The sequence below is a fragment of the Zingiber officinale genome, chromosome 8A (genome assembly GCF_018446385.1).
Source record: "Zingiber officinale cultivar Zhangliang chromosome 8A, Zo_v1.1, whole genome shotgun sequence".
Classification (NCBI taxonomy): Eukaryota; Viridiplantae; Streptophyta; class Magnoliopsida; order Zingiberales; family Zingiberaceae; genus Zingiber; species Zingiber officinale.
This window is the reverse complement of record NC_056000.1, coordinates 126570067-126714245: the sequence shown is the minus strand read 5'-3', so window position 1 is coordinate 126714245 and position 144179 is coordinate 126570067. Positions and strand designations below refer to the sequence as shown.

Genomic DNA, 144179 nt, shown 5'->3' with positions numbered 1-144179 from the left:
TTTTAATAAACACATTTATATTAAAAAAAATTAATAATAATAATAATAAATATAAGTCGCTAATAATTTATCAAAATAAAAATATTTAACATTAAAGGAATAAAAATTTAATTTATATCTTACAATTTCAATATCATAATATTTCAAAATTTGACACTTACTTGTACAAATATAATAAACATTCTTTTAGACGTATTTTTATAAACAAGAGGGAAAAAATAATATTAGTTTAATTAGTATACAATCATTCTATGATAAAAACCTCTTAATACATTTCAAAGTTAAATCTATTTTTAAAAATAATAATAATTATCACTTTTCCCCTTTCATTTCCTAAATCACCATCTTGTTAAATTTTTTTTTTTTGAGTAATCTAGCATTCTCTATAAAAGAAAATCGTATCACCAAATTTTAAATTCTTTGATTTCTTTATCCAGCAATAATTAACGAACAACTCTCTTATAATAAAAAGAGCATAATGTGTTGATTGAATCATCAATTTGATAAAAACAAAAAAAAAAAAAAATCTTATTATAGAATACCAAATTTAATCATACGTTGGAAAAATAACGAGTTGCTATGCTTAAGCAAAGGTAATGAAACAAAACAACTTTTCTCTAAAAAAATTCAAAAGGAGATATTTTTTACCAAAACATAATTACTGTGCATCACACTTTCACCCCTTGTCACTTCTTCAAATTGGCTTCAAGTTGAAAAAGCGCCAAAAGGGAAGAGAGGAAAGTAATAAGAGAAATCCAATAGAAATGTAAGGTTTCTATAGATAAGAGGGAACAAAAGAAAGGTAGAATTTTGATAAATCCATTGGAACGCAACAAAAGATATCTCTATGAAATCCAAAGAGATCATGTTGCAAATCTTTTAAAATCTTTTTCTATTTTCTTTATATATATATACATATTAAAAATGGGCCCCAATAAAATTAGGGCTTTAGGCATAGGCTCGGTCCTGATCATAATAAAAAGAAGGCATACAGCAAACAATATGAAAGATTCATCTTCTTCAAAAGAAGCATTGAAGTTTTACGAAAATTGATAGTGAGTTAGCAAATTATTTTTCCCTGATGGGAAAATTTTGGATATTTTTTTGTAAGATATATTTTAAGATGGTAGAACGTGACATAAGCTTGATCCCATAATCAAGATTTCTACTGTAAAGTGAATCTTATCAAGTATATGAACGAATTTAGAGAATAAGAATTATCGACGTTGAGCTCCGACATAATTGAAGACTCGATCTTCACCTCTTTCGCTCTACAAGGGGAGATGGATTCCCGTGTGTACTTCTTAGAGTTGTCGTATGCCTTCGTGTGTAAGAGTATGTAAGAAGCATCCAAATAGGCTAGACCTAAGTGTCTATTTATAACAACAAACCCTAATTCTTAATAAGTAGAGTAAGAGGTGGGACCGGCCCAATAAGAAATACAATCACTAGTCCGTCCATCAAGACTTTAGTAATTTGGCTAATTAAATAAATTATTAAGGAATAACCTAATAATTATAATCTTTAGGCTAACATCATGAATTGGACCCCGTCGAATCCAACATTCTCCCACTTGGCCAAAGGACATAATTAGCTCCAAAATGGGTTTAATATACCGGTAACATTATATCCTTAATAATCCACATCATCTAAATGTTTGATCGGATATAGGCCGAAATCGAAAATCATATGTAATAGATTCGTTCCTAACTCACAATCTTATACTATCGATGTTATGGTTTAATAAACATAAGTGGTCCTTCAGTGATTTATTTATAATGCTTAACGTTAATGCGCAAATAAAAACAATAAATCACATGATCATAAATAAGATCCAAAACATTACAAATGTGATCACAAATCAATACCCAAATCAAATAAATGCCCTCTCAAAATTAAAGCTTGCAAAAAGTCCCAAGTTATGCACATGCTCGCGAAACATCTTGGGAGACAAGGCTTTTGTCAATGGATCCACCACCATAGTACTAGTACTAATGTGCTCAATGGATATTAACTCGTTTTGGATCCTTTCCTTCACAACAAGGTACTTAATGTCAATATGCTTGGAAGCACTACTTGACTTGTTGTTCTTAGAAAGGATACGGCAGCTTGGTTGTCGTAGAATATTTTCAGTGATCTGGACATAGAATTCACCACTTTAAGCCCCATGATAAAAATTTTAATCCATATAGTATGGCACGACGCTTCATAACATGCTACAAATTCCGCTTCCATGGTAGAAGAAGGTGTAATAGTCTGCTTTGTACTTTTCCACGAAACAGGTGCTCCAGATAACATAAAAACATATCCAGATGTAGATTTTCTAGTATTGACGCATCCTGCGTAGTTAGAATCAGAATATCCAATGGCCTCGAGAAAATATGATCTCCTATAAATGAGCATGAAATCTTTGTACCCTGTAAGTATCGCATAACTTTCTTAGCATTCTTCCAATGATCCATTGCTAGATTAATTTGGTATCGAGCAAGCATGCCAACAATATATATGATATCTGGATGCGTACACACTTGAGCATACATTAGACTTCTTACAGTAGATGCGTAAGGAAATTGCTCCATCTCATTAAGCGCCAACGGGGTCCTAAGACACTGTGATAAACTGAACCTGTCACCTTTATAGACCGGTGCAACTATGGAAGAACAATTATGCATGTTGAATCTTTTTAGAACCTTTTCAATATAGGCTCTTTGAGATAGACCCAACATACCACGAGATCTATCCCAATGATTTTCAATGCCTATAGCATAAGAGGCTTCACTAAGATCTTTCATGTAACACCCCAAATTTCATGATTTGAAGTCCTAAAAGATCTTATTAAAATCTAGAAATGCTTTAGAAAAATTCTAGAGATTTTTAGGAATTTATAGAGTATTTTTATGTAATTTTTGGATTTCGTTTGGTATTTTTACCAAAAGGAACAAGTTGCAAAAAATAAGAAATTAAGCCGAGATTCGAACTGTGAACCTCGGGTTAAGTAGAGATTCGCTTAACCAACAGACCAGACAAGTTTTCATAATAAATTTATGAAAAGTTTATTTAAGTTATAAGTAGAAACGAAGGAAGAAATAGGAGTTGGCCGAATTTCGAAGCCACAACCTCGGCCAAACCGAAGCTTTAAGCGGAGCGGGCTAACCAACTGTCCCACGATTATTTCGTGAACAAATTAATAGCGAAATAGTCTTAAGCCATAAACTTTAGGTTATAAAAGAGGGATAAGTTAGGGATTAATTATCCCGTGACCGAAACCTTTCTCTCCTTCTCCTCTCGCGACGGCGCTGTGCGGGCGATTCCTGCTTGGGCGAAATCGCAGCCGAGCTAGGCTTTGTTTTCCGGCGGCCGGCCAAAGTTCTCCGAGGGGTTTTCTCCACTTCTCGTCGAGGAGAAGCTGTAAGCACGAAGAAGAGCAGGAATTTGAGCTGCCCGAACCCTAGAACCTTCCTTTCTTCTCGGTTTGAGTCCAAGGATAGGTAAGTTGCTACTCACCTGCAGTAGGATAGCTCCGAGGTTTAATCTTTGATTCCCTCCTTGTTTCCGAAGCTTTGCATGAGTTCCTTTGCTTTCTCTGTTTTCGGATTGTGCTGCACAGATTTGCTTAATTACTGTTTCTTTTTATTTCTGCGGAAGCATGCCTAAGAATTAGTTCTTTTGCGGTTTAGACCAGGATTTCTAAAGCTTGTAAGTTTGGCTTGGTTTCCATGCTAGTGATATTATGTTTTGGCCTTTATAAATTGTTCATGATCCTAACCTTTAGGTGATTATGAGTAGCTATAATAGAAAGAGACCAATGTTTATATCCTCTTTGCGTTGCTGCTGCAGTATGCTTTATGTTTTCAATTGTTCTGTGCCATTGGTTTCCTGTAGGATGAGGAGCTCTACCCTTCGTGCCTTAGACCTTTCATGATCAATTTTTTTGTATAAGCAGTTTTAGATTGTCATGTAGTATCAGATTTATATCCAAAGAAACTTAGTTAAGCATTGTCAATTAGAGGAGCAACATGAAAGAGGAACACCAATATAATATACCATACTGCATGTTCTTCACTTCCTTGATGCTTTAATTCTTCCTATAATATGTAGAACTATGGGTTAAGTATAGATAACATTCCAGGTGGCCTATTTCGTAATGTAAAGGACACACAAGTAGGATGGAATGAAATAAGTATTTAAGGAAGAAAGAAGATGATTGGTATAGCTTGAGAATGTAATTTGAATTCATTCACCTTTATGATTAGTACATCAAATTTAGACGTGTTAGGATTGGTTATGCTGTGGTTTCTTTAAGTTTCGGCAGCTTTCTTTTATTATAGTTTTGAATGCATGTGGGATTGATTAATAACACAGATTTAAGTTCTTCCTTGTCACTTTAATGGGCATGATCAGTTTATGGATATTCCAGCAAATTCAGTTTTTGGTTTGATTTTCTTTATGGATTATTGTTTTAGTTCTTTTTAGTATGAGATAGTTCTATGCTTTTAGGTTGCTTGTGACCTTAAACAGATTCAGTTTTGTTTGTTTAAGCATTCAATTCTAGGTTGTTTAAGTATTTACATTTCAGTTTTGTAAGAAGCAATCTTTTATTAGAAGTATTAATAAGAACAAGTATTTTACTTGAACAAGTATAAGAAAGCTAAAGAAAAAAAAGAAAAGGCCGAGGCCTTAAGTAGATCCCAAAGTCGAGACTTTAAGGATTTTTAGCACACAAGGTGCCTATTAAAATGCCAAGGCATTTAAAGAAGAAGTAATTAAGATTATAAGTATTTTACTTTTAAGAAGAGGCTAGTACCCGACATCCAAGAGCTTGTCGTTAAACAATTCCGAGGTCTTGGCCCTGGTAGACCGAGGTCTGCTCTTTTAGGATTGGTGGCTCGCTACCCCAACCTATTAGGGAACGCGCATAAGATGGTACTAAGCCTGGGCCCAAGAAGAAGTTGATTATTATTTTGAAGTATTATAAGTATAAGTTTTTGAACAAGTAAAACGAGTTTTACATAAGTATAAAGTATTAAAGAATAAGTCTTTAAACAAGTGGAATAAGATTCAGAAGGTGTTTAGAATTCAGTAAGTTTAGTTCTTTATTCTACCATGTTTATCTAGTGGATGAGTAGTTTCATGTTTACCTATTAGATGAGTAGCATGATTAGCGAGTAGAATCACATGAGTAGATTTCTTAGCTTTTCTTTGCTATTAGTTTGACATGAGCAGTTATGTTTATGCTTTATTTCTTTTAGAGCATATAGTTCCTAGTTCTTTTCGTATACATGCACATTCGTGTTTTTGTGAGTTAGATAGCGCTTACTAAGCAAATTTTGCTTATAGACTACACTTCCTCTTACTGCAGATAAATGAAAAGAAAAGGGTTAGCAAGGAAGGCGACAAGGTGGCGCGGATGGTGTGTGATGCCAGGACTATGGAAGCCTTGGGACTTAGTTTAAGAATTTATTAAGACTGTCATTTATTAAGAATGTATTAGATGAGTCATTTAGTCTTCCGCTGTTAGTTAATTGTATGTTTTTATTTTGTTTCTGCTATTCATTAGTTGCATGTATTGTTAAATATGGTCACCGGTACAAGGGAGATTCTGCCGGAATTTTTCGGTAAGGGTTTCCATGTGATTTTTAATCCTACCGGTTAAGTAGAGTTAGTAGTCAAGTAACGGTCATCCTTAGAGTGTAGTAGTAGTAAGAAGGGTGGTCGTTACATTTCATATCAAATTTACTTGATAGAAAATCTTTTATCTCTCGTAACATGGCTAAATCATTACAGATAAGTAAAATATCATCCACATACAGTACAAGAATGATAAATTTGCTCCCACAGATTTGCATAAAAATGCATTAGTCAACAACGTTCTCCTTGAAACCAAATTTGTTGATCACCTCTAGAAACTTCAAATACCACTGTCGAGATGACTGCTTAAGACAGTAAATGGATTTCTTAAGTTTGCATACCATTTGTTCCTTGCCCTCAACCAGAAATCCTTCTGGTTGCATCATATAAATATTTTTCATGCAAGTAACTATTAAGGAATGCAGTTTTGACATCCATTTGATGTAGTTCTAAGTCAAAATGTGCTACAAGGACCATAATTATATGGAACAAATCCTTGTTAGACACGGGTGAGAAGGTTTCATTATAATCAATACCTTCTTTTTGCGTAAACCCTTTAGCAACCAAATGGGCCTTGTACCATTCGGCATTTCCTTGAGGATTCAGTTTGGTTTTAAAAACTGACTTACAACCTATCGGTTTGAATCCTTGAGGTAAGTATAAAAGGTCCCACACATTATTTAATTTCATTGATGTCTACTCTTTGTTAATGGATTCAAGCCATTAAGGTGTTTGGTCACTTGTCATTACATCATTAAATGATATGGGATCATTCCCAATAGAATTGTCACAACCATCGAAATAGATAAAGCCATCAAGAGTAGTTGGCTTTCTTACTCGTTCTGACCTTTGTAAAGGTGGGTCATGAACAATAATAGGAGAAGGTTCATCAACGTGATCTGAAACATTAGGCATCGTCTCATTATTTGATGATTCTCCTACGGAATCAGGAATAATCAAATCTCTTGAAATAATGGGAACATTTAAAATTTCACGTTCCTCTTCAAGAATATTTTTGTGAGACATGCTATCACCACAATTACCAACATCTTCTAAAAATATTGCATGTCTAGTTTCGATTATTCTTGTGGTATGTGATGGACAATAAAATCGATAACCCTTTGAACGTTCTAGGTAACCAACGAAATAGAAACTTATTGTCTTAGGATCAAGCTTTCGTACATTTGGGTTGTAAATTTTAGCCTCTGCAGGACATCCCCATACACGCATATACCCAATATTTGGTTTCCTTTACGCCCATAATTCATAGGGGTTTTAGGCATAGCTTTAGTAGGAACACGATTTAGTATATGCATAGCTGTCTTAAGAGACTCAACCCAAAGATACTCAAGTAAAGAAGTTTGGCATATCATACTTCGTACTATATCCATAAGGGTACGATTACGTCTCTCAGCAACATCATTTTGCTGAGGCATGCCCGTATAGAAACCTAAGCAATAATACCACATTCTTTCATAAATAAGGCAAAAGGTCCAGGATTATGATGTGAGTCGGAGAATCTTCCATAATATTCTCCTCCTCTATCATATCGAACCACTTTAAACTTTCGATCAAGTTAGTTTTCAACTTCAGATTTATAATCCTTAAAAACCTAGAGTGCTTCATTTTTTTCACGAAGGAGATAAATATATTCATAATGAGAGTGGTCATCAATAAAGGTGATGAAATAGCGATGCCCATGAATACCAAGAGTATAAGGACCACTGATATCAGTATGAATCAGTTCTAATAGTCCATTACTTCTGGTGGCGCCATGTTTGTTCTTTTGTGCAAATGTTCCTTTAATACACTTAATACATGTGTCAAAATTAGAGAAATCTAATGAATGAAGTATTCCATCTTTAATGAGACATTGCATTCTATCCCGAGATATATGGCCCAAATGTTCGTGCCATAGAATTGAAGAATTCTCATCCATTAATTTTCTTTTGTTGCTAATTTGGGCTGTATAATTTTCATGTATAGATACCAATAAATTCGCAAAAGAAACGTTTAAACATAATTTAAAGATGTCTCCCTCTAAAATACCAGAACCAACAATTTTGTTGTTTAACAAAATGGTAAAACCTTTATTCTCAAACAAGACAAAATAACCATGAGAGACAAGTCGAGAAACTGAAATAAGGCCAGTTTCTTGTAATACTGGGAACATAAACAGTATCAAATAAATCCAGTTTGAAATCACTCTCCAAAACCAAAGGGAGAGTTCCTACGGCTTCAACTAGAACTTTATTTCCATTTCTAACCAAAACATTGTGTTCTCCGTTATTTAGCTTCCTCGCGAAACAGAATCCCTGCGATAAACAAGTAATATGTACAGAAGCACCACTATCAATCCACCATATATCAGTAGTGTCACGCCCCGAGGGAGTCCCTGTCCGAAGAAAATTTCGGCAGCACCTCCCCTGTACGGCTGACAATCTGAAGCATTTCTACAGACACAATATACATCAGCCACATGCGGCTGGAATATATACACAACCACGCAGTTAATAATCTCAGCCTACACGGCTGGTGTAAAATACTGGAAAATAGGAAATATTAATAAGGAAATTTTTTTGGAATTTTTGAAAATTTTTTGGGAATTTTTCGGAGCTCGTATGGACGAGTTAACGGAGATAAGATTTGGGATCCGGGAAAGCCTATTTAGGCTACCCATTTAAGTGAGAAATTGTTTATTTTATAAATTCCTTTTTCCTTATTCTTTTTTTTATTTTCCCCGCTGATTCCTTTCTCCCTGCCGAACTCGCGCCGACGCCAAGCTTCTCCCGAGCCCTAACCGAGCGGTTCCTTCTCCCTCTCCGCGTACAAAACCTCCCAGCCAAGGGCTTCGCCTTCTTCTTCCTTCCCGAGCGCGCACGCCCTTCTCTTCATCTTCTGCCGACGACCTCTGTGCCCTAGCTTCTCCGCCGTCTGTCGCCGTCGAACGGAGAAGTGTCGATTCCTCTCAGCCATCTCTTTGCCCTAACCAGCGCCGCAGCAAACCGCCGTTGCCTCCCTTGCCCCTATTGCGCCTTTTGGTCGCCACAGCCGACGCCGACGGACTAGGGCAACGCTGTGCCCTAGATTTGCAGCGCCGCCGTCCCATTCTGCTCTAGCCATCATCGACACTGCTCTCCTGCAGTGTCCTTCGCTCGCCACTGCCCTTGTGATCTAGCGTAGTCATGAGTGCCAGCAACCACCTTGTTAACGGCTTGAGTTTCTGGCATTAGGGCTTCCAGTGGCAGCTTTGTTCGGTTTTTGGTCATTTCAGGCAGTAAAGGAAGAGGTAAAGTGCTCAAGTTATTATGGAAATTTGGTTGTGGTTTGGAAGTTGATTTCTTGATCTTTTTGATCCGAACAGTGAAGAATTCCAGCAGCCAACAACCCTTAACGGCAGCCCTCATTCCAGCATTCCTTTGTTCCAGCAGCAATCAACCTAAATGGGGCAGTAACTCTTCAATTCCAGCATCTTCTTGTTCTTGAATAAAGCTGTGGAACTTGAGGTAGGGTTTAGGGTTGTGGTCTTCGTTGTAGATGATTTCTAGTTGTGTTAGCAAAAGTTGTTAACTTAAGTTTAGAAATAAATCTAAAGGTGTAATTAGGGTTAATGAAGCTAACCCTAGTTGGTCAATGGATTAGAATTTAGTTTGGCTAATGGTTGTATGATAAATTAGCTAAACTAGACATTTTGTTTGATACCGCAGGACTTTGACGCGAAACGAGTATCTCGGAGTCGGTATTGGACCTTTCTTTTATCGGAGGCGGGTACTTTTGACTTATTGTCTTTGATATGCTTAGTAATGAAATAATATGTTGCATTAATTGTGTTTCCTATTTATTTCGGTTAATCACTGCCCAACACATGTTACCTGTTTGATTGATTGTTTGATTTCATTTCGTATTGATCTTGTATCGATCTATCATGCTCATGGGTAGTGATATAACCATGTTTTACCATGTCGGGACCTAGGTTTGATACCTTATTTGATCAGTATACCTTGATATGATTTATTCTCTATGGTGCCCATTGTTATATGTCCAAAGGTTGGTTTAATATATTACCATGCTTAGTGACATGCACCATTTGCATGATCGCATGCTGTGCGATAGATTGCTCCATTATTGTTGAGCACTTTGCCAGTTTTCATCACTGTTCGGTGCTCCGTTGTGACGCTCATGGGTAGCGTGACCGTGGTAATACGTCGGTTTGACTCTTCGGTGCTCGTTGATCCGCTCGGGGGTAGTGTGGCCAGTGTACGTTAGAATTCCTCCCGTCATAGCGTCAGGAGATGAGGCATTCGCTCCCCATTTATGATTTGGGGTAGGAGGTGCTCCGACAGCATCCGTCCACTCGATCACTCATCGGGAGTAGTGTTCTTTGAGTGCACGGTTGTCTGACCACCATGGTCCCACTTTTGTTGTGAGTTAGCTGACTGACGTCACATTGACATCATATGCATGATGCATTTATTGTTTGTGATTATGATTGTTGCATTTATATCTGCATATTGTTTGGATACCTATGTTTGGTCATCTGGTCTTATACCTTTGATTTGTTTGTCCTTATCTGAGTCTGGTTAGTCTGATTCTCTCTGTCTTCTTGGTTTGCATTTACCTTTATTTTTATCAGGATACGCGTGATTAGTGCTAGGTGTTATTTCTTTACTTTGCATATCAATTGTACTGCTGAGTGTTGGACTCACCCGCCTCTTGTTGGTATATTTCGGGATGTTCTTTGTCGGGAGGAGTTCGATCGCTAGTCCCGGCGTAGTCTTAGATCTCTGGAGACCTCGATGGTTTATATATCGTTTAGTTTTGTTTTTCATTTATTGATTATGTGTGGACTTGGTTTGTTTGGATACTTGGTTGTTGTATGGATTTTGTGATGATGATGGATTTTTATTCGATGTGTTTTTTTACTACGTGCCTGCCTGGACGGCAGAAGAGGTGAGTTCGTCGGTTTTGAGCTTTACGAGTGTAGTTGAGTAGGGTGGTTTTGAGTCATTACTACTTTATTTGATTATATATAGCTGCGTGGTGATGTTTTATTTTGTTGTTATTATTCCGGCCGCTGTGGGTGAGGTATTTGTGAGATGTAGAAAAGTTTCAGATTGTCGTACAGGGAGATGTTGAAATTTTCTCGGACGGGGACTCCTCAGGGGCGTGACAATTTAGTGGTATCGAGCACGCATACGATCTTTTGTTTTCGTATTTTGGATGTTTGGGATAACTGATACCAATTTATTTGGTATCAGAGCGCCAAGTTGGCGATACTTGTTTGATTTTGTATTATGGATTTTAGATTTATCGATACCAATTTATTGGTATCGGAGCGGGTTATGATACCGCTTTTGGTGTTCGGATTTTTGGATGTCTATTTCGGTTTGTACGGATTTCCGTTATGGTTATGTTTTGGACTTAGTTTCGATTTATATGGATTCCGTGATTTCCTCGTTCGAATTTTGAGGTCAGAAATTGGGGATTGGACAGGACGGAACATCTCCAGACAGTAATTAGGTATGATGTTTAATTTTATAGTTTATGACATGTATTAGGATTCTTTATTTAATACTTGTCTGGTTGTTGTAACACATATTACATGTGATAGGTTAGCCATTGAGCATGGTTGACCTTAATAGAGATCAAGGATTATAGTCTCTGGTGATTTTATATATCTTACCACTAGTAGTTTTAGTTTCTGTTACTACTAGTAGGAGTTGGAGGCACATACCAACCTCTGCTATTGTTAGCTGGGTAATGGATGATACCTATATATTCCTGTGGACTTAGCCAGTAGAGTTTTTATACTCGTATCTTTTGGATATTAGGGTATCCGATACGATGAAAATTGGTCATTGGAGAGTTATCATGTTTGATCATTGTTGAGAATGATTTGAGGTTGAGGGATATTGGGAGATCAGATATTGTGATGTGTTGATTTTTAATGAATTATGAGAGTAAATGTTATGTGGATAACTATTTTGATGATCTATTATTTGGGTTGTTGTTGATGGTGACATAGTGAGTGTCATGTATGATATTCACAGGTTTGATGTTTATAGTTGGTGATCAGATTATAAATCGGGTGTTAGAGAGTTTATGGTTTAGTGTACCTATGAATTTTAATAAATCTGGTTAGTTGTGGTTAGATAACAGGATGATAAAATTGATATTTGCTTCCTCTGAAATTGGACTATGTGGATAAATAATGATTTGATGTTTGGAATATTAATTTGCTCTCATGGGGAGTAGAGACTTATTCATCCGATATTATGTGGGCTGATATTTTGAGGATAAAATAAAAGTGTCTTGATGTTCTTGAATTCTGACTTTATCTTTTGGGTCGTACACATTTATACATATGATTATTGCGGGTTTCTAGTAGATTATACCCGAGTGGATAGGCATACATGTCTGATTGTTTATTGGAGGTATTTGTCAGTTAAAAACTATGTTGTGGAATGTGCACATATGTTTGAGTGTTTTATTGGATGTATCTTATCGATTTAATCTAAGTTGTGATATGTGCAGATGTATTCGGTGTAATATTTGAGGTATCTTATTGATTATATTTGATTTGTGGATGCGCTTGTGTCTATTAGGTTTTGTTGGAAGTATTACGTTGATTATACTCTTGGTATAGGTATATATATGCCGTGTGAGGTTATTTGAGGTGTATTGTTGATTTTGCCTATGTTGATTTTGCACACGGGTTCGGTATGCATTATTGGAGATATCACGATGATTTATACCTATGTTGGGAGTATGTTTGGTGTGTACTAATTGGAGGATTATGTCGATCATACATATGTTGTGTGAGCACGTGTGCTAGTTATATATTGGTGGCAGCATGATGATTCTACTTATGCTGAATGCAGAATGTGGAGTGACTGCATTATGTTATTTGTTGGACTAACTCATCAACTAATTCTCCTATCAGTGGATGACCCACTAGGATGCTGATAGAGTTGATGATGGATTTGATTAGGTTACTAGGTTGTTATAGCCTAGGCTAACCACAGTGATTTGTGGTAGAGAGATCTTGTACAGTCTCTAGCTGGATAGTTAGGTTCCTTGGGGTACTTATGTATTATTTTGTGGTGTAGAATTACTCCCACATATTACGGATTGCTTGTAGCGAAGCATTGCCCCTATATTTATTACGATACATATTTCAAATTATTTGTAGTGGAGTGTTACTCCTACATATTGAGGATTTCTTGTGGTAGAGCGTTGCTCCCACATATGTGGTATTTTCTGTGATGGAGCGTTGCTCTCACACTGGGGGATCTTATGGTTAGAAATGTCTGTGATATGGACATTATGGGTCATGATTTTACCACTAGCGTTTGGGAAACCTTAGATGTTTTCAGAGACTTGATGATTTTGGTATTCCCAGGATGTTTGGATCGGTTTCCATTGTCTTTGTTGACGGTGTTGTGATCTATTTCGGATCCACGGTGAGTTACGCACTTTATCTTTGCATAGTTACGGAGATGTTTCGATGAAAACGTCTATATGTGAAGTTCAGTAGTGTGTATTTTGGTTGTCTTCTGTCAGATGTTTGAGACACACGGTCACCAGTAGGAGTATACCGTGGTTTCACAGGTGATTGAGGTTGTTACCGTTGGAAGTAGACGGAGTCTATAGAAGAGGCTCGCAACTTCCTTTGTTTGGCTCGATATTTCCGGAGATACGTTGAGGGTTTCTCTTGGATAGCTATGTCACTGACACGTCTGATCTGGAAAGGCGTGAAGTTCACTTGGACTAAGGATGACAAGACCAACTTCTAGGAGTTGAGCGGAGACTAGTGTTGGCTCCGATTTTGGTTTTATCTTCCGGAGAGGACGGATATGTCCTCTGCACCGACGCATCTATTCAGGGTTTGACTGATGCAGCACGATATGGTAGTCTCCTATCCTTCTCGTCGATTGAAGGAACATGAGAAGAACTACCTGTACATGATCTGGAGCAAATCGTCATTATTTTGCCATGAAGATTTGGCGATATTATTTATATAGCGTTACATTTGAGATTCTCACTGACCATAAGAGTCTCAAATATCTGTTTACTTGGAAGGAACTTAATCTCCGACGGAGAAGATGGATGGAGTTCCTGAAGGATTATGATTGTACCATTAGCTATCACCCGGAGAGAGCTAATGTGGTTGCCGATGCGCTTAGCAGGAAGTCCGGAGGGACTTTAGTTTGCCATCGAGTTGTGGTCACAAACTTGATTTAAGGTTCCTCCGATTTGGTCATTGAGGGGTAAGGACAAACAGAGTAGGGTACTTTGGTACCATGGGTGCTCAGTCGTTGATCAGGACGAGGATACGAGAGCCCTAGGCTGCTGATCAGTATTTGCAATTTATTTGCAGCCAGATAGCTTCCGGGCAGCAGACCGAGTTCACACGAGACCAGGAGGGTGTTATACACTGCCGAGGCAGATTATGCGTACCTCAGTTTCATCCAGTCTTACAGGAGTTACTTCAGGAGGCTCATCGCTCTCGATTTGCGATTCGCCTAGACGGTACCCATATGCACCAAGATTTGAGGTGTTTCTATTGGTGGAACGACATGAAGGACGACATGAAGACATCGCAGATTTTGTAGCTAGATGTCTTGTCAGTTAGCAAGTGAAGGTCGAGCACCAAAGATCTGCCGGCTTAATTCAGCAATTCCTAATCCTGGGTGGAAATGAGAACACATTACTATGGACTTTGTGGTAGGTTTGCGAGGACACGACGAGACCATGACGCGATTTGGGTAATTGTTGATCGATTAACCAATCCGGCGTGCTAGATAGCGATCCGGAAGGCGATTTCTGGATCGATTGGTAGATCTGTTTTTGGGGAGATTATCGGATCACGTGGTATTCCGTTGACTATTATTTCGGATAGAGACCGGTTCGTATCTCGTTTTGTGAGTCTGCGGCGATCCTTGGGCACGCTACATTTAGCATAGTTTTCCATCCTCAGACGGATGGATAGTCAGCGGACCATTCGGACTTTAGAGGATCCGCTAAGGTCGTGTGTTATGGATTTGGAGGCGATTGGGAGGACCATCTGCCGTTAGTAGAGATTGCTTACAACGGCTTCCGTTCGATTATCCGGATGACACCGTTTGAGGTGTTGTATGGTAGACCTTATTGGACACTAACCTGCGGGATGAGGTTGGAGAGGCCCATTGTTGGGACCTCATGGAGTTCACGAGGATCGGAGTTGGTCCGTCTTATCAGACGGAGGATGTCGAGGCGAGACCGCTAGGAGAGTTATCTTGATCGGAGCCAGACCACTAGAGTTCTCTGTTGGCGACCGTGTATGTCTGCGAGTTTCACCCACGAAAGGGGTGACTCAGAGGTAAGCTAGCTTCGCTGTACATTGGCCCTTTCGAGATCTTGGAGAGGATCGGAGCGGTAGCTTATCGACTGGCACTACCACCGTCCCTGTCAGGAGTTCACGATGTATTCCACGTATCGATGCTGAGGAGATATGTGCCCGACCCGACGCATGTGCTGGCAGATATCTCAGTTCCAGTTCAGCCTGACATTACATATGAGGAGGTTCCGGTACGGATTCTCGACCGGAAAGAGCGTCAGTTGCGGAACAAGACTATCCGGCTGGTTAAAGTCGGATGACAGCATCATTCGGATGAGGAGGCTACTTGGGAGCTTGAGGATACAATCCGAGCTCGATATCCCCACCTTTTCACATGAGGTATGTGATTTTATTTATCGTTCAGCATTTATGCTTTACCTATTGTTAGTACTTGCTGATAGTAGATAACGAAATTTGGGGACCAAATTTTTATTAGTGGGGGAGAATGTAAAATACCGGAAAATAGGAAATATTAATAAGGGAATTTTTTTGGAATTTTTGGAAATTTTTCGGGAATTTTTCGGAGCTTGTATGGACGAGTTAACGGGGATAAGATTTGGGATCCGGGAAAGCCTATTTAGGCTACCCATTTAAGTGAGAAATTGTTTATTTTATAAATTCCTTTTTCCTTATTCTTTTTTTTATTTTCCCCGCTGATTCCTTTCTCCCTGCCGAACTCGCGCCGACGCCAAGCTTCTCCCGAGCCCTAACCGAGCGGTTCCTTCTCCCTCTCCGCGTACAAAACCTCCCAGCCAAGGGCTTCGCCTTCGCGAGCAGGCCGTGCAGAATGCCTCGGATGAGCAGACTGCGCCGTCAGATGATAGGTCGAGCGGAGAAGTGTCGATCCCCCGAACAGCGAGACATGCCGAGCAGAAGAAGTGCTGGTCAGCGTACAGCGAGCCAAGCCGAGCCGACGAAGTGGCAACGCTGTGCCCTAGATTTGCAGCGCCGCCGTCCCATTCTGCTCTAGCCATCATCGACACCGCTCTCCTGCGGTGTCCTTCGCCGCCACTGCCCTTGTGATCTAGCGTAGTCGTGAGTGCCAGCAACCACCTTGTTATCAGCTTGAGTTTCTGGCATTAGGGCTTCCAGTGGCAGCTTTGTCCGGTTTTTGGTCATTTCAGGCCGTAAAGGAAGAGGTAAAGTGCTCAAGTTATTATGGAAATTTGGTTGTGGTTTGGAAGTTGATTTCTTGATCTTTTTGATCCGAACAGTGAAGAATTCCAGCAGCCAACAGCCCTTAACGGCAGCCCTCATTCCAGCATTCCTTTATTACAGCAGCAATCAACCTAAATGGGGCAGTAACTCTTCAATTCCAGCATCTTCTTGTTCTTGAATAAAGCTGTGGAACTTGAGGTAAGGTTTAGGGTTGTGGTCTTCGTTGTAGATGATTTCTAGTTGTGTTAGCAAAAGTTGTTAACTTAAGTTTAGAAATAAATCTAAAGGTGTAATTAGGGTTAATGAAGCTAACCCTAGTTGGTCGATGGATTAGAATTTAGTTTGGCTAATGGTTGTATGATAAATTAGCTAAACTAGACATTATGTTTGATGCCACACGACTTTGACGCGAGACGAGTATCTCGGAGTTAGATTTGGATCATTTTATCGGAGGCGGGTACTTTTGACTTATTGTCTTTGATATGCTTAGTAATGAAATTAACAATTTGCATTAATTGTGTTTTCTTATTTGTTTCGGTTAATCACTGCCCGATACATGTTTCCTGCTTGATTGATTGTTTGTTTGCATCTCGTATTGATCTTGTACCGATCTATCATGCTCATGGGTAGTGATATAACCATGTTTTACCATGTCAGGACCTAGGTTTGATACCTTATTTGATTAGTATACCTTGATATGATTTATTCACTATGGTGCCCATTGTTATATGTCTAGAGGTTGGTTTAGTATATTACCATGCTTAGTGACATGCACCATTTGCATGATCGCATGCTGTGCGATAGATTGCTCCATTATTGTTGAGCACTTTGCCAGTTTTCATCACTGTTCGGTGCTTCGTTGTGGCGCTCGTGGGTAGCGTGACACGGTGGTAACCGTCGGTTTGACTCTTCGGTGCTCCGTTGATCCGCTCGGGGGTAGTGTGTGCTGACGTGTACGTTAGAATTCCTCCCGTCATAGCGTCTAGGAGATGAGGCATTCGCTCCCCGTTTATGATTTGGGGTAGGAATGCGTATGTACTCGGACGATCCGTCCCTCGATCACTCATCGGGAGTAGTGTTCTTTGAGTCTGCGGTTATCTACCCACTTGGTCCCACTTTTGTTGTGAGTTGGTTGATGGCGTCAGGGTGACCGACATTGACATCATATGCATGATCATTTATTGTTTGTGATTGTGATTGTTGCATTTATATGCTGCGTATTGTTTGGATACCATGTTTGACATGCATACATTCTATACCTTTCGGATTGTTTGTCCTTATATCGGGTCTGGTTAGTCTGATTCTCTCCTGTCTTCTTGGTTTGCATTTACCTTTATTTTTATCGGAGGTAGGCGTGATTAGTCTTGAGTGTTATTTCTTTACTGCATATCAATTGTACTGCTGAGTGTTGGACTCACCCGCCTCCATTGTTGGTATATTTCGGGATGTTCTTTGTCGGGAGGAGTTCGATCGCTAGTCCCGGCGTAGTCTTAGATCTCTGAGACCTCGATGGTTTATATATCGTTTAGTTTTGTTTTCATTTATTGATTATGTGTGGACTTGGTTTGTTTGGATACTTGGTTGTTGTATGGATTTTGTGATGATGATGGATTTTTATTCGATGTGTTTTTTTTTACTACGTGCCTGCCGGCCGAAGAGGTGAGTTCGTCGGTTTTGAGCTTTCTGAGTGTAGTTGAGTAGGGTGGTTTTGAGTCGAGTATTACTACTTTGTTTGATTATATATAGCTGCGTGGTGATGTTTTATTTTGTTGTTATTATTCCAGCCGTGTGGTGAGGTATTTGTGAGATGTAGAAAAGTTTGAGATTGTCCACCGTACAGATCTTGCAGTTAATTTTCTCAGACCTACACGGGTGGACAAATATAACAACAACCACGCGGTTATATATATTTTTCGACCCACTCGGTGAAATCAAAACTAACACGGTGGGAAGACATAAAGACAAGTTCAACCAAAACAAAATATGCTTGCTGGCTAGGCTTACACCACCTGACACAACACTCAGGAAAGCAGGAACCTGAGGCGATTACACATATCATATACGAGATAAAATAAACAAAAAAATGGAGACATATCTTACGATGTGGCGTGGGCCAAGCAGGCGAGGATACTCAAGCAACTCCATGCTAGGTACACGAAAAGATAGTGTCCGGGGTGAGTTCAACAACTCGTGAATACGATAAACATGCCGATAAGATATATCTATGATAAACATGAAATCTGACTTCTAATCATATAGGAAAATGTAAAGCGAAAGTAGCGGGAAGGCATACTCACGGGAACTCTATCGAAACAAAGGGTCGTCAGAGAGTGTCATAAATCACATGTGCATATCGAACATATGCATCCACCAATCGTGAATAAAAGCGTGACATAAGCGATAAATGCATCGATCGTATGATGCCATGGCATGGTCACCTCGGCGCGATCGACCGTCTCACACTGATGGTGAGGCCAGGTGGGTAGGTTGTGACCATGCACTCGGCGTCACTACTCACGATGGTGGCCGAGTGGGCGGGATCTTGTCGGAGTACACCTATCCTCCACCCCATCGTAAATGGGGGCTCGATGCTCTCGTCTCACGGTACGATGGCGGGAAGAATCTCTGCCTACTCTGTTGCGTCACTACCGTGGCGGACCAGCGGGCCAAGCAGTCAGCGCACTGCGGCTACCGCAGCTGTACACTAAACCGAGACGAAGCAGCGTACTGCCGGCTACCGCGAGTCACCGGACCAGCGGAGCCAACGGGCCACACACCTGTCTGATCTACCACTAACCCATGAGTGGTGGTGTGTACAGATACATGTAACTAGCGATGCGCTCGACAATAACGGAGCAGACTATCGCACAACATGCAATCATGCGAGATGATGCATGACACTAAACATGACAATATCCTGAACCAAATCCATACATATATAAAAATGTGTACCCTAGTACCAGTAAGTCAAATCCACAGATCTAGGGTATAACAACCTAGGTCCTGAACATATCCACCTCCATAAAATATGTACCAACAATATACATGGATCAAAGCAAAAGGGTCTACGTACACAGACCAAATATGATATAAAAATATTGGTACACATTCCAGATAATAAAAATCCAAAATCTAGTCCTAAACTCAGTAAAGCATGGTATGTCACTTACTCTAGGAACTAAGGTACTCATGGCAATAATCACGAGGTATAAACATGGATACATAACAAGCGACAAAACAGAACATGCTATGGGTATCAAACTGTGACATACCAAAGGCAAACATGATCATTGTTTGTAGCTATAAAATACTATGCATATCTAATTGACAATATCATAAAAGATAAGTCAAGAGGTACCCGCCTCCAATAGGAAGGATCGTATCCGGTCCAAATCTGACGTCGAGATGCTCGTCTCGCATCAAAGTCCTGTGTCACCAACATACATACATTTTTTATTTAGCTACAACTCAAATGCATAACCAAATAAAAATCCTTGAGACTCAATTAGGGTAAAACCCTAATAAATCTAACCATCTAGTAATCCAATTTATCCATAATTCGATACATAAACCATACCTCAAACTCAGCCAAAACGTGTACTGCCTGAAAGAGGTCATGTTGAATCCAAGGTGCTGCTAGATCAAAGAGAAACCCACAACACAGAATCTTGCTGAAATCTTTCCTCACCGATATCAACCGAATCAAGCAAGAGGTCACTAATCAAGCAACCACCTTCTAGTCTCTGCCCAACAACCCAAACACTTCTCACTGATCAAAATAAAACCTCACTGGAACCAATCGGTGGAGATCACAGATCAAAGTAACAACCTAACTCGATGCCCTGATCAAGTTGTTGTCCACCAACCGGATCAAGAAGAAGAGGTTAGATTTTAACAAAAACAACCAATCGCCAACCAATTCCCAGCAACAACTATGCACCTTACCTCTGTTTCTCCAATCCTGTGACCTTAATCCGCAGCAAAGAAGAGGATCAAGATCCGATCAGGGGAAAACAGTAAGAACTGATCCGACCCCTTTTTCCTAAACCAGAACAAGAAGGATTAACGCAACACAGAGCCCAATTAATCGAAATCCAGTGACACCTTACCTTAAGGATCGCTGCTAGGGCACGACGTCGTGGAAACTAGGGCATCTCTCCAAGCTTCGGTGAATGATGATGGAAGGAGACCCGATGCTGCGGAAAGCTAGGGCACAGTGAGTGGTCGGCTATGAAATCTCGGTGATTGGCACAGAGGAGCTCGCAGTGGCGTCGGCGGCGTCGGCAAAAGAGAGGAAGAAGGGGAAAAAAACTTAGATCACTGGGCAGGGGAGTTGTCGGCTTGATCAGCGCTGCTCGGCTCCTGTCCCCAACCCGAAGAAGCGAAGGCTCGAGTGATACTCAGACGCCGGCGGTGATGAAGACACGAGGAAAGAAGCAGAAGGGCGTGACGGTTTTGGGAAGAAGAAGAAACCGTCGGAGTGAAGAGGGACGGCGTCGGGGAAAGGAAAATAGTCACGAGTTCGGCGGATGAGGAAAATAAAAGAAAAAGGAAAAAAGAATTAAATAAATAAATTATTCCTCACTTAAATGGGGTAGCCTAAATAGACTTTCCCGGACCCCATTTTTATCCCCGTAAACTCGTCTATACGAGCTCCGAAAAATTCCGGAAAATTCCCTTATCATTATTCGCCATTTTTTGGTATTTTACAAGTAGGAACATTTGCAAGAAATGATTCATAACAAACATAACTAGATATTTTACCCTTTTTAGCTAACCACTCCTTGAGTTTTGGACAATCCTTCTGAAAATGTGTAGGCTCGCGACAAAAGTTGCATTTGCGAGTCTTGGAGCCTGAAGTCTTTGCCTTATTTCCGTCATTATTTTTCTTCACATGTTTTTTGTCCATTCCATGTAGTTTCCGTTTCTTGCCCTGTCATTGAGTGGTAAAGTGGGCACTATCAGGTGTCTCAGCCTTAAGTCTTTCTTCTTCTTGATCACACATACTGATCAGTTCGCTCATTTTCCATTTCTCCTTCTAAGTATTATAGTTGATCTTGAAAGGATCAAACTTAGAAGGAAGAGATGTCATAATGAAATGAACGAGAAAGGCCTCAAAGATCAACATGTCCATGGCCTTAAGCTGAGCAGCCATATCATTCATTCTTAGGATATGCCCACAAACACCACCAAGGTCATTGTACTTAGAAGTTACCATTTTGATGATTAGTGTGGTAGCAAGTGCTTTAGAGGAACCCTGAAACTGCTCCTCAACGGAATCAAGGAAGTCCTTAGCATTTTCAGAATCAGGCACGCCTCCTCGAATATTCGACAATATGGAACCTTTCGTTATCACAAGTGACAAACGGTTGGGCCGTTCTTATTTTTCATAAGCAGACTTTTCATCTTGAGTGCTAGTGTCTGAAAGTGGGGTAGGTTTATCAACCCATAAGGCATAATCAAGGTCCATAACGCCTAGGATGAGGCGAATCTGTTCGTTCCATTTCTTAAAATTGCTACTTATCAGAGTTTCAATGGACGTGATTTGGTTCATAATTGAAGTTGCGTTCACAGAGTTAAATCATGCTCATTAACAATAATGGAAAATATAAATCATAATCATAATGCATAAGCGATTGAAGAAGTACACATTAATGGGAAAAACAAACACATTAATATATCCACTGAGAAAGAATATATTCGTGCAACCTTCCGTTGGACCGACTACAAAAATATATTTAAACTTTTCTCCTTTATGCATTAGTGTTAGAGTATGAAAAGTAATTACATAAAAATTAGCAAAATATCATAAGCTTCCATTGGGCTGATTACAATAAATGCACATAAAATTTCTCTGTTACACTTTAACGTAATTATAGAATTGAATTTATATCACTGTTGGACAGAAAATAAAATAAAACTACAATTAAGCATTACATTAGTGCCAAAAATTATGATGGAGGATAATGACAGACGTTCTCCATCGAGAAAATAGCAAATATTACAACCTTCCGTTGGGCTAACTGTAATAAATGCACATAAATTTTCTCCGTTAGATTTTTTTGACTTAATCATAGAACTAAATTTAAATCGTCGTTGGGCAGAATTGATTTAGAACTACGATTAAATTGTGCGTTAGTGCTAAAGTATGATAGAAAATTAAACATAAGTTTTCTATCGAGAAATAGCAAAATATTACAATCTTCCGTTGGGCCGACTGTAATAAATGCACATAAATTTTCTCTATAAAAATTTTATCATATTTATAGTTGAATTCACTCCACCATTAGTCAGAAGATAAATTCATACTATAATAAATTCCATTCAATAATTAAAATAATAATTTTCAGTTGGGCCAATTATTAATTTTAATATAAGAATGTAACATAAGTGTGGTTTAGTTATTCCTATTTATTTAATTGATAAATCTTCTGTTGGGTCGATTTATCATGAAAATATGATAAATCAAATAAGAGTCCCACGTTAAATTTAGTATATTTATGTCATGCTTTCAATCATGCGTACCATAATTATATACATGAAAATAATAATTATGATTTAAAATCAATTAAGGATATTGCAACATGTTAATACCTTAAATAACGAGATGACGAAGTCAACAATTAAATCATCAATCAAGCAAAAATTCATGTAATCATCTAAAGATGATATGGACATTATTTCCTAATATAATTATGGTAAATAATTTATCAAAAGCACATTAATCACATAATATGACAATTAATATGGCAACTAATATAACAAATATTAATGACATACACTATAATTGATAATTATGGTAATTATCTTGGTATCTTAATGAATAAGTCATCTATAGAAATAACTTATGCAACATTGAATTATATTTAGCAATTAATTATGTCATTAATTTCCATCAAAATAATTTTGGAGACATAATTACGTTAACATTCAAAACAAACACTCCTTCATAATTCGTTGTAAGGCATCAAACGACTAGATATAACATGTCGACAGGTAATAACATATTATCTCAATTCATATATTTGAATCAACCTCGCTCTGATACCAAATGTAAGATATATTTTAAGATGGTAGAACGTGACATAAGCTGGATCTCCTAATCAAGATTTCCACCGTACAATGAATCTTATCAAGTATATGAACGAATTTAGAGAATAAAAATTACCTGCGTTGAGCGCCTATATAATTGAAGACTCGATCTTCACCTCTTTCGCTCTACAAGGGGAGATGGATTCCCGTGTGTACTTCTTAGGGTTGCCGTAAGCGTTCATGTGTAAGAATATGTAAGAAGCATCAAAATAGGCTAGACCTAAGTGTCTATTTATAACAACAAACATAATTCTTAATAAGTAGAGCAAGAGGTGGGATCGGCCCAATAAGAAATACAATCACTAGTCAATCCATCAAGACTTTAGTAATTGGGCTAATTAAATAAATTATTAAGGAATAATCCAATAATTATAATGTGCAGGCCAACATCATGAATTAGACCCCGTCGAATCCAATACTTTTTACAAAGAAAACAACAAACTTTCTGCATAATGCTCCCTCACAGGATTATAATAAAAGATGATTATATTCATCTCAGATGTCTTTTATAGTTCATTATCAAATTAAAGGAAGATAAATTATAGGGTCAGTTTATAATCAACCGTCAAGTAATTAGAGGGTAGGAGGAGTTTCTCCCAAAGGCAACAAATTTGTCAACTTTTAGTGGACTTCTACATGATGGTGCTTGAATGAAAAAAAAAAAAAATTATCTTTCATCAGATTATTTAATATATGAAAATTATTGTCTTAGGAATTGTAGAAGGCAGCTTTATCTCCAAATACGTGGTAAAAGGTGATTTGGTCCCCCAACATCTCCATCAATCCGTTCTTAGACCAACACAGAGGAAGTAAATTACGAATAGCTACTAGTCATTAGTGCAGTAGCCAAGATATGAGAAAAGGCATGCTCGGACACACTGAGTTTTGACCCATGACCTAATATAGTAACACCCCATGTCTTAACCACCGCACCGTCCTGACCAATAGTTGTATCAATAGCTTCATCACTTGAAACCTGACTAGTGAGCATGCATTAGAAAAAGAATTCTAAGCCTATAGTAATCAATTATTTCAAAAATGGAATGCAGTTAGATCTTTAGTAAGAGAGACCAACATGGATGACACTTCAGCATTGAGATCCACATCAAGGACAGCAGGAATGAAGTTGATTTCATATAAGGATCCAACGGCGGATGCGGGGGGCGCGAGGGGGTGCGGAAGCACTCCCTTGCTTTTGACAAAAAATTAAATTAGCATACAAATTAAGAAAATCAAGAAAAGACGATCTTGGCGCGGAATAAGATGATCTTGGAACAACGGCGCAGAGAGATCACCCCAGAACCAAAAATGAAAAGGAAGAGGCTAATACCTCTCGCGAAAGTGAGAGGCCGAATGAAAAAGACTAATGAATTTAAAAATAAAAAGGAAGCATTTGGCAGAATAAAAGGAAGGATAAAACCGAGAGGCATGTCTCCTTGAAAAGGTGCGTAAAACATGAGTAACTGTGTCAGACAACTTTATCAGATTTCAATTAATGGAAGCACAAATTTTAAACACAAATTAAAGAAGAAATGACCTATTGTTGTATTATTAAATTCCATTCTTGCTAGTGGCAAATACAACAGAATTGTGCAACCACGGTCAACGTTGTCAAAACTGATAGCCAGTCAGCATTACCGAAACAGAACAATAGGGTAAAAGTGGAGAAGCAATTGAACTAACAAAAAAACCAGATCAAACAAAAACAAACTCGTGTCTATACAACTCCATTTTTTTTAGTTTTTTCTTTGAGCACCCCTCTAAATATTTGTCTGGATCCACCACTGTAAGGATCCAATCATCACAGCAGCAGAAATTTGAAGCAAATGAAGACATAATTTAGAGCACAAAATACAAGCAATACAACAGTTTAGAATACAAGAGCAATGCCGTTGCACAAATTACTTTATCGTGATATACATAACGAATTGTAAGTATACCTCTATGAATTTGCCTCATTTTGCTCTTCCTTTTCTTTACAAATCGTAGACACAATAAAAAAAGAATAATACAACAATACACGTTTATCCATTGTCACAACTCCAGTGATACACGCATCATCTGGGATTATTGCTACTCATTAACTCTGCTTGAGAAAGCTCAATTATCTTTTTTCACTCTAAAGAAGAACAAGTAGCAAGCCACTATATCAGAAACACCTCTATTTGTAATTGATAATCTTGCCAACCGATGTAATTCGTTAATGTTTCCGGTCACCAGAAATGCTGGAAATGGTCTGCCTTCCTATCCGGTTGGGCCCGTTTGATTTCTTGGAAGATGATAACTTTGTATGATTTGGAATCCTAAGTTGCAGATCGAAACATAATGAATAATCATGTAATACCTTTCACAAGAGTGAGAAATTTATGGCAGTTTCAAGTCCAACCAAATTACCTTGTATCAGGAGTTTTTGCTTGTGGCTTTGTCTGAGGCTTCTTGATCTTTGAACCACTCTCATTGTATGTGTTATGTACATTTTGGAGATTGAATTGCCATAGCATATCTGCTTCTGAAGAATCACTGGTCGCAACATCTAGGTCGTCTGAACCATCAGTTGCAGCGTAAAATGACTCTTTTCTTTGCCTATTCAGCTCATAGCTGCTATCTTTTCTGGTGATGGCATTTTTATGATATTGTTCATCAGGATGAACCCTCATATCAGAAAGACATTGATGGTAGAACAGGTGATCAGGTGATGTCCCATAACTCCCCTCCCAATCTATCATGTAATTGTCATCTGTAGCAACTGTCTCTTGCTTGTTTACCATGACCTTATCAACCCAGTCGCTGTAGACAATTTGTTTATCATCCTTGTTCGGATGATTCATTCTGGAGCTACTTACTGTCCAGGGAGAAGAGTCATTTATTGTCGATAGATCTTGGAGATCAAAACTTGGAACTTTACGTCTCATCACAACATTACCCCTGACCTGAAAAGAAAGCAGAGTTATTTTCTGCAAATAAGTACAAACAGCATAAAGGAAAAGTACATATTCTGAATTAAATCATATTTCAAGCAAGTTACCAGAGAGAAATTTACATTATTGCTTAAAAATGTGTCAATGATAAAAATGTCTAAACTAGGAAAGAGACACTGAACAAAAGAGCATCTTGGGCACCAAATAAAGAATCAGGAATGAAGTATATTTGTAGAAATGATAGAGAAGCATCTTCATGTCAACCAGACAATTAGCAGATACTGCTAAACTTGTAAGTTCATCAAAAATATAAAGAAATGTATAGTGGCATATACCCAGAACTAGATTTTTTGGTCGATCATCTAGAAATTTTCAGAATTGTACGCTATTGTAATTCGTTTTGTGACATGTATATTATCTAAAAAACAATTACAGCTAAAGGGAGGGTACTGGATTGAACTAAAACAGAACACTTACTTCAATATTGCTAACTTCTTCCATTGGTTGTCTATGAGTAGTTTGACTGCTTAGATAAGCCCCACCACTCTGTCGACTGGAATGTACAGGTGATGGTGTTGTAATATGGATGGGATCTGAACTAGGTAATTTATTCTGGTGAACGGTTTCTTTCCTTGCTAGGGCTGCTTTCAAGCTAGCTATCTGCAATATAGAAATAATTGTTTCTAAGAAACTCAAAAGAGACACTAAGAAGAATACAACATATGTATCTAAAATGAACAAGCTATTGGATTATAGAAATGCTACTGAGAGAAGAAAATATATAACCTGCTTCCTTAGTTCTTTAACTTCTCCACTTTCTTGATTCACTTGTGCAGCACCAAGCTCAACTGTGGAAACACGTTCTGCAAATTTAAGTGTGCTAAGGGTTTCCCCAACCGCATCCATTTCTGGACTTATGTGGACAAACATCAAGGTTTTTGCTTGACCACCTATTTCACAAAGGATATAAAATTTAAGTCCAAATAAGGTAAAACTCATTGATCTATACCTTAGAAGAAAGCAACTTACCAAGAGAGTCTTGAAGAAGTTGTGTGAGTTTGCTATTTCTATAAGGAACGTGTGAATTCTTTTGTGCAAGTGCAGATATGACATCCCCTAGAGCTGAGAGAGATTTGTTTATATGTTGTGCTTCTTTTAGCCTTTCTCCTGTGACTTCAGATTTGTCAACCCTCTCACTGCCCGCCAGATCTACCAGATGTAAGCATCCACGGAGAACAGTTTCGGAAGTCAAGTCTCTTCCTTTAACATGAACAGTCAAGCAACTGCATGTAAAGCATTCAAAAGATTTACAGGTTGAGTAAAATAAAGTCAATAATAAGGGGAAACTTTGGACATTACCTATGAGATCGACTGCTACGATCATTCAAAGCTGTAGCACCAACAGCACGATTCTTGTGCCCAATATTCATTAGTTCCATTACATCAGATGTTGATGCAACAGGTACTAAGTTTGCATTGGGAACATTAAGTCCTTTCTCCGAAGTATTCCGAATTTCTAATGTACTTACTTGTCAAGGGAGCAAAAATACAAAGACAATTATAGCATAACTGACAATATGAAGGAACATTGAGCATGAATCCATTTTCCTCCGTTCAAAAATTTCGCAAGGTAAGTATAGACAGATATCAACAAAGTAAAGAAGTAGATAATAAAATAACAAAGTTCCTAGGTGAGAGGATATCGTTTGTTAATGCCTTCACCGAGGAGATCCCTAACTTGCTCGTTGTATATCTCAATCATTTGAACACTGATCTCATAACTAAATGAATGCTTCCTTTGTTCAGCAAGTTTAAATAGATCACTTAAAGCTCTGAAATTCACACCTAGCGTTTGCTCATTAAGAACCTTGGGTCCACTCTGCACCCATAAAAGAAATTGTATCATTCTCTAAATGCATTTAATCATCAACAAAATTAGCTATACTTTGACGCCTTGAAGATTTTGTTTCCTTCAAAACGAATAAACTTCGAAAGTAATCAATAGCAGGTATGTAATATACCATAGTGTAAGTCTTTCCTGATCCAGTTTGGCCATATGCAAATATACAAACATTGTAACCATCAAGAATGGATCGGATTAGAGGTTGTGTATCGGAAAATACTTGCTCTGCAACATGATTACATGTAAGAGTGATGCTTCACCAATCTATGAATGTGAATAAATATGCATATCATATAACAAAACTCCAACGACCTTGTGTTGCTGATGGGCCAAATACTTTATTGAAGTTGAAAGATCTACGTCCTTCTTTTCCATACTTTGAGGGAGTTATTATCGAGATACTACCCTCATCAAATGAGCCTATGCAATTATTACTCAACTGTCCTACTAGGAAGGGTCTTACTCGGCAATAGACCCTAATGCTCCCTGATATTACAAAAAAAAAAAACAACTCACAAAGTTAGCAGGAGCACATTGCTCTCTTACTACATAAAGATAAAATTCTTTATTTTTTTACCTTTAAGATCTTGAACTTGATTGTACAACTTTCTATTCTCGTCAAGAACCTTGTGATAACCTGAAGCAGCATTGGCAAGGCTATGTACACAATCTCCTAAAATTCAAATTCATCGGCAAGATAATTGGTAATCAATAGCAAGACTAGCATTATATAATATTTTCATTTGACAAAGTATTTTCATACAATTTGTGCCTTACCAAGCTTATTAAATTCCTCAGTGTGCATCATTTGCATCACCCCTATTCCAACTTTGGTACTTTGAAGAGTATGCTTAAGTTCCTACAGTTTGTAAATAATGCTAAAATTTTGTTACTCTAATTGCATAACTCAATACATTTAACTGATAAACAAAGTATAGCATAGCCTTCAAACAGGAAAAAGAACCTGAATAGCTCTATCTTGTTTGAAAATCAGTTGCTGCATTAAAAGCTTTTCTTTTGATGTCTCTCCTTTGGATATCTTCTTATTATAGCCCTCTTCTTTCGACTTTGCAAAAATACTTCCTTCAATTTCCTTTCAGAAAAAATTAAATTAGTCAATTTGCTAGTATTGCATCATTATTTAGATAGTAGCAATTGTGCATTATACCTCTGTTCCACTGTCAACAAATAGAGTACCTATTGATGCCTTTGTCTTGACTAATGTGCAATTGTTGATGCCCTTTGAAGTTGATTTATCCTGTTTGGTTAAGTAATCATATGAATCAGTTGATTGATGATGCTTATTGGGTGATAAGAAAGTAAAAGTAATGTTTACTCACACTGCTATGACATGTTTCCAGATTTCATTCATGTGAAGGAAAGATTATTACTTGATGGTTAACAAAGACTGCATGTTTCTTGGCCAACATCAGCACAAGAAATCTAAGGTTTCTATTGCAGTAGCAACAATCACAAAATAGAAACATACTAGTATGTCCAAATGGATTTTTCCATAGCCTTAAAAAGATAACAATTTTATATCTACATCAAAAATGCTTTAAAATTTGAAACATACCAAGCTATTCTGTTTTGTAATACGATGTTCAAATTCCTCCATTACTTTATTCAACAATGACTCCACAAGCTGCAACAAAATATAATATTTACAACACCCAAATAAAAGTAACTTCTTTTAAGAATAAATAAAGTCGGGAGGTATTTAGCAAGCTTTACCAGAGGAAGTTCTTCAGGCTTCTTGTTTGATAAAGCCGCATGGACAAGCATATTTAAAGGAACCAAAGTGGTCTGTTGCCAACGAAGACATCAGTGAAAAGTGGAACTAATATACCTTTTATAATTTATTAATATGTCAATAACTAACCATTTCACTGGACTCTAAAGAGACATCCCCATCAAAAAATTGTTCAGCTCGTAGATGATCATTGTCACTCATATATTGATCTCTTAACAATGAACTCTTTGAATTTTCCAAATTTTTCTTCAACAAATGCTTGCCTGAGATGGATGGTTTAAGGTTTGCACCAGATCTCCAAGTACCATGCCCACCCATTCGTTTCCACTCAGCATAACCCTTGAGAGAAAGAATGCAATCGATAATCCTAGCACTCTTGCCTCCCTAGAGTTCAAACAAACAGAATAGAAAGTAAGAACCAAATGGCTTCAAAACTGATTTTGTTAATAATTGTAATTTCCACAGGGAAAAACAAATAATACTCGAGCAATCAGTGTTACAATATCCATAGCTTTGAAGTAACATTAAGTATTTTAAGTACCTAAATTTAACATACAGAAATTTCATTGCCGAACTTTTACTTTTTAACAGTGCCAAGCTCTACCTGTTCTAGATCAGATGCCTCAAAGGTGGGTAGACCCATTTCTTGTGCTGATACAAGGAAGTTCCTCACGTTTTCAAAATACTGATATGCGGAGAGCGCTGCTCCATCTGGTTGTTGAATTGTATCTCCAGGATTGACAACCACCTGTATTTCTTAGAATGAGAAAATCGCAGGAGGAGAGAAGAAGAAGAAGAAAAGGATCAACGGAGTCTAGAACATGAGCAACGATAAAAAAAACAAAAAGTTTACTCACTTTTGGAACTGCTCCGGGTCGAACCTTGTTGAGAGCATTACAAAGGATTATCCCATTCCTCAATCCAAGCCTGAATTCTTCCTCCGAAGGCTCGTTGGGCAATTCTTTTGCGACTACAACTCCCACCACCATTCTCAACCATCCGGCTGCCTCGTACCTCCTCGCCGCTGCCATTAAATCAAAAAATACCTCTGATTTAAATCATCCGTCATCAACTCAAAGGAAACCATACATCCACAAGAAAATCATTGTGAAAAACAAAAATCTACAAAAGGCAATCGACAATCTTCCTCTGAAGCTTACATTTACTATGAAAAAATCAAATTGGAGAAGGGATGAAGAATGGATTTACCCGCTTCCTCGGCCTTCCTGGAGGCCAAGTTGGTATCGCTAAACCTAGCTCCATGCTCCTTCAAGACGTCTTCCACCACCGAAGCTAGCGAAAACGACAGAAACCCCTCCGACTCCATCGCCATTGCCCACGACCCGCAATCGGCGGAGAAAATTAAGGAATCCAATTCCTCCTCCACCTCCTCCTCCTCCTCCTCCTGCTGCTTTGCGGAGCGGAGACAGGAAAGGGCTTGTGTTGCAGTGCTGCTGCTGCTTGAGTTATAGCTACTCTTCTTTTCCAGTGGCTTTAATATTTTATAAATTCTGAAAATAGCCGGCGTTAAATTGCATATTTTGTACTGTAAAATTTACATTTTCGAGGGCCTCAGTCGAATATTTTCAAATGTCGAGGGTTGGGTGTGGGAACCGGCGGTTGGATTTATTTAACGTGGTGGTGTCAATTGGCGCATGCCTCTTCCCGGTCGGACCCACCACACCGGACCACCCCCAACGGTCAAAAAAAATTCGAAAGTCTTATGCGAACCAAATCAAAAAGTGGCTCCGACTCTCTTTCTCTTGGCTTTTGTAATAAATACAAATCGGGTGGGTAAAGTGAACCCGGTTCAATTGTGGAGAAAGTGCGGGTAGGTTATAAACGAGTCATGGAGCTTAAAATGAATTAAAAAGAGCAGTCTGATTTACGAATTGTAATTTCTACCTGATATTTTATAAAAGACTATTTTCCCAATTTAAATCTGATAATAATTTTATCATTATCCCAATACTCTCCTTCTAAACTTAAAATAATTAAACTATTCAAATAATTATTCAAATTTGATATGAATTTTTTTATAAATTTGAGTTTGGTTCTCTTAGATCTTATGAAGCTATCAAGCTTGTTTAACTATTTAAAATTTTTATATTTTTAAATTTATTTGATTGTAGGGGTGTAAATGAGCCAAACTGTTCATGAGTTATTCGAAACTCGATTCGATAAAAGTTCGTTTGAGCTCGTTTAATAAGGCTCGTTAAGATAAACAAACTAAGCTCAAGCTTCACAATATTTGGCTCGTTAGCTCGTGAACATGTTCATTAAGCTCATAAATCAACTTTTAAATTAAAAAAAATAATAGTTTTGATATTAAATTTATAGATTTTACACTCTACTTATGAAAAACATAGACAAATATATTAAATTTATTTATTAGAATAAAATTATAAATTTTAACAAGAATATTATAATTTTTTTAAAATATATAATTTAGTTTTTAATGAATATTTAAATTTATAATTTATATTTATTAATCTCGTTTAGGCTCGATAAAAGCTCGAATAAGCTCGTAAGTCATGAATATATTCGTTAAATAAAGTTCAAGCTCGCTCGATTATAAACGAGTCAAATTCAAACATCCAAAAGTTCAGTTCGATTCGACTCGATTACACCCCTATTTGATTGTAAGTTGAATATTATAAACTTATTTATTTATCTATTTATAATTTTGATAAAAAAATTATTAATCAACATAATTTACAGAGGCATTTGTTAATAAGCCTGGTTCACTAACACTTTATAATATTGTTCATGAATATATAGTTGTTCAGACTTAACTTATTTATTTAATTGATAGTTAATAAGGTAGTATTAAATTTTTTTCATGAATATTTGGTTCACTTACAACTGTAGGCGTGGATTTAGTTTGAGCCCATGGCCGAGGGTGGCTTCCACATGCTAGACGATGATATCCAGATACATCATATTATTAGATTTAATCTCTATTGATGGGAGGACGAATTCTCTGGTCTGCAAATTACGAATCAGAGGATGGTCCACTTTTTTAGATCCTTGATTTGGATGGACTCCACCTATTTAAAGATGGAGTATATCCAAATCAAAGATCCTCGTGCAATAGATCATCCCTTGATCCATAATTTGTAGACCAAAGGATCCCTACTAATCAGATGGATTGACATGTTAATTGGCATCCATTAAAATGATTTAATTTGGCATTCTAACTGTAGGTTTGTATTATTAGATATGAACTTATACGTGTAGAACTCATTAATCTATTATCGTTAGTATTGATGTGTTGCTAATAAGTTTGGACCCTATATATACAAGTATGGTTCCCGTAAGAGATGTTCTGACAGCTATCTTGCTTTCTTTATGAGATTGAGATTATGAAGTCGTCACCTTCGAACCTACGGAAGATCCGGCCTTGTGTTGCAGCTGATTTTTTATTTTAATCTTAAGGTCTGGTTAGGATTTATGATTTTTATTATAAGCTTAGTTGCATCTCATTTTTCACATTAGCTGTAAATCTCCGATAATACCGTGTGTTAGATTATTTATGCTAGTCACTATTCTAAATGCTAGTAGTCGTCCGTGATTTATCTTCTCCGTGTTAACTTTGGGACGGATTGGTGGGGGCGCTGGGACAAGCATATACGCCTTTTGCCACAGTATGTTAGATTATTTATTAATTCATATGTTGCAGTACAATCCTACAAAAGCTTAGACTTAGCTTGAATCATTCATATATACCATAGGATCGGGCCGGTTATTTTAAAGTTGATGTTACTTGATTCATCATTTTTTTTTTAATCGTTCACATATAACACCCTAGAGACTAAATGAGTTAGACAAATAATATATTTTTTTAGTTGAGATCAGGTATGTCGATTAATTCTAAGAGATGACCGATCCAATCCCATAAAAGTTTTCCACTGACCATCAAGGTAAATAAGTTTTTCACTTATCACCAAAATAAATCGAGAAACGCTCGTAGCAGACGTCTCATCAACAGAGTTTTTAGGTCAATTATCCGTTAAATAAAATTCATCCATGAAAATCGATCATTAGATATCTAAAAAAATTGAAAAGACGTTCCTGCCATTATACCATTGCTCCGAGAACAAGTTATTAGATAAATAGTTAAATCATAAGCTCAGAAATGTATAAGAAATAAAACAACTATTCTCATCAACCAAACGTCCAATTGCTTTAAAAATATATCATAAAAAAATCATTTATCGAATCTAAAGTAAAGTGAACAAAAGAGATCTTCAACCTAACTTTATATGTTTTAGCTGTTGAACTAGTTAATCTTGTCGATTTACGATCAACAAAATAAAATCCATGGAGGACCCCCTCCATGCACTTTGCAAAAGGTAGGCCATTTTTGCAATCATACAACTCACTTCTTGGCAATGATGCCGATAGCTCTTTAGCTTGCACAATGAGAACTAAATTTATATTTACCTAGTTGGCAAAAGTGGATGAATGGACCCCGAAACCCCCTCGATTAGTGGTGGTTGTACCCTACACTCGCCTTCTTTTTCCAACCACATGCCTCCTCTTCGTTGCATTCCTTTTCTTTTCAGCCGCGAGAAAATTCGGAGCCTCTTCTTTCACGAACGCAATGGCTTAGAGTTACCATAACAAACAACAAATGTAAAGAGAGGGAGGCAACTAAGTGCTCGATTATCAAATTGCAAAGTGACTTAAGATGGACAGCTCAACTCCTCACCAAAAGCTAAAAAAAAAATAAGAAAGTTGTGAATGGATTGCATTCTTCGTAAAGAGTTAAGAAAGAAGAGATTTAGATATGAAATTGGGGAAATCATTGATCGAACTTTGTCATATTAATCATGATGCTTAATCATGTTCTTAGTAGAACACTTGATGGGGGCATCTCTTTCTTGCTTGCTTTAAGTATATTAGTTTAATTCAATTCTTATTACAAAAAATTCATGATTTCGAATTTGTTCATGGGGGGCCCAATAGAAGCCCAAAATGCAAATTAGACTCACACCTCACTTGCAACCCAGCCCGATCCATTCTAGGTCGGGTTGTGTTTGGTCTGACTTAATTTGTAGGCCAAATCCTACACGACTATGTGATATTTGAATATTTAAATAATAATAATAATAATTAGGAGAAAACAATGGGATTTTTTTTAAGAAAATAGGAAAGCATATAGAAAATTTTATAAAGAGGGAGATTTTTTAAAAAAATTTCTTATTTTGCCCTCTAACCTTTGGTCTTTTAGCTATTTTGTCTTCTTGTAATATATGCCCAAGTAAATGACTGTTTTTTTTGCTTGGTTATCATTAATAATTTTAATTATCAATCAATAAAAAATTTATTTGATTTAGATAATAAACAATTCCCAAGTAACATTGTATTGTATGCCCGACACTATCAGCAAAGGTCAAGAATCTAGAAATTCAACTTGGAATGCGATAATCTCATATTTTTTTTAGATTTTTTTTCTGATTCCAGAGTTATGGGGAATCTATCCGTGTCAGTTGCCATCATTCTTTGATGTGGAAGACTCGTTAGGAGCCAAAGGTGGCAAACAGCTCACTAAACCCATAAACTGGACGCCCCGCCCCGCAAGTGGTGTCAGCTCGGCATCGCAACCATTTCAACTAGGGATGGCAACGGGATGGATTCGGTGTGGGTTTGGCAAATCCCAGAACCCGCTCCGCTAGAAAAAAATTGATCCAAATTCGGACCGCCTTGCCTAGTTTTCCAACCCGCCCCTCCCCAACCCCGCTCAAAACTTGGCGAATCCATAGCAGATTTGATCCGTCAATCCGCTAAACTTTATATGTATATATATATAAACTCAATCAACAAGTTTAGATCTATCCCGTAACCCATTTGACCGGATTTAAACCCACCTTGAACGGAGCCGGTTTAATACGGGGCCGGATTTAAATTCACCCCATTGTCATCTCTAGTTCCAGTGAAAGGCTCACACATTCAGCCCATTGAACGCTGCTCGTCGGGGGCCGAAGGTGGTAGGTAGCTCATCAGAAGGCTCAACAGGAGTGTTCGACCGAAGGTGGCAAACAACTTATTGTCCGGTGAACAAGATGTCCAACAAACAGTGCCAACTCGACATGAGCATCATTCCAACGAAAGGCTCACACATGTTGTTCACCGAACATATCTCACCAAGGGTCGGAGATGGCAGGTGACTCATCAGAAGGCTCGGGGGGTGATGTTCGATTGACAGCATACACGAGGGACGATCTCACAATATGTTTTTTTAAAAATTAGGTTTTTCTTTAAACCTAAGTTTTTTTAATTAAAACTTTAATTAATTAACTTTAGTTGAAATAAATTAAATAGATCTATTTTAAAACCTAACAAAATTATCTAAAAATTCTAAAATAATAAAAAAATTCTAAAATATTATTCAAATATGATATTCATATACATCACCATTAATAATAATACTATTATTATTATTATTATTATTATTATTATTTTATATATATATATATATATATATATATATATAATTTTATTAGTTCATTCGACAACTGATCTAATTCATGTACTAAATTCTATACTAAAATCTCTAAATAAATAAATTTTATTGTATTATCTAAGATTAAATTAAATAACTTTTGATTATATATGTTTTATTCCCTATAACTTAGACATATGATTAATTGGTAATCAAATAACTAAGTTTATACATAATAACTTTGAACACGCATCTTGAAAAAGGCCCCCTCAACCATGATGAATAGAATTATACACTTACCCTCAAATATATTGTTTGATATTATTATTTTCTATCATACAAATTAAATTCTAAACTGATTAGACAGTTGAACCAGATAATTCTAAGTTTTAACAATTATAAATAAAGTCTTTAATTTGAATTAGGTTCATTATATTCAACTGTTCCATTAAATAATTTAAATGTGTTGAATTAAAATTTTATCAAGAGGCTAATCAACCCGCGTGGATTGCAAGTCTAGACGGACTAGCTCATGACAAACTTGGTTGTTGTTGTTGTTATTTATGATACAAATTTAATTTATTCACATAGCTACTCTAATTTAAATTTATTCTATTCAATAATATTTATGTTGCAATAGGTAAATTATGATGGCTACAACTCAAACTTATCAGATAAGTTCAGTAACTTTTAAATTTAGCAACTGTCAAACATAACTGTTATAATATTTACTGTGACTATAAAACTAAGAGTAATGATACGCTGCGGGAAAACAAAGCACGAAACGCTGCACGAATGACTCATCCATTCCCACGTGGAATGAAAAAAATGCATTTTCCATTCCTCTCTGTCCACCTCAACTTTGACGAAAACTCTAAACTCTGTCTGTTTCCCCCCATCTCTCTTCCACAGAACCTGCCGACCCATCTCCTCCGATTTCTCTCCTGCGCCGCACTCTCCTCCGAGTGATCTTCCTGCGCCTCTCCTCCTTTTTCTCTACTGCGCCCACCTCTCCTCCGAGAAGCTTCTCTTCTGCGCCGCCCTCTCCTCCAATTTCTCTTCCACGCAAAAGCTGTGCACAAAGCAGAGATCTGCCACCATCGAAGCTCCTCCATCGCCGAGCGAACCCTAAAGGCGCACCCCCAGCGAAGCCGCGAAGCTCCTCCACGGCTTCTTTCTAGAAACCCTAAAGCTCCTCCACTAGCGACCCTGCCTTGACGAGAAAGGTGAGTGTCTACTGGACAACCAATCAAGCAACACGCTTATTCCTTCTGAACTTTGTCGAGCTTGACTTTGCTGCAACTCCAAATTCATGACTCCTGAAGTTCCGGGAGGTCTTTGGACAGATGCTTCACAAGGTTTTTTGTGACTATATCGGGCATGGATTCTCCAGTATAGTATGTTAAAGGGTCCATTTTCTTATCTTATGGAATAGGCAGAATTTTTTTTCTTCAAGTTATACTTATTTAACTTATATATGTTTATTAAATTTATTGTCAATATTTGGGAGAAATCTCAATGGAGGATTGTATATCTTTTGTGATTTGTGATATCTCTTGTTGTTGAGATTTGTGATTTTGTTATTCATATGACTATGGTCTCTTTTATATTATATTGTTTATTTATTTGTAATTCTTGTAACATATCTCTTCTTGCAGCATATCATTTCTTATAGCATATCATTTGTCTTCTTTGTTCACTGTATAAAAGTTTGCTAATAGCTATTTTATTTGAATGTAGGTTGTAAAATTGTTATGGAGCAAGAACGATTAATTGAGGGTGATTTCCAAGTGTTGGGTGATTCGTCAAGCTCAAATGGAGTTGATACTCCACAAGTTGGGATGTGTTTTTCAGCTGAAGAAGAAGTTCGCGATTTTTACAAATCCTATGCCCAGATTCTTGGTTTTGGTATTGCAAAGCTGGGTTCCAAAAAAGGAGATGATGGCCAGCTGAAGTATTTTTCATTCGGATGCTCTAAAAATGGTAAGACTGCTCCTAGAGTGAAAAATTCTTTTTATCCTAGACCCTGTAGCAAAACGGATTGCAAAGCAAAGATTAATATTATAGTTCAGAATGATGGATCATGTGTCATTACGAGTATTCAACTTGAACACAATCATGCATTAAGTCCAAGAAAGTCAAGACATTTTAGATGTAATAAAGTGTTAGATTCTCAAACTAAGAGGAAATTAGAGTTGAATGATCAAGCGGGAATAACTTTGAGTAAGAGTTTTCAATCATTTGTTGTTGAAGCTGGTGGCTATGAAAACTTATCGTTTGATGAGAGAAAGTATAGAAATTATGTGGCTGAATCACGGAGATTAGGGCTTGGAAATGGTGATGCAGAAGCCTTGAATAATTACTTTTGTCGTATGCAAAGTAGAAATTCAAATTTCTTTTATGTGATTGACGTAGATGAAGATTCTCGCATAAGAAATATATTTTGGACTGATGCAAGATCTAGGGCTGCATGTGATTATTTTTCTGATGTCATTACATTTGATACTACATATCTTACCAATAGTTATGATATGTCATTTGCTCCGTTTGTTGGAGTAAATCATCATGGTGAATCCATATTACTTGGTTGTGGTTTGATATCTAAAGAAGATTCTGGAACTTTTATTTGGTTATTTAAATCATGGTTGACATGCATGAGAGGACGAGCTCCACAAGCTATTATTACAGATCAATGCAAAGCCATGGAAATTGCAATTGTTGAGGTATTTCCGGACTCTCATCATCGTTTATGTCTTTGGCATATTATGAAAAAACTTCCAGCGAAGTTTAGTAGTCATGCCAACTATAAGTTGATAAAGAGAAACTTGAAGAATATTGTTTACAATTCTATAACATCTGAAGAATGTGATAGCAACTGGAAAAAATTGATAGAAGAATTTAACTTAGAGAAAAATGATTGGTTGAATTCTTTATATGAAATTCGTCATAAGTGGATGCCTGTATATGTGAAAGATAAGTTTTGGGCAGGGATGTCGACAAGTCAAAGAAGCGAAAGTATGAATGTATTTTTTGATGATTATGTTCATTCAAAAACAACTTTGAAACAGTTTATTGAACAATATGACAATGCTTTGAAAAGCAAGATTGAAAAGGAAGATAATTCTGATTTTGCATCTTTCAATTCAATCATTCCAGTTATCAGTGGCAATCCAATTGAAAAACAATTTCAAAGTGTTTACACTAACAAAATATTCAAGTTGTTTCAAGATGAATTGCGAGGTTTGATGTTTTGTAACACTATATTTGTGAAGCAAGAAGGGTCAACACTCTTTTTTGAGGTGACAGAAACTATATATGGGAAAGAGGGAGCAATTCAAAAAAATATTTCATTTTGGGTACAATATAGTGAGTTACAATCTCAGATGAAGTGTTTGTGTCGTCTCTTTCAGTTTCGTGGAATTGTGTGTAGACATTTGATGTCAGTTATGGTGAAAAGAAATATCACTATAGTTCCAGAAAATTATATATTGGAACGATGGCGCAAAGACATTAAACGTGGATATCAAGGAATCACCAATATATATGATGATTCTTATCATCATGCAGAGGAACGACAAAGATATAATAATCTTCAACCATTGTTACAAGAAGTGGGGCAGCTTGGGTCAAAAAATGATGAAAGGTGCTTTGTTTTAACAGGGATATTGAAAGAAGCCAAAAAAAGAATTATGGATATAAATATTGGTGATTCATTTGATGGTTATCAGGACAACAATAAAATATATGAAGAATCAAGAAATGAGAGCAAACAGTTTCACAGTCCTCTAAAAGTAAGGTCTCGTGGACGTCCACCGATGAAACGAAAACAATCCAAAATTGAGCAAATTGTGAAAAAGACGAAGACAAAATCTCAAAAAAAGGTATGGTTGTATATTTGGCGAAATATACTTTTGGTGTTATGTTTTAGTGATAATTGATTTTGCTTTTGTTATTTGTTAATATTGAACATAACTACATCTATCTACAGAGTTCTACAGTTGATAAAAAGCAAGATGAGTTATCAAATATGAATTCTCCAAGTATGATCGATGATGAGTCCAGTAAAAATGTAAGTTGCGATTTCACTAGGTATGCACAGCTTTCTTAGGTTACTACACATCAATTTTGAGAATAACTATTATGTATCAAAATTGCGATCAATAATTGGTCTTTGCAAGATCCTGAAAGAAAGGTATGCACAGCTTTCTTAGGTGAAAAATACACATCTATTTTTGAATGTCTTTGCACATACCTAACTAGGAATGAAATGATCTGTAAACATTTTATAGTTGCTTTAATTCGTTGTCAATCATGCTTTCTCCTTCTGCCCAACATCTTAACTTTGAATGTCTTTCTTAGGTTATATGTCTACTATGTCAATCATCTTAACTTTATCCTTCAGCCCAACAATTTCATTAGTCTTTTATTTATTTTACAGGTTGTGTACTAAGGCCTATGCCGGGGAAATGGAGTTGATGACAAAAGAGAGAATATGCTGGATTTATGTTCATGACATTTAGACACTTTTTGTTGTGTGCTTGAGGGGTTGCAATGATGTTTATGTTAGCCCTATGTTGGGTTCTTTTTTAATTGAATATTGTAATGCAATTGAAGATTGTAATGCAATTAAGTTTATGTTTCCAATTGAATGTTGTAAGTAGTATCCAATTGAGAATTGTAATGCAATTAGATTTATATTTCCAATTTAAGTTTGTAAGTAGTATCCAATTAAAGTTTGTAATGAACTTGCATCATTTGGAGCTTGCATCATTTGGAGCCTCTTTCAGTTCATAGTTTCCAATTTGTAATCTCAATGTCTCTGTTATAAGTTATTTTTTTCTTCTCTGTTCTAAGTTATTCTTTTCTTCTTTGACATGATAAAGCTCTTGGGCAAGAACTTCTTTATCTTCTAAGAGGATTACAATTTTAGCTTCAAGTTCCATTTCCCTTTCCTTCAGCAAGATTATTTCATTCTGGAAACGTTTTAGCATCAAGTAGCTTTTGAAGTAGCAAGATTATTTCATTCTAGAAACGTTCTCCGGACTAGGTCAGAGAGGGCTCGGTAGCTCGTTCTCTGGACCGGACGAAGTCGGAGAGGGCTCGGCAGCTCGTTCTCCGGACTAGGTCAGAGAGGGCTCGGTAGCTCGTTCTCTGGACCGGACGAAGTCAGAGAGGGCTCGGCAGCTCGTTCTCCGGACTAGGTCAGAGAGGGCTCGGTAGCTCGTTCTCTGGAGGGCTCGGTAGCTCGTTCTCTGGACCGGACGAAGTCGGAGAGGGCTCGGCAGCTCGTTCTCCGGACTAGGTCAGAGAGGGCTCGGTAGCTCGTTCTCTGGACCGGACGAAGTCGGAGAGGGCTCGGTAGCTCGTTCTCCGGACTAGGTCAGAGAGGGCTTGGTAGCTCGCTCTCTGGACCAGGAAGACGGCTAACACAAGGACATTGGATTGGTCTGTTGACCGATCCAGTGATACTCCGGTTGTCTGGATCGGTCGGCAGACCGATCCAGTGAAACAATAGTCACCTGATCGGTCTCGTGACCGATCAGTGACCACACAGAAAGTCTCTGTGGGTTATCTGATCGGTCTGGGGACCGATCAGTAACCACACAGAAGCATTCTGTGGGTTATCTGATCGGTCTATAGACCGATCAGAAAGAAGCGTTCAGAAGACGTGGGAGGGATCGGTCTGTGGACCGATCCACCCATAGTCTGATCGGTCCACAGACCGATCAGGATATGTCAGGTCCTGATCGGTCCAGAAGACAATGGATCGGTCTGTTGACCGATCCACAACATGTCGTTTGTTTCGATGGCAACTCCAAACATGCTCGGATGCCAGATTTAAAATGCTAAATAGAATTCTGCTCAACTTCCTTTAGAATACTGAAAGTTGAAAAATAAACAAGATGAAACATATTCTCCAATGATTTGAATAGATCAGTAAATAGAAACATGGTAACAAAACTATAAAGAAAAAAAAATCTTATTAGAAGATATCTTAGTATTTTGCATTGCTCATGGTCATGAAGCCATTTGAAGAGCAGCTCTGCTTGCTACTACCCAATTGGTACTCGTGCACTGAAACCACATTTCCCTTTCCTTCCAGACAATGGATCACTTTAATCCTTAGTTGTTACACTTTTACAAGTACAACAAATAGAGAAAATTTAAAACTAGATGCAATGGAAATGGAACGAAAAAGTTTCATTCATCTAGAATAAGAAAGAAACAAGATTAACCATGATATGAATTTGACAAAATGCAAGACCAGAAAGCAACTAAAATTGCTTCAATCACATTATATATCAAAAAACTACTTACAAACTTCAATTAGAAATATATGGCTAATATAGGTTGAAGGCACATTAAAAAACCAAAAAACATCTTTCATTACTACAACAGTTATTTGCTTATAGCAAATTACACCAACCACTTCCAAATCATCACAATCCAAGTGAATACAAATACAACGATAACAACTCTAAACTTTCTATTAAATGAACATATTTCATCACTCAACTTCATAGTAACAGAGTTGTTCACAGGCTCCAGGAGAACATTGCAATCAACTGCACTTTCGATGTACATATTAGATTTCTTCAATTCACTAATCTCCATTTGTAATTTTTTGTTATCCCTCTTCAGATCATTAATAATTCCCTTAGCTCTCTCTGACAATTCTGGATCATGCCATAAGAAGAAGCCACATCCCCTTTCCTGAATATCGAATAAACTTAATCAAAATCCAATAATTAAAAAGCATATAAATATGGTTGGTTTTGCAATCATTTTATATAAATAAAACTTACTCTAAATTTTAGGCATGAAAAAAATCGTCTGCCTGGGTTGGTTTCCTTCCATGAAGTCCAAAGAGTAGCTCTTAACCCACAATAGCATAATATATGAGGTGTTTCATCTTGTTCATCATTCATGCGTCTTCGAGTGAAAGATGATGATGATATCAAACCGGCTGCCATGAATATTTGTTCATTTGTCCTGTAATCTTTTTCATATCAAAAGAACAAAAACCATCTACTCTTTCATATCCTTGCTCAACTACTATAATTTAGGTAATTGATGTTAAAGTAATACTAATACTTAGGAGGCCACACATAGTATAAGAGATCTCCAGTGTATAAAATGTTGGAAATTTAAAATATCCTAAACATGATTTTCAATTTCCTAATTGGTTCCACTTCTGGGAACCAAACAAAATTGGTTAATAATAGGACATGTCTCAAGTTTGATCAATGAGATGCTACAATAATTATAATAGGGCAAACAGAATTATAATTGCATTTGTTCAAGAAGAACGAAGAACTTAATGTCAAGTGAGAAAAAACAAACCCGTACAAAGGCACGGTTCGCTGGTGGAGGAGCTTTAGGGCTTAGGCGGTGGAAGAGCTTTAGGGCTTAGGCCGTGGAAGAGCTTCGCGACTTCGCTGGTGGTGCGCCTTTAGGGTTCACTCAGCGATGGAGGAGCTTCGATGGTGGCGGATCTCTGCCTTGTGCACAGCTTCTGCGTGGAAGATCTCTCGAAGGAGAGTGTGGCGCAGAAGAGAAAAAGGAGGAGAGGGCGGCGCAGAAGAGAAAAAGGAGAGGAGGTGAAGCTTCTGAGTGGAAGATCTCTCAGAGGAGAGTGCGGCGCAGAAGTGAAAAAGGAGGAGATGGCGTCGCAGAAGAGAAAAGGAGAGGCGAAGCTTCTCGGAGGAGAGGTCGGCGCAGAAGAGAAAAAGGAGAGGCGAAGCTTCTCGGAGGAGAGGTCGGCGCAGAAGAGAAAAGGAGAGGCGCAGGAAGATCACTCGGAGGAGAGTGCGGCGCAGGAGAGAAATCGGAGGAGATGGGTCGGCGGGTTCTGTGGAAGAGAGATGGGGGGAAACGGACAGAGTTTAGGGTTTTAGTCAAAGTTGAGGTGGACAGAGAGGAATGGAAAATGCATTTTTTCATTCCACGTGGGAATGGATGAGTCATTCGTGCAGCGATTCGTGCTTTGTTTTCCCGTAGCGTATCATTACTCTAAATAAAAATAGAGCAATGATATGCACAAGGAAAAAACCTCAATGAAAACCTCAAGGATAGACACATAAAATCATGGCCCACCATTTCATTTTTTGTGGGTCCCATCATTTTATATGTCTATCCTTGAGATTTTTATTGAGTTTTTTTTTTTGTTGTGCATATAATTTTTCATAAAAATAGGAGTGCTCATTTCATGATTCCAAAAAACGCTAATTTATTTTTGCCCAAAAAGATTATCGTTGAAAGGAAGGAGAGTAGTACACGTCACCGCTACCTCGTATTTTAAGTCCCGCATCGGATCTGAGTCGGTCTTTAGTCAAACTCGACTCAGGCGATCGCTTCCTTCCTTTTTTTTTTCCCTTCCATGGCGGATCTCGCAGTGGCGGACCCCTCCCAGAAGCCCTCCGCCCTGCCGCCGCCGCGGCCCGCGGCAGCAAGATCGTCAAGGGGCGGCGACCGAGACTTTCTGCTACACCTCGAAGCTTATCTCTCTCGCCGCGACGGCGTCGATAAGCTCCTCAAGATCTCCCGCTACGCCGCCAAGGTCGCCCTCGCTGCCCCCTCCTCCCCGCTCCCCCCGGCCCTCGCTCCCCGCCTCAAGTCCTTTGAATCCAGCGTCGGTCTTAGCCGCAAGGCCTTCCGCCTCGGCAAGTTCGTCCAGGATCTCAACGCACTCCGTGCCTCCGCTGACGGTGCGCTCTCTCCCGCCGATCGCTTCCTCGCCGTCGTCGCATACGGTGGTGAGGGCGCCTATTATTTCGTTGAACAGTTCGTGTGGCTATGCAAGGCGGGCCTCATACCTTCCGAGTACTCGCGCCGGCTCCAAATGATTAGCGCTTGGACAGAGCTTATCGGCTACTTCGGCAGCGTCGCCCTAAAGGCCAGAGAAGTACGAAAAATACAATCTTTGATCCGATCAGGGATCGATAGCATGAAACCTGAAGAGGATGATGAGGAAATTAGGAAACTGAGAACGAAGCTGTTGCTAAAGCAACTCTCCATCTTTCAAGATCTCGCTGATGGTTTGATGGCGCTCGGAGATGTGAGAGATGGAAAGGGGTTTCTCTCAAACACTCTACTGATGGCTTCGGCCGGCCTCCTTTCAGCACTCATCAGCACTCACAAGAATTGGACTTCTTCCTGAGGTACTCTCTGTTCATTCCTCTCAGAATAAGCAAGGCCAAGGCATTAGAATCAAAGTGCCTTTTGAAGCTCCATTTATCAACATTTTCTTAGATTATATGATTGATGATACATTACTAGCTGTGCTATTTGTGTCATTTTTAAAGCTGAATTTATCCAATTTGGATTAAGGAATTGCCTTTTCGCTTATCATCAATCGATTGGCATGCTTATTATCAACTTGCATTTGTTTTAGTAATCAGATCACATGTTTGTGTTAAAGAAAAAGGTGAGTTCAGACAACGAATAAGAATGCTAGAGTGCTAGTGAAGTCATTGAAGTGTTTGTATATACATTTTCAGATACATATGCATTCAGTTCATGAGATTCTCGACGTACTTTTCGAATTTGTTCTCAATGCCTAAAGCCAATTCTTTCCACTTATTTCATCCTGGCTTCTAATACAGATTTATGTCTGAATCTGTGAATTATGTTGGATACTTTATTGACTTCCAATTTTTGCTGGTTGTGTAACTAATAACACTTAGTTGAATCAGATCTTTTAGAGTGGAGGATATAAGGGGTAGAGAAAGGTTAAAAAAAAAAAACATTAACCAGTGAAAGAGCTTAGTGAAGAGATAAGAGTTAATTGGAATTGCCTCAACTTGAATGTTAGTATACTTACATGGAGGTATCACCTTTTTGAATTGGCTAGTTCGTTTTCTACTCTATACCATTTGCTATCAACTCTTGAATCCAGTTACATTTGGTTTCTTCATTCTTATGATGTGTCTTAGCTGAAGTTACTGTGAAGAAAGTTATAAGTGAGCTGAACGAAGTGTTTGGAAAGCTAGTTTAGGAGCTTGAAGGCCTATGCGACTGAGATGTATTGATTTATCGGTTGGTCTAGCAAGCAGACAATATTTTGAGTTGCTTAACTAAACCCTAAACCCACATTCTGTTTGAGTTATGAGACTGGTTTTGAGGCAAGTATGAAGTGCCAACCCTAAACCCTTAAACTGTAAATGGTGTAATAGAAGTCTGAAAAAATTCTCTCTTTGGTGCAAGAGTTTCTTAGAACTAAAATATATGATATAGAACTCTCTAAAGAACAACTCTGTTATGTCTTGTGATTCATATCAGAGTCTAGTATGTCACTCTTTGTATTTGAAGACTATTCTTTCCCGATGATGAGGTGATAAGGAGGGGCCCCATCCCGCGGAGGATAGCTACCATGGTGGAGGTAAAAGTCAAGGTGGCCAACGCTCAGATATCATCGGCCAGTCGGGCGATAAGGTCAATGCTCAGATATCATTGACCGATCGAGCGATCATGCCCCGACTAGGAGGAGAAGGTTCCGATTCGATCCCGCCTTTGACACAGGGAAGTGTTAAATGATCGACGCTCGAGGGAGTAGTGGGCGCCGGACGGAAGAGGAGACGATATGCATAAGCCGGGTCGAGCAGCTACACCGCTCGACCTTGCGATAGGACTCGGTATTGGCACAATGGAGCTCCGGCCGACCAGACGAGCCACCAGAACAACGAAGTTACGGTTTAGCAGACACATGCACAGGGGTAGCGAAGTTCTGGCCGAGCGGACGGGACACAGGAGCAGCGAAGTTCCAGTCGAGCGGTCAACCTGCTCGGTCTAGTAGCATACTCCTTCTGTTATCTATCGACATTCTTTTGGGAGTTAGTGCTGTTGACACCAGGTATGGACAACCAAAAGATCGTACGGCGGAAGTTTCCACTGTCACTTCAGAGATATGCTCGTTCCGTTAAGGTATTGTGTTAGGGACATTTTACTGACAAGTATTTTCAGGGAAAACATTAGGAAGCATGCTCGTCTTGGGGAGCGTGCACGCACGCTACAAGAGCTAGGGGGTCCAACTATCGGCAGAGGTATGCAATAGACACTATTCGTGATACTGTTTATTCATGTTGTTACTCCGCCTTCTACATCATCGCCGATGATTGACTTGAGCGTCGGAGGGCCAATGTTGGGGGTCCCTTCCTTGGCTCGGCACTAACGTAATCTGTGTTGTAGGTCGGAGTAGAGTCTACAGGCGGTGGGCAGGAGCACCATATCTCCAACTTTCCATCTCATCGACTTTTGGACAATATCACCCAACAATTGAAAACACTTTAAAGATGTAAAAGTTTATCCCACTAGAGGAAAATCTAGTCGATAATCATATTATTTTGTAATCAGAAAAGCTTGTGATCCAAGTAATTTGAATGACAACTGATATGAATCAACTTATTGAACAGTAATTGTCATAACCTCCTATTAGCATCAACTTATTGAACACTAATAGTCATCATATCCATCTTCGTTATCCAACTTAATAAAGTGTTACGCAACAATTAAATTTTTATCTCACTAATAACATCAGCTATATGCATCCTTGTATACTATAAGATCGGGCCCCGGGCTAGGTGTATAGGTTAATGATTGCAGTAGTCTAGAGGTCGAAACTTAACGGCAGATTTCATCATATTTGCGGACCCTGCCATAGTCATGAAGGGGTGACTAACGTGGCGGTTATGATGATCTCACATTCCTTAATTAAAATTTTATTGATCATTTAAATACATATTCATATCATTTTACAAGTGTCTTTCAAAAAAAAATTTATTTCCATTTTTTGATTGTTCATTCATTCATCATATGCTTATTTCATGTAATATAACCGTTCTAATCATCATTTTATTATATGTAACTTGAACATAATCATCGTATAAGAAGAATAATTGGTAAAAAAAATGATATGTGAAAACATTATATAATAAATTCATTCATTCATGTAGTTATCCCTTTTTTCCGCTTGAATCTCTAGAATAAACAGGGCACAAGGCTGGAGAAGGAAAGGCTAGAAAGGCGTCAAAAGATGGGTTGGAACAGGGGTGATCAGAGTGGAGTTCTGTCCACAATCGGGACGGTGCAAGGACTCGACGACACATCGACCTTGCTCTGTTTTGTTTTTTCATCTGACTAATCTAGAAAGTGAGAGATTCTATCCCACGGAAATTATCAGGATAAATTCAGGAATTAATGTCAAACAAGCGAGTCGATCCGAGCTTTGAGTTGTTCAAGTCATAGTTTGTAGAATCGTGATCCTATGTAAAATCGATTTAGGGTCAGGATCGGATCGGTCAGGATCGAATCGTAACATCGTATGATCCTATCAAAAATCCTTAAAATCTTATCATACATAATTAACAATTAGAAAAAATACATAAAAAATTCATTTACATATAAATAAATAATTAATTTTGTATATATATATAATCATTTACACTCAACACCTCAAATTACATTACTACATGTACAAATTTAAATTAACTTATAATTCAACTATCATTTTCGCATAATAATAATATTTATATTTTCATATCATAAAATGAAAGAATATAAAATTTCTATTACACAATAATACTAACACATTAATGTCAAAAATATTTCCTTGGTTTATAAGATAATTCAATTTAAAAACCAACAAAACACCTAACGTATATAATATAAGCTATTGAAACGTCGGAAATAATTTTCTAAAGACTGGTTGATGTCACTCAATACTAGACAATAGGTATCCAAAAACTCATTATTTTGGAGAAAAGAAATGACAGAATATTATTGATAAAAAACTAACTCAAAAATAATTAAACATATGTTTAAATAATTTTGATCCTGTCCGAACCGCCGAACCAAAGGACGCTAGGCACGTGGTGCGCTCCTATTCGATGGTGCAGGTCTCCGTCTGGCCGCACGAATCTCCGGCGAACCTGCACTGAAGTCGGGCCGGGAAGGAGTTCCCGGCGGCGACCCTCCGACGCTCAAGTCAGGTAAGTGGCGGAAAAAGGAGCTCCCAAGCTTGTAGAATGCGTACCTCCGGCGAAGTCTACGGCTCTTTATATAGGGTGATGAAAAAGCTCCTACACGCCTATCGAGGCGCGTGCGTGTCCGCAGCTCATGCCTCGGCGTGTACCTGTCAGAGAGCTTACCTGACGCCATACTGCGGCAGTCCCATTGCGCCTTCGATGGGACAACAGGACACCCCGTTGTCAGACTAGGAGTATGGCCTAGCCATATGATTCGACGGTTGTCAGAAGATGTTCCCCCCTCTTTACTGTTCATAATCCGGGGCGTCCGACCGGCTGGACAGGGAGTATGGCCAGCCGGCCCTTCCTCCTTTTACGCGTTGGCCGGACGGCACTCACCTCGCGTCCGGTCCGCCGTTGACATTGGTGTGCTGGGGAGATTTCCAGTAGGCGCTATGTAGAGACTGTTAACAGTGTCATTGTTTCCTGGTCCTTCCGCTCGGCTCTTAACTACTGTTTCGACAGAGCGTCGGAACCCCGTCCCGGTCAGGGCGCCTTTTACTACCGAATGTCCCTTAGTCAGCCGATCGGTCTGGTCCATTTCTTCCAAGTCCGGTCGGCTCACGCTTCTTCGGCGGGCTGCTTGGCCATTTGACCTCTACGTGGCGTTGACCCCTCGTTGGGGGGTCCCGGGCTCTTACCACCGGATCACTTGTCTTCCCTTCGAGTCTAGTCGAAAGAGGCGAAGTCTGACTGACTGGACTGCCGATCTGACAGAACAACGATCCTTGCATTGGGCCGCTCGGCCAGGCCTAATGATGCTCGTCCGTTCGGCGGTATCTGATCCGTGCCTTGTGGTCTCTTGGACCCCATGTCCGATGCTCTCCCCTACTATTCATCACGTGCACGGTAAGGGGAGCTCATTAAATGCGGCCAGTATCCCGCTGACACATGGCGATCATGCGTTTGTCAGCGTATGGCGGTGGCGTCACTTCCGATGGGACAGCCGCCGTTTGAAATGGACGGCTGGATGATGACTTCGTTATCAACGACTTGGATCGGACGGTGGAGGTTGCTCCCGGGCGGCGATATAAAGCCCGCGACTCCGTTTCCGCCGCCTTGTTGCCTCATCCTCTTCCGGCGCTTCTCTGCTCGTTTTTTTCTCCGGCGACCTCGCCCCTCCATTCTTCAGCAAACCCCAGGCCCTCGTCGATCATCTTTCTTGCTCGTAAGACCCTCTTTCTTGTTCCCCAACGTTTTCTGCTCTTTGTTACTTGTTTCCTTCAGTCGGTTTTTGTTACGCTCCGCAAGTGTACGGAAATGTCGCAAGTAATATAAAAGATTATCGTATCCACAGGGACTGGAATAAGCACTAGAAATGCCTCAATGCGAATTAGCTAAACAACTATCCAATCATTTCAAAAGCAAAGTAAAGGTAAACAAATCTAGTCTTAAAGATCAACAAACAAGAGTCTAGTGTTTTGGGTTATGATAAAGGGAGATTCTAGGAGTTTCGATTTCTTTGTAAGATTTCTTGAATGTAAATGGTTCACCAATTCTTATCCCTCAATTGCCAAACATGTAGAAAGTTGCCGGTTCCCTCTTGCAATAGAAAACCGGCTAAGGACTGAGAAATGTATCTAAATAGGATTAATTAGACATGTACCTATGTTGTCCTTACACAGAAGTGCACCTATTACTATGCCTTCCTCGGATATCAACGTAGAAGCCCACGACTCATTAATCTATCAAGACACAAGCAGCTAGTCATAAAATCCATCCTACTCTCTTGAATATCCATATTTCCTCTTCAAGATTATCTCTCAAACGTCCTTACACGGGCTTGCACCTGTCACGTGGATCCCTCGGATGATCGAGTGAGAGTTTATCTTTACAAAGTCCACAAGAAATCCAAACAATCAATCAAAAATGAGAATTAAGCACAAATCACCATTAATCATTCAAGATCTAATTGATACAAGCAAGTCAATGTCATTGAAACAAGAAAATGGCAAATCCATTAGAGATTACATCAATCCATCATACAAATACTCCCTTAATCCTAGAATACAAGATCTACTCCATGAATCGAGGAAGAAAACCCGAAGAAATAGAGATTACAAGCATTCCTTGAATCCCCAATCCAAGAAAACAAGAAGAGGGGAAAGAGAAAACTTATCTACAAGAAGCCTTGTCTTGGATCCAATCCTCGCTCGAGTCGAAATCGTCGAGATCTCCCTTAGAATCGCCGAGAAATCCTCCCAAGAATGGGGAAAACCACCAAATCTTGCTTTCTCCCAAAGGGAGATCCTTTCAATTCATGAAGAAGGGTTTAAATAGAGGAGGAATCGGGCGCCACACGACCCCGTGACACGGTAGTGTGAGATTCACACGGCCATGTCCAGCCCCACGCCTGTAGTAGTGTGACTCCACACGGCCGAACCCTCTGCTCTCTGGAAATGCTACAGTAGTGTGGTGCACCTGACCACGGCCTGTAGTCTCTGGAAATGCTACGGCCGTGTGGTGCACTGCACTGCTGGTCTCTGGAAATCTCACACGGCCGTGTAGATCTCCGCGGCCCCCGAAGCCTTCTGATCTGGTTGGCTTCAAATCTTGACACGGCCGTGCGAGGTTCACACGGCCATGTCATCTTCCTCTTCTATTGGTGCCAAACTCCACACGGCCCGAGCTCCATACCAGTGCAGGGTCGTGTGAGGTACACGGCCCGGTGCTTTCTCCCTTCGTTTCCTCCAATGCATGCCCAAAGATGTAGATTCTTCACCAAATCGACTCCTGTGTACAGAAAATGCACAAAAAGCAGATCTCCGAACCAAAAGAGTAAATATGCTAAAAGGAAAGTTGGAAGTATAAAAATGCATAGATCAAGCATGCTCAAAGTATGTAAATGTGCGTAAAAACATGCATAAAAGAGTATATAATCTACGCACATCAGTTTTCCTCCACTCCTTGCTTGAACCTTCTCTTTCGGTCCCGTATTCTCGTCTTTCGCCCATGACTAGCACCTCGCAGTCGACCGGCGGCGCTCCGGGCCTATGGTACGCGACCATGGAGAGCCGCTTTGATGAGGAAGACGCATTGCGTCTCGTTCGGACTTACGACCTGCCGACCGACCACCAAATAGTGTTAGCCACACCGGCCGATCGGCCTCATGAACCGCCGCCCGGCACCGTTCTTTTCTTCCGAGACCAATTTCTAGCCGGACTGCGTTTTCCACCCCACAAGTTTTTCTTAGAAGTTTGCAATTATTTTCGCATCCCGCTCGGCCAGGTAGTTCCCAACTCTATTAGGCTACTGAGCGGAGTGATAGTTTTGTTCAAACTGAACGGCATCCCCTTAGACCCAAAAATTTTCCACTGCTTCTACTATCCCAAGCAGGCCGAGTGGGGTACTTTTGTTTTTCAATCTAGGATAGGTTTCGTCCTCTTCGATAGCATGCCGAGCTCCGACAAACATTGGAAGGAGCATTTTTTCTATATACGTTTTCCCGAGCGGTCAACTTTTCGGACCAAGTGGCAGACGGTGATGCCGGCGCAACCGGAGCTTGGCAAATTTAGAGGCGACGCGGCCTACCTTCATGCAGCCGAACGGCTAGTTGGCCAGCGCTATCATATTGACAAGCTACTCCTCCCGGGAGTAATGCACATATTCGGCTTGTCTTCTACGATAGCCGACCTGCCCTGCAGCATGAGTAAGTTCCCCTATCTTCCCGTTTGTTTTGTTCTAACTGATTTATTTTTTGCTTCTGCAGCTGAAGTCATATGGCGCGCCAAAGCTACCGAGAAGCTCAAATTGAAGGCCGCTCAGAACGAGGCGGTGAAGAATAAGGAGGCCGCCGAACGGGGCCTTTCCCCAGCTGATCCGACCGGCGAAGAAGGTGAGGGGACATCAACTGTCCCCGAAGCCTCAGACGCCCCTGCCTCTCACGATGAGGCCGCGGGCGACATAGAACCTCCTACCGAAGCCGAGGTGGAGGGCCGTTCGGCCGATGACGTGCCGCTACGCACTCGGAAGCGCCGACGACCGGAATCCGCATCTGCCTCCACTACACTTGATGAATCACAGCCCGAGCGGGGCGCGGATGCACCGGTGCTGTCCGGGACGGTTTCCCTCGAGACTACTCCGACCCCTCGTGGTTCTCCGAGGGCCAGCTTTGAGGTGTCGCCGTCCAGCCCTTCAAAAACTTTGCGCTGTATCAGGCGCTTGGACGAGCTTCCCTCCTCGTCCACCGGTGGGCCGTCTGGTAAGGCCGACGCTTCCAAGAGCGAGCCGAGCGGCCAAAATTTAATTAAAACCGTTCTGCGCCTTCCTTCGGAGGCGTACATGGCTGCTGCTGATCGGCCTGTGGTCCCCGAGCAGCAGATTACCTTGACAGGCCCTCTGGCCCAAGCTTGGGTGGACGCTCGGTGTCGAATAGCCAAGATGACTCCCGGACAGCTCGGCGATAGCAACCTACAACAGGCCACCAGGGTATGCTCTGTTTCTTTGTTTGCGTATTTGAATTATGTTTTTAACCTGTCCACATTTGCTAGCAGAACTGGGTGGAGCAGATCGCCATTAACGATCGATTGGCCGAACTGGAGGACGAGTTGAGAAAACAAAAAGCTGCGGGGGTACCGAGTAGTCGACGGCCGCTCTGGAGAAGGCCAAAAAATTACTGGATGCCGAACGGAAAAGGGCTTCCGATTTAGCGAGCAAGGTCGTTCGGCTTGAAACGATGATCAAGCAACGAGATAAGGAGATCAAGACGGCGACCACTTGGAAGCAACAGGCCATCAACGATATGGACCGCGTGAAGGTGGAGATCAGGGGGCTGGAACAACGCATCAAAGATTTAGACGCCCTGCTAGCCACCGAGAAAGAGAGCCGCTCAGCCGATCTCCAAAGGTTTGATGGAGACTTGAAGGATCTCCAAGCTGCCAGCGATGCTGCCCGCTCGGACGAAGTGAGGAAGGCGTTCCTCCGCTCGGAAGACTTCGGGGAGAAGTTTACCGACAAGATATCCCTCACTTTCGAGGAGGCGATCAAGGCGGTGGTGCAAAGGCCACCTGCCCGCCGAGCTGACCATCCCCCTCGAGGACCTCGCAAGCGTGATGGACTCCATCCCCGACGCTCTTTTTGATTTTGATGTGTGAGGAGCGTTTTTATGAACTTTTTTGTATTCCCGCCGTTCGGCCCAACTTATTCCTGTAATGACTTGTTTGATCTACCTAATGAGTAATAGGTGACCTTCTGCTCCTTTCACTTCTGTTTTAGCAAGACATTTTTCCCTCGTCGCGCCAAAGTGTTCTTTATATCCTTTCCGCTCGGCACCACGCCTCTGTCCGGCTCAGTTCGATCGTCTTAATGACATCTATCATGCGACCGCGCAGCCGCTAGGCTTTCAAACGTAGTCGCTCGGCATTTACATGCTAATACCTCACTTCCACTGACCAACTTTTTCTTTGTGCCTTACCCCCAAAGGGGTTTTCCGTACATTTTTGATAAGCGAGCCGCTCAGCCGTATGACCAGGCCATCGTTGATTGTATCATGTGACTGGCTATCCGCTCGGACGTTTATAGACGCCGGCTCGTCTCTCGATATTTAACGTCGGAGCTCGACGGTCTTCCGCTCGGACGTTTATAGACGCCGGCTCGTTCTCGATATTTAACGTCGGAGTTCGACGGTCTTCCGCTCGAACGTTTATAGACGTCGGCTCGTCTCTCGATATTTAACGTCGGAGCTCGACGGTCTTCCGCTCGGACGTTTATAGACGCCGGCTCGTCTCTCGATATTTAACGTCGGAGCTCGACGGTCTTCCGCTCGGACGTTTATAGACGTCGGCTCGTCTCTCGATATTTAACGTCGAAGCTCGACGGCCTTTTACGGCTAACTTTTAACTGATTATATACACCCTGTCGAGGGGCGAGGGGTCTTCGTTATCGAGTGTGCGGCTCGTATAATACACCTCCGGCCTAACGGTCCGGGGCCTTCGATATCGAGCGTGCGGCTCGGTTATTTATATGCCCCGGCCGAACGGCACGGAATCTTCACGCAGTAAGTCGTTCGGCAAAGAATGCTCAATGTGTTTCATCTTTTTGCTTCCTGCATTACAAGTACATAGGCGACTAGCATATACACAAAAATGAATTACATTCGTGCACCTTTCATCCAGCTCGATAAGGCTGGAGATGATTTGCACTCCACGGTCGATCCAGCTGCCGCCCGGCTTCATCCTCCAAATAATATGCGCCCGAGCGGAGCTTTTCAATAACTTTGAAGGGGCCCGCCCACGGTGCCTCCAGTTTGCCGACGTCGCCGACCGACTTGACTTTCTTCCAGACGAGATCACCGACCTGGAATGATCTGGGGATTACGCGGCGGTTGTAGTTTTGCTTCATCCGCTGCCGGTACGCCATCAGCCGAACGGACGCCTTGGCTCGCTCCTCGTCAACCAAATCCAGCTCCATATTCCTCCGTTCGGCGTTGCCATCATCATAGCTCATCCTCCGGACGGACTCAACACCGACTTCCACCGGAATGACCGCCTCGCCGTCATAGACCAAATGGAACGGTGTGACGCCCGTCGCTTCCTTCGGAGTCGTTCGGATGGCCCATAAGACGCCCGGCACTTCATCCGGCCAACTTCCTCCCACATGGTTGAGCCGAGCGCGCAGAATACGAAGAATTTCCCGATTGGCCACTTCGGCTTGACCGTTGCTTTGGGGATAAGCCACGGACGTGAAGTGTTGCTCAATGCCGTAACTTTTGCACCAATCCTCTAGCATCTTCCCTGTGAATTGCCGCCCATTATCTGAGACCAATCGGCGAGGGATGCCGAACCGACAGATGATGTGTTGCCAGATAAATTTTTTGACCATCTGTTCGGTGATCTTAGCTAGCGGCTCGGCCTCCACCCACTTGGAAAAATAATCAACCGCCACTAGCAAAAATTTCCGCTGCCCGGTCGCCATCGGGAATGGACCAAAAATATCCATTCCCCATTGATCGAACGGACATGAAACTGTGGATACCTTCATTTCTTCTGCCGGTTGGTGGTTGAAGTAATGGTACTTTTGGCATGAAAGGCACGTTGACACTGTCCGAGCGGCATCTGCTTGTAAAGTCGGCCAGAAGTATCCAACTAGCAGGATCTTCTTAGCTAGTGCTCATCCGCCCAGATGTCCTCCGCACGATCCTTGATGTACTTCTTGGAGGATGTAAGCCGAGTCCTCCGAGCTCACGCATTTCAACAATGGGCGTGAGAAAACCTTTTTATAAAGCTGATCGCCGATGAGTGTGAACCGACCGGCTCTCCTCCTTAGCAGCTGGGCTTCATACTCATTGGATGGTGTGGCGCCCGAGCGGAGGAACTCTATGATGGGCGTCCGCCAGTCGCTTGGAAATGTGAGGCCTTCCATCCGGTCGACATCGCCTGCGATACTTTTCAATTGGGCTGCGGAATGGCGGCCGGCGTTGTGAGCTCATGAGCTTGGCTAACTCATCACCGCTTGATTTTACATTACGGGTATCTTTTGGACAATAACTTCTCTAAAATCGGCTTTCGACTCCGAAGGCTTCAGTAGAGCTTGGCAGGGCACTATTGATTTGAAGGTACGGAGGCGGCCAACTCTGAGTCAGTGGAGTGTTACCGGCTCCCACATCTGCAAGCCAGCTATGAGGGCCTCATACTCCGCCTCATTGTTGGTAGCTTTATAATCCAGCCGGACGGATAGGTGCATCTTTTCTTCTTGTGGGGAGAGCAGCAATATTCCAATCCCGCTTCCGAGCCGAGTGGACGACCCATCCACATATATTCTCCACATAGCTTCGGGCTCCGGCCTTTGCACCTCAGTCACAAAATCGGCCAAGGATTGCGCCTTGATCGCCGAGCGGGGCTGGTATTGAATGTCAAATTCGCTTAGCTCTGTCGTCCATTTGATGAGCCGTCTGGATGCCTCTGGATTTAGTAGAACACGTCCGAGCGGGCTATTGGTTTTGACAATAATGGCATGCGCCAGGAAATATGGACGAAGGCGCCGAGCGGCGAGGACCAGAGCGAAGGCTAGCTTTTCGAGGCCAGTGTAGCGGGATTCAGCATCTTTTAAAATGTGACTAAGGAAATACACAGGTTCCTCTCCGCTCGCTCTCACCAATGCTGAGCCGATTGCCTGCTCGGTCGAGGATAGATAAATACAAAGTGGTTCACCAATAGTCGGCTTGGCTAACACCGGGAGCGAGTTCAGGTATGCCTTCAACTCTTCGAACGCCCGGTCGCATTCTTCGTCCCAGTAAAATTTTGTAGCTTTGCGTAAGATCTTGAAAAAAGGAAGGCTCCGGTCGGCGGTTTTGGAGATGAATCTGGATAATGACCTTCGCACTTCTCTTGTATTTCTTGGGGCGGCATGTCTTGTAGGGCTTTCACCTTGCTGGGTTTTGCTTGATTCCCGCTCGGTCACTATGTACCCGACCCCTTTTGCTCGAGCAGGCACTTCAGGGATTTAGCTTGACTCCGTACTTGCGCGTTCGGAAGGTTTCCTCATGTCTTTGAAGAGATCTGCCGCCTGGACGGATGAGAATGTCGTCCACATAAACTTCTAGGTTCCGCTCTGCTCTCTGAATACTTTATTCATTAAGCGCCGATAGGTGGCTCCGCATTCATCCGAGCGGCATCACATTATAGCAATAAGTCCCGTCTGAAGGTGACCTTTTCTTGATCTTCACGGCGGCGCTTGGTGATAGCCACGGTAGGCGTCGAGCATCTGATTAATTCGACGGTCGTAGAGTCCACCGGTGGTCTATCAAGGCGGAGGATAAAAATCTTTCGGGCAAGCTTTGTTGAGATCCCGAAAATCTATGCACACTCTCCATTTGTTGCCCGGTTTGGACACTAATACTACGTTCGCCAGCCAGCTCGGGAACTGAACCTCGCATATATGGCCGGCTTCCAGAAGCTTCTCCACCTCCGCTCGGATGATGACGTTCTGCTCGGCACTGAAATCTCTTTTTCTCTGCTTTACCGGCAGAACGTCCGGTCAGACATGTAACTCGTGCTGCGTTATACTCGGAGAAATTCCGGGCAGCTCATGTGTCGACCAGACGAAGATATCATGATTTCTTCGGAGGCATTGGATCAGCTCTTCTTTCTGTTTCTCCTCCAGATCGGACGCAATAAAGGTTGTGGCCTCCGATCGGGATGGGTGAATCTGCACTTCCTCTTTTTCTTCATAAATTAAAGGGGGTGGCTTTTCGGTGATGGCGTTTACCTCGATCCGGGGCGCCTTCCGAGCGGAATTGGCTTCTGCTCGGACCATCTCGATGTAGCATCGCTGAGCTGCTAACTGATCTCCTCGTACTTCTCCCACTTTGTCCTCCACGGGGAACTTGATCTTCTGATGGAAGGTTGAGACGACCGCTCGGAATTCGCTGAGCGCCGATCGTCCCAGAATGGCGTTGTAGGACGAGGGAGAGTCGACCACCACAAAGTTTGTTGTCCTTGTCCTCCTGAGCGGCTCTTCTCCCAACGAGGTAGCCAGCCGGATCTGTCCGACCGGCTGCACTTCGTTACCCGTAAACCCGTAGAGCGGAGTTGTCATGGGTAACAGCTCGGATCGATCAATTTGCAGCTGATCGAACGCCTTCTTGAATAAGATGTTGACTGAGCTCCCTGTGTCAACAAATACGCTGTGAATTGTGTAATTGGCTATTACCGCTTTGATGAGCAGAGCATCGTCGTGGGGTACTTCAACTCCTTCCAAGTCCCCTGGCCCGAAGCTGATTTCCGGTCCGTTTGCCCGTTCTTGGCTGCATCCAACGGCATGGATTTGGAGCTGCCGGACGCTCGCCTTTCTTGCTCTGTTTGAGTCTCCTCCGGTCGGCCCGCCAGCAATAACGTTGATTTCGCCTCGGGAGGTATTGCTTTTATTTTCCTCTTCCCGAGCGGACGGTCGAGACCGTTCTCTGGACGCTCGGCGATTCTCCTGCCTTGGGGAACGGTGCCGATCGGGAGTTTGTTGTTGTCGCCTATCAGCTCGCGTCCGATCGGCTCCTTGAATTCTTTGTCGCCTGTCGACTGAGGGAGACCGTCGTCCGGCATTCCGGGGTACGGGATGAGACACGAAGGGAAGACTTCGACAATCCCTTGTGTTGTACGTATCCGTTCGGTGGAAGGAGCAGAACATCGGGGTCCATTTCTTTTTTGGCTTGGGCCGGGCGGCGGCTACCTCTTGCACGTGGGACCTGGCATGGGGGGATCGGATTGCTTCGGCCCTTGGTCCTCTGGGCGGCTGATGAGTGACGTGTTGCTTCCGCTCGGCTGGAGGAGCCCGCTCGGTTGGAGTTTCTTTTTTCCTAGCCGCTTGTGCCTCTTCCACGTTGATGTATTCGTTCGCCTGGTGTAACATGTGATCATAGTCTCGGGGCGGTTTTCGGATGAGCGATCGAAAGAAATCCCCATCCACCAGGCCTTGTGTGAAGGCATTCATCATGGTTTCTGAGGTGGCCGTTGGAATGTCCATCGCCACTTGGTTGAACCGCTGGATGTAAGCTCGAAGCGATTCACGGGCTTCTTGCTTGATGGCGAACAGGCTCACGCTCGTTTTCTGGTAGCGTCGACTGCTCGCAAAATGGTGGAGGAAGGCCGTTCGGAAATCTTTGAAACTCGTGATGGATCCGTCCGGCAGCCTCTAGAACCACCGTTGAGCCGATCCCGAGAGAGTGGTAAGAAAAACTCGGCACTTTACTCCATCTGTGTATTGATGGAGAGTAACTGTGTTATCGAACTTACCCAGATGATCATCCGGGTCGGTTGTCCCATTGTACTCGCCGATCGTCGGAGGCACGTAGTGCTTTGGCAGAGGGTCTCGTAGGATAGCCTCTGAAAACTGGCGATTGATCCGCTCGGGCGATGAGTCCGCTCGGGGGGCTTTCCCCTTCCTGTCATCTCGCCTAGGCATTTCATCCGAAGAAGATCCCCTATCCCGGTGGGCTGCCACGGCTTCAGGGGTGCGGAACAGAGCCTGATGAAAGGCGATGGTGGCGGCTGCTCCGGCCGCTCGGCTGCTGCCTTCTGTTTTTGCTCCACAAGCTTGGCGGCCCTTATCTCAATCAGAGCGTCGAGTTCCTCAGTTGAAAGTGTCACCGCGTGTTGTCGTCCAGCCTCGTCCATTGTTTCCGATCGGATACAGGAGCGTTCCCACAGACGGCGCCAAATTGATCCTGTCCGAACTGCCGAACCAAAGGACGCTGGGCACGTGGCGCGCTCCTATTCGATGGTGCAGGTCTCCGTCTGGCCGCACGAATCTCCGGCAAACCTGCACTGAAGTCGGGCCGGGAAGGAGTTCCCGACGGCGACCCTCCGATGCTCAAGTCAGGTAAGTGGCGGAAAAAGGAGCTCCCAAGTTTGTAGAATGTGTACCTCCGGCGAAGTCTACGGCTCTTTATATAGGGTGATGAAAAAGCTCCTACACGCCTATCGAGGCGCGTGCGTGTCCGCAGCCCATGCCTCGGCGTGTACCTGTCAGAGAGCTTACCTGACGCCATACTGCGACAGTCTCATTGCGCCTTCGATGGGACAACAGGACACCCCGTTGTCAGACTAGGAGTATGGCCTAGCCATATGATTCGACGGCTGTCAGAAGATGTTCCCCCCTCTTTACTGTTCATAATCCGGGGCGTCCGACCGGCTGGACAGGGAGTCCGGCCGGCCGGCCCTTCCTCCTTTTACGCGTTGGCCGGACGACACTCACCTCGCGTCCGGTCTGCCGTTGACATTGGTGTGCTGGGGAGATTTCCAGTAGGCGCTATGTAGAGACTGTTAACAGTGTCATTGTTTCCTGGTCCTTCCGCTCGGTTCTTAACTACTGTTTCGACAGAGCGTCGGAACCCCGACCCGGTCAGGGCGCCTTTTACTACCGAATGTCCCTTAGTCAGCCGATCGGTCTGGTCCATTTCTTCCAAGTCCGGTCGGCTCATGCTTCTTCGGCGGGCTGCTTGGCCATTTGACCTCTACGTGGCGTTGACCCCTCGTTGGGGGGTCCCGAGCTCTTACCACCGGATCAAATTTAAAACCCTAATAAGATGAAAAGCAGATAATAAAAAAAAAGATAAAATCTTCTAGACATCCAAAAAGAATTTAAATGATATTTTTTGGGTTTGAAATAGGGTGGTTAAGGATAAACTTTGAAATTTATTAAAGATCTCTAAAAGAGCTTCGATTTGATATATTATAGGCCTTGTGGTTCAATCTGAGTCAAAAGTTATGACCTCTCAAAGCTTCCATCGATCCTACTCCGATTCTATTCCGATCCTATTGATTCTGTTCCGATCCTACCGATCCTGCTGCGATCCTACTGTAAAAAGCGATTCTGCACGATCCTGGATCGATTTTGGGTTTTCGGATCGTAGGATCGTACGATCTTACGATCCGGATCGCGATTTTGCAAACTATGATTCAAGCTTATTTGATAAAGTAACCAAGTCTAGCTTAAAATGAACCAAGCATTTGAAATGAGTATTCAAGCTTGACTTGGTTTATTTTTTATGAGCTTGAGCTTGTTTGAAGTTTGACTTGAGTTTGGTTCGTTTAGATGTTATCAAACTCTCAATTCGAGCTTGGTTTGAGCTTGAGCTTGGCTTGAGCTTGGTTCTAGTTTGGTTCATGTATATGTTATCAAGTCTCAATTCAAGATTGTTTAATTATTTGAAACTTTTAGTTGTTTGATTGATTATTGAGCTTGATAATTTAAATTTATTTATTTTTTATTTTATTTTATTGTTTATTTAGCATATTGAAAAAAGTTTTATTAATGAATATGGTTTGTGAACATTGTTCATGAACGTTATTCACAAACATTGTTCATGAACGTTAACGAGCTGAACACATATGTGTTCAAGCTTGTTTATTTAGCTCAATGAGTTGTTCAAGGTTATTTATTTTAATTAATCTTATGTATATTGAACGAACATAAACAAGCTCTTACCAAGTCGAACACCAAGCTTGTTCACGAACGATTGGTTCATTTACAACCCTATTAATGTCCATGACCCAATAGCCCAACGCCACTTGTAGTTCAAGCACTGCAAATGTTCAAGGTGGCAAAAGGTGAATATGCTCGCCCCTAGTGTCCCCATCAATCCATCCCAGGGCTAACAAGGAAGAGATAAATTACGGGCGGTTACTAGCCTTTGGAATAATAACTAGCATATAAAAGAGACATTACCTCGACTTTGTCGAGATTCGAACCCCAGACCTTATGATGATAACACCTCATGTACTAACCATTAGATCATCCCGAGAGGACCACTGCAAATGTTCAAGAATGCACTGCATGAGGATCCAACCCTCGCTGAATGGGTTACTCGCTTTTCCAATTATTATCGCATCGTGCCCTAGGAGGTCGTCGACTTTGCTCATTCCATCGTGCCCTAGGAGGCCGTCGACTTTGCTCATTGTGCAAAAAGGCGGGTCCCGTCGCCCAGCGGCCCCCTAGGCCTGACCCCACAGGGATCCTAGGAGGAGGTAAATCAGCGGTGAATGCTGGCCCGGGTAAAGCGTGGTGTCTCTGGAATTTAACACAGTCGGTCCAGATTATTCATCCAGTGCGCGTCCGTGGACCTTCGACCCTACGACTCATTGTGCAAAGATGTCACGCCTTAACCGGTTGATCCAGCCCGCGGGAGCCCGTCGACTTTGCTCATGAAACTATAGGTGGGTGTTCGGGGTGACGGACATTAAAGCTGAAGTAGGATGAATATTTGTCCAATCACATTCGATTCGAGTGGTTTAGCCTACCTCGTACTTGGGAGCTCCACCCGAGTACATGAAGGGTCCAAACTAAGAGATGTAAACGAATCAAATTTGTTGGTGAGTTTTTTGAGCTGACTTAAAAATTATTTGATTCGTATTTAAAATTATTAAATTTGAATCGGATTCGAACATGATATTTTTTTTAATTCTAATTATTCTTGTACATACTTTCAATTTAAATATGTTCAAATTAAAATTAAAATTTATATCCTTTCAAATTATAATTTCAAATCAAATTCGAATTTAAATCCTTTCAAACTTTAATTCAATTATTTTAGAATTAAAGTTTGAAAAATTGAAACAGAAGGCAAATTTTATTTTGATTATTTATATTTTTAAATTTACCCGAGCTCTAGATATGAGATCCAGAAGTAAACAGGAACGATAACGTATAAATAATAAGGTCCAATTACAGAGGGAAGCCAATTACAACGAGAAGAGAGGGCAGCAAGAAGTGTTCGGTACATGATACCATGATTGAGACATGAGTTGTGGTTATCATATGAAATTTTATCTAAATATACTTTCCGTTATATTTTAACTATTTGGTTAATAATCATCTATAATTTATTTTTTCTATATTATTGATCTATAAATAAAAATTGAATAGTGGTGTTTAAATGGAGCCCGCTGTTTTTTTTTTAATTTTTTTGTTTTTGCATAGTGTCACTCACCAGTCACCGCTTCCACGGATCTTTGTCTTGTACCTTAACACCATTTCCGCTACTGAAAGCAGAATCCGTAACCATTACTCCCAAGTAAACGAACCTCGTACTTCCGCCCTGCTTGACTGCTTCCTTCCAACTCATCGCGCCCACCGCTCTCCGACGCCACGCCTCCCTCTCGCCCGCCGCCTATCTCCCCTCTCCCACGCCCGCCTATTTCTACCCCCCACCGCAATCCTCTGCTCGGCCTCCAACAGCGGGGCGGACCGCGCCGTGCCATGGAGGCCTTCTTCGACTCCTGGCTCGCCCGCCTCGACCACCTCCGCTCCGACCTCCTCCATGCCTTCACCCACCGGCCCGACAGGATACCCCAGGCCGTCGACGCCGTGCTCTCTCACTACCGCGACTACCGCGACGCCAAGGCCCGACTCGCCGACTCCGACGTCCTCCGCGCCCTCACCCACCCCTGGCTCACCCCCTTCGAGCGCATCTTCCTCTGGGTCGCCGGCTGGAAGCCCTCCATCGCCTTCCGCCTCCTGCTCGGACACCGCTTCCTCTCCCCGGACCAGCACGCCGCCTTCGAGGTCCTCCGCCGGGAGGTCCAGCTGGAGGAGCACCGGATCTCCGAGGACATGGCCAGCGCGCAGGAAGCCATGGCCGGCCACTTGGTGCTCGAGGCTGTGAGAGCCGACCTGTACGCCAACGGGAGCGCCTGGGCGGCGGCCGCTGACGAAGTGTCTCGGGCGCTGCGGACGGTAATCGACGCCGCAGAGGAGCTGCGGGAAGCCACCCTGCGCTGGCTGGTGGAGACCCTGACGGCGGCACAGATGGCGGAGTTTCTCGCCGCCGCAGTAGAACTAAGGATCCGCGTGCGGCGATGGGGCTTGCGACGCAACGGCGGCCAGTCCAACTGAGATATCCTGCAATCGCTCGTGATCTCGTAGCAGCTGGAAGCTCCCCTCCCGCTGTGTAGTTAATAAGATAATTGTGTCCCGAGATCCTTCAAAGTAGAGAGTTTAATTAAGAGCACTTAAACGAGCTATAATCACAAGTATTAATCCGTATCATCGAGCTTTAGTTAATTATAGTTTCTTAATCCTACTAACATGTTGTCCATTTAGCATGATACGATCGATCAAAAACACTAGAAAAATAAATGATAATTAGAAACAAATCGCCTAAAACATGAACCAGATGCGAACTGGATTAAGTTGTGAAGGATGGAGAAAGGCATCATAAATCAATTACATGAGTCTATCAATTACATGGTTTTCAAAGCCACGGAAGGTGAAAGCTTGCATCATATTGCTGGAAACACAAGTCCTTTTGATGCAAACTGACCTGGGCCGCACCGAAACACATCATCGATTCATTCGCTGTTGTCGTCTGTTTTATCGAGGGAAGCTGACAAAAAACTCAATATAAAGCCATCAAGATCGCCATCCAGAACAGAATCAGGGTCCGAGACTTCATAGTTTGTTCTTAGATCTTTGACCATGCGATAGGGCTGCGGCAGCCGGTGAATATGAGTTAAAATAAGTTTCCAAGGATCTGATGAAGGGAGGCAGAAGGTGATCTTACATGGAGGACGTAAGTTCTTATTTGGTTGCCCCAGCTAATTTCTGAAAGAGATTGAGTGTGCTCTGCTGTTGCTTGAGCTTGACGGGCCATCTCAAGCTGATCTAACCGAGATTGAAGAACTGCCATTGCTGATGTTTTATTTTGATGCTGAGATCTGAATTGATCCCAAACGAATAGTCATAAGTATGTAGATCATATATACACTATCATTAGTCATCTAAAGTCACCAAGTTCAAGATTTTAGGTACTGATATATTTCAAAATTCTTAAATAGACCTTTAGAACTCTTAATCAGAAACAGTAATGGAAGGGTGTGATAGATACCTTTCATTTTGACATGTTGCAGAAATTCCTGTCGGAATATGCACTATTCTGACTGCACTTTCGGTTGTATTGACATGTTGGCCACCGGCACCACTAGCACGAAAGCGTTCGATTCGGAGATCTGATTCTTTTATTTGATATTTTGTGGATCCATCTCCGAGTATTGGAATTACTGCAACGGCAGCAAAAGAAGTATGACGTCGCTTCCCGCTGTCAAAAGGTGAAATCCTTACCAGCCTATGCGCTCCGACTTCTGCCTTGGCATATCCAAATGCATAATCACCATCGAGTTTAATTGTGGCACGCTGAAAGAATATCCAACATTATCATCATCACAACAACAATTAGATGTAAAAAAAGTAGAATGAATATTTTGAGTTTCACAAATTTGAAGCAGTGTGGAGAAGTGTTTCAGAGCAAGATGAACATTTCTGATGTTAGTATTCCTGGCAGGGATGACGAGGTGATAAAATACATGGGAACGCAATGACCTACAGAAAATATACTACTTAAAATGATGAGATAAAAGGTGACTGCAATTATTAATTCATAATATAATGATAAGATAATTTATTTGATTGCTAAATCTATAGCCCAATTTTGAAGTTTCAATCATTCTAAATGCACGTACTTTCAGTTTCATAACAAACCAAGCATGTTTTTGATTTGATACATTGCATGACTTTCTTCAGTCACACACTAATTTAACAATTTTAAACCAATTGTTAGAAATTTTTAAAAAAAAGTAAAATAAATTATAAAATAATAAAATTTTACTCTAAATTTTGATCAAAGTGTCACAACAAACCAATCAAAAGTATGCCTAATTTGTTATAAAATTGAAACATGTAAATTTGTTAAAGACAAATGTTAATCCAAGTTAATCCATTTAGACTTAGCAATTATCCTATATAATGAACTATGAGAAATATATATATGTTAATCCAAGATAATATACTATATATATTCTTCATGATTTTCTACATAAATAAAAAATTGTTAAAACTTTAAGAACCATGATCACCACGAGAATTTCAAATTTATAACTAAATGGGATATGACAGAATTTTAGAAAACAGAGCTAAAATTTACCAATGACGAAAGCAGCACTTTATTAAACAACACTTATAGACCTGTGATTGCCCTAATTAAAGTCCGAATGTTTAAAAACAACGATTTCCTACAAGATTTCCATTACCAGGTAAGGGTTTACTTGTTTTACTTATATTGCAGTAACCTTAACTAGAGCCATGTGCAGATACAGCCTAACAAAAATTGTAACCTTGATATTCTGTTCTCACGTATTCCAGGTAATTTGAGATTAAATGTTATGAGAAGACAATTTTTCTATTTGTATACGAAGTGATGCTCAAGTTGTCTAATCAATCTAAACCAGTGTATTCAATAGCGGCGAATAGCGCGCTACATAGCGCGCTATCGCGCGCTACGACCAACGAACGCTGCAGAGCGTTCGCTGAATCGCGATTGTCCCGAATAGCCCACGCTATTCGGGACAAAAGCGTCGATAGCGCACATAGCGTGCGCTATCATGCCCTAGCGCCCCATAGCGGGCGCTAAAATTACAAATTGCTTACCAATAGCTAGGGCAAAGGTGAGTCGAATCGTGACTGTGGCAGAGGCGAAGGTAGGGCAGACTGCAGAGGCGACGGGCGGCGATCGGCGAGCAGCGAGCGGTGACCTGTGAGTGGTGGCGAGGGACAGCGATTGGAGATTTGGAGGTAAGCTTTTCTCCTTCCTTTCGTTTTCTTCGTTTAGGTTTTCCTTCTCGTTTTTTTTTCTCGAAGGAGCAAAAACGATTTCACGATTTCCAGAAGTCGGGCATCTGGATCGATCCAGCGATCGATCCAGGGTCGAATAGAAAGGATCTGGATCGATCCAGCGACCGATCCAGATCCTTTCTGTTCGAACAGTGGATCGGTCGCTGGATCGATCCAGATCCTTCTAGGGTCGAACAGAAAGGATCTGGATCGGTCGCTGGATCGATCCAGACCCTGGATCGGTCGCTGGATCGATCCAGACCCTGGATCGATCGCTGGATCGATCCAGATCCTTTCTGTTCGACCCTGGATCGATCGCTGGATCGATCCAATTCCTTGGATCGATGCAATGATCGATCCAGATGCCCTGGATTGATTTTTTTTTTTTTTGCTGATTTGTTTCTAATTAATTAATTATTTATTCTGATTTTTTTCTTTTGTTTTTCTAGGATTTTGATTGTCTAGTTAGAATTTGCAATGTCTACAAATTTATCAAAAAAAGATAAAAAAGATATTGGTTGGAAGTATTGTTATCAAAATGAAGGGGAAAAAGCTGTTCGGTGCAAATTTTGTCATCATATATCGAATGGAGGGATTACTCGCTTGAAGGAACATTTAGCTAAAACTCATAAAGGGGTTGCACCTTGTGTTAGTGTTCCGGATGATATTAAGAAAGAAATTAGAGAATCACTTGACAAAATTAGAGCATCTAAAAGTAAACAAACTGAATTGTTACGAGAGATCGGTGAAGGTCCCCAGAGTTGGAAGTGTAGGGGAAATTCAATTGGATGTTCTGGTAGTGGTGAATCAAAAGGTAAAGGTACTCTTCATGGGTTTGTTAGTTCCGAACCTCGACAAACAACCCTAAATTCGACATACAAAAAAGATTTGTTGGTAGATGTGAAGCGTAGAATTGGTCGTTTTATTTACTCTGCCGCACTTCCGTTTAATGTTGTGAATGATCCTTATTGGCTGCCTATGGTTGAGGGCATTGCAGAATATGGAAGAGGGTTCAAGCCTGCTTCAATGCATGAGTTAAGAACTTGGATACTTAAAGCTAAGGTTGATGGCATCAACCTAATATATGAGGAGCATAAAAAGGCATGGAAAAAATATGGATGCACTATTATGTCCGATGGTTGGACGGATGGAAAGAATAGAAGTTTGATCAATTTTTTAGTAAATAGTCCCGCCGGCACTTTCCTTTTGAAATCTATTGATGCATCAGATTCTATTAAAAATGGGGAATTGATCTTTAAATATCTTAATGATGTTGTTGATGAGGTGGGAGAGGAAAATGTAATTCAAATTGTCACGGATAATGCTTCGAATTGCATTAAGGCGGGGAAAAAAATTATGGAGACTAGACATAGAATTTGGTGGACACCTTGTGCGGCGCATTGCATTGATCTAATGTTGGAGGATATTGCAAAGTTGAAGATTTTTTCTGACACAATTGAGCATGCTAAGATGGTTGTGAAGTTCCTTTATGGTCATGGGACTATACTTTCTTTGATGAGAAAGTATACAAACGGTAAAGAAATTCTCCGTCCCGCTGTTACTCGCTTTGCTACTTCATTTCTCACTCTTCAGAGTATGTATAAGGTTAAAAGGTCACTTGAACAAATGTTTGCTTCCGAAGATTGGGTTAGTTCACCACTATCTCAAACAACTCAGGGGAAGGTCATGAAGAGAATTGTTATTAATGATCCCAAGTTTTGGCCACATGTTGCATTTTGTGTTAAGAGTGTTGTTCCTCTTGTAAGTGTGTTAAGGGAAGTTGATTCGGAGGAGAGATCGGTCGTGGGATATATTTATGAACTTATGGATAAGGCAAAAGAGACAATAAAATTTAATTGTGTACTCCACAATTAAATACAAACCTATTTGGAAAAAAATTTATTCACGATGGACTCCACAACTTCATCATCCTCTACACGCGGCCGGGTACTATTTGAATCCGCAATTGCGTTATGAAGAAAGATTTTCTTATTGTGATGAAGTTAGAGATGGATTGTATACTTGCATGGATAGGATGTTGTCTTCTGATGATCGTCTTAAAGCAGACATCCAATTGGACTTATATAATAAAGCTGAAGGAGAATTTGGAACTCCAATAGCAAAACGAACAAGAATGTTGCGAACTCCGGGTAAAATTTTCTTCTTGTAACCGTTCTTGTAAAATTATACTAGCATTCATATTTTAAAATTATATACATTCTTGTAATTTTTTTTAATGTTATTACTTATTAGTCTCGTGGTGGGAACGTTTTGGAAGTAAGACACCCGAGCTTACTACATTTGCAATTCGAGTGCTTGGTCTCACTTGTAGTGCTTCGGGATGTGAAAGAAATTGGAGCACTTTTGAATCGGTGAGTATTCTAAGTTTCTAACTCTACTTGAATTTTAATTGTTTTATAATTTTCATATCATTGTTTATTTTTATATATATATGTTTTCTTTTTTGTAATATTAGATTCATACAAAAAAGAGAAATAGGCTTGAACATGCAAAGTTGAATGCGTTGGTGTTTGTGAAATATAACTTCAAGCTTAGGGAGAGAAGTATTAGGAGGAGAGACAAGATTGATCCCATTGTAGTTGATGAAATTAATTCAGATGATGAATGGATAACTGAGAAAGAAGGTCCAGTTCTCCCCGTAACTACTAAATGGCTTGAAGATGATGAATTATTTGAAAGTGATCCTATTGTGAGTGTGTCATCTGCTACCTTTGAAAGTCTTTTCGACTCAGATAAGCGAGTCGAAGATGTTGAGGATATAGTTGAAGTTCCTCCTACGAATTCAAAAAAAAAAGTTGCTGAAAATTCAAGTAAGCACCAAGTATATGCAGATTATTTATTTATATCTACTTCACCTATAATTGATTCTTAAATGTTGTATCTCTTATATAATAGGTGGAAGCAAAGACAAACAAGCAAGGTTGAGTCTTGTTGATGTGGAAGATAATCATCTTGATGCTGAAAATTATGGAGTAATTCCAACTTTTGATAGTAGAAATTTTCCAACCATAGACACTATTGATGATGATAGTGATATAGAGTTGGATGATACTGATTATTTTTAAGTTATGTTGTTTTAATTATAAGACTTTTTAAATTGTTGGTATGGGATATTTTGACATGTAATGAATTATTATGATTAATTTTAGGTTATGTTATTTTTATTTTACTTATATAAGTATATTTTATTTTTTAAAATTTAAACATTGACGTGCACGAAAAGCTTGCGCTATACGCTACGCTATTTACGCTACGCAATGACAAGACAAAAATACTATGAACCAACGCTACGCGATTTAAAACACTGATCTAAACAGATCCAAGTGTATGATGGCAAGACATTAGAGATTATAAAATTGATTAACCTTTAAATTCCCTGTCATGGAAGTAGAAAAACAAATGATTTTGAGTTTGAAAAGCTACAACAATACATAAAAAAGACTAGACTGCAAGTTAAGGAAATGAACCTTGATTCCTGCAATCTCACCAGGCATTTCCTCAATAACTGTAACTGCAAATCCACGGTGTTGAGCCCATGATTTGTACATGTTCATTACCATGGAAGCCCAGTCCATGCTCTCTGTTCCTCCGGCTCCAGCTTGCACCTGGATCATGACAAATTTTTAAAACTTCTACAGGGAAGAGATGACAACTGTACATAAAGCTCTATCATGGTGAATTCCCTGTATATGATAGGGATTCTCAGTAGCTCATTTGCAAAAGAATTAGGTTAACAAAAAACTAGGAGATAGATTGACATGATGTGACAAAAATTTGTACTTGACCAAGTCATTTATTTGGTTAATTAGGAACTGAGAGGCTACAAAAAGATGATTGAAATATAGACAAATAGTGAGTCATAATATGGAACTTCCATCTCAGTAGATTTAAGTGAAAAACTTCCATTATCAATACGAATCCAAGAGGAATTAAATTAATAAAAAAGGTTGTTTATCATGCACCCATTGAACTTTGTTAGCATGAATCCATTGGGAATGATGGATAAACTGTCTGTGCAGGAAACATGCATCTCAAACTGGAAAAATTAAGATATATTTATTCAAAATAGATATGCGTTAAGCATACAAAATTTCAAGAAAGTAAGATTAATTGGCAAGCTATGAATTGAAACCAAGTCCGCAAGGAGTTGCTGAGGAGGCATTGTTTCAAACCAATCAATTTCCATATACTCACCAATTAAAGAAAAAAAATTTAAATCGAGTCCTCAATTACATGCTGGAAGAAAATTAATAAATGATAGACAAAGACATGTCAGTTCCAAGGGTCAGTTGACTAGGACACAAGGAGATATCCCAACAATTGCTAAGCTAAAGCAGTAACCCTTGCAATTAAAATAAGTAAAGCAGGTGATGGTACATTTAATACAAAAAGGAACAATTTTACAATTTAATCATCTGTAGGATTGTAAGTGATGGGAACGACCTCTATAAAGCAAGAGCAGGAATCATTATCCCCAGATAACAGAGCTTCAAGTTCTTTCTCTTTAGCATCCCTTCTCATGTTGACCAATACATTCATAGATTCCTTCAGGAACACAGAAAAAACAGAGTCAAAATTAAATGTATCCTAAATGTGGAGTCCTTGACCAAAAAAAGACCTGGTCAAGTTTGACTACTAACAAAAAGTGACAATTTCAACAGCCATATTGATGTATAATTTGGAACAGTAATACACTATCACTTTATGCATACATCACAAATGAAAAAGGAAGATTTTTTTCAAGCAAGTTGTCTAAGTGTGATTATTGAACCAAGAGCCTAAGTGACTCATCTCGATTAGTTCAAGAGATCAAGTTGCACCTGAAGGACCATTATATTGCCTCTTATTTTGTGTTTGATTACCATAGGTCGAAGCGTTCAATCCTTTGATAAAATCAAGACAAGAAATGGGTTCTTATTAAGAATTCAAAACTGCGTTCTTATTGTCTTTTGTGTTCTTCTTATTATTATTTTATCTTTGCTTGTTTTGTTTACAGTGTATGTTGTATGACACTATCTTCAGTGCTTTTGACTTGTGAGCTCCTTGAGACCTTACACCAGCTCTATGAGTGAGGGTCACCGAGATCATATGTCGGCAATGTGCCTCAAAATTAGGGTTAGTGCAAGGTTTCCCATGACAATATCCTGTAGTACAATGACAGTTTTTGCTATGGGTGTGGAACCTAGTGTCCACTTAGAGTAAGAACTACTAACCAATTAGGATAGGAGTGAACTAGTTACTAGTTTCTAACTCAAGAGCATGAACAAGTCTCTTCTGCCTTAAACACTACTAAGAGAAACCTAAGTTTGAGGGGTGACAGTGAACGGCAAGAGTGGTCACAACCTGATGGGTATCAGCATCAGCTTTCTGTCCATAACTGTCAAATTAATTTGACAGAATGATCGAATATGAAACAACAATCAAATATATATATATTTTTTTCAACTCAGAATCAAAGTAGTGTTATGTTAAACAACTGGAAATCAATACAAATTTTATACCAAATAAACTAATAGTGGAAGCAAAGAATTAAGAGCAGCTACATTAAGTTGGGATCTTCAGGCCTATATGTTCACTTCCCGAAGGCTTAAAATGTCATTAGGAATATCAAAAGTCAATGACCAGACAAATAAAGTGTACAGAGATAAATGATTGTAAAAGATAACCAACCATTATAACAAGGACATACATGATGGTTGAGATTATGTACAAAAACCCAACAACATCAGTTGACGTTATTTCTTTAATGCCAGCGACCACAATCTATATAACAAAGTCATTCAAAACTCCAAAGAAGATATGCAGTGGTTTAAAAAGTAATAATAAAACAATCAGAAAGAAAATATGCATTTCATGAAGACATTTGAGAAAATGAAAACAAAAATTATAACTTAGGGGGAAAACAACTACATGCCTATAAGTGAAAGCCCACCAATTCCAGTTCTTCATCATTCTCTTCCCGAGCAAGCTTGATCAAGTCCACATGCTCAAGTAGTTCTTGTTCGTAGCTATTTACATCTTTAATCCTGTTCAGAAGTTCACCATGTTCACGACTTATTCGAGAAGCATAAGTAGGATCATCCCACAGATCTGGCTTTCTTAGTGCAGCAGATAACAGATCCAACCTAGCAATCAACTTTTTCCACTGCAATGTTATACATATGTATCAACTTATTCCAGAACTAAAGATATATAAGAATATAAAGACATGCTAAATACAGTATATATAAACATCCAAAAAAGCTAAAAGAGCGCGCATGCACACCAGTATTTTTCCCCAACTGTATAAGTTTTCATAATTGCTGAATAAATTACACTAACCCAGATAACACTAACTCAAGATGTGTCTTAGAACTATATAGGCCAGTTCAGTGGAGTTGACGTTGAAGTCATTGACAATGCAAATACAGAATCTATATAAAGAAAATAAGAGATCACAGAAACTAAAACGAGGTAAACTTCAGCAAAAAAAAGAAAAAAGTTTATTGTAAATTTTCATACAACAAACTCCCTTTATCAAAACTCTTATGCGAACAGATTGATGCCGAAAGGTTAAAATTTTGAAATAGAAAGAACTTCAGAGTTGCACTAATTGGTTACACTAGTTCTGGCCTTGCTTGCCGTCACAAGTTTAAGACCACATCCCACAAGTAAGCTTCCAACTTATCCTGTCACAGGACGACTAAATCCGAATAGGCAATCTAAATTCCCACCGGAGTCGGATTACTGCTGGTAATATATATCAATAACTGCAGAAAATCCCAATCAATAAGTAACAACGGCTTAGAACGACTAAATTTCCACCTGCAATCGCTTCTTAACAAGCTGCACGGATTGGGCGATGGAGGCTGCGTGACTCCGCCAGTCGCTCTCGCTCTCATCGAGGATAGGCCAGCCCTTGGCCGCTATGGCATCCACCGTCAGCCCATCAGCGGTCATGGGCTGGGAAGAGAGCCGTCTGGGACCCTGAAAGCATGAAAAATAAGGGATCTTCCCTATCCCGAAGGATCCGCCGACTGTTCTGCAGCCGCCGTAGGGGCGCTCGAATCGCGTCCCGTTCGGAAATCGCGCATAGGCTCGGGACGGCAGAAAGATGGAGGATGAGCCCAGAGGGCTGACTACCGGAGAAATGTTAGGATTGTTCTCCGAAAGGCGGAAGAGGAAGCGAGGAGATTCGGAGGAAGATCGCCATCGCCGTACCAGGAACAAGAACAACACCATTACTTTTTCTCCGTCGCCCACCGTACGGTGTCGCGTTTGTATCCCTAGTTCTCCTCGATTTGTAAAAATGAAATCAATCGAAAAGGCCACCTAACTTTAAGATTTATAAAAGATACCCTTATTTTTCATTTTACCCTTTCTTGTCAATCAAAATACCACTGCATGTATCTTCGATCAGGGATCGGTCGTTGCTGAGTTTATTAATTTTTTTCTTTAAAATTCAGTATATAATGATTGTTCTTTAAAATTCAAATGTTAATGTTTTTCTTAAACAAGTGCAGCTCTAAGAAATCTATATTTTTTAAAAAATTTGACAACTTTAAGTGAATTGCCGTGAATTGTCTAAAATTTACAAAAATCATTACATTCGAATGCTTAATAGGATTTTTTTTTTTATATTCAGTTGATACTAGATATATAATTTACATCAACTAATTTAAGGATGTCTAATTCAATTTCATATAAATTTCCCACTGACTACTTAGGAGAAATAAAAAAGCACTAATCAGTATTCTAGTTCAGTGTTCTTAGATCACTACACATCAAAAAAAACTCCGTTAGTTCACCAAAACTGAAACTCAATCTTAAAATACCTTTGAAACTCAGAAAACACCCAGCACTACACCATTGCCCCAGGGGCGAGTTCTTAATCCTCAGATTGCAATTGAACATATCACATCAGTTTTGCACTTTAATGTTATATGTCTGCAATTTTCATTAATCCCGAAGTAAAAATAGAGTTGCTATCTTAAATTTCACAGCTGAAACTTTAATTAGAATTTTGTGTAGAAAATATTCTTGAACAAGCTTCACAAAAAATTATTTATGCTTGTTTAAAAATATAATACATGTCAAACTAAAACTACCCACAAAAGCAGGTCGACAACTGGAGTTGTGATAAAATAATATAGTAGATCAATTTCAGATGACGGACATAAAAAAAACTCTAAATTGTCTTGACAGCATCATTATATATCTCCGATTGCCATCTTCACTAGTTTCTTGTAAAAGACGCGATCATCTCTTGCTGAATTACTTTCGAGAAGAGCACTTTGTGCCAGTTCCTGGTACAAGCAGGGGAGGTTAGTGGAGATGTAACTAAGATTGCACCCAATGGCTTAACGAATTGGGGGCGAAGAATTTCCTACTAAACAGAAGAGGAAAGGGTACAAGAGTGTAGAAGCTGGAGATCGATGGTACTAACCTTGACATGTCTGTTTGACATGAATTTGCCTAAGTTGTGAAGAATGCACCTTAAATCCTGAACCTGCAATTAGAAATATACAGGAATAAACAAATTATAAAACCTATCATGGGGGAAAAAACTAGTAAAACTATCTTGCTAAATTACCTTGATGTATCCTGTTCGATTCTTGTCAAAATACCTGAAAGCCTGTAAAGGAGAAGCATATGCCCATTATTATCATGAAAAACAATCTTCTAAGATAAAATAGAAGTCACCTCCAAAAGCTCCTTATCCACAACTCCATCCCCTGTGGATGCTTCCTTGACAGTTTTTACACAATCTTTATCCTTTACAGTATCTGTCTGATCAGCATTCTGTTTATTGTCCTCGGCAACTGCTTCATTGGCATTTGCAGGTTTTGTATTCTTGTCAGCTGCTTCATTGGCATTAGCAGCCTTATTATCATTGCCAATTTTGTCGGTATTACTTTCATTCATAACCACAGAATCTACATCCATCTTAACATCAACTTCTGATTCAGCTTCTACTTTTACATTAACTTTATCATCCTGCAAAGGTATTCATAGAATAATTAAAACTAAAACCAAAGAGTCATTTTGTGAAATAGTATCTGCAAACCTTAATTTTTCATACTAAATCAAAATATGCAATAAGTTTCCGCACTAGAAATGAACACAATAAGGATTCCAGAAAGTGCTCGGCTATACAGACTATGAAGAAAGCACAGAGGTCCACTAGTATGTAAAGTCTGATCCAGAATGCTAAGTCGTTCTGTCTCTATTGGCTCAAACATCAGCCAGATGATGCATTTTTACCAAGTGCTGTTAAGTCAACCATAAAACAGTAATCTCATAGATCCTAGGCTCTGTTGCGCGATGACTTAAATGAGCACAACAGAAGTGACATGGCCGTAAAAGTATTACAGAGCCAAACTCAATGGACTTGCAGATTACTAATATTCTTTAATTTCAACAACATATATAAATGACTTTAAAATGATATTGCATCAAAAGTAGTCATTATATTTTCAATTCCAAAATTAACAATGAGCTTAGTTTGTGAGGATTTATTATATTTCAGTCTTCATGATGTTCATGCGTTTGAATTGGAGCAAAATGTGAAACCCAACATCGCTGATCCCACAACAAGATACAGGCAGGTAAATTAAGGGGATCATTTTTGCCCTAGCACAACGGCCCTTTGAATGGAGGAGGTCAGGCACCCAACGAGGTATTTTGCATCCATTGAAAATTGACCGACCTATTAGAACAAACACTCATGCAAATACCAATTACGCTAACCCATGGGGACAGATATTCAAGTGTTTTAAGAGACTAGCATGAGACGCATAGACTGCAATTGGTAAATTAATCAAAATTCCAACAGAGGCACCCCCAATAGAATTTGAAAAAGAGAATAGTCTATTCTTCTGTATCTCACATGGGTTTTACAATTATATGAATTGGCTCCATAACTGGAATCGGGACAGTGACATTGTACCATTTGTAAACTAAATGACCCTTAAAGCATGCCAACATGGTAGCTGAAGGAACATAGTAGTTACTTAACAAGATCAATAAAGTACCAAAACAACAAGGATGTGTCATATTTTTTATTGGATGGTTCCAAATATAAAGTTTAATATACCATTGCTATCCAAGCCTATGCAAAGATGACATATTGCCTCGTGGCTCGACTGATAAGGAGAGGGCTGAGTGATAACAATATACGAGGAATCGTTTTATAGAAAGGGAGATTGTATCGTTGAATAGGCTCAACCATAAGGAAAGAGTCAATGGCATGTGCCATTGTAGACCTGTTGCTACAGGGATAGAACCGGCTTTCTTTCCAGGCTTACCACTTACCGTAGATCTCCAGGGTCAAGGGCTTACCCGATACCTAGTAGCCGGAACGAATGCAAATTCCGAGTCCCTTTCTATTCACGTTCCCTCGCAAGAAGCGAATCACCAAGCGCCGCCTCCCGCGGTAGGCTGCGAACGAGCGGTGGAACACGATAGTTATGAGCGAATTACATGACACATTGCACAAGGCTTCTTCTAAAGAAAAATTAGTGACTGATTTTAGGCTGTCTTTTCGCGACCATCAGGTGGGGTCCTCATTTGATTAAAAAACACACTACGAAAGAAAAGGATCTATCCTACCCCTGAAGCACCAAGTCATAAATAGTGTACCATTTACTCTTTCCTATCAGTCGAACTTATAAGATGACCTAACTTTAAAACGAGCGTGAAAATACCATTACCATTCGCTCCTCTCCTAATTAATCACTTTAAAATGAGCCTACACAACCGTCGTGAGCTGTGGAGAGGAGCAGGATCTAGTTATATAATGAGAAGCGAAGGGATGAACGACGTGTACAGATTAAAGAAGGGAGTGGCAAGTGTGAAGAATGAGAAGGAGTGATACACACAGAGCGAGACCCGTCGCCCCCAGCACCAAGAGTGAATGGCCCAAAGCCATTAACTCCTGGAAAGATCTTTCTACATTTTGTCGAATGACTTGGTGCTAGCTGGAGTGAATAGCCAACTGCCTCCTCTGCTCGTTGTTGTTAGCTCTTTTTAGCCCGCGTATATCAAAGTTACACCAAACGACCCCTACCATAACCGAAGGCGCACGCAAAGGCCATTAGCACCACTGTTGATGAAGCGAGCCTTGCTAAGCAGCGATTAGGTCTCCCCGCTCAGCTTCGATGTCCTTTGTCTGTTGTCCTTTGCTCAAATGTCCCTCTTTCCATTCACGACTACAGCTGAAGTCTTTCTTTCCATTGGCCCTCTCCTTATCAGTTGAGCCTAATCAGGTATATATGGAAAAGTAGTGCTGCTTGGAGAGTCATCTTTTTTTGCTAAAAATGTGGGGAGTCTTTCTTCTCCTTTCCCTCCTCATCGCATCTAGCTAAGCCTAGTTTCGTACCATAGCCATTCATGACTTGGTGCCAGAAAGGATCGTTTTAAAGATAGGGAGATATACAACCTGATAGGCTCAAGTGCATGCGAGAGGGCCAACTACTCCATATGTAGTAGGTAGCGCTCCTAAATTAGATGTGAGCACACCTACCTTTTTCTAGTGAACTGCTCCCGACTTCCCTTTCGGGGACCCTGTCCAAGAATATGTGTAGGGGGGGCTTCTTGCTGCTAATGGCTGTCCACTAACCAGTCGAGCATAGCAATTCTTTTAGTTCGCTGTCTATCAAGTAGACTAGAAAAGGGTATCGTCGCGAACTCTCAGCAAGAGGTCGTGAATGAAGTCTTTGCATGCACCACACATCAAATCACACTTGGTGAGGAAGTGTCCAAACAAGAAAGGCAGCCCAAACGAAAACAAGAAGAGCAAGCTAACGAAGCTATATATGCATTTAGACCTGTATTAACGCACATTCACTTGCATTTCTTGTCTTTGACTTGCGCTATCACACTCCTTTCTATCATTTTATCATCATGCTACTTATGTTTTTCGAAGATCTGCTCTTTTTTGTGTTTTTATTGACAAGGCACGATAAAGAGCGAAATTGGACAAAGAACGTGAGGTGAAGCTCTTCCGGAACTCAGCATGGGCACGTGCCTTGAGGCATGGCCGTGTCATTCACCTTAGCAGGGCACACGGCTCGACCGTGCCAAATGGCACAGCCGTGTCTCCTCCCCCAGTAGGGCACACAGAGGGGTCGTGCCGAAAGGTATGGTCGTACCACCTTGGCTTAGAAGTGCACTAAGCACAACCGTGCCTTGACTTACATCGTGTCCATGGCATGGATCTTGAAGACTCCGTTCTCATCTTGGCTGAGTGTTTTTCTTCCTTTCCCCTTGATTTGGTCATAGAATGCTTTCTTCAATGTCTTTGAGTCTTATTCTTTTGTTTATAGAGCAGATTCTCCTTGTTCTACGGCTAATGGAGTAGTTGTGATGTAAATTGATGTAAAACTCTATGAATATACCCTTTCCTTGTTTCAATGACATGTTTATGCTTGGTTCTAGTTTGATTGAATGCACGTGTGAATCCTTATTGCTACTGTGTATTATTTAATTGAACGGATGTATGGATTAGTCATCATGTAACGGGAATACTCGAGATTGTATGATCGGAGATCCGTTAGTGACAGAGGGTAATCATTAAACCAGATATCTCAGGGATTCACTCAAAATGGAGGCTAAATCCTTAGGGAGACTCTAATTTGTACTTAAGGGTTTTCCCCATCGTGCTAGGAGGTGATTGGTGTGATTTAGATTGTATGACCGAATCCCTAGGTAACAAAAGGGAAACCATTAAATCGGACTTTCTACGTTACCTTTCTTAATAGCACTGGATACCAACAGGAAAACACTCTGATGAAACTGTCATGGGATAGCATTAGTATCGCATTAGTATTTACTTAGATTTCCTACGCGGTATAAACTTAGAGGACAAGAAATTAGCGATACATATTACATTAAGGAGCATCATAATGAAACCGACATCCTAGAACTTCATTCCCAAGATAGACTTCCTCAAATAACTCTGCCTTTAGATCTCTCTTTCTAGCTCTCTCTAACTTTCACTCGTCTTCTAGTTCACGAACCATCAACCTTTCGATAGTTTAGATAATTTGCTTTACAACATCCCTAGTGCTTACCACCAGTCCCTAAGAATCAATATATTTTATTACATAGCGATTATTCCATGCACTAGCAGAGGGGCAAGTTTTTTGCGCCGTTACTGGAGACTAGTTTTGAGTAACATTAGGAGATTAGCATTTAGATTAGTCTAGACACATTTTCTTTTTCTTTTTGTGAATATTTTTTGCACTTTATTTTTCATAACGCAAACTAATTTCACTTGCACATGTTTATGCGAAGATTGATAATTGCAGAGAATTTGTTACCTATCGATCCTTGATAGAACTTTCCGAAGGAGGAGAAACCTACATAGTCAAGCACTGGAAGAAAAAGTTCAAAGAGCCATGGCGGACAAACCTTTGGAAGATTATGCTGCACCTTATGCTAGAGGAATCAGATCTAGCATTACCAGGCCAACAATTTTGAGATTAAACCGAAGATCTGAATTAGCAGTTAGAAATTTTTTTACGAGATATGCAACACCATGAAATGAATGGGGTCCCTCCCGAGGCAATTAGATTACTATTATTTGGATTTTCCCTTGGAGACAGAGCAAAGGCACGACTGAATTTCGTACCAGCAAACATCACCTCATAGGAGCAAAGCGAGAATATTCTTGGAAAAGTTCTTCCCTCCAAGCAAAACAGCGCACATGAGGAATTTGATTGCTAGCTTCCAACAAAATGAGAGTGAGTCTTTGTATGAAGCATGGGATAGATTTAAAGGGATGCTTAGACTATGTCCCCATCACAGTTTAGAGAAGTGACTTGTGATACATACTTTTTATAATGACATCAACTACCAAACCAAGATCTCTTTAGACTCCGCGGTAGGTGGAGGGCTAATGAACATGATTTTGGATGAAGCCAAAGAGATTATTAAATGTAGCACTAACCACCATTAATGGGCGTATCAGAGAAGTGGGAACCCAATTAAAATAACTGGAAAGCTTGATGAATCTAATTTTTGCAAAGCTTGATGCCCTAACAAAGAAGTTTGATACAATTAAGGTTAATCCAGTGAACGCTATTTCTACTACTTGTGAAGGCTGCGGAAGCACCAAGGAAAGTTGCCCACTTGGAGTCATTACTGCAAATTTGGCTCAAATCGAACAAGTTGATGCAGTAGGTAACTTCAATCAAAGACAAAACAATCCGTACTCCAACAATTATAATCCTGGATGGAGGAACCACCCAAACTTCTCATATAGAAACAACCAAGAACGAGGGCAACCGGCGGGATATCAACAAAGCAATCAACCATCAAGAATAGAGAAACTCCTTGAGGAGATACTTGCCAACCAAGGAGAAATGAAGAACGATATCAAGCAACAGAACATAAGGATGAAAAACACCGAAAAGCACTTGCAGATGCTTGTTACTCAAATAACACAAGTGGTGAGTTCTCCTTCAAGAACACCAAGAAATTTCCTGGAAAGTTGGAACAAAACCAATGGAACATTGAAACAGAATTGAACATTGCAACAGAATTGAACCGCGGAGGGACAAGTTTTTGAAGACCGACACAGGTGCACAAGCGTATACCATGGGATGAATTATGACCGAGAACTTCCTTTGCCCTTGAGAAGCGTCACGGGAACTCTGCATCATTCAACCATTTATACTCACGGGACCAGCTATCGCATCCCGCTCGCTGGGAGCAGCTATCACATTCCTATGTCTGGTATTGGTGCAATCGGCCTAGGTTTGATCGGTACGATCATGATTTTGATGTTTGTGTCAAAGAGTTTAAGTTAGGTTTTCATATGTATTTGATATGTGTTTGAGTCTTGCTGGACTTGGTGAAACACCTGAGAAACTTGGTGCGGCCAAGTAAGGGAAGTTCATCCAAGGGCTCGAATCCTCGAGTCGGTGAAGGATGGTGTGAAAGACATCCGAGGGACCGCCAGACGAGGAGAAATGAAGTGGAGCCGAGGGCAGCGAACTTCAAGACAACGTGAAGGATGGCACGGAGAAGGGTCGCAGGCTCGGGTGCATCTGAGGGACGAAAGCCGAGGAAGAGGGCTTCAAAGGCGACTCCGGAGAGGATGAGTGAGTGAATGTAAGGTACACTGGTACTGGTCCAAATTCATGAAGAGCACAGAATGCTTTTGTGCTTGTCGGCTACGGGGATCAGTCGACTGGTCTTGGGACCAGTCGACTGGTACATAGTCGTTGGCAGGATCGCGAATTCTGCGGAGTGTTGTTGGCTGTGTCTAACGGTCACATCAGTCAACTGGTGTCGGGGTTGAGTTGATATGATGATCAACTCTCTCCTCTTATTTATAGGTAGGTAGCTTTGGGGCATGAAGGAGGTTACTCATACTTGTTGAATAACTCCTAAGCTTCTGTCCAAAGCTTCCAAGTCCACTCTTCCTCTCCAAACCTAAGTTCCATCTTGTAAGAGGAAGAGTGCTTTGTGAGAGATTGTACTCCACCGCGGAGTAAGATCTAGCCGGAAATTGCCGGGGATTGATCCATCGAAGGATCAAGAGTTCGTCCACCTCAAGGACACGCCGTGGAGTAGGAGCAAGCAATCTCCGAACCACGTAAAGGAATAGTGTTAGCGTTTGTATTCTCCTTAGTTTGCTTTCATTGTTTTATTTAGTATATTCCGCTGCGCATTAACCTTCATGTAGAGAAGAAAACGCATTGAGGGTGACCTAGCTATCCAACCCCCCCTTCTAGCCGGCCACCGAAACCCTACATCTGGCTCCAGCAAGATGCTCCGAATCAAGCAACTCTTCTGCATAACACATTGCGGATCTGATCTAAGAAAGAACTCACTAACAGTCAAGGAAAGGAAGAGAAGGCAAAGAATGTGATCCTATATAGATAGGTCAGCCGAAGATGGAGTTGGGATGGTCGAAGTTAAAGTAGCCGAGTTAAATTCCACTCACTCCTTGTCCCCAGATTTGAGAAGACCTTGGACGAGTGAAGCATTTGTGTTGCTGGGAGGAAGGACTCATACCATTATCAGGCGTAGGTGGAAGCCCTCTCCGACTACTCATCCCTACGATCAAAGTCTCTTCTCTTGCTTGTGCATTTGGAGTGCCTACTCACAGAGCATGATTACCATGTCTCTCGAACTCTTTCAGTTCAGTACATATGGGGCAAGATGATGAGGTCGGAATGGGATCAGTTCACGTCTCACCATAGTGCCCGCTCACTCATGATATGTAATGGATGGTGCAAAGGATTCAATCCTGCCTTGCCTGGACAGTGTACCCGACAGAGATCAAGAGTCGCTTATGACTACTTGCCTTCCTCAGACCTGTCCGTAGCAATAGTTAAGGGATCGTTTTATAGTAAGGGAGATTGTGAGGTCTACAAATATTATGCATGCCTACAATGATAAAAATACTTCTGCCTCATATTGGATCATTTGTGGACCAAAAACAAAATCCTGAGAACATCTAACTAAAATCATCTCAATTGGTAGGCAACCTGCCGCGTAGATCAACTGTACAAATAGTCAAATACACAATGAGGAGAAAATGCATTAGTGTAATCGAGCTATAATGTTTCAGGGATTTACTCCACAAAATCAAACAGGAGAATGGTGCACAAAGTAAAGAAAAGTCTAGAAATTTTGGCCAAGAAACTCACTGAGAGAAATTATAAATATTAATTAAAACTTGCCTTTTGAACTTCATATGATTTAAAATCATCATCTTCTTCCTCTTCTTCTATAATTTCTTCTGGATCTTCATCCTCATCTATCATATCCTCATCTGTTGCCTTCTCTTCAGTTTTAGTCTCATCCCTTCCACCTGAAGAACCATCTGCATCCTTATTTTCAGTAACTGTTTTGTCAGACACATCTTCCTTTCCTGATTTAATGGACTCACTAACAATGTTTGCAGCTTCGCCCTTGTCTTTGTTGCATGTATCCTCCTTTGCAACAGGACTATCATTGGATTTAGTCCGCTTGATGGGTGATATCTCCTTTTCAGAAACCTTCTCAGGTTTTTCATCACGTTGTCTTTTCCGACTATTTCTTTTCAGTGTATATTTTTTATTCAATTTCTAAATATCAAGAAACAATGTTGTTAAATTATGTCAAAATGCAACTCAAACAATAAACTAAAACATTTAATTTTACCTCAAGAAAGGACAATAAACGGCAACCCATCTCAAACTGAAGCATTTCATTGAAGGCCTCAGCAAACAGAGAAAGCTGCATGAATCCATATTTACCAAACCAAATAAGATAAAAGAATAGTGCAGATGAATAGAAAATAACTTTAAATTTTTATTATGCTTAGCTAAAAATAACAAAGGAAACCCATATATATGAGTCCCTCGCAACATAAGCGCAGTAAGATGCATTCACATAGGTTAAATCATGCACAGTAAAATGAATATGATTGCTGGCATGCCTTGGGAAATACTAGATGGTATTTAATGTAAACAAACCTCGTATGATGATTCTTCTATGTCTTTATCACTATAATCCAGAAGTCCATCCAATGAGAGAGAGACTGAACGACCCTGCAGAATACAATTTTTTAACATGTTAGACAAGTTGGTTCAAGCATTCTGAAAGATAAATAAAAGCAACACGACTAATTATACTTTAGACCCCTTGCTCCGATGAGATTTCAGAATTAATCCAGGATGCTTAGGAGGTTCCTTAGAACCTCCTTTTTCTTTTTCTTTGTTAGACTTTTGGTTACCGTCTTTGCTCTTCTCTTTTTCATCTTTTTTTCTCTCTTTTCCATCTTGCCCACTTTTCTTAGAGCTTTTCTCTTTCACATTTTCTGAACCATTAACATTCTCTGACCTTTTCTCGGGGATGGCATCGCTATCAACTGATTTAGCTTCCCTTTTTGTCTTCTCATCTGTTACTGTTTTTTCATTCAAGTGATCTTTCTTATTAGTACTAGATTCTTCTGTTGTCTTATTTTCAGAAATATTCAATTCAACAATTCCCTTATTTTCCAAATCACTTTTTACATCTTCCCTTGTGTCCTCAGTGTTTTTATTTGCAATTGCATCCTTAACTTTTGGAGTATAAATTTTTCTTTTAATCACTCTTCTAATGATTTTCTTTTTTCCAGTTGTCTTAATTTCTACATCCTGTGTAGCAGAGCCGCCATCATGTTCATTCTTAACCACTTCTGTACCATCCATAACTGTTGGCTCATTTTTAGTTGCGACACCAGTTAGGGCTTCAGATGAATTAGCTTTATCTTCTGTGAGTGGTGACTTTTCAGGAGTACCTTTTGTGACAATTGTCATTGTCACAGTTGCAGGTCTCTGCGGATCAGCTGAAATTGTATCTTCTTTATCAGCATTTCCATGTTTATCTTCTGTGATTCCATCTTCGATATACATATTCTCTTCCTGTTTGATGCTACTGCCAGCTTCTACCAAAATTGCTTTCTTTCTGACAACCTTTCCTTTCACCACCTTTTTAACAACTTTCTTTTTGGTAGTTTTTTTAATCTCAGCTGACAAATCAACAGAGCCTCCTCCAACCACCAAATTCTCGCTGATTTTACTCGGTCCACCAACAACATCATCTTTTCTTCCTGTATCAGCTAATGCAAGTGTTTTTTCATTCTGCTCAGAGGGAATTTCATTGGGTTCACCAACATCAACCTTGGACTGATCATTGCCTTTCACATCAGCCATCTCTTCCTTAACCAAGTTGTCTTCAGATTTCAGTGTTCCGGCAGAGTTCATGTTCACAGTTTTACTTTGAGTCTTTTCCCCTGGTATGTGAATAATGATAAACATAAACATTTTACCTCTATAAGAATACAAAATAAGGGTGAAAATCCTTGGTCTTACCTGGGCCAGATTCCTTCATTTCTGCAGGTTTCTACAATAGGCATTAAAAAAGCAAATAATATAATTTAATTGGGTTCTTGGATGAATTAATGCATAACAAAAATGATGGAAAATCAAATTTTAGAAACAAAGAAAAATAACCTTCTCCTTTGAAACCTGTTCCCTCTCTGTCTTCTCCTTCTTGTATGTCAGCCACTGCCCTCGCCACTGATCCAACGAAGGCAGGCATTCTGACAGGTTTGGCACATAGAATACTGTAACTTCCTTATGGCTAAAAAAACCATCTTTGCCAATTCTATCATAGTGTATCTGACAGAAGCATATAAAATAAGAAAATCTGACAGAAGCATACAAAATAAGCAAGCTAGAATTCACCAAGCGATAAGGTTTTCATTCCAAATTGAATATTTTGGGATGACTCTCTCTCTCTCTCTCTCTCTCTCTAGCAAGGTGGGACTATGAACCAGAGATGCTCACAGAACAATGAAAAAAATCCATCAGCTAATTTTTTCCAACTAAATGTTTGCGTTTGAGTCTCAAGTCTCTTTTAAGTAAAAATGTGAAATGCATCAACACTAAGAACAAGATCAACAATTAGTTCGTGTTATTTTATTTGGCAGGTCACAAGTATGACTTGAAGTGCAATACCACAAACCACAAAAAGGTCTGTGACTTGTCTGTGCAATAAACTTACATTTTCTAATCAGAGGATCGAAGAGTTAGCATTATTTCATTTTTGTATAAAACAAATAACTTGAATTGTTATTGTGCAGTTTTGCAGCTGAGAAACATACAAATATAGGATTTACAAAAATAGGATGAAGTTTTAACTGATCCGATTATGATGCACTAAGGAAAATTATCACGTCAATAAAAAATGATTTCTATGACCATCTACAGCTAAAGATTGCATAAAATCAATGATAATAAAATATCTAATCAATGGCAATAATGTATCTATTGATACTGGTTTCCCCAGAAATATATTGGCCTAAGTAAGATTCACAACAGGGATTTTTTGATGACCTAGACGAATAGGTATATATACCTGCAGAAAAAACAACTCATATAACCCCAGAGGAATTAATAGAACCAGAAAAATTTGATAAACAACAACAAAAACTTGATCATGACTGGGAATTCTATTTTGACGAACAAAAAAATATAACTGCTGGAAAACAATCTAATGAGGTCAATCTCATCATACATCTCAAGGGTCGTCACACTCAACTATATTCAATAGTACTAAGTTTTCCCAAAATAAGTAATTGCAGGTGGCCTTCTTTTTCCTATCATACAATTTATGTTATTTGTCGAGTATAAGAGTTGATCGACTAATTGAAGGTGTTGCATTTTTTAGTAAGGTATCATCTTCAAGTTCTTCAATATTCATTAAGTTAAAGTTTTCATTTTCTTTATTTTGTGACGTAGAAGGTTTGTAATCATTAAACCTAACTGCTAGGTTGTCATGTCTGTCTTTATAGATTACCGAATCTGTTGATTGAAACAATTGTGGTTGAATTTCTAAATTGAGAGTCCAGTCTAGTCCTGCTAGGACTTCTGATGAATTGCTCTTGCTAACTCTTCAGTCATAAGATTTAATCTTTCTTCTCCTCCGTCAAGAAGATGAAGAGGTTGTGTCATATGATGGCGAAAAAGTGATGTAGAGAAGGATAGTAATCCTTGATTATATATATAGTCTCCTTGGATTAAGTGAATTTAATTGTCCATTTGAGAAATTGTTAAGTTTCTTTCTATATCTACAAGATCTTCTATTTGATAAGTAGAGATACTATTACGTCTTCTAGTTATAATGTTTTCTAAGTTGTTTGAACTCTCACTGTTTGTGAGAGGCCTACGAACGGTTAAGTCGGACTTCTTGTGAGACATACTTTTGTAGGTAATAAACTTATAAATAATTGGGTGTTGTCTTGGGACAATCTTACCAAGTGATTATTTACTTAAATCTTTAACATGTTTTCCAATCGTTTCCTCCAATCAGTTGTTTGGATATTCTTTTGTATATGTTTTTCTATTGTTAATAGCCTATTTTCTAGTAAAGTTATGTAATGCAAAGAAGTTAATAATGTTAGTATAGTATTGTTTTGTTGAACTAAAACTTGGTCTCCTTTTCTCATTAGCTATATACAACAATATATGTTTTCTTTCGTCTTAGCAAATTGTTAGAGAAATCTAGGGCTTCTTCATAACGAGTATTCTCGCAATACAATTTGTTCATTTAAATTTGATTTCCTCAAGTGCAGTATGTAAGAGTTTTAGTTCGCTTTCTATCTGAGTTTTATGTGTTGTAATTAGGACTTTAATTTGAAGTAAAACAGTCTTTGACTGAAGTTCAAAATTTTTAGATTTATTTTCTTCAATAAGTTTTGAAAGGCTTAAGATTTCTTTCTTAGTAGGAATACTAAGTAAATTAAGTTGACTAAAACTTTAGTTTAAAGAATCTTGTGATTCTTTCCGGAAGTCTATGTTTTTTCTTAAGTCACTTATTATTTATTAGAGTTTGTTGGACTAAAGTATTCGATACTTGTTTAAAGAATCTTCTGTTTTTTAGTCTGTTGTTGTTAAGATTCTACGATAATGCCTATATTGAGAAGTAAATTTGTGATGATGTTTAAGTGGAGATCATTATGTAAACAATGGGCATATTTCCAAGATCTGATATAATCATATAGCAACTATGTTTATGTTGATTATAAGTAATACTTTTTCTTGCCGGAGATTGTGAGGCTAGGTCTAAAAAGTCTATTATGTGAAAGTCTTTAGAACTAGAAGTCATTCATGATCCGAAGAATTTTAAAGCTCTGATACCAATGGTTAAAGTGACTCCGTTGGATGTTTAAAGTAAGTGCCTTCGTTGGAGCTTAACCAGTATTTTTTATCTAAACCAGTATTTGTTTTTGGTTGATTACCGAGTCCGGGTGTTTTAGAAGTTGGTTTGAGTTGATTTGGAATTGTTTTGGGGTGTTTTCTGGGTTTGATTTGGAGACTAGGTCAAGAGAAAGAATACTTTGTTCTTCTTATCCTAATATTAATTCGTTTAGCCTCACCTCTAAAGGATCTCACAGTTTAACCATTTCCCCGGTTATCTTTGGGATTTTCAGGTTGATCGTCTTCCTTAGCCTGCACAGGGACTTATCTGATCAAAATTCTACCTATTTAGTTAGTGTTCACATCAAGGTTACTTAGACAAGGACTGCGAAAGTTTTATGAGATTAAATTTTTCGAAAAGAAAAATAAGGTAGAGCCTTCTATGACCTAGTAGAAGGATTTAGTTCTTTATATTTATTGACATATCCAGAAAACTTAGACAATTACAAATCTTACTTAGAAAGAAAATTAGACAATACAGTAGATACTTACCGGCTTCCATAGGAAATTATTGAACGGAAATTACATAAGCATACTTATCGAAGGCACACTTGTACACATACTCATTAATGCTCGCTCTGGTGCTTTGTGCACGATCTTGGATGCCCCCTCTTGGTGGAGTGAGGAGTTGTATTTATAGAGGAAGGGAAGGTCTTACTTCATCATGAAGGAAGGGTTACGAAGAGAGATGAGGTGTCTACTTTTGAAATAGTGGGGAATAAAGTTTACGTCATATTCCATCAGGGTTCCATCATGTTGTCCATATTTTATGGACAAAATCTAGATGGAGCAGCTCTAGAGCTGGTGGCTTGTGTGTCAGCTCTAGTTTAAACTTCTAAATATGCTCAAGTAGAGTTTACTGAGCTGGCTAGTTTCTTTCTTGCCCATTTTTCTGCCTTCTTTTGGTAATGCTGAAGTAGGGTTGTATGTTGAGTAGTAAAGGTGGAAGGAAAGAATTGAGTGCCCATATCTCTTGGCCAAATAGATTTTGTTAGTGTTTCTTTGGCTAGGAGGTAATTTATGGGATCTTCCTGCTGGTCCCATAGCAGTGTAAGTTTCTTTGGCTAGGAGGTAATTTACAGGTCCCATAACCAATTGTCATCTTGGACCGAAGCATGCCAGTGAGAAAATGCTAAAAATTGAACATGGCAACCTCTTCATCTTCCTGATTTTTCCTATATTTTTTAAGGTAATGTTGAGCATAATTAAGGAGTCTTAAAAACGCTTTAAGAGTTTTGTTTCTTCCATTTTGTCAGGAAGAAGTAATATGAGGTTGAAGTGAAATTTTCCCATGTCTGATTTCTGCTGCTAGGAATTTTATGTGTTTAGTGGCTAGTGTCATCTTCTTGCGGGATAATATAAGGTCATATTTTTCAAAGAAGTTGAAGATCATGTGAAGATAAGTGTAGTATTCATCTTTTATTATTGAGAAAATCAGAATGTTATCAATATACACAGATGTGAATAAAGAGACATATCCAAAAATATCATCTATTTTTCTTTGGAAAATCAAACAAGTATCGATATTTTAAGGCAAGTATCAATATACAGCCCTACATCAGCATTGCCAAAAGAAGACGGAAAAATAAAGAAGAAAGAAACTAACCAACTCAGTAAACTTTGCTTGAGCATACTTAGAAGCTCAAACTAGAGGTGATACACAAGCCCAAGCCACCAGCTCTAGAGCTCCATCATTGGATTCTGTGGGTGAACAAAATCTAGACAACATGATGGAACCCTAATGGAGTATGACGGAACGTCAGCGATGACGTTCCAAAACAATCACCAAACCACTATTTCAAAAGTAGACACCTCATCTCTCCTTGTAACTCTTCATCATGAAGCAAGACCTTCCCTTCCTCTATAAATACAACTCCTCACTCAACCAAGAGGGGGCGTCCAAGATCATGCATAAAGAACCAAAGCGAGCATTAGTGAGTGTGTACAAGTGTGCAAGTGTGCTTTCGATTTTTGTAAGTATGCTTATGTAATTTCCTTCCAACAATGTCCTATGTAAGCTTGTAAATATGTACTGTATTGTTTAATTTTCTTTCTAAGTAAGATTTGTAATGCTCTACATTTTTTGTATATGTCGATTGAGTGGATATTGTTGTAAATAGTTGGTTAAAGGATGAAGTTGTAGGAATAGTTAGAAAAAAGGATAGAATTATAGTCCTTAAGATAATATTGACGAAAGAAACTATGAACATAATTAGTATATATGCATCGCAAGTAGAATTAGATGAAGCTACCAAATCAAGATTTTGGGATGACTTAAATAAAGTATTACAAAACATTCCGTCAAATGAAATGATTTTAATAAGAGGTGTTCTAAATGAACATGTCGGAGTAAAAAATGAAGAATATGAGAGGGTACATAAGGGTTATGGGTTTGGAACGAGAAATCAAGAAGAGAAAACTATATTAAATTTTGCGATAGCATATGACCTTATATTAATTAATACGTTTTTTAAAAAAAAGATAAGAACACTTAGTCACGTTCAAAAGTGAAAATAATAAATCTCAAATTGATTTTTTTATAGTTAGGAAGAACGATAGAAAGATTTGTAAAGATTGCACGGTCATCCTAAAAAAAGTTTAACTACCCAGCAAAGGTTAGTAGCGTTGGATATACGCTTCAAGCATAGTATCAATAGAAAGAAAATATATACGACTCGTATAATTAAGTGGTGGAAGTTGAAGGATAAAAAGCAAAATATATTTAAGGAGAAGGTAGAAGTACAAGCATTAGGTGAAATTTATGGTGACTCTAATACGACATGGGATAAGATTGTATCAAAGTTGAAAATAATAACTAAGAGTGCTCGATGAGTCAAAGGAACATACACCACTAAATAAGGAATCTTAGTGGTGGAATGAGAAAGTACAAGAGAAAATAAAGAAAAAAACAAACAGCTTATAAGAAATTATATATTTGTAAGAACGAGAAAAAATTTAAAAAATAGATTTCCTGAAAGAATCACAAGATTCTTTAAACAGAAGATTTAGTTAACTTAATTTACTTAGTATTCCTACTAAGAAAGAAATCTTAAGCCTTTTAAAACTTATTAAAGAAAATAAACCTAAAAATTTTGAACTCTAGTCCAAGACTATTTTACTTCAGATTAAAGACCTAATTACAACACATAAAACTCAAATAGATAGCGAACTAAAACTCTTACATACTACACTTGAGGAAATCAAATTTAAATGAACAAACTGCACTACGAGAATCTCATTACGAAGAAGCCCTAGATTTCTCTAAACAATTTGCTCAGACAAAAGAAAATGAATATTGTTGTATCAAACTGAGACCAAGTTTTAGTTTAACAAAACAATACTATTTTAGCATTATTAACTTCTTTACAACAATTTTACTAGAAAATAGGCTATTAGTAATCGAAAAACATCTACAAAAGAATATCCAAACAACTGAATGGAGGGAAGCATTGGAAAACATTAACAAAGATTCAAGTAAATTATCACTTGGTAAGATAGTCCTAAGATAACCCCCAAATACTTAACAATATTGTCAAATGAACAATTAAATTCACTTAATCAAAGGAGACTATATAACCAAGGATTAATCCTTTTCTACATCGCTTTTTCGCTATCATAGGACACAACCTCTTCATCTTCTGACGGAGGAGAAGAAAGATTAAATCGTATGACCAAAGAGTTAGCAAGAGCACTTCTGCAACAAAGACACAATTACATTCATCTATGACTAATTATATTTGATCTTAGAGAACTACCTAGGAAAAGTATCGGAGTCAAAGTATTTCTAGTCCTATATAACTCCATAGACAATGAAAAGGCAATCAAAGGACTCATTGAAGTAAACATGAACAATAACATAGGCCTCACGTATTTCTGTCCAAACTTCAATATGAATATTCCAGATTTTGTCAAACATATTAAAATTATGAAACAAGCCAAAATCCTGAGGAGGGGGATTAATGACTCAAATTAATAATAGCTTTAAGATACAAATAAACAATATCACAAAAGTTTTTACTTCAAAATGAATATATTTTCTAAATCAAAAGATTTCTCATCAGCAGTCCTCAATACTAGACTGGACTCTCAATTTAGAAACTCAACTGCAAACGCTTCAACCAACAAATTCGATAATCTATAAAGATAAACATGGTGGCCTAACAGTTATGTTTAATGAGTACAAACCTTCTACTTCACAAAATGAGGAAAATGAAAACTTCAACATAATGAATATTGAAGAACTTGAAGATGATACCTTACTCAGGAATACTATGCAAACACAACAAAAGCTAGGCAGAAGACATCTTCAATTAGCCGAACAACTCTTATACCCGGCACATAACATAGAAAAAGTTTCTCATAGGCCACAAAAAGAATAGATTGATTTAATATTAAAATATTGGTTTGGACTTCAGACAAAATATAATATTAGGAGAAGTTTTGCAAACAAAGAATGAATAAAATTCCTTGAAAGCAAAAAAATTATGCAAACAAATAAAATGATAATACAAAAGTATTCAAAAAATTAAAGTAAAATGTATGTACCTCAAGGAAACGATTCCAGTGATGACAGTTATGTAGGTCAAGTTGCGTTAAATGTTTGACATGTCTACAAGAAAAAGAATGCTTTATAGTCCATAGAGAACAGTTAAATCCAATTATGAAAACAAATATAGGATGTATAAATAATAAAACAAATTCATAAGTAGCTTGCCTGATAGCTGTCTGAATCAAGGAAAAATCATCAACTTGCAGATCCCCATCTAAACTCACATGTGATGGGCCTCCAATTGCCGAAAAAGAACGATCTTTCTTCATAACAGCAAACTTCAAGATGTTGTTAACATGAACTGGCTTCTCATCAGTGTCTTTACCAAAACACAACTCCTGTAAAGCTTCAACGCTAATTCCACTCATCAAGATAACCTGACAATAAAAATATCATGAGAAGAAGAGCATAAAAAACAGAACCAGTATACAACATTTGTTACTGAATGTTTCATTTCATATATAGATACAATCTCAATAATTAACGTTGATATTTGACAGGAAATAGATCTGATTGTTTCATTTCATATTCAGTGCAATATCACTGAATGTTTTAAATTATATCTGCTAAATCTATAAAAGGTAAATGAGACACTAAATCCCTGCTCCTGCACAGAAAAGTGCAAGAGTGCAATGATAAATTTTGAATTTGGAAGTCCATTAATATGTTTGAAATTATACAATTAGTCAATGTTGATCCTAGAAACACAGAAAGTTATTCCATGAAGATAGAAGTACATAGAAGGAACCAGAACATGAGTATGTATTTTACCTTGGAGTTCCAAACAGTTTTAACACCCTTAGATTTGGGGGACTCCTGCAATGAAACAGGCCCTTTCTCCTCACTTTTATCTTCCACATCCAAGATATCATGCTCCAAGCTACAGAAAGCAATATGGTACAATAATGATTACTTAATCATATGTAAAATTAATTAGACAAATATATATCCTACCTAACAGGAGTATGAAGTGAAAGATTCAGTGTTTCCCTTGGCCAGTTGACAATCGCCTATAGGATATACACTGGCAGCATCAATATAAGTAATACAAGCATGAAAAAGTTTTAAACCAAGAAATTATATTAATGGATGTAAGTCAAACCTTTGAAAAATCTGCTGCTATCACTAGCCTAGGATATCTCTTGCTTACAGACAAATGATCTCTTTCAACATCCACCAAGCAGAAAGGATAAACCTACCAACATTATATTAATTACTCCAAAATATTAATGATAGCATTCACAAGTATAATCAATTAATAGTCTAAATTATGCATATTACATAGTTCAGTTGTTTTGCCACATATATTTAGTGTGTTTGTTCTAAGTCAAGGAAAACATTAGAGCTTAGCAAATTTGCCGGGACAGGATTCTAATAATGAGCACAAAGAAGATGGACAAAAGTGCAACTAAATGAACCAATAAATTCCCAGAGAGAGAAAAGAAAAATCCAACCAGAGAGAAGATGGACAAACTCTGAATTTTACGTTTTCAATAACTGCAATGGGGCTAATCTGGAAACATACAGAATTTGAGGAGAATAGACAATACCTGAACTTCTAATGGTATTAAAAATAAAGGGTTGCATCAGGTAGTCGTGACTGACGATCTAAATGAAGAATTGACTACATAGTCATGATTCTATCTTTTACCTTGCAGATGTATTCTCTCTTTTTTTCTTTAACAGGTGAATGATGCCTTCAGTACCAAGAACAAATAGATTAGTTAAGAAGCTGCAAATGAGAAGCAGCAGCAGGCAAAAATATAGCAGGAAGATCCACCTATGCACAGCCTCTCGATGTGGTGTAGTTCGACGTACAGCCTTTTTGTCCTTTATTAAAGAAGAACCTCGACGATCTCTAATAGGTCTTGGTGGTGTTCGTTCTCGCCTTGCCTCAAGTGCACGCCTGCGCTCTCGTTCCCTCTCTTTTTCTCGATGCTCTTGGAGTCGTTCCCTTTCACGTTCTCTTTCACGTTTCCTTTCACGTTCTCTTTCGCGTTCTCTTTCACGTTCCCTTTCGCGTTCCCGCTCTTCTCTTTCGCGTTCTTTTTCTCTCTCCCAAAGCAATTCTCTACGACGTTCTTCCTCCCTTATCTCGAGCTCTCGGCGGTAAGCATGCCTATCATCATTCCTTTCGTCCACCATGGAGACTCCAAGGACTGGATGAGAACGTGCAAGAACACTAGATTGATAATTAGACTCATGAGTACCAAGGATACCCTTTCCTGCAGCATAATCTCGACCAGGTGGCAAACCAACCCCATAAGCAGCATTCGAAGATCCCTGAACATACATGAGGTCATCAACATTTCTTCTGGGAGCTCCCCCTAAGATGGAAGCTGCAACTTGTCCACCATAAGCAGCACCAAAACCAGATAGACCACGTGGATCAGCATCCATCCTTGCACCATAGCCACTAAGCTCTTGTGAATGAGTAGGAAGAGACATTGGTGTATAGCATTCATCTTGTCTGCCAGAAATGCATATTCCATCTCAGTGCAATAAGATTCATAATTTCCACTAATTGCAAACCAACAAAAGGAGCTGCATACAATGCCAGATAAGAACAGAAGATTGACCAAGTACACCACTGATATCAACCATCATCTCCTTAGTAATGCAGAAATCAAATCATACCCACAAACAGTACTTTAAACAGAAAAAGCATACACATAGCATCCCTGAGAAAAAGGTAGTATTGTCTTATAAGTGCATAAATATACCTTATGTTGGTACCAGGTTGTCGTTGCTGAGCTTTCAGCAATTGCTGTTGTCGCAATGAAGCCTTAAGAAAATGTATGATAGAATGATCAATATTTACAGCTGCAGAAATAAATTTTAAAAAGCATATAAGTCTGTAATCAAGTACCTGGTCCATTCGATCATGTAGTTCAACCTGCAAAGATAATCAAATTCCAAAGTAATTTAAGCACAAACAAAAAGGACCAATATAGCTAGTATTTAACAAGACTTAATTCACAACAAGCAATAAGGCACAAAAGTAAAACTAAAAATAAAAACCTGATGATGACTATTGAGGGAAACAGACTCAAGGTATCTTCGTGATGAATCATTCTGTGAGTCTCTGCCTGCAAAAGCACCCTGATGTTCACTATAATGCCTCCTGTCTGATGCAACATAATCAGGATTTTTTACTGAAGAAAACTGATCCCCTTTCTGGGAATATCCATGAGTAGCTGCAGAACCATAGTCATCAGTTGTGATGCCCAAGCCTGATACAAGAGTTCCAGATGGGAACTTGGATGACTCTGCCAGTGCCGATTGGTAAGTAGATCGACCTTGTAAGTTGGATGTTGAAACTGCATCTTTACTACTCACTCCACCAACCTAAACCAATGCATATGCTTCAAATGTTACCAACTCACTTAGCGAAGTAATAATCAGAGTAATTGGATTTAAAACACAATGTCTGGACAAAAACATAATCATGGCTGCAAGAAGTTGCTCCTGGAAGAATTGAACCATAGAAACATGAATCCAATTTCAGATGAACAATAAGACAGTACCTATGGACAACAACAGAAGAGATACTCTGTCCATTTTACTAATTGTTTTCTCAGTTTTGTCATTTTTTCATCATCACTAATAACCAGAATGGGTATTACTTCCGTCCAGAAGCCAAATGAGTGCATGTACAAGAAGAATGTTGATGCAGAGAATTTAGAGTTAGACACTCTTAGAAAATTGAAGGAATGTTAAGGAATTCTGTAAATGAATATAACAAGCTTGCTGAGGAGAATTATTTTTTTATAAACTAGTAGCATGCAACCTTAAAGAAGATTCTATAAGGGATATCAATAGTTACTCAGAAAATCAAATAAGAGTTATGAGTAGGTGGCTTAACTAACGATTCAAAGAATCAATGACAGAGAAAGTTAAAGTTACAATAAACCGAGAAAAAAAAGTAAAAGGTATGCTCTGCTAACTGAGGAACCCACAATCGGACCTGTTGAACATTGCTCACGGCGGAAGAACTATAAACAGCAGCATATGGTCCTCCGTATTGTGCTGTTTGTGAAGAATAGGCTCGGTATGAGCTCAAATCTGCATCTGAACTGCCAACAGGGTTCCCACTATAGCCACTACCGGCCTGCAACAACAAGATCAAATGCAAAGGTGATGATGCATAAAACAGAGAGAAAAACAATCACAAAAATGCATTGACAAGACTATCTGAATGTTCTTGTGAACCTCAGATAAGGAAAAAAAAAAGTACGCACGAGCCCATATGCCTGTGAAGAACCATAAACTTGCTGCCCGTAAGGGGTGTTCCCTTTGGAAGGATACATCTCGTTTCTTCTCGCAGCAAAGTAATTCTGCATCAAAACACTAGATTTCAGTTTTATGCCCCAAAAAAAATACATAAAGCAGAAAAATATTGAGAAACATAACCCACCAACAAAACCAAAAAAAAAAAAAAAAAACCCTCCCTTAATTCTCCAATCAGACAAAACCTTATAACGAGATACTGTTTATATGGTCTAAACCCTAAAATATATTTTCATTATAACTAGCCAGAGGAGATCAATAAAACACATTGGAACCATAGGGAAAGCATCAGATCTATCTACCGAATCTGAAACCTTCGAGGGAAGAAAAACAAAAAACAAAAAAAAAACAACACGAGGGAAAAAACGATCGATCGCGAATAAGAGACCTGACACAGTAGAAGATACAGACCGGGCGAGAATCCAAATCGATATTCTCCGACGAAGAGGACCAAACGGAAGCAGAGGCAGCGCTGCGCAGCTGAGAGATTAGCGAGGTCGCTTGGAAACGGTGAACGGAGCCGACGATGACGATGAGTCCAGCGAGGCGTTTCCGGACATGATGCCGCTTTTATTTACGCCGAAGGGCTGCAGCCAGCTAGCAGAGCCGTCGAGTTCATGGAGATCTCCCGACAGGATGCTGCCAGGTGTTAGAGGTTTATAACCGGGGACCGATTTATTCAACCCTGCCCTCACCCCAGCAGTAGGTGTTACAGTCATGGTTCGAACTAACAAACTACAAACTACAATTACAAATTATAAATTATAAATTTATTATAAAAAATGACTTCAACTTATTTAAATTACATGTATATCCTCTTAAGATACCAGAAAATCAAAGTTGACATAATTCTTTTATATTTTTATCATTTTACATTGTCACCCACTTTCATTTTTCGTTTTTGTCATATTTATTCCTTCAGTATCAAAATCTTTAACTTCGTTATCTGAAAATTGCATTCCTTATATTCTTTTCTCCACTCTAGTCCAATCGTCCAGTAATGTTTGGACTTCCAATGAGTCGAGAGATAAAGTTGATTGTCGTTCATCTAATATGTTGTCGTCGGCACTGAACGTTTGCTCCACAACAACAGTTGACACTAGACAAGCTAAAATTTATTTGGCGATCACGGAGAGGATGGGAAAACTTTGAGTCTTCTATGACCACCACTTTAAGATATCGAAATTTTCGCTATCAACTTCATTAAAATCAAAAAAAGTTATAAAATAATTCTCAAGTTCTTGTGTGGAACTTGAGGATCCTCGTGGATATTTTATCTGTTCTTTTAATAAAAGTTGTACTTTTGTAAGTTTTAAATTAATACTAGTTGTTTGTTGTATTTCAGAAATATTAATTTTTATTCCATATTTTACATGATATTGATTATAAATATTGATCCGGCAGTAAGGTCGGGGGACCCCCTCTGGAGGGGAGTCAACGCCACGTGGAGGTCAAAAGTCAAAAGGGTCAGCATGAGGTTCGGCCGATCGGAGAAGGTGTGGGTCGACCGGTCGAACGGGTCCGAGCGGAATCAAAGACAACCCGACGGGGAGTCGGGTTTCCGACACTCAAGGTGAACAGGGTCGCCGGACCGAGCGGCTAGCCCGCTCGGCCGATGCGTAAAGCCGCAATGCTGTGAAGGAACAGTCTCAGCCGAGCACGCGATGGAGTGAAATCTTCCCGGTCGAACCGATGCCTGCCGAGCGGATGGACGCTCGGCTCGGGGAAAAAGGAGACAAGGACAAGGGGACATTGGGGAACATCTTCTGACAACAGGCATGTTCGACGACCAAGTCATACGCAGAATCTTACGGCAGAAGGTTCTGCTGTCCCATCAGAGAGGTGCTCGGACTGTAGCAGTATGGTGCCAGACATGTTTCTCTGGTAAGCCCATACTAAGGTATGGTAAAGGACACGTGTATGCCTCGGTAGGTGTGCACAAGCCTCCCCACATCTCTATATAAGAGCCCTCAGACTTCGCTGGAGGTACGCGATCTCGCATCTTTGGAGCCACTTCTTCGTTTTCCTCTTGTCTGACTTGAGCGTCGGAGGGTCGTCGCCGGGAACCCCTTCCCGGCCCGACTTCTTTACAGGTTCGCCGGAGATCCATACGGTCGGTTAGAGATCCACGTCACCAGTTCGGAGAGCGCCACGTGCCCAGCGTCCATCGACTCAGCGTTCGGACAAGATCAAATTGGCGCCGTCTGTGGGAACGCACCTGCATCCGAGCGGAAGCGATGGACGAGGCTGGACGACCGCACACCGTGATGCTCTCCCAGGAGGAGCTCGACGCTCTAATCAAGGCAAGAGCAGCTAAGCTCGTGGAGCAACAGAAACAGAAGGCGCAAGCCGAGCAGTTGGAGCAACCAGCGACGTCTGCGTCCGGAGGCCGAGCAGCAGCAAAATTCCGACCGGAGAAAATCTCAGCATGGGGCTGAGATAAGGATCCGATCGGCATCCAGATCGACCATGGAGCGCGAACCACCTCTAGCCTTTCCAGGCGGGGTGAAAGGTGCGCCAATGTAATGTATGCTGTATACTTTCCGTTCGGCTGTATACTTGAAATGCAAGAGTGAAAAAGTCGGGAAATTAGCGCAAGTATGGGCATCGTCAGCCGAATCGGAAGACCGTCGAGCTCCGACGTTAAATATCGAGAGTCGAACCGACGACTATAAACCCTCCGGCAGGAAGACCGTCGAGCTCCGACGTTAAAAATCGAGAGTCGTATCGGCGACTATAAACCCTCCGGCCGGAAGACCGTCGAGCTCCGACGTTAAATATCGAGAGTCGAACCGGTGACTATAAACCCTCCGGACGGGAGTCGAGCTCGACGTTAAATATCGAGAGTCGCACGCGACTATAAACCCTCGGGAGACGGCCGAGCTCGACGTTAAATATCGAGAGTCGATCCGGCGACTATACCCTGCCGAAAACCGCCGAGCTCCGACGTTAAATATCGAGTCGTCGGCGACTATAAACCCTTCGGTAGGAAGACCGCCGAGCTCCGACATTAAATATCGAGAGTCGATCGGCGACTATAAACCCTCCGCCGGAACCGTTGAGCTCGACGTTAAATATCGAGAGTCGCACGGCGATTATAAACCCTCGAGAGACCGTCGAGCTCGACGTTAAATATCGAGAGTCGAACCGGCGACTATAAACCATCCGGTCGGAAGACCGTCGAGCTCCAACGTTAAATATCGAGAGTCGAACCGGCAACTATAAACCCACGGGAAGACCGCCGAGCTCCGACGTTAAATATCAAGAGTCGAACTGGGACTATAAACCTCCGGTCGGAAGACCGCCGAGCTCCGACGTTAAATATCGAGAGTCGATCGCGACTATGGAAGACCGCCGAGCTCGACGTTAAAAATCGAGAGTCATACCGGCGACTATAAACCCTCCTGCCGGAAGACCGTCGAGCTCCGACGTTAAAATCGAGAGTCGAACCGGCGACTATAAACCCTCCGGAAGACCGTCGAGCTCCGACGTTAAAAATCGAGAGTCGAACCGGCGACTATAAACCCTCCGGCCGGAAGACCGTCGAGCTCCGACGTTAAAAATCGAGAGTCGAACCGGCGACTATAAACCCTCCGACCGGAAGACCGTCGAGCTCCGACGTTAAATATCGAGAGTCGAACTGGCGACTATAAACCCTCCGGCCGGAAGACTGTCGAGCTCCGACGTTAAATATCGAGAGTCGAACCGGTGACTATAAACCCTCCGGCCGGACGAAGACAATAAAGAGGTCGACTTGCGAGTCGTTTGGTCGATCGGCCAAGTAACCAAAGGTACTTCGTGAACACTTATCGGGAATCCCATTTAAAGAAGTGGGGGGCGTTCAGACGAGCAGCCCGGTTATGTAGAATACTTCGTGAAACTATTAACGAAGAAGAAAGAAGGGGGAGACGCGAACGACAGTAATTTGCAAGCCGGTCGGAAGACACAAGCATTGAAAAAAAAAAGAAAAAATAAGAAAAAGATTAAGTTGCTAAAAATACGACATATCTTCATTACAATTTAGGCCCTTATGGACGATCGAAAGGGTTACAAGGAGCACTACTCGAGAAAATCATAAATGGTCTTCGGGATGGAGGAGAGAAGCGCCACATAGTCTTCGGTCGGGATAGTTGTGGAGTCGGGAAGTTGAGCCTTGGACTTCAGGTAGTCCGTTGTGGCGGTGATGGCAAGCTCAAAGGCATTATACATCCGCTCGAACACTTTTTCAGAAAATTCGATCGAGCGGATGTGATTCAGCCTCAGGGTTGCGACTCGGCCAGGTTCTGCCTCTTGATATTCCTTGAAGGCGACTTGGGAAGCTTCGAGAGACTCCTGCAACGTCTTCAGTTCATCTTTATGTTTAGTTGCCTCGGCCGAGCGGCTCGCCTTCTCGCCAGCCAGCTGATCCATCAACTCTTTGACTCGTTGCTCCAGGCCCCGAGCCTCGACGTTCTTCTTCTCCAAGTCGGAGATGGTCGTCTTCTTCCGATCGGTCGCCAGGCTTATTTTTCGATCCAGTGATTTGACCTGTCAATCGAGTTCGGACAAAGTATGGGCCTGGTCGACCGTCTTCTTTTGCTCAGCCGCCAACAAAGCTTGGGTCTTCTTGAGCTCTTTCTGTAGCTAGGCATATGATGGACCCTGGGAAGGCGCGCCGCCCGAGCTCCTTAGCCTCTTTAGCTCCTCGTCCACCATAGCCAGACGATTAGAGACAACGATCTCCTCCACCCATCTCTGACATAAGCAAGATTATTAATAGTCGATCGGAAAGAATGCGTAAAGGACTTGAGAAAACATACTTACCCCAGTGGCCTGCTGCATATGGCTGTTGGCCAGATTGCTGAGTGGAATCATAACGACACGTGCCCGAGAGTCGCCCCACATTTCGGCTAGAGGCCCCTTCATTGTGATCATGTGCTCGGGCGCGGTTGGCCGATCAGACTCTGGCATCAATTATTCGGGGGGGAGATGCAGGGAGACCCTGATGGTACGGTGCCGATCGGGAGTCGTCTGAGCGAAAGCTGGGGAAGGATCGGAGGTCGGCGCAGAAAACTGGGACAAAATGGGCGAACGTTGGACTTGGCGGGGAGCGGGTGGAAGGGCGCTGACAGGAATGGCTTCGAGGGGGTCCGCGGACGCATACAGCTGGGATGGGGTCCGATCGGACGAAATCGCCTCAACCGTTGGGGCTTTGCCGCGAGAATCAGCGGTAGTCCGTTCGGGCAATTGGACCGCGGAAGTGGCCGAACGAAGTGGTGTATCCGTTCGGCGCCTCTTTTGTCGCAGAGGGCGCTCTTCCTCCTGAGCGGAGCCTTCCTCTTAGACAGTTGGTCCCCTGCTGGGGGTGGCGCCACTCGCCACATCCTGGGGAGATGCCTGAGCAGCCGACTCCTCGTGAGTCCCGCTCTCCCCATCGTGTGAGCCTACCGGCTCAATGCCAAGCGCCTCCATCTCCTTGGCAGCTGCGGCCTCGAGCGTCGCCGCTTTCCTCTTCAAAATGTCGGCCATCACGGACTCCATGACAATGTCCGCTGCAAAGGAAAAAGGAGAAAATCAGTTAGCAATCAAGGCGAATGTACAAGTAAAATTCTTACCGAAGCCGCTCGGGAGTGGGGTCCGGATCGGACTCAGACCAAAGATGTATATCACCCCTTCGGGTAAGAATTTGTTGATGTCGAACTTCAGACCGGCTAGCATGTTGGCAGCGTGAAGATAGTCCGGTCGGGTCTTGAACCTCTTTAGCTCAGGGGAGATTGGCGGTCCGACCTGCCACTGGGTCCGGAAAGAGGCCCGCTTGGGGAGACGAAGATTGAAGTGGTACTCTTTCCGATGTTTATTGGAAGAGGGCAGTTTATTAAAGAAGACTAAACCGGGTCTAGCCTGGAACATATAAGTACCCCGCTCAGACTGTTTAGGATAATAAAAATAATAGAAAACCTCTGGTCGGAGGGGAATGTTGTGGATTTTGAACAAGACAACAACTCCGCATAGAAGGCGAAAGGTGTTAGGGACTAAACTTCCGAGCGGAATGCCGAAAAAATTACAAACTTCTACGATGAAGGGATGGATTGGAAAACACATACCGGCTATGAACTGGTCGCGGAAAACACAGAAAGCTCCGCGCGGCGGTTTGTGTGGCCGAACGGAGGGGGAGGGTAAGATAAGTTCAAAATCAGATGGGATGTCAAAATTGTCCATCAGAATATCGACGTCGCGCCGATCGAAGCGCGACTCCATGGTGGTATACCACGGGTCGAGGGCTTGGTCTTGAGGCTGAGAGGAACTGGCCATTGTCCGAACGGGCGAGATCACAAAAGGCGAGAAGAAATGCAGATGATAGAAGGAAGAGGATGACAAACGAAACATTGCCCAGAGGACCAAAACTCGGGAAAGAAACGCAAAGAAAACACAAGAACCAAAGATAGAAAAGAAGAAGAACCTTACAGAGAAGAATGGAGATCGACGAGGAACACGGAATCGCTGGAAAGAGGAGAACCGAAGCTGCCGGAGCACTGAAGCACCAAAGGAGGTTACGAGACATGCGAAGACGTAGATGCGGCGGGGGAGAAGGCAAGGGCTTTATAAGGTCGGGCCCGATCGGCCTCAACCGTCCGATGCAGGTCACAGGAACCGAGACCCTCATCGAGCCGTTCATTTTAAACTTCCGATGTCTCGTCAAACACCACGCCGCCGTCGTACGATGACGGCAGCAGCGCCACGTGGCATTCGGCCACTGGAGTGCATTTAATGAGCACATGCTCGGCCTTAATGACGGAGATTGGTGCCAATTCCGAGGAGATACGAGGGAGGATGGCGTTGACTGAGGCCGTAGCTACCCTCACACGAGCTGAGCGGAGGATGGTTTCTTAAATGCGCCACTCGGCACTACGGGCGTCCAGTAAGTCGGACTAATCGCCTCCTTCGACTAGACTTGAAGGGGAGGTAAGTGATCCGACAGTAAGGTCGGGGGACCCCCTCTAGAGGGGAGTCACGCCACGTAGAGGTCAAAAGGCAAAAGGGTCAGCATGAGGTTCGGCCGATCGGAGAAGGTGTGGGTCGACCTGCCGAACGGGTCTGAGCGGAATCAAGACAACCCGACGAGGAGTCGGGTTTCCGACGCTCAAGGTGAACAGGGTCGCCGGGTCGAGCGGCTAGCCCGCTCGGCCGATGCGTAAAGTCGCAATGCTGTGAAGGAACAGTCTCAGCCGAGCACGCGATGGAGTGAAATCTTTCCGGTCGGACCGATGCCTGCCGAGCGGATGGACGCTCGGCTCGGGGAAAAAGGAGACAAGGACAAAGGGACATTGGGGAACATCTTCTGACAACACGCATGTTCGACGACCAAGTCATACGCAGAATCTTACGGCAGAAGGTTCTGCTGTCCCATCAGAGAGGTGCTCGGACTGTAGCAGTATGGTGTCAGGCATGTTTCTCTAGTAAGCCCATACTAAGGTATGGTAAAGGACACGTGTACGCCTCGGTAGGTGTGCACAAGCCTCCCCACAGCTCTATATAAGAGCCCTCAAACTTCGCTGGAGGTACGCGATCTCGCATCTTTGGAGCCACTTCTTCGTTTTCCTCTTGTCTGACTTGAGCGTCGGAGGGTCGTCGTCGGGAACCCCTTCCCGGCCCGACTTCTTTGCAGGTTCGCCAGAGATCCATACAGCCGGTTAGAGATCCACGTCACCAGTTCGGAGAGCGCCACGTGCCAAGCGTCCATCGACTCAGCGTTCGGACAGGATCAAATATCATATAAATAAATTCTAACATTATATATAATATTAATTGGATCAGGACAAGAATAATCTTTAATCGAAATTAAAACATCATAATATAAAATTAACATTTATGGTAAAACTTCTAATTTAAACCTATGATCTAAAAATGTAATTAAATAAATTTTAGGAATAAAATAAAAATATTTTTCTCATTTAGTTTTCATAGATAATATGCAAGAAGATAAAGATTCATTATTAATATATTCATTTAAAATTAATACTATATTAGAAAAAAAATTAAAACTAATTGGGATAATAAACACCGAAAAGTTATTCAATTGTATAATTAAATACTTTTAAAATTTCACAAATACTAATACAAATATTCCATTATTGTGAAAATAAATATATATTAATATTAGTATTTTGTGCACAAAATGAACATAATAATTATTTATATTGAAATGAATCTTGTAATAATTGGTATGTTGAATTCCAATGTGTTGGTGCATCACATGAAAATTTTAAGTCTCATTGCATTAGTTTTACAAAACCTATACCATTGTTTTATTATAGATGGATGGGACAATAAATAAAAAATTTCAATTCTAATTGGTTTAATATAACTTTCTAAAATTTTCATGTGAATAGGAGTGGGGAATGAGAATGAGAATCGTTGATTGTCATCGTTAATGCTTGGATTATAGAAATAGGAATGCAAATATGAGAATGAATCCTTGAAATTGGGTAATAACTCATTCACATGTATCTCCCCTTCAATGAGTCATTGCCCTATTTTCATCAATCAAAATATTTCTTTATTCCAAAAATACCCCTTGACCTAAAACTAAGATTTTCTCCCTTAATATCAAATATCAAAATATATTTATTTATTTTTTCTTTCATATCACTTCTCTCTCATTGTTCTCTCTCAGCATATTTTCTCTCTCATCATTTTACCACACACTTTCTCTCTCCTTAATCTCTCCTATCACACTCTCTTTCCTCTTTTTTTCTCATTGCACTTTCTCTCTCATCATACTTTCTCTCTTCTCAATCTCTTACATCGCACTCTCTTCCTTTTTTTTCTCTCATCATACTTTCTCTCTCCTCAATCTCTCCCATCACACTCTCTTTTCTTTTTTTTTTCTCATCACTCTTTCGCTCTCATCACATTTTCTCTCTCCTCAATCTCTCTTGTCACACTCCCTCTTTTTTTTCCTCAACACACTTTCTCTCTCACCATACTTTCTCTCTCCTCAATCTCTCTCACCACTCTCTCTCCCCTCATTTTTCTCATTACATTTCTCTCTCTTCATCCTCTCACATCATATTTTCTCTCTCATCATGCTCTCTCCTATCACACTCTCTTTTCTCATTTTCTCTCATCACACTTTTTCTCTCTTCATTCTTTTTAATCACACTTTCTCTCTCATCAGATTTTCTCTCTCATCATTCTCTTTCATCATATTTTTCTCTCACATTCATCTTTTTCTCACATCTAATTTTTTCTCTTATTTTCCTTTAAGGGTAAAAAAGAAAATTTTGATTTATTCCGATAGAAAATATGCAACTAACCAAACATTACTTTTAAGAGTGATATCCATGCTCATACCCATTCTCATTCCACAATATAATGATTCTCATTCTGATTCCTATTCATAGGAAAGAACCAAATGCCCCCTAAAACTAATTGGGATAATAAACACCGGAAAGTTATTCAATCGTATAATTAAATACTTTTAAATTTTCACAAATACTAATACAAATATTCCATTATTGTGAAAATAAATATATATTAATATTAGTATTTTGTGCACAAAATTAACATAATAATTATTTATATTGAAATGAATCTTGTAATAATTGATATGTTGAATTCCAATGTGTTGTGCATCACATGAAAATTTTAAGTCTTATTGCATTAGTTTTACAAAACATATACCATTGTTTTATTATAGATGGATGGGACAATAAATAAGAAATTGCAATTCTAATTGGTTTAATATAACTTTCTAAATTTTTTAATCCATATTGAACACATAAATTTAAAATATGGTATTAACAATGAATATAAAAAAATAAACCGCCAATAATAGGTTGACAAATAAATTTTAGATCATCTATACAACCAGTATTGGAACTAGCTTTATCTAATAATATTGAAAATATTTTATGAGTTAAAACATATTCTTCTAAAATTAAATATAATAATTATGCAATGTTATGAGCATTATGTGATTCATCTAAACTCTATAAGCTAACAATTTTTTTTGGAGGTTCCAAGGGTTATCCATGTTAGAACCAAAAGTAGCTAGAGGGGGGGTGAATAGCTCGTCGCGTTCGCTCAGTGCTCGGCGTTGCTTGTTCCTTCAAAGATGTGCAGCGGAAAATACAGAAACAAACACACAACGCTAACACGGTTGGTTTTACTTGGTATCCACCTCACAAGAGGTGACTAATCCAAGGATCCACACCAACACACACACCCTCCACTAAATAAAAATCTCCTTTGTGGTAACTACCAAGGGCGGAGAAGCCCTACAATACTCAATACAAGAAGAGAGGGAAAGGATACAAGAAATACAAGCTTACAAGCTTACAATGAGTACAAAACCCTAACCCTAGCTTCTCTTCTTGGCTTTGTTCCGCCTCTTGACTTGGAGAGCTTCCAAGATCCTTCAAGAACTGGCGATCTGAGCTTTGTGGAGGAGTTGAGAGCTGGAGTGAATCGGAGAAGTTCTACTTGCATCGAACGCGCAGCTATAAACGACGCCAACGGCCGATCCGATCGATTCGAATGTTCCCAATCGATCGGGAGGCTTGGATCGATCCACGGATCGATCCGAGCTTCTGATACCCGCTGGATCGATCCACGGATCGATCCAGCGCTTATCGCGCGGCCCCCAATCGATCCATCGATCGATTGGGACCTCGAATCGATCCACGATCGATCCAAGCTCTCGTCATTGATAGTGCGGATCGATCCATCGATCGATCCAAAGACTTGGTTTTGTCCAAAACCAAGTCCTAAACCTCCCAAACCAACATCCGGCCAACCTTGACCTGTATTCATGCCTAGCATCTAGTCACTCCCTTGACCTGCTAGGACTCCCTTACCAAGTGTCCGGTCAATCCTTCGACCCACTTGGACTTTTCTTCTGCCAAGTATCCGGTCAATCCCTTTGACCTACTTGGACTTTTCTTTCATGCCAAGTATCCAGTCAATCCTTTGACCTACTTGGACTTCCCAGCACCAGATGTCCGATCATCCTTGATCCATCTGGATTTTCCCTTGCCTTGCTTCACTCACCAGGGCTTTCACCTAGCTTCACTCACTAGGGTTTTCCATCTGCCTAGCTTCACTCACTAGGACTTTCACCTAGCTTCACTCACTAGGGTTTTCACTCTGCCTAGCTTCACTCACTAGGACTTTCACCTGGCTTCACTCACCAGGATTTCCATCTGCCTAGCTTCACTCACTAGGACTTTCACCTGGCTTCACTCACCAGGATTTCCATCTGCCTAGCTTCACTCACTAGGACTTCCTTCTGCCTGGCTTCACTCACCAGAACTTTCATTTTGCCTAACATCTCAGTTAGGACTTCCCAGTCAAGTATCCAGTCAACCTTGACCTACTTGACTCTTCTTCAATCAATATCTTATTGTCAAACATCTAAACCCAAACCAAGACTCAGCTTGGTTACCCAGGTCAACCTTGACCTGAGGGATATTGCACCAACAATTTCCCCCTTTTTGATGTTTGACAATACCACAATAACACTTACAATCCCATATGTAAGTTAGGCTAATCCCATAGCCTCCTTCTTCATGCCACTAGGTAATGAAAGCATAAATTAAGCTCTTCATTCTCCCCCTAAGAGGGCAAACTCCCTCTAGGTAATGAAAGCCTAACTTACTCCCTTTCATGAGTCCTTTCATTCTCCCCCTATGACCTTCCCATAGGTAATGAAGGACTAAGCTTAACCATACATTCTCCCTCTATTGGCACACATCAACCCATCGTTGGACACACATCAACCCATGCTCCAATTCTGGGCACACTTCAACAAATCCATTTGTTGAAGACTCTCCCCCTGAAGAGTTGCTCATCGTTGTTCACAACATCACTCGTTGTGATCAACACGATAATGAAGGTCCCATACCCTTCATTTATCCTTAACTTCTCCCTCAATGTAGACAACTACCCAACCTTGAGCATTATCTACCACATGAGTGTCCACTTGAAATAATGAGGATATCCACCCCATTTCTCCCATTTCAAGTTTAAATGCTCAACCTTGAGCAAGTTCACAATGTAAGGTTAACCACCTTCCAAGGTTCATGAAAATAACTTTCATGTCTTTAAAGAGTCCCTCCCTAAAGACATGGTGGTAACTTCGTCATTGCACCAACAATGACTTGGAATCCTAAAACATTAGGAAACCCAAATTTGGAAGTTTTGAGGTTCAAATATTCAAAATTTGAAACAACCTCAACCTAAACTTCTACTTAGTCTTCGTTAACCAATCCATCATTGTTTTCAACATGAAAACACCCTTTGTATGTATATAAATGTATTTAAGGGGTTTGAAATGGTTACCTAGACTCAAAGAGGTTCAAAGATGTCGAAATCAGGCCTTCCCAAAATCAAGAACTTGGATCGATTGGAGTTGGGTTCCAATCGATTGAACCTTTCTCGAATCGATCCACGGATCGATTCAGACTCCTGGATCGATCGGTCGATCGATCCAACTGTTCGCGGGAATTGCCGCTTGAATCGATCCATGGATCGATTCATGGAACTCCAATCGATCCATGGATCGATCGAGCTCTGATAGTTGCTGAAATTCCTTTTCATCAATTCGTAAACCCCTAGAAAATTCTACAAAAATCCAAAATTATGAAATTTCGTGTAGACATTATTTAGGCATACTTAATCATGGAAAAATAGCTTTCTATGAAAATACATCATATTTTCAAAGATTGACACAAACTTGAAAACTTGCAAAGACTTTAGTGTTTTTCTTCAAGTTTGTGTCTAACTATTCAATGGTGATTACTATCAAAAGATAGCCTTCACCAAGGTTTTCCAAAAATATTTTAAAAACATTTTCAAAACCAATATCTCATCATGTTCCTTGGGCATAATGCACATGACTTGTACATTAGCTTTCCCAATGATGGGAAAACACATAACTATGTGTTTTGATGAATTTAAAACTCAAAGGAATGCACTAAATCAACATCTTGAGCTTTGTTCATCATCCTAACATCTCACTTGTATATAATATGCACTAAAACACATACAAGTCATCTTATAGGTCTTTGTGAGATGTAAGATTTTGGTTTTGCCCTATTCTAGGGATCATGCATATCTATCTAGGCATTTTGAGAGGTAGACATCCACAAAGGATGTTACTTGTTGATTTACTTGTTAAACAAATGTCACTTGTTTATTCCACTTGTTGTAAACAAATGCCACTTGTTTAACTAATGTCATATGTCCTTAATTTTTAAGGAAATAAACATAATGCATGATAATGTTATGGCATACATCAAAATAAAATAGCTTTCAAAAGAAAGATTTCTATAACTACATGATGTATGTATGACATGACATGGTATTTTTGTATTTTTCATGATAAGTCATGAATGCAAAATACAAATAAGATAAAATATGATGTCATGGCATATTATGAGCAAACAATCATGGCAAGATTTAGCATAAATAAAATATACCTAGATTAACTATCTAAGTATCCTTAAAGTCTTAGCTAAACTTACACCTTAAACCTAGATTGCCCTAAAGTGCTTCAAGAAAATGCCAAAGCCTAAGTTTGCATTTCTTATTCCCTTGATTAATTTATGCCAATTAAAATAAACATGTCCTCAAATGTTGGCATATTCCATTTTTCCTCAAGAGTAGCACTTTTAAATTTAAGGCCCGGATTGCCTTAAATTGCCTAAGAACATACCAAAAACCCAACTTGATAGTTCTTATTAATTTTCCAATATGTGTCATTTAAGATTAAAATCAAATCTTCCACCATTAGGCACATTTTACTCTTTCAAGGAGTAATCAATAATTCCATTTCATTTTCAAAGGTTAACAAAAACCTTGAAAATGCTCCTTGAGTGTCAATTTCCTCAGAGTTGGGTTAACTACCCTTCTAATTGGAGTTGACACTCTCTAACCCATCTATGGGGTAGAGAAGATGCTCCTAGGAACCCAACACCTATTGGTGCTCCTTGGATGCTCTAGGTACTCACTAGGGATAACTTCCCTAGATACCTTCCTAGTGACCTTGTTGGGCTTCTTAGAAGCCTTGGTCACATTTTCTAGGTCAACTCTAGGGATAACCTCCCTTGTGACCTTGTTTGTGACTTTCTTAGACTTCTTAGAAGTCTTAGTCACATTTATTGCAAAAATACTCTTAGGGATGACTTCCCTAGTATTTTTGGCTTGACCACTAGACCTAGGGTTTGTTCCATAACTATATGGAACTCTATGGTAAGAGGGCACATCCTTCTTGGCCTTTGGTTTGTATCCCAAACCTCTATGGCCATTGGATGACTTTTGTACCCCTAAACCTAGGTTATGCTCATTTTGCCCTAATAGGATATTTTCCATCCTTTTTAGGGTCTTTTCAATTTTATCAAGTCTTGACCTCAAGACTTGATTTTCCATCACTAAGTCCTTAGTTTTTGGTTTTCCATTAAGTTCATGAGCATTTTTGTTTCTAGGCTTGTATCTTACATCCTTAGAGTTATCGCCTAGGTTTTTACCTACATTCCTAGCCTTAGGGATAGTAGTTTTGGCATGTAGGGCCACATGCTTTTCCTTAAAGCCCTCATGCTTCCTATTCTTATGGTAAATCGCATTAAGATGATAAAAATTTGACCTAGCATGCTTTTTACCATTTTGCAAGGGAATAGGCTCAATGAATGTTACCTTCTTCTTTACCTTGGAGGCTCCCCCTTGACTAGTGCCTCCTTGAGCCTTGACCATCTTCTTCCCCTTGGGGCATTGACTTCGGTAATGCCCTTTTGTTGACACAAGAAGCACACAATGTGCTCCTTGCTCTTCTTTGTCCCGGGGGTGGTCTCCTTGAGCTTCTCCTTGCCCTTTTGTGCCATTTGGCCCTTCTTCTTGGCCAAGTTGGGACACTTGCTCTTATAGTGCCCATGTTCCCTACACTCAAAACATATTATATGATTTTTATTATTAATTGAAATATTTATACCTTTGCTTGCAGGGGGCATCTTTTCTTTGGATCCGGAGGTAGAAGCTTCCTCTTGATCGGACCTTGATTCTCCTCCATTTGATTTTTCTTGACTTGTGGAGGTAGAATCTACTTCCTCCTCTTCGTCTCTTGACCCGGATGTAGAAGCTTCTTCTTCTTCTTGATCCGGTGTCACCGAGGATTGCTCCCCCTCAATCCTAGAGGTGGAGGCTTCATCATCTTGAATATGAAACAAGGAGTATGCTCCCTCCTTGTTCCCTTCGTTGCATTCCCTTGAGGATGAAGCTTCTTGGATTTCCTCTTCTTCGGAGGTTGAGTATCTCTCAACCTCGGAGTCCTCCTCTTGGTCTTGCTCCAAAGAGTCACCCTCTCTGGATTCTTCATTATCTTGTACAGTGGAGGGGATCTCTTCATGAAGCTTAGCCAATTTGCTCCAAAGTTCCTTTGCATCTTCAAATTCTCCAATTTTGCAAAGAATGGTGCTTGGCAATAAATTGACCAAAAGCTTGGTCACATTGTCATTTGCCTCGCACCTTTGGACTTGCTCCGGGCTCCATTTGCTTTTCTTTAGAACTTTGCCCTTTGAATTTCTTGGAGCCTTGAAACCTTCCATTAGAGCAAACCATTGCTCTATCTCCATCATCAAGAAATTTTCAATTCTTGATCTCCAAGAATCGAAGCTTGTGGATGTGTATGGTGGAGCCACCCTTGTGTCAAATCCAAGTCCATCTTGGAATTGCATCTTGAAGTTGAGCTTGATAGAATCTTGAACTTGAAGAATTTGCTTCAACTTCTTCACCCTCTAGCTTTTCTTGTTATGCTTGACCCTTCCGGCGATGATTCCGGTGAAGAGCGGCCTTGCTCTGATACCACTTGTTAGAATCAAAAGTAGCTAGAGGGGGGGTGAATAGCTCGTCGCGTTCGCTCGGTGCTCGGTGTTGCTTGTTCCTTCAAAGATGTGCAGCGGAAAATACAGAAACAAACACACAACGCTAACACGGTTGGTTTTACTTGGTATCCACCTCACAAGAGGTGACTAATCCAAGGATCCACACCAACACACACACCCTCCACTAAATAAAAATCTCCTTTGTGGTAACTACCAAGGGCGGAGAAGCCCTACAATACTCAATACAAGAAGAGAGGGAAAGGATACAAGAAATACAAGCTTACAATGAGTACAAAACCCTAACCCTAGCTTCTCTTCTTGGCTTTGATCCGCCTCTTGACTTGGAGAGCTTCCAAGATCCTTCAAGAACTGGCGATCTGAGCTTTGTGAGCGCTGTGGAGGAGTTGGCGAGAGCTCTGGAGTGAATCGGAGAAGTGCTTGCCGCAGCCATCGAACGCCTGCAGCTATAAACGACGCCAACGGTCGGATCCCGATCGATTCGAATGTTCCCAATCGATCGAGGAGCTGATCGATCCACGGATCGATCCGAGTTTCTGATTTCGACCAACGATCTGATTTCAGCACGGAACCCCCAATCGATCCATCGATCGATTGACCTCGATCGATCCACGGATCGATCCGTGGCTCGATCTCAGAGCTCCGATCGATCCATCGATCGATTCAGAGCGCCGGATCGATCCATCGATCGATCCAAGACTTGGTTTTGTCCAAAACCAAGTCTTAAACCTCCCAAACCAACATCCGGTCAACCTTGACTGTTGGTATGTCATGCCTAGCATCTAGTCACTCCTTGACTGCTAGGACTCTCTTACCAAGTGTCCGTCAATCCTTTGACTCACTTGACTTTTCTCGTGCAAGTATCCGGTCAATCCCTTTGACCTACTTGGACTTTTCTTTCATGCCAAGTATCCAACAATCCTTTCGACCTACTTGACTTCCCAGACTGTGATGTCCGATCATCCTCGATCCATCTGGTTTTTCCTGCCCGGCTTCACTCACTGGGCTTTCACCTAGCTTCACTCACTAGGGTTTTCCATCTGCCTAGCTTCACTCACTAGGACTTTCACCTAGCTTCACTCACTAGGGTTTTCACTCTGCCTAGCTTCACTCACTAGGACTTTCACCTGGCTTCACTCACCAGGATTTCCATCTGCCTAGCTTCACTCACTAGGACTTTCACCTGGCTTCACTCACCAGGATTTCCATCTGCCTAGCTTCACTCACTAGGACTTCCTTCTGCCTGGCTTCACTCACCAGGACTTTCATTTTGCCTAACATCCCAGTTAGGACTTCCCAGTCAAGTATCCAGTCAACCTTGACCTACTTGACTCTTCTTCAATCAATATCTTATTGTCAAACATCTAAACCCAAACCAAGACTCAGCTTGGTTACCCAGGTCAACCTTGACCTGAGGGATATTGCACCAACAATCCATCCAATGGCAAGTCACACACATATACAAATGTGTTTGCCAATGATCACTCTAAACATCGAAACACAAAGAAATTTTACTATCTAATTTATTAAATTTATCAATTAAATTTTTTTTCCTTATTTTACTAATTTTTTAATTGTACGAGCAAGTCTAGTTCTAGGAATACATTAACACATGGATTAAGAGATTCTTTACAAAAATCTTCAAATATGCATTTAGATCCAAAACTAAAAGAAAGATATTCTACAAAAATAAATTTAGCTAATGATTCTCTTAATTTATTATCTGAATATAAAAATAAACTGAAATCAATACTATCGTTAGTTGAAGAAAATCTTGATAATTGTGTTTAAGAACGGTTGAGTCCATATTCCGTCGAGTGCTTTGTTTCTACATGTCATTTCAATGACCCATATAGATGTCACCGGCTTGGAAATTACAGGAAACATTGCAGTGTTTACATTTTGTACGTATTTCTCCCGACAGAAAAGTGACCTTCTCAAAATATTTAGTGAAAATAAAAAACTTTAGAGGAGAAATTTCTCGAACCTTAGAAGTAATTACATCAAAATTTCCTTGTGTTTCGGGTGTCAGATTCAGAAGGTGCTCGATTTCATCATCGATGGATTGAGTGTTAGGATCCTCCTCCCGTGGATTCATTATTTCCTTTCCCTTCCGAGCTTAAGATGATGCACTTCCACGACCTCCTTCCATTGTAATTGAAAATTAGAAACGAAAGCGTATAAAGAATATGAAATTGAGATTAAGAGTAGAGAAGATGTATGTTAAAATGATAAAATGAGTTCTCTATTTATAGAGTTTGGATAGTAATGGACATTAAATCATAGTCATTAATCAAAAAATGATCAAATAATCCTAACCATTGGAAAAAAATATCCAAAACCCTCCCCCAACTACTAGGAACCGTTGGTTAACCGGTGGTTCCAATGGTTAGGAACCGACGGTTCCAACTGACAAAATAAAAAAAAAGCATGTTGAATCGGTGGGCCGAACTGGTGGTTAACCAACGGTCCGCTGGGTTTGCACTTAAGGAACCAAAACTGGCCCGACAACTTGCCGTGCCAGTTTCTGTTTGACCCGGTGAACCGGGTCAACGGACAACCGACCTGTTGACCCGATTACGGGCCCGGGCAGGTCTAGGCTAGACCTGGCCTAAGGTCGAGTGTATATATATGTCATGATGTTAGAGATGCATATCTAATATAATATATGAATATACTTTATATAGGTTGAACGTGCTTTACATATAACCTTAATATCAAAAGTATATAAAATAAATATTTATGGTCAAGTAATTAAATAATATTACTTAATGCTAGTACGATTTATTTTATATAAATTTTAATTTGAAAACAAAATAGAAATTAGGTTATTAATCATACTTCAAGTTATATAACGATAATATCTTATATACTTAAAGAATCAATGAGATAACCGATAAGATATAGAAATTAATAAATACGACTATGATTTTTTTTGAAGAATCGATAAAATACAGATGGATTGATGCGGCTGTATCGATATATAGAAGCCTAAAAAGATGGATTGATATGCTGTGATATAAAAAGGATAAAAAGGAGAAAGCTATAGCAAAAATTGGAAAGAGAGAGGGGAGGAGAGAACGATGAAAAACTGATAAGAATTGAGGTGGCGAGAAAAAATTATGCAGATAGTAAAAATTAGGTTATGTGTCTATGATTTGAGAATGATAAGAAGTTGAAATTACTAATAAGCCTTGAAATTATTTTGGTGAAAAAAAGGACATTAATGTAACTTAATTTTAGGTTTCACTATATATATATAATCTTTTGTATAGTGTAGATACTCTCATATAAATCTGTGGTCTTAGGTGTATTTTTAATTTGGCTTCTAGTTATAGTAGTTTATTATCTATTATTGTGAGTATATGATGGAGAGATATGAGTAAGGCTAATATGATATTATTTTGTTGGATAAAGACTTGGTCGTGTGTGTAAGATCGAAAAGAATTTAGATATCTCCACAATGATATGATATTATCCATTTTGGGCCTAAGCCCTCATGGTTTTGCTCTTGGGCTCTATCCAAAAGGGCTCATGCCAATGGAGATATTTTTTTTCTTATAAACCCATGATATTTTCCATGTGTTTTCAATATGGAAATATGTTTGCAACTTTACAACCCCAACAATCCTCCCCTCAAACAAAGGACCATAAGCTTCCCAATGTCCAATCCTCGACCCATCAGGTCTTCCTGCCCCTCGGTCCACCTGGCCTACTAGGATTTCCTTGCCTAGCCGCAACTAGGACTTCCTACCTGATATTTGGTCCTCTTAATCCGAACATAGGAGGTCTCACTTTCTTTGTTCGAGGTCAATATTGTACCTACATGGCTCAATCAGACCATAGCTCTTATACCAATTGTAGGATTGAAAAGAATTTAGATATCTCCACAATAGTATGATATTGTCCACTTTAGGCCTAAGCCCTCATAGTTTTGCTCTTGGGCTCTACCTAAAATATCTCATGCCAATGGAGATATCTTTTCTCTTATAAACCCATAATCTTTCCCATGTGTTTTCAATATGGTACTATGTGAAAATATGCAATAGACTTCGCCATTGTTTACTTCAGTAATTAGTAATTACGAAGTAATATATGATAATCAACTTCGCTAATAAATTTGATATAGTAAATATGATTTTAGACTTCGTAGGTTAAAAAATACGGACCTCACTTCTAATTTTATCTAATATTTTATTTCGTAATATATATTCGATGAAGTAATAAGTTATTAAATAAAATTAATATGTCTAAGTGATGAAGTAATAACTTTGAATAAGTTAAAAATTTTCCCATGTTGAGCCGATTTATTATTTTTCCATCATTCTCTACTAAAACCCTAAGTCCTCCTTTTGTTTTTCGCCAAAAGCACTTCACAGCCGCCTCAACCGCAAGCTTTGGCATTTTTCCCCGATTCAAGCCTTTACATTTCCCCCAACAGGCAACCTTCTCATTTTTCCCCAGCGCACTTCACTTCCGTTCCTCTCTACACTCTAGGTTTGTTCCCTCTCCCACCCCCTTCTTTCCTTTCCTTGTTGCGCCATTAGGGTTCTTCATCTCTGTAGTGTCGCCGGTAGAATCGACCTTTGATAGGTCATTCTCTTTGGGGTTTCCTGGCCACGGGAAGAAGAGGCAACATGAGTAATTTCTGTAATTTCTTCTGCAAGCCCAAAGACACAAAGAATATCCGCAAGAGAAAAAAAAAAGTTGACTCCAACGAGGAAGTCTCCATTGATGATATTTGTCTTCCGATCTAGAGACGAAGAAGTTCGCTGACTTCTCTTCTTCTTGCTCCGAGGTTGTCTCCCTGTTCCAGTTTGATTCGTCCATGGAGATTCAGGTCAAGCATGACAGTTGCGCCATGGATGCACTCGAGATGAAGACCGAGTTCTCCAAGGATGCCTGCACCATCAGCGAGTGGGTGCTGAAGAGGGCAGAGGAGGCTCTCAAGGGCAAATAAGTCTAGAAGAGGGGCGATGATAAGATATACAAAGGGATCCACAGGTACACTAATTACATTGTGCTCTAAAGGAATGTGATAATATCTTGACATAATAAGTGATTTTTGGGATTGATAAATGGAATAGCTATAGGATTTAGAGGGATATCACTTCTGTCAGAATTGATATTCTTGATTCATTCATAGCCCATTACAGACTTTAATAACTGTCCCGCCAGAATCAATTATGCTGTTCTTATAGACAGCAAAAAAAGAATCCATAATGATCTGCACTTTCTGAAGTATGCTCTATGTATTTTTTGCTATGCTATCAAGGAAAATCTCATTTATCAAAATCCATGAGTCAATTTTCTTATGTCGTTCTTATTGATAAATCACTACCACTTGCTCTTCATGTCATCTATTTTATACCTCAGTTTGGATATCTAATTTATGTAATTTTTTTGAGCATGTTTTCTTACTTATTTGCTTCCTTTTCTGGGGTCGGGGGCTAAAAATTCTTCCAGAATAGCCAATGAGAATCTTATATTTAGAGAATTGGTGTTACTTTGTTCCTTTACTAGGGAAACTCATTTGCTAAATTAAGTGCTTCAAATTAACTCATTTGCTGTATTCATTATGTTGGCAGAAGTTTATTTATTTGACTAGCTTACAATGTTGAACACATGAAAATTTTTAGCACACAAAAATGTGCATCTTCCCATGTCTAGTTGGTCTCATTTGCTGAATGCTCTCTTATTTCTTCGCTGAAACTGGACGAACTGGAGGTGACGTGCCATAGTTATTCTCAGAGGATACATTGTACAAATGCGCTTATGTCAACTTCCAGTATTACATAGTTATGACGGATTAAGCTGCACAATTATCAATGCATTCCAATTTATGCGTTCCAATTTATGACGGATATTTGCTATACAAAATTCATGCATTCCAATTTATAATAAATAGCCATATCGTTCTTGTAAGGTGATTCTAGTGTAGGTTGTATGTTTCTGGTGGCTGGATTTATTAAAAGCAAGCATAAAGATCCTACTATAAAGTTAAATTATTTAAATACTGTTTTACTTTGTTTTTGGACATCCAAGCTTAGCAGTGATGGCATAATGCATGTTTGTTCATATCTCAATAACAATATCTTTATTTCTTTATAGTTTTATACATCATCAAAAGCTAGTATGTTAGATCCCAAGGGATTTGAAACTTTCATTATAAGATTAGTTCCATAACTTTAGTTCAATAAGCTATATGTGTTTTTACACTAGTACAAGACTCTTTGTTCAGCATTCTCAAGATTTATCGCATTCAAATGATTTGGAATTTGTTTTTTCCATATCAAACTAAACTATAAATGTGACTGAACATTTTACTACTATAGAATAATTAATAGTGTAAATATGTATTGGAATCTGATTCACTGAGTTAAGATGTGTAATTTTATTAGTTATTGGTGCTTAAATTTAAATGTGTCAATAGTGACTTACATGCTTTGCTTTGTTCACATGGGGTAAATTTAGATTTGACCTTAATTTTTATTAAAGACGATCCTTATAGAGAAGGGTGATAATGCTTGATGTTAGATACTTTTGCTAATAGATGTTGTTACAAACTGACGTATGGTTATGCATATTCTTTTACCATTATCTATGGTATTTTTTTTGTATGTTTATCTCATATGTACCCATCATCTATGGTATTTTTTTTTTTATGTTTACCTCATATGTACCCATCATCTATGGTATTTTTTTTTGTATGCTTACCTCATATGCTCAAGTTCCATGATGATGATTATGGTTATCTTGTATGTTCAAATTTTTTTTTTACCATTACTTTGCAATTACCTTTACAAAATGTATTTAGGCATCAATTAATAATTCTTTTTATTTGGATTGTGACTAATTGCATTAAATTTTTAATTTTATTATGGTAATCTAAAATAAAATGGTGGTTTTGAATGTGGATATTGTGTAATGCGGTATATGAAAGAGATAGTCTTAGATGAAGATCCACAATGGGAGAGGAAGGTGAATTTCTTCTTTATGTAATATTGAGTGATTTGAGTCATTTTGCATTAACCCTTAAACTTCTGTTAATGCTTTAGTTTGCAGGATCAAGAAACAAACAATATTACAATCAATGTCAGTATGATGAAGTCAGAAGTAAATGAAGCGAATTCGTCTGGTTCTATGTGGGTGTCTAAGTGTAAGCTATGATATAAATTTTGGATTGTAACTAGAGATTTATGGATACAAAAGCTTTTGGGCGAAGTTAGTCAAACTTGTCTTTTGTGAATATACTTTTGGATTATATTTAGAGATTTGTTGATATAAAAGGTTTTGGGTGAAGTTGGTTACATGTCTTTTATGAATATACTTTTAGATTGTATTTTATAGATATTTGTGAAATATTTGTTCAATTTTGGTGGTGAAAAATATTATGTAGTAAAATATTATGATATATATTTTTATCAATTAAAATTGTATAGTAGTAAAATATCATCAATTACTTCAACACTATGAATAAATGGTGGAGTAAAACAACACAAAAGACTTTGACAAATTTAAATAGTAACGTAGTTAAAGAAATTATTTACTTCACCACCGATAAAATTTGTGAAGTCGTTTGTATAAATTACTATGCTAAATTAAAATTTTTGTTGTAGTAAAATATTCTCTATTATGTCTACACTACGATGAAGTAATACAATACTTTGAACAAGTTAAATTATCCAGAAGTAAAATTAAACATTTACTGCACTAGAATATAAAAGTTGTGAAGTCGTATACAAATTTTACTTCATCAATCAATGTAACCTATGAAGTAATATATCATTAACTACTTCAGTACTTTTTCTGATCTCGATGAAGTAATAGAGTCATTTTTACTTCGAAAATGGTTCGATTTTGAACCGATTTTAGACCGGTGATAGACTTCAGTAATTGTGTAGCGAAGTAATAAATTAACCCTTTTACTTCATGCGCGTCTACTTCGGTAATTATCTACCTATTACTTCGGATAATAGACTTCGGACCCCAGTGGGCTTCTCTCGGCTGTCAAACTCCTCTTTGTTGTCAAGCTATGATCCACTGCGATTCGTTCACCGGAGGGGTTATCGCTGTTCCAACACCGGTGTAGTAAGGTAAGGATTAGGTATAAGCTTAATTAAATTCTAAATTTCCAGTTAAGAGATTGGTTTATTAGGTTAATTATTATTTTAGTGTAGGTTGAGTATGGAGATTTAGTTGCATTTTTGTGATGGAATAGTGGTTATGGGTTTGTATCAGATTATGTTGGAAATTATGTAATTTGTTGTTGCTTGGATAATTAATGATTGGTGGGTTTAGAAGGAATTATGATGAGATTCGATTAGTGATTAATTGGTGGAAATAAGGAGTTTATTGGTGGATTAAGGATAAACTTATTATTTAACTGAATTTGGATCATTAGGTAGAATTATACGTGGATACATATTCGAACTAGGATTATGTTTTAGGTTTAGCTAATTGTTCTATATGTGATTAGCTAAATTGTATATCATATTATTTACAGGACTTGGATTCGAGACGGGCGTTTCAACGTCGGATTGGTTTGATTTGTTCTCCTTTTAAAGTGGGTACCTTTGACTTATCTCTTTTGATATTGTTAATTTGATATGCTTAGTAGGTTATAACTAGTAGTAATAGTTGCGTTTTTATTTACCATTGGTTTATCACAACTTGATACCTATTGTATACCTTTGTTTGTTATTATTTGTTATGCATTTAGACTTATATTCTTTTGTTCTTGCCATGTGTACTTGTGATCATATAAGTAGTGACATACATTGTCTTACTGTGTACAGGACTAGTTACTAGGCATATCTGACATGTGTACCTAAATTCATGATACTTAAATCCTTGTTAGATTTTTTTACCTTTTTGGTATATATTATAGAGGTGTCAGGATTTACATGTTTAGTGTCATGCACCATTTTGCATGATTGCATGCTGAGCGATTGTCGGCTCCATTATTGTTGAGCACATCGCCAGTTACATGTTCTGCACACACAACCACTGATGGGTTAGTGGTACATCAGGCAGGGTGTGTGCAGTTTAGTATGTCAGGGCTCCGCTAGTCTGCTCATGGGTAGCGATGACTGCAACGTATAGTGGCCAGGGATCCCTCCCCTTAACCATGATACAGGGAGACAAGAGCTTAGGCTCCCCCACTATGTTTGAGGTAGGAGGATAAGTGTACTCCGACAACATCCTGTCCACTTGATCACTCAGGAGTAGTAATGGTAGAGTGCACAGTTATCATAGCCCTACCCGCTCGGTCTCACCATCGCGTGTGAGATGATTGACTAACGTCAGCGGTGACCATGTCATTTTTGCATCATATGCATGGATTCCATTTATTGTTTGTGATTGCTGCATTTTGATGGTTGCATATGATTGATGATCCTGTCTGAGAGCTTGCGGGATGAAGCGCTGGGCGATGATGGGCGGTGATGAACAATAACTCCGATGCCGGCGAACAGAGGAGGATCCGAGAAAACCATAGCGGACCTCACAAGAGTCTAAATGTAGAATAATAGATCCGAGAAAACCAAAGCGGATCTGTGAATAATACCTCGCAAAAATGAACTCCGGCGAGGTACCCCCGTGGAAAGGCGAACTCCAATGAGGAACACCATGGATCAGTGAAGGATCGGTGATCCAATGGATGATCTCCTCTTCATGTGCATTATAAGACCAACCAATAAAGCGTTAGCGACCTAAGACCAGGGTGAGAATCCCTATCTAGCCCTCCGACGCTCAAGTCAGTCTCTCGGAGAAGAAGAAATACGAGAAAATAGAATTAGGGTTTAATTTTGATGCAATGCGTATGTTTGCATACATTGCCAGTGGAGAGGATTCCCCTTTTTATTCCACTTCTTCTAATCTCCACAGTCATGAGGTGGACCCCGGTTCGTTAGAGTTTGTTAGGAAATGACGTAAGCCGAAACTGCAATAATAGTTTAAGGAATCATTTTCTTACCCCAGATGTACCTTCTTTGTCATTTAACATACCTGTGGAGACTTCTAGAAGCTATTTGCCGCCAAATTAATTAATTCGTCATATGATCACATATTTTTATGGTTCACCTGTTACATACACTTGGTTAGTAACATAAGCTTATTCTGTATATATGAGGAATATCTTCTGTTGTACTAGTCTTGGCTGATATTTTATACTGATCTATTATTTATACCTGACCAGTACTCTACTATTATAAATATGTCAGAAACCGTGTAAGGTTGAAGACCTTTATGCTCGATCGACTTTCATGTTTGGCGAGTCTATTGTGCTCGGTCGATCACACATTATCGATCGAGATTAACTAATCGGGTGTGTACAAACATTATTGCCCAGTCGATCTTCCCTCGGTCGGTTGTATGCTAATGGCCGTGCGAGACTAAATGCCTTTGTGCTCGGCCGATCTATTGCACCCGACCGATCATACATTATCGACCGAGATTAACTAATTGGTCATGTACAAGCACGTGCTGGTTGGAAAATCTTACAAGTCTGGAAAAGGGAACGTATCAAAGGCTGGTTGGAAAATTACTCTATTTATCTATGACTAGGCCTGACATCACCTATGCTGTTAGTGTAGTAAGCCAGTACATGCATGCTCCTAAAACTATCCACATGAAGGCTGTTGACAGGATTCTAAGGTACTTGAAATCATGTCCTGGAAAAGGCTTGTTGTTTAAAGGAGGTGGTGATATGAAGGTGAAATGCTATTCTGATGTAGACTGGGCTGGTTCTCGAGATGATAGAAGGTCCACTTCTGGCTATTGCACTTTTTTGGGAGGAAACTTGGTAACTTGGAGGAGTAAGAAACAAAATGTTTATGCACGGTCCAGTGTTGAAGCTGAATATCGAGCCATGGCACATGGTCTTGCAGAGATGTTATGGCTGAGTTTTCTGTTGACAGACATAGGATTAAAGGTTGAATTACCTCTCAGGTTGTATTGCGACAACAAGGCAGCAATCAATATTGCAAATAATCCAGTACAACATGACCGGACTAAACACATTGAGATTGACCGTCACTTTATTCGGGAGAGACTTGATTTTGGAGAGCTATGTCTGCCTTATGTTAAGTCTGAGGATCAACTTGCTGATATGTTTACAAAAGCTATACCCCAAGTTGTGTTTGACTCTTCTCTTAGCAAGTTAAACATGTGTGATACATATGTTCAACTTGAGGGGGAGTGTTGTGAGAAGCAAGGGTAGATAAGTCTTTTTATCTTTTGTTAATAAGTTGATGCTTAGGGTTGTGTGGCTATATAAGCATATGTAATTCTCCTGAAATATTATGAATATTAAAAAACTCTTTATTCCAACATGAAGTATTCTTATTTTCCTTCTCATTTCATATATGCTTTGTTAATTTAATCAAGTTTACCAATTGAAACTCTCATCATGGTTAATTTGCAGGTTGTAATTCACTTGCATCAGCTAATTTCAATTGTGCCCTCTACAAGTAAAACAAATTCTGCCGAAAAGTATATTCAGGTCGATAATTATGAATTCTGATTCATGGGGTTTCTGAACTATGACACTGTTGAGCATCATCTGCATGAAGCTTTGCTCCATATGCAAAAGGAAGCATCGCCATGACGATAGATCCAGATGTTCCAACCATGTAACTTTGGTACTGGGCAATAGACTTAGGGTCTTTCTTTAATTCATGTCAATATTTAGATTGTTGTTTAGAGAAATTGATGAGCTTTGTAAAATAATTATTAGATAAATAAAAATTATGTATTCACATTTTGATTTTATTTTATAAATTTTATTTTATTTTAAGTGGTGTATGAATTGGGATAATATCTAAATTTTAAATTTGTATTATATATTTTAAATAAATATTAGTGATAATTATTTGGTATTTTAACCGCGGCGCGCAACGCATGCTATAGATATTATTTTTTGCGGCGTGCGTTGCATGGTGCGGATGTTATTTTCCGCGGCGTGCATTGTGCGCCATCGATAATAATATCTACGGCATGCAAGGCAAGCTGCCAATAACCTAGGACTTTCAACAGCTTTCAATTGTGCAGCTTGTAATGCACGCTGCGGAAAGCGAATTTGCGCGCTGCGAAAAACCAATTTTGTTGTAGTGCACTATTGCCGGGTCGACCTTCCCTCGGTCGATTGTATGCTAATGGTCGTGCGAGACTAAATGCCTCTGTGCTCAGTCGGTCTTGCGCCCAGTCGATCATACATTATCGATCGAGATTAACTAATTGGTCGTGTACAAACACTATTACCTGTCGACCTTCCCTCGGTCGGCTGTATGCTAATGGTCGTGCAAGACTAAATGCCTCTGTGCTCGCCGGTCTATTACGCCTGGTCAATCATACATTATCGATCGAGATTAACTAATTGGTCATGTACAAGCACTATTGCCCGGTTGACCTTCCCTCGGTCGGTTATATGCTAATGGTCGTGCAAGACTAAATGCTTCTGTGCTCTGCCGGTCTTCGCCTGCTGAACTTATATGCTCGGCCGGTTTATTATGTGCGACCGGTCTTTGCCTGCCGAACATGCTATGTCTTCTTTCTACATGAAGCTAAGTACTTCTATACTCAGTCGGCTATTTATACTTAATCGATCTTTGCCCGCTGAACTCATATGCTCGCCCGGCCTATTACGTTTGACCGGTCTTTGCCTGCCCAACGTGTAGCAACACTCTTACTTAGTCAAATTTTTTCGAGTGGCCTACTATATCCTTATCTTTCTCTTTTCAGCCTTTCTTGTCCTTATTGCCCCTTTTTCTCTCCTGCAAAGGGTCCACTTATCATAACCCATATCACTAGTCTCCCCTTCAAGTCTAGTCGAAGAAGGTGTAGCCAACTGACTAGACCCAAGTCTATTTCTGACCTCTTGATACCTTCTGTGGTGACCCTGTGATAACTTTTACAATTATCTTATGATACTTTTTATAGTGATCCCGTGACTCCTCCTACGGTGATCTCGTGACTCCTTTTCAAGTTAAATAGAGTTGTGATCTTGCTTCCTTCCCCATTCACATTTGCTCCTTGTAGTCTTACTTTCCTCCCAAGATTTACCGAGAGTCATGGCTTCAGAACCCCCCCTTCTGGGAGCGACTTTTGTTGGAGAGGGAGAAATTCCTAAGTGAGGTTGTGAAGCTTTAGATCCCTCTCCTTCTCAGCAAAGAGAGCTGGAGGTACGCCTGTTAGCAGCTGAATCTCAAGTTCGGTCAGAAACAACTTTGCGGGACAAAGCTTATCGGGATTTAGAGTAAAAAACTAAGGAGTTGAATGATTTGAAGATCCAGCATGCTTCAGAGGTGACTATGCTAATATCACAGCAACAACAAGAGTTGGATCGATAGAAGGCTAAGGTGGATCTTCTACAAGTCGAGTTGGCTCAAATTAGGTTGGAGAGGACCTTTCAGTCACATGTTTGTGAGGGGGAACCCCACAAATGCCAGAGGTCAGGGCAAACCTCTCCTCTTTGTCCAAGCTGTCATTCTACTTCCCGCCCCTATTTAGGTGTGGAAGAATAATCTTGCATCTTTAAACGGAAATGAGATTTCGTTGGATGACAAAATTTTCAACCTACAATAGTACCGGGCGAAATATTCACCCTTCCTTACTGTGGTTACAAAGTTACTAGTAGTAATATCAGAGTTTCGTATGTATACTTGAGAGTAAGAGCATGTGTAAGCATGTAGCTGATTGTGTAAGAAATAACTAAATAAGAAACTTTGTGTATGAGTTCGGGTGGGTTTGAACTTGGTCAAATTTCTAAGTTCTGGCCTATCTATAATTTGATAATGTAATTTCTAAGCATCATAGTCTGTTGATATATTCTGAATTTTAACAAGTCACAATTTGATAATGTCATTTTATATTTTCTTTCCATTCCTTCCTTTATTACACCTAGGAAGTCAAATACCTTTTTCAAAATCTTCTCCTCGTTAATTGGTCCTTCAACAGAAAGAGAGTATCGACGATGTACGATGCTGTGGCGCTGATCTGAGCATGATTCGCCTTGTTATGTCCATCATAAATGTCCGTTTATGGATTTTCGACACGTGTTACCACTTTCTTCCTCCTGACGTAATCGTTTACACGCTTTTTGGCAACATCTTATCATATTTTTTTTCGATAAATCAACGACTACTCTTGTGAAGTTTGCTCACATCCAACGGTGATTTTTGTTAGTCAATATTTTCGAAAAACCCTAAACCCTTTATATCCTTACTCCTTCGTCTTCTTCCTTATGCTCTCTATTGGTGCCATAACTTAGCCTTTGCCGTCCTTCTTTCTTCTCCAGCCTTTCATTGTCGTCCTTCTTCCTAAGGCTTCAGTAAATCATTTTTTTTATTGTTATATTTCTATATGGCTGAAGAATCATTTTCTGCATGGTACGCTCAAACCTCTTTGACCTTTCACAAAGATGATAAGTCTGCTCTTCATTCCCTGTATGGAATTCCCAAAGCATATCGTATTGCTATTCCTGATTCTGATTCTCGCCCTCATCTCCCTCCTGAGGATCATGTCACCTTCTTCAAAGATCAAATAGCAGCCGGTTTACGTTTTCTCATTCCCCCTTTTCTGGTAGAAATAAGTCAGTTCTTCGATATCCCCTTGCAACAATTCACCCCTAATGTCTTTCGTTATCTTTGTGCTTTGTTCATGCTCTTCCGCCTCTTTGATATCCCTCTAACTCCTCAGAATTTTTTTATGTTCTTCTATCCTAAGAGGTCAAAGCCTGATGTCTTTTTGTTTCAATCCAGGCATAAAATAACCTTTTTTGAAGAAATATCCTCTTCCATCAAGAGATGAAAATTACACTTTTTCTTTGTAAAATTCTCTGAACCCATCCCTTGGTCTTCTTCTTGGAAATCCTCTCTTCCTACTCTTCCCGACATGAAAGAATTGCATAGACATCCTTCCTTCACTACTTACTCACAAAAGCTATCAGGTTGTCGTTTATTCATTCACAAATGGATTCGGGATGACCTCCTTTATCTTTTTAGATTGAGCTCCGTCCAGATAGGGCTTCGCGGCTCTCTTGGTAAGTCACCATTTATTTATTACAATTCTTTTTTACTAACTAAGATATTTTTTACTTTGTGTAATGGATGCTCTGTTCGAAGCTACAATCGATGAGCTGTTGTGTTTGGTGGCAGAAGCAGTTAAAGCTAAGGAGCAAGAGCTTCTTGCCGCATTGGGTCAACCCTCTTCGTCAGAAGCTCCCGCTATCACAAAGGACATTTCTATTTCTCAAGATGTAGTTCCGGAAGGGAACTTTCCTGAACTTCCCACAATTGTTGAGCTTGCCTCCCCTTCGACTTCAGAGAAATCTCCTTCAGAAGCCCCCACCAAGAAACGACACAAGCTGACCCTTGCTCCATCCCCAAAATAAAAATCCATTTCCTTTTCTGAAGACCTTCCCCCTGTAGATGTTGTTCCTTCTTCTCCTGATCTCCCTCTCTCGGCCCTTATCCTACTCTTGTTTCTTCTTCCTCTGCCACCTTACCTATTCCCAGTGGTAGTTCTTCGCCTGTCTTTTTTTATGAATTTTCCTGAACAAATGGCCTTGCCCCCCCCCCCCCCCCCCCCCAAAAAAAAACTCACCATATCTTATTTTTTGCCCCATTCGATTCAGACTACTTTGTCTTCCACTTCCTCCCTTACCGCCACTCTCCCTATACTTTTGGAAGGGTCTTTCACTATAGCTTGGGAGGAAGTGCACCAACTAATTGACGGAAGCAGTCACTCTAAAGTGGCTGATAAATTCTCTTTTAAGGAGACGAAGGTAACCTTGTTTCCATTTATGGTCATATTTTCTTAAGTATTCCCCTTATGCTCCCTGTTCTACAGTGTTGGGTGTACAATATGAGTATAGCCCGTCTACTACATACCCTAACCCAAGAAAATGAGACACTAAAGAAACAGGTTTCAGAGCTATCTCCTGACCAGGCGGCCGAAAAGATAAAGACTTTGTCTACCCAATTGGAGTAGACCCGCCAGTCACTTAAAACTAAGACTGAGCAATCCCACCAGTACAAGGATGATGTGGAGCGTCTTCAGTCTCAGCTGCTATCAGCTAATGCCCGTGGCGATGAGCTCTCTTCCAAGTTGGAGAAGTATACCTCTGAAATTGCTTAATTGTCCTCCCAATTATAGTCATTAAAGGACACCCGCGCAACCACACTGGCTGAACAATTATCTACTTTAAACCTTAAAGAGGCTGCTCTAAAGGCTTCTCAGGAATAATTGGCAGATTATAAAGCTAGTGAGGATGCCCTTTTTGAGAAGGAGTATCTTAAGTCTCCAGCTTTCCTTGTCCCTGTTTCTGATTCTCTTATACGGACTGTGAACTACGCACTTGATTGGGGGTGAGAGAGTTAAAGGAATTGAAAGTATTGGTGTCTGATCCTCCCTCCAGCTTCCCTGATCGGAGGAAATTACGAAAGGATTGCCCTCCTAGCTTGTTTCCCCAGTTGCTGTAGTTGTTAGCCTATTGTAATTCTATCCTTTCGCAGACCCTCTCTCTATGATGAACTCACACTGACTTCTCTTTTGGATCTGATATAACTCACTTTACTTTCCTTTAATTAATTATATTTTCTAAATGTTTGTTCATCTTCTTTATGTATACATTTATGGGGATCGAACGAATGATTACGTGTTTATGCATATGTAAATTAATATCCCGGTCGACCCGTCCTAATCGCTTAGTCCTATCATTGATGACTATATAACTCAGTCTATATATATATAGATATATATTCTTTTCATACATTTGGTCACCCTATGAGGAACAAGGTATATTCACTATATATTTGCTTAGTTTAGAGTAACCCCGTGCACTTACATATGTTTTTTCCCTTGACACTAGTTATCCTTTCTATACATGAGAGCCGAGCGGAATCATCCTGATTTCCCTCATCATTAGAGGTTGGTTATTTCTCGCCCGGTATATAACGACAGGGCGAGCTTATTGAATCGGACTGTCCGGTCGGACGAGTTAGACGCATGTATTTTTTGCTCAACCTATGGTGATAGGGCGGGCTTATTCTCGGTCGATCTGTTTTTTATTTCATACGCCCGATGAATCTGAGCTTATCGGGATTTCAAAAGATTAATCATACATTCCCTCGGGATCTCGCAACTCTTTCAGTTTGAACTTGTACTTTAGGAATGTCACCCTTGTGATTACAGGTGTACCTATTTTCGTATACCTAATATTTTACCTATATATCTACTGGTTCGCTGCTGATTCGTTCACTCTTGCCTTCTTCCCTATTCATCGTTTGCCCTTCTCGATAATTGCATTAAGGGTTTTAGAGATGAATCAAGGGTTCATCCTGTCGTCTTCCTCCTCTGCAACATTCCTTCTTTCTCTGTTCCATTCGCGATTCTTCCTCTCCCCCTGATCTTCTATCCACGATGGCCTCTTCTTCTTCTTCCTCCCATGAGTGGTTCACCCATTGTTCTTCCAGTGCCAGTGAGTCGAAAGTTTATGCATTGCGCTTAGATTATAGATTCTCCTCCTATTTGGTCCTTCCTACTCAAGAGGACCACCCACATCTTCCTCCTCCAGGGAGTATCGCTGTCTTTTGGGAACAAGCACTATCTGGCTTTTGGCTCCCTCTCCACCCTTTCTTCATCGTCGTAAGTCAATATTTTAACGTACTTCTGAATCAACTCATTCCTCAATGTTTCTCTATATTATCTACCTTTGTCGTTGTTTCCCAATTACTTGACTTTCCCCCCCTCTCCTCGTTTGTTCTACCAATTTTTTGTTCTTCGTCAAGTGGAAGATGACCTCGTTAAGTTCCAGAGTCATCCCAAGACTATCTTATTCAATAGAATCCCAGCACAAGAGGAATGGAGATAAAAGTTCTTTTTTTTTGCGCCTTCCTTTTCCTCCTCCATACCCTTTCACTTGGCAACAGACTTTTCCTGCTCTTCCCAATCCAAAGGATGATACTATTGACTTGACCTTTTATGCGTCTATGTCGAAATTAAAAGGGATAAATTCTATTTACCAACACTAGTTGTTGAAAGTCTGTTTTTTATCTTTGGAATAAGCTCTACCGACACAGAATTGGAGGCTCCTTTTGGTAAGTTATATACTTTTCCCCCCTGATCCTTCGTCATCTTTAAATTGTCTCTTCCTTAAATTTATACTTTTTACCCTTTCCAGTTGATGCTGTTCTTCCAGCTCTCATGTACAAAAACCCCGAGTTGAATAAACCATCTTTAGCTAAATTGGGAACAGACTTATTGAAGAATCGTCGTCTCAATACCACCACTTCATCTCCCGGTTTGCTTCCTTCTAATGAAGTAACCCCAGAGGTAGGCCCTGAATCCTCTAAATCTTCCGAGGAAGATAGTCCTTTCATCGCTCGACGCAAAAGGCCTCACATCCTAAATAATAGTTTGACTCCGATCATCATCTCTGAGCTTGAACAACTCCCTATTATTCCCTCCGAGATTTCTCATGAGAGAGGTAAGGAGCCAATGCCTTATAGTCGTCTTCGTCACAATTTTACCCTTAACATGATGCGACTTGTTTTACTGACTCCTACAGTTCCCCCAGTTGTTCTTGCTTCTGGGCCGACTCCGGTCGTATCAGTGTCTTCCTCGCTTCCCAGATTTCCCCTTCTTCTCTTCCTATAGTGAGAGCTAGAAGGACCTCTTGTAAAAGATCCTCTAATTATGCCTCCCAAAATGTTATCATTGGGCCAACTATTGATTCTGTGCCTTCTGTTTTACCTCCTACTGCCCCTACTGTTGTACCAAGACCTCCCATTACTTCTAGTGTTGGTCCCTCCTTTCCTCATCCAAGGTCATTACCTTCTTCCTCCTCAAGGCCCTCTGCCCCTACTCCTCCTCAAGTTCTTTTCAGGCAAGCCCAAAGCTTGCCTTCTTTACTGGGACAAAATCGTGCTCCTTTTTCTTATGGGTTCCTTCAGTTGAAAGATTCCCTGGCAACCTCTTGGCTACAGAGTCAGAGTTCCATGTAGGGAAAAAATATTTTCGATCAGGCTGATAACTACAATCGTCAAGCCATTGCTGTAAATATTCTAAATGTGTTCTTTTATTTTGTATCTATAACTTATAAACATGTTATTGCTCTATTCAGTTTTGCGCCTCGAGCTTGTACATGGGCAATTTAGCTGCAGAATTAGAGAGGGAAAACAGGGATCTGAAGAATTAGGTAAGGACCCTAAAGGTAGCCTCCCCCACTCCAAGCAATGAGGTCACCCAACTCTAGGAGAAGATAAGTTCTCAAGCTCATCAGATGACCCTTTTGGAGAAGGACTTACAGAATCATCGCCAGATGCTAGGGGTTAGAGAAGAAGAGAAGAAGACTTTAGAGTTGCAAATACAGAGTATATCCTCTCAATTGAGTGTTAAAGTAGACAAGAAAGACAAAGCTATCTCATACGCTACCCTCAGATCTTCTATCTTAGAGCATTTTCAGACTTCATGCCCTAGATCTCTGGACTCAGCTCAAGAGTTGGCTTCTCAGAATTTTGAGTTATTACAGCTACAAGAGAAACTGAAAGCTCAAGATTTAGAAATAGATTTCCTCACCCAAGAACTAGAACACACCAAAACTGAAAGGGTCAATTTTGAGGAGAAATCATAGTGTCTTGCCTCAAAACTACAAGTTTATAAGGCGGGTTAAGAGGAGCGCTGGGAAGTCTGACACCAATAGTACTTAACCTCTTCTGAATTCAAGAATGAGTTTGCCGACTGCATTGTAGGGACTCTGACTCATTCTGCTGATTGTGTTCTTAAGCAGCTACGAGAAGGGGGGTTTTATCTCAAGAGCCTCCTCCTCAATTTATAGATCGACGATGACTTAACAAAGAGTTTCCCAAGCATCTCATCAGTAGTTTTAAGTAAACCTTGTGTGGATGAACTGGTTGTAGGATAAACTATGGGTATTTGCTCTCATTCATTCGGTTAGCCTTGTGCTATAAAAGATATTGCTGACTGGTATATATATATATATAGATATATATATATATATATATATATATATACTTGCAAATCTTTAAAGCAGGTATGTGGTAATCATAGTATGTTAAATATACTTGTAGATTTCTAAAGCAGACATGTGACAATTATAGTATCAGAAATGAATATGCAGAGTAGTTATTTGTATGTATGTACGACAAGTGAATATTCGAGAGGTGATACTTGTTCGCCTATTTGTCTTTAAGGTTGCTAATCCTTAGAGTCACCCTTGTTTTATGGTTCATTGTCTTCTGACACTCCTCCATTCTTAAATCTGTTCCTGTTTTACTTATAACAGACGAGAGGTAAGGAATAGGTGCTCCAGCGAAGTAGTCACGAAATAACATAACCCCATAAGTGAGCATGTAACAGGACAAGTAATTAAACATAAGCATTTTTCCTTATCAGTTTCACCTGAGAATATATTTGTAGAAATCAACATTTTCTTGTTTCTTGTGGACTGTATACCTTTTTAGAGTGAATCGTGTTGGTATAAAGAATTCTATCCACTCTTGTACTTTGGTCAAGCTTCATATCCCGTGTAAATTTCATGAGAATTCTGGCTGATTATCCCGGTCAGTTTTTTGCTCTGAGCGAATTTAAGCTTCACATGTGAAAAATCAAAGTGTTATGATATCTTGGTCGGGGAAACATTCCCGAGCGGATTTGAATTGACACTTGAAGGTCGAAATGCTGATATATTTCGACCGGGACTGTACTCCCAAGTGAATCTAAATTGATGTCTGGAGGCCAGAATATTGATATATTTCGGTCGGGAATGCACTCCCGAGTGAATCTGAATTAATACCCGAAGGCCAGAATGTTGATGTATTTCGATCGGGAATGTACTCCCAAGCGAATCTGAATTAATATTTGAAGGCCAAGAGGTTGACATATTTTTGTCGAGAATGTACTCACGAATGAATCTAAATTAATACCCGAAGGCCAGAAGGTTGATATATTTCGGTCGGAAATGTACTCCTGAGCGAATCTGAATTAATATCTGAAGGCCAGAATGTTGATATATTTTGGTCGGGAATGTACTTTTGAGCGAATCTGAATTAATATTTGAAGGTCATGAGGTTGATATATTTCGGTCGGGAATGTACTCCTGAGTGAATCTGAATTAATATCTGAAAACCAAGGCATCAGAATAATTCGATCAGAATGTTATTCCCAAGCGAATCTGAGCCTTAATCGGGAACATGTTTCCGTGTGAATTTGGTTCTGCTCAAAGTCTATAGTCTCCAGCTATTTTGACGAGAACCAAACCAATCTCTTCTCAAGATATCCTAGTTGACTATTACCGAGCGGAGGGAGCACGCTCAACTGTTAGGGGTTTAAAGTCTCCGGTTCCCCTTAAAGAAGCTAGGCCGGTCACTCCTTAAGGTCCCCGATCGACTATCGCTGAGCAGAGGAAACACGCTCGAATAGTACTGAGCGGAGGAAGCACACTCAACTATTACGGGTTTAAAGTCTCTGATTCCCCTTAAGGAGTCATGTCGGCCACTCCTTAAGGTCCCCGATTGACTATCGCTGAGCGGAGGAAGCACGCTTGAATAGTACTGAGCAGAGGAAGCACGCTCAACTATTAAGGGTTTAAAGTCTCCGATTTCCCTTAAGGAAGCTAGGTCGGTCACTCCTTAAGGTCCCCGATCGACTATCGCTAAGAGGAGGAAGTACTCTCGAATAGTACTGAGCGGAGGAAGCACGCTCAACTATTAAGAGTTTAAAGTCTCCGGTTCCCCTTAAGGAAGTCAGGTCGGTTACTCCTTAAGGTCCCCGATCGACTATCGCTGAGCGGAGGAAGCACGCTCGAATAGTATTGAGCGGAGGAAGCACACTCAAGAAGAACAAGCCTGAACCTGAAGAAGACTCTGACCAGAGCTCTGAAGATGAAGAACACCTGGTGAACCTGGTAAGGAAGATGTTCACCAGGAGGAAGAGAAGCTTCAACAAGAAGGATCTACAAAAGATCAGTTCTCCAGCCGATTCGAGGAACGTAACATGCTTCGGATGCAACAAAAAGGGGCACTACAAGAACGAGTGTCCAAGACTGAAGATCGATAAACCGAAGTCGACCAAAAAGAAGGCCCTCAAAGCGACATGGGACGACTTCTCCTCGGACGAATTGGAAGCAGAAAATCAGAAGCACTAGAGTCACCTTGCGCTGATGGCCCGCGAAGCAGAGTCGGAAGACGAATCGGACCCGAATCGAGCCACGAGTCCGTACTCGTTTCCGAAGGTTCCGAAGAGGTATTCCTAACCTTAAACCGAAAGTTTTTTAAAATTATTTATTGCTTAAATAATAAGTTAGTTAAATTAGAAAATGAAAACAAATTGCTCCTCGAGGAAAATCAAATCCTCAAGGAACAAGTTGTAAATAATAAACCAACTCAAGATCTAACACTTGAGGAGGAGAATTCATCATTAAAATTAGAAATTAATAATTTAAAAAATATGTTAGCAAAATTTACTACCAGATCAAAAAATTTAGACTTAATCCTAAATAATCAAAAAGCATGTTATAATAAAACCGGACTCGGATATAAGTCGAACTCAAATAAAACTTTTAAATCATTAATAACCCAATACAAACCAACGAATAAAGCATGAGTTCCGAAAGCGTGTTTGACCACGCAAATAGGACTTAACCAATATTATATCCCTAAAGATAAAATATATTACGTAAAGTCAAATAAACCAAATAAAAAACCAGAATATAAACCTAAACAAAAAAATTTAAAATCTAAATATATTAGAACTCACCAAAATTTAAACTATCACCAAGTAAAGTATAATTATAAAAGAAATAGACATAAACTTAGAACTAAAAATTAAATTAATGACCATTAATTCAGGGGGAGGCTCCAAAATAGCTGACACTTCCAAAACTAACCTACCCGGCAAGGTAACCCTAACCAACCTACCCGACAGGGTAATTATAACTAGTTAAAAAGGGTTCAAATTTAACTTGAAAAATGGTACTGGTGAAGTTTTGGATGATAGTACGTTAGGAAAGCTTAGTCTATGCATGCCTAGGAAGATATGGCTTCGACCTGGTGCATTTGGCTAAGTGGAACTGACCGAAGCTACCCTATATAGATCCTAATCAGTTAGACCAAGGTTTTGTACTAAGTCCAGTGGATAGGACTATTTGGAAAATTTCGAAGGCATGGTTACTCTAATGATGTCCAAGTGACTCACCATAGCCCAGAAGTTTATCCAGAGAACGCCTATTTGTTGAACCCAAAGCTAAACCTGAATCTAACACAAGTTAAAAACAAACCCTAAATTTGAACCTAATTCATCTCACAAAATTATAGGATTCCCTGATTGAAAACATAGATCGGGTGAGATGACTAAGGACCTAAATGAAATTAATTAAATCATTTGAATTAAAATAAATTTAATTTAATTTAAATTAAATTAAGTTAAATTAAATTAATTAATTAAATCAATTAAATTAACATGTTAAATAAACTTAATTTTTTTAACTTAAAATCTCTTTTAAAAATTAAACTTAATTTTTTTTAACTTAAAAATTATTTTAAAAATTAAACTTAAATTTTTTTTAACAAAAAATATTATTTTAAAAATTAAACTTAAATTTTTTTCAAACTTAAAAATTATTTTAAAAATTAAACTTAATTTTTTTTTAACTTAAAAATTATTTTAAAAATTAAACTTAATTTTTTTAAAAAACTTTTTTAAAAATTAAACTAAATTTTTTTTTACTTAAAAATTTATTTAAAAATTAAACTAAAATTTTTTTAACTTAAAAATTTATTTAAAAATTAAACTAAAATTTTTTTAACTTAAAAATTTATTTTAAAATTAAACTTAAATTTTTTAATTTAAAAATTTATTTTAAACTTAATTTTTTTTAATTTAAAATTTTATTTTTTTTAACTTAAATTTTTTTAACTCAAAATTGTAACTTAAAAATTTTATATTAAACTTATTTTTTTTTTAAAGTATTTTAAACTTAAATTTATTTTACTTAAAAATTACTTTAAAATTAAACCTTTTTTTTTTAAACTTAAACTTAACTTAAAAATTCACTCTAATAAATCTTATTCAATTTACTTTCATCAAATCTAAAGAATGCCTATAAGTCTAAAATTTAGACTAACCCCAATTCCTACCTATTGTAAAAAGCTAAGTGGATTTTGGATAGTGGTTGCTCTAAACATATGACTGATGTAACGTCCGCCCTCCCTGCTACTAAAGGGACGGGGCTACTTACTTACTTAACTATTCCAGGATACATATGCAAATTTAAAATTTCTTTATAGTAACATAAAGCAGCGGAAATGTCATGAAGTTATACTGGAATGTAACATAATACACTTGGTTCATGTCAGACATAACAAAAATAACATAGCAGGTCTTTATTTGTCTTAGCCGAGCCACTGCCACACACACCTCCTTGCCTCTCCTGCGCTCCCTTAGATCATCTATTCCTTGCCTTTATCTGTGGTACAAGGAAAGTAAGCTATGAGCACACAGGCTCAGTAAGATCCTTTTCCTACTCACAAAAACTGTATCTCATAGCATAGTCATATAAGCATATAATCAATGGAGACATAATCATCTAACATTATATCATGTGAACATAGCCTCCTATCATATCATATTATTAAGACACATCATACTCTAACATATCATAAATAAAGGAATCATGTGATGTGAATCATAGCAGCATAACATATCATCAGGTCATATGAATCATAAACAAAACATCTCATAACATCATGTCCTATAAGTCATAAGAGTATGACATAACATCATGTCATATAATTCAAAAAAAAACATATCATATCATGAATGGGTGCATTATGCAGAATGTCTTTTTAAAACATATGTCATGTCAAGTGCAAGATGTCTTTAAACATATCTTTTGATACTTAAACATAATTTCATCATCATGAGGGTCCGGCTTGTACCACATACATACATAAATGCGCGTAATCCCTAGGACAGGGTAGCTAGCCCCGAACCTACTAGGGATCTAGACCCGTTCATAGTCCGTCGGCCTAGGGGCGTACTAAGGAGCCCATCCTTTTTACTAGACCCGTTCATAGTCCGTCGGCCTAGGGGCGCTTATGGAGCCCACCCTTGGTACAAGCCATACAAAGTAAAATACATGTCATGCATATCATACCATAATAACTATCATATCATATCAACATAAATGTCATGCTCTTGTCTTAACATGAAGAGTGCTCTTAATCCCAACTTAAGAGAATCAACTCTTAGCCATTTTCTTATCATATCATAAGACATGCAACTTGGGCACATAGCCATCATAAAAATCATTTTTCATGCCTGGTTCATAAGCTTACATAAATGAGCATGCAACATATTTGAAATCATACATACTTGGGTACATAGCCATCATAAGAATCATCTCATGCATGGTTCATAAGCATACTTAAATTTAAATAGGCATGTTACTTGTCTTATCATAAAGCATGCATACTTAAGCATAAAACACATCATAAAAGTCATCCTCATACATAGTTCATAAGCATACTTAAATGAGCATATAATGCATCATAGAAAACATAATCATACATGGAAAAAAAAACATTTACTAGCACCTCCTAATTCATATCCTAGTATGTGAGACAACTAGCAAAATCATAATTGGGTCTCCAACCCTAATTCCATATAGTGGCCGAAAGTCACCATGCTTGGTTCTAGATTACAACATCATATAAGCTTGTGAACCTTAGATAAATTTCAGATCATAAACTACAACATATCATGAACATAAGAAGTTTAGGTTCTAAGCTTCCTAGGCCTTTTAACTTAGTTGTTGCCGAACCTTTTAAGAACATGAACTAAGTTCTATACAAGCATAAGAATACCAAACTAACTTCATATCATATCATAAGGGAATCCATGAGCTTTCTAAGTTTAAATTTAAACTTCCTTGAACCCTAGAATGTAGTCATGGCCGAAAGTTCATGAAAGGGAAAAGTAAGCTCTAACAACATACAAGCATGAATATTGAATTGCATTCATATCATATCATGAGAAGATTCATATGCATGCTAAGTTTTAAATTTAAACTTCTTGGAACCCTAAGATCTATCATGGCCGAAACTTCAAGAAAAAGAAATAAACTTCTAAGCAACATACAACATGAATACCTAGCCAAGTTCATATCATATCATAAAGAAGTCTATGAGCATGTTACATTAGGTTCTAAGCTTCTTGAAGCCCTAAAATCTGTCATGGCCGAAACTTCAAGAAAAAGGAAAGTAATTTCCAAGCACATACCAACATGAATACCTAGCCAAGTTCTTATCATATCATAAGGGAGTCTATAAGCATGTTAGGTTAGGTTTTAAGCTTCTTGAAACCCTATACCCTATCATGGCCGAAACTTCAAGGAAAGGCAATTAAATTCCATGCAACATACAAACATGAATATCTAGCCAAGTTCATATCTTATCATAAAGGAATCTATAAGCAAGTTAAATTAGGTTTTGAGCTTCTTGAAACCCTAGATCCATCATGGCCGAAACTTCACAATAAAGGAAATAAATTTCCAAGCAACATACAAACATGAATACTTAGTCAAGTTCATATCTTATCATAAAGGAATCTATAAGCAAGTTAAATTAGGTTTTGAGCTCCTTGAAACCCTAGATCCATCATGGCCGAAACTTCACAATAAAGGAAATAAAATTTCCAAGCAACATACAAACATGAATACTTAGTCAAGTTCATATCTTATCATAAAGGAATCTATAAGCATGTTAAATTAGGTTTTGAGCTTCTTGAAACCCTAGATCCATCATGGCCGAAACTTCAAGGAAAGGAAATTAAATTCCAAGCAACATCCAAACATGAATACCTAACCAAGTTCTTATCATATCATAAGGGAGTCTATAAGCATGTTAGGTTAGATTTTTACGCTTCTTAAAGCCCTAGAATATTCATGGCTGAAACATATAAAGAAGAAGATCAAGCTTTAAACAACCTCCAACATAAATCTTTAACTAAGTTCATATCATAACATAAGGAGATCCATGAACATGGTTTTCTTTTCTTTTATTTTTATTTTAAAGCATTCTAACCTTACGGAACTTTCGTAAACGACTTGTACCACAGGTGAGGGGATACTTACATCCTTGTGTTTGATTTTCTTAGGTAAGTAATCTTGATTGTGGAGCCTTCCTAAAGATGAGTCCTCCTTGGTTTGGGTTTCGGCAATGGAGGTGGGGAGAAAGCTTGGTCACGGTGAAGAGAAGGAGGGAGGAGGAAGAGAGAAAAATAAAGATTTCCCTTCATTTCTCTTTTTATTCCAAATGAGAAGAAGAAGGAAAAATGGGTTTTTCCTTCTCTTTTCCTTTACTTCTTCTTTAATGAAAAAGAGGAGGTAAGAATCCTCTTTTCTTTTGAGAGGAAGAAGGCAACTTTAACTTCTCCTTCTAAATGAAAGAAACTCTTTTCTTACTCTTAACTATGTTGTCTCTTCTCTTTCTAACAATCTCTTCTCTTGGTCTATTGGTTAACACATACATGCATCTAGTAAGAGATCCAAGGTTCAAACCTTGGTCATCTCTTTTTGGTTCTCTTATTTTTATTGTTTTTTTTCATGATAAAAATATCTAAAATCTTGCTAAGTACCCTATGAGTGTTATAACTGGAGATCACACAAAATTCACTCAACTCACCTACAAAAGCCTAGGAACAGTTGCCTTTGGAAACAACGACAAACTTAAGGTAATTGATATAGGTAATATCGAACTAAAAATTGACTTTATTATTACAAATATTTTACTTGTTGAAAATCTCAAGTATAATCTTTTAAGTATCAGTCAATTGTGTGATACTAGGTATAAGATTAGATTTTTATCTACAGAATGCTTAATCAAACACTTAGACAACCCTAACATAAGCCTAAAAGGGTTTAGAAAAGACAACATCTATGCAATTAACTTAACCACTTTTTTAATTAAGTGTTACTTAACATAAAAAGAAGAAACCTGGTTATGGCATAGAAGAATGTCACACACAAATTTTAGAAATATAAGCAGACTAAATGGATTAGTTAGAGGTCTACCAAAATTACCGAACTTAGATTCAACCATATGTAATGTCTGTCAACAAGGTAAACAGACAAAATATACCCACAAACCAACTAATCAATCACAAACCAACTCAATATTAGAATTGTTACACTTAGACCTATTTGACTCCCATGGAGTCAAATCATTAAATGGAAGCCTATACTGTCTAGTAATAATAGATGACTATTCTAGGTTCACTTGGGTAAAATTCTTAAAAAATAAAGATGAAACCGTTGAAATATTTACAAATTTTTGTAAACAAATTGATAATGAAAAAGGTATCAAGATTAAAAGAATTAGAAGCGACAATGAGGGAGAATTTAAAAACCACAATTTTAGTAAACTTTATCTTGAAAACGGATATCATCACGAATTTTCGTGTCCGAAAACCCCCCAACAAAATGGAATTGTAGAAAGGAAAAATAGAACCCTACTTGAAGCTTTCAGAACTATGCTAAATGAATATAATCTACCTAAATATTTTTATGTAGAAGCTGTCAGCACAGCCTGCTATGTGCAAAATAGAACAACACTAAATAAAACACACAATAAAACCCCTTTTGAAATTTACTATAACAAACAACCTAATATAAAATATTTTAGAGTATTTGGGTGCCAGTCTTCATCCTAAACACAAGAGAACATTTAGGAAAATTCACTTCAAAAGTAGAAAATGAAATTTTTGTAGGTTACTCCCTAAATAGTAGGGGCTATTGAGTTTATAATAAGGTTACCTTAAGGATTGAAGAGACTACCAATGTGAAATTTGAAGAATCCAATGAAAACCTAGAACAAACTCAACTACAACCAATTGAATTTATTCAAGAAAACAAATCTAAAGGAACCAATCAACCCCTAAATCATGAAGAAGAAGATCAACCTCAAGAGAATAAACATGTAAGATATCAGAAAATTTAAATAATAAGGTTATTTGGGAAATAGCCTTATAAAATTTTTCCAGAATTTTTATAAATTTTCTGAGAATTTTTCGGAGCTCATACGACGGGTTTAAAATGGATCGATCGGCGGGTTTGGATAAAGTCTGTTTGGGATACCCGTTTAAGTGAGGAAAAGTTTTAATATAAATACTTTTCTTTTCTTATTTTTTTCCCTAAACCTATCGCCGAACCCGAGCTTCTCTCTTCCCCGACTCTTCTTCTCTGTTCCTCGAGCGCGTCTGTTCCTGGCGATCGTCGACATCGCCGGAGGAGCTCGTTGCCGGAGATCGAACCAGGAGGCTCAGATTGTCCTGATATACCATTCTCGAGTCTTCCCCGAGCTTTTATTCCGGTTCTGCCAATCCTTTCTTCCCCGATCCGGAGCCACCAGGGGAGCAGATTGTTGGCGGCTGCGCACCTCCTTCCACCATCGTTTCCCATATCTTGGAGGGGATCGGTTGGATTCAACGCCACTGGACTAATTCGGTGCCAACTCGATCGCCGGCGGGGAAGGGACATTTAGGGCTCCGAGGGTAGGTGACTGATCCTTCCTCTTTTCTGATCTATGATTGGTGCCCTAGGTTCGTGTCTTCTTCTTCGGTTCTTACTCTTCCTCTTTGATTCTCGGCGATCCCAGGTCAGATCTTGGATCCCGTCTTCATTGTTGCTGATTGGGGGTCAGTAGTATCTTCGATACTCTGCTTCACGGATTGGATCGGGTGACATTTTCTAGGAAATGATCAATCGCGGTACATTTGGGGATTCAGTAGATTCAAGGACTTCGGTGTACTCTTTGTCCTTGTGGAGAGTTGCTATGGTTTCTCTGATCCAGCAAGAAAATCTCCTCTCATTGTGTTGTTGACAAGGTTTTGGATCAGTGAGGTTCTGTTCTATTCCTGTGGTCTTGATTTCTTGATCGCTTGAGAGGTTATTTGCATCCGATCAGTAGGAAGGATTGAATCCAATGAGAATCTGTAAAGGTGATCTTGGTTTCAGCAATCTACAACAGCTTGATTGAGGTGAGGTGTTTATGTTTTGTTCTTTGTTTTAGATAATTTATCTTAGTTGTAGATCATCATGTAGTTTGGTTATTTTAGATAGTTATGCCTATTGTGGATGAATTAGGTTTATGTGTAGGTTTGAATTGGAGATGACATGATTACTAGATGGTTAGTGATTGTGTTTAGATTTATTTGTTTAGATTAAACTAATGGGACGATGATCCGGTGGTAAGGATGGGGGACCCTCGTTGGCGGGAGGTCAACGATACGTGGAGGTCAATGGTCAAGAGGGTCA

At 39.7% G+C, this 144179-nt stretch overlaps 7 protein-coding genes, 2 long non-coding RNA genes and 1 other non-coding gene across 11 annotated transcripts; 5 read left to right on the top strand and 5 right to left on the bottom strand.

Moving 5' to 3' along the window:
• The first annotated feature begins 8317 nt into the window (after positions 1–8317).
• On the top strand, positions 8318–9393 carry LOC122012779. Its single transcript, XR_006120320.1, has 3 exons — positions 8318–8917; positions 8993–9134; positions 9336–9393. It is a non-coding gene; the product is annotated as an uncharacterized LOC122012779 (long non-coding RNA).
• A 15680-nt stretch (positions 9394–25073) lies between these two features.
• LOC122010179 (kinesin-like protein KIN-14F) lies at positions 25074–31259 on the bottom strand. The gene is made up of 19 exons (XM_042566618.1): positions 31041–31259; positions 30689–30855; positions 30436–30579; positions 29961–30215; positions 29813–29884; positions 29655–29723; positions 29247–29336; positions 29043–29171; positions 28856–28937; positions 28656–28751; positions 28391–28564; positions 28197–28303; positions 27879–28054; positions 27535–27696; positions 27205–27458; positions 26962–27125; positions 26653–26835; positions 25652–26187; positions 25074–25560 (listed from the first exon to the last, which is right to left on the bottom strand). The coding sequence occupies exons 1-19, from the start codon at positions 31162–31164 to the stop codon at positions 25458–25460; spliced, it is 3087 nt and encodes a 1028-aa protein (XP_042422552.1). The 5' UTR covers positions 31165–31259; the 3' UTR covers positions 25074–25457.
• A 6774-nt stretch (positions 31260–38033) lies between these two features.
• LOC122011230 (protein FAR-RED IMPAIRED RESPONSE 1-like) lies at positions 38034–40729 on the top strand. The gene is made up of 3 exons (XM_042567628.1): positions 38034–40160; positions 40268–40348; positions 40718–40729. Exons 1-3 carry the CDS (start codon positions 38034–38036, stop codon positions 40727–40729), a joined length of 2220 nt encoding a protein of 739 aa, XP_042423562.1.
• A 1912-nt stretch (positions 40730–42641) lies between these two features.
• LOC122012778 lies at positions 42642–44042 on the bottom strand. The gene is made up of 2 exons (XM_042569423.1): positions 43086–44042; positions 42642–42993 (listed from the first exon to the last, which is right to left on the bottom strand). The coding sequence occupies exons 1-2, from the start codon at positions 43251–43253 to the stop codon at positions 42697–42699; spliced, it is 465 nt and encodes a 154-aa protein (XP_042425357.1). The 5' UTR covers positions 43254–44042; the 3' UTR covers positions 42642–42696.
• Positions 44043–44608: 566 nt separating this feature from the next.
• Positions 44609–45659, top strand: LOC122010178 (peroxisomal membrane protein 11-3-like). Its single transcript, XM_042566617.1, has one exon. It carries the CDS (start codon positions 44660–44662, stop codon positions 45437–45439), a length of 780 nt encoding a protein of 259 aa, XP_042422551.1. The 5' UTR covers positions 44609–44659; the 3' UTR covers positions 45440–45659.
• An 18330-nt stretch (positions 45660–63989) lies between these two features.
• LOC122011229 (protein DOG1-like 4) lies at positions 63990–64625 on the top strand. The gene has a single exon (XM_042567627.1). It carries the CDS (start codon positions 63990–63992, stop codon positions 64623–64625), a length of 636 nt encoding a protein of 211 aa, XP_042423561.1.
• Positions 64626–64890: 265 nt separating this feature from the next.
• LOC122010177 (peptide chain release factor PrfB2, chloroplastic-like) lies at positions 64891–74696 on the bottom strand. The gene is made up of 7 exons (XM_042566616.1): positions 74220–74696; positions 73348–73560; positions 71859–71960; positions 70883–71020; positions 65617–65921; positions 65293–65446; positions 64891–65218 (listed from the first exon to the last, which is right to left on the bottom strand). The coding sequence occupies exons 1-7, from the start codon at positions 74634–74636 to the stop codon at positions 65081–65083; spliced, it is 1467 nt and encodes a 488-aa protein (XP_042422550.1). The 5' UTR covers positions 74637–74696; the 3' UTR covers positions 64891–65080.
• Positions 74697–75389: 693 nt separating this feature from the next.
• Positions 75390–98536, bottom strand: LOC122010176 (protein SHORT ROOT IN SALT MEDIUM 1-like). Of its 2 annotated transcripts, none has more exons than XM_042566614.1 (23): positions 98388–98536; positions 97928–98023; positions 97654–97797; positions 96708–97034; positions 96556–96582; positions 96410–96471; positions 95467–96156; positions 95338–95383; positions 94789–94881; positions 94641–94696; positions 94458–94566; positions 93852–94063; positions 93683–93746; positions 86390–86557; positions 86249–86279; positions 85028–86169; positions 84869–84943; positions 84555–84629; positions 84092–84478; positions 76098–76391; positions 75988–76029; positions 75841–75903; positions 75390–75700 (listed from the first exon to the last, which is right to left on the bottom strand). In XM_042566614.1, the coding sequence occupies exons 2-23, from the start codon at positions 97994–97996 to the stop codon at positions 75605–75607; spliced, it is 4272 nt and encodes a 1423-aa protein (XP_042422548.1). In that variant the 5' UTR covers positions 97997–98023; positions 98388–98536; the 3' UTR covers positions 75390–75604. The 2 variants fall into 2 exon arrangements, with proteins under 2 accessions (XP_042422548.1, XP_042422549.1); XM_042566615.1 differs by having other exon boundaries at positions 98365–98512.
• Positions 81099–81206, bottom strand: LOC122013112. The gene has a single exon (XR_006120453.1). It is a non-coding gene; the product is annotated as a small nucleolar RNA R71 (small nucleolar RNA).
• Positions 98537–118190: 19654 nt separating the features above from the next.
• LOC122010175 lies at positions 118191–125609 on the top strand. The gene is made up of 2 exons (XR_006119801.1): positions 118191–122414; positions 125274–125609. It is a non-coding gene; the product is annotated as an uncharacterized LOC122010175 (long non-coding RNA).
• The last annotated feature ends 18570 nt before the right edge of the window (positions 125610–144179 follow it).

What these genes read in the sequence shown, in the direction of transcription:
- LOC122010179 (XM_042566618.1), bottom strand. Translation starts at nt 31,164, where the DNA reads ATGGCGATGGAGTCGGAGGGGTTTCTGTCGTTTTCGCTAGCTTCGGTG. An exon ending in TTACAAAACAGAATAGCTTG is followed by an intron (nt 29,337 to 29,654) that starts GTATGTTTCAAA and finishes TTAACCAAACAG; the next exon opens with GATAAATCAACTTCAAAGGG. An exon ending in TGAGGAATTTAATAAGCTTG is followed by an intron (nt 28,752 to 28,855) that starts GTAAGGCACAAA and finishes TTTGAATTTTAG; the next exon opens with GAGATTGTGTACATAGCCTT.
- LOC122011230 (XM_042567628.1), top strand. Translation starts at nt 38,034, where the DNA reads ATGGAGCAAGAACGATTAATTGAGGGTGATTTCCAAGTGTTGGGTGAT. An exon ending in AGACAAAATCTCAAAAAAAG is followed by an intron (nt 40,161 to 40,267) that starts GTATGGTTGTAT and finishes ATCTATCTACAG; the next exon opens with AGTTCTACAGTTGATAAAAA.
- LOC122012778 (XM_042569423.1), bottom strand. Translation starts at nt 43,253, where the DNA reads ATGGCAGCCGGTTTGATATCATCATCATCTTTCACTCGAAGACGCATG. An exon ending in TTTCATGCCTAAAATTTAGA is followed by an intron (nt 42,994 to 43,085) that starts GTAAGTTTTATT and finishes TTCGATATTCAG; the next exon opens with GAAAGGGGATGTGGCTTCTT.
- LOC122010178 (XM_042566617.1), top strand. Translation starts at nt 44,660, where the DNA reads ATGGCGGATCTCGCAGTGGCGGACCCCTCCCAGAAGCCCTCCGCCCTG.
- LOC122011229 (XM_042567627.1), top strand. Translation starts at nt 63,990, where the DNA reads ATGGAGGCCTTCTTCGACTCCTGGCTCGCCCGCCTCGACCACCTCCGC.
- LOC122010177 (XM_042566616.1), bottom strand. Translation starts at nt 74,636, where the DNA reads ATGGTGTTGTTCTTGTTCCTGGTACGGCGATGGCGATCTTCCTCCGAA. An exon ending in CCTGCTCTTGCTTTATAGAG is followed by an intron (nt 71,021 to 71,858) that starts GTCGTTCCCATC and finishes GTCATGATCCAG; the next exon opens with GTGCAAGCTGGAGCCGGAGG. An exon ending in TAAGAACTTACGTCCTCCAT is followed by an intron (nt 65,219 to 65,292) that starts GTAAGATCACCT and finishes CGGCTGCCGCAG; the next exon opens with CCCTATCGCATGGTCAAAGA.
- LOC122010176 (XM_042566614.1), bottom strand. Translation starts at nt 97,996, where the DNA reads ATGTATCCTTCCAAAGGGAACACCCCTTACGGGCAGCAAGTTTATGGT. An exon ending in ACTGGAATCGTTTCCTTGAG is followed by an intron (nt 86,558 to 93,682) that starts GTACATACATTT and finishes TGCTTCTGTCAG; the next exon opens with ATACACTATGATAGAATTGG. An exon ending in GTTTATTGTCCTTTCTTGAG is followed by an intron (nt 84,479 to 84,554) that starts GTAAAATTAAAT and finishes CTTGATATTTAG; the next exon opens with AAATTGAATAAAAAATATAC.